The 141,597-nt window shown below is 37.4% G+C and overlaps 7 protein-coding genes across 8 annotated transcripts in view; 4 read left to right on the forward strand and 3 right to left on the reverse strand.

Moving 5' to 3' along the window:
* The first annotated feature begins 222 nt into the window (after positions 1-222).
* Positions 223-7,213, forward strand: LOC121371231 (vesicle transport through interaction with t-SNAREs homolog 1B-like). Its single transcript, XM_041496967.1, has 7 exons — positions 223-335; positions 1,924-1,982; positions 2,924-3,034; positions 3,300-3,359; positions 3,698-3,871; positions 4,736-4,797; positions 5,346-7,213. The coding sequence occupies exons 1-7, from the start codon at positions 236-238 to the stop codon at positions 5,434-5,436; spliced, it is 657 nt and encodes a 218-aa protein (XP_041352901.1). The 5' UTR covers positions 223-235; the 3' UTR covers positions 5,437-7,213.
* Positions 7,214-8,151: 938 nt separating this feature from the next.
* Positions 8,152-27,937, reverse strand: LOC121371232 (zinc finger FYVE domain-containing protein 1-like). Of its 2 annotated transcripts, none has more exons than XM_041496969.1 (11): positions 27,092-27,937; positions 25,971-26,493; positions 24,751-24,956; positions 24,284-24,381; positions 23,524-23,638; positions 22,042-22,139; positions 20,951-21,065; positions 14,571-14,741; positions 13,089-13,251; positions 12,439-12,540; positions 8,152-11,593 (listed from the first exon to the last, which is right to left on the reverse strand). In XM_041496969.1, the coding sequence occupies exons 1-11, from the start codon at positions 27,830-27,832 to the stop codon at positions 11,361-11,363; spliced, it is 2,565 nt and encodes an 854-aa protein (XP_041352903.1). In that variant the 5' UTR covers positions 27,833-27,937; the 3' UTR covers positions 8,152-11,360. The 2 variants fall into 2 exon arrangements, with proteins under 2 accessions (XP_041352903.1, XP_041352902.1); XM_041496968.1 differs by having other exon boundaries at positions 13,080-13,251.
* Positions 27,938-30,226: 2,289 nt separating this feature from the next.
* Positions 30,227-57,299, forward strand: LOC121371233 (RNA polymerase-associated protein RTF1 homolog). The gene is made up of 17 exons (XM_041496970.1): positions 30,227-30,369; positions 34,017-34,139; positions 34,639-34,774; positions 39,366-39,561; positions 39,957-40,174; positions 40,802-41,003; positions 41,413-41,499; positions 42,524-42,617; positions 43,257-43,339; positions 43,689-43,884; positions 49,119-49,196; positions 49,844-49,965; positions 51,514-51,649; positions 52,195-52,254; positions 53,383-53,457; positions 55,486-55,582; positions 56,668-57,299. The coding sequence occupies exons 1-17, from the start codon at positions 30,292-30,294 to the stop codon at positions 56,772-56,774; spliced, it is 2,088 nt and encodes a 695-aa protein (XP_041352904.1). The 5' UTR covers positions 30,227-30,291; the 3' UTR covers positions 56,775-57,299.
* Positions 57,300-63,951: 6,652 nt separating this feature from the next.
* Positions 63,952-65,058, forward strand: LOC121370033. Its single transcript, XM_041495130.1, has one exon. The coding sequence runs from the start codon at positions 63,952-63,954 to the stop codon at positions 65,056-65,058; it is 1,107 nt and encodes a 368-aa protein (XP_041351064.1).
* A 10,645-nt stretch (positions 65,059-75,703) lies between these two features.
* On the forward strand, positions 75,704-78,550 carry LOC121371234. The gene is made up of 3 exons (XM_041496971.1): positions 75,704-76,360; positions 76,572-76,790; positions 77,315-78,550. Exons 1-3 carry the CDS (start codon positions 76,342-76,344, stop codon positions 78,394-78,396), a joined length of 1,320 nt encoding a protein of 439 aa, XP_041352905.1. The 5' UTR covers positions 75,704-76,341; the 3' UTR covers positions 78,397-78,550.
* Positions 78,551-113,347: 34,797 nt separating this feature from the next.
* Positions 113,348-128,062, reverse strand: LOC121371235. The gene is made up of 3 exons (XM_041496972.1): positions 127,564-128,062; positions 117,911-118,054; positions 113,348-114,787 (listed from the first exon to the last, which is right to left on the reverse strand). The coding sequence occupies exons 1-3, from the start codon at positions 127,796-127,798 to the stop codon at positions 114,609-114,611; spliced, it is 558 nt and encodes a 185-aa protein (XP_041352906.1). The 5' UTR covers positions 127,799-128,062; the 3' UTR covers positions 113,348-114,608.
* An 11,355-nt stretch (positions 128,063-139,417) lies between these two features.
* LOC121372316 overlaps positions 139,418-141,597 on the reverse strand; it is a 6,965-nt gene continuing 4,785 nt past the window's right edge. Inside the window, exons 2-3 of the mRNA XM_041498610.1 lie at positions 141,295-141,444; positions 139,418-141,047 (exon numbers count right to left, since the gene is read on the reverse strand). Coding sequence (XP_041354544.1) covers positions 140,872-141,047; positions 141,295-141,444 — 326 coding nt within the window. The 3' untranslated portion in view covers positions 139,418-140,871. The remainder of the gene's footprint in view (positions 141,048-141,294; positions 141,445-141,597) is intronic.

The raw sequence follows: 141,597 nt of genomic DNA on the forward strand, positions 1-141,597 counted from the left end.
TTTGTGCTATCCTGCCTGTACGAAGCGCAAATAAAAGATCCCTTGCTGCCTGTCATAAAAGAGTAGCCTATGTGGAGACAGCGGGTTTCCTCTATAAAAAAACCTGTCAGAATGACCATATGTTACTTATGAATAAATTAATATTCGTCGTCAATCGGATATGTTCGCAAAATAGTCATAACCAGTTTGATTTATCAAGACTAACAGGAAAGTCATGTGACTTGGAATCAACAAAATGTCGTCGGAGAAGTTTGAGTCGCTGGAAGAAGATTTAATATCGATAATCGACGAACTGAAAGTTAAAATCGATCGTAAAATTCCACATTATGTTGGAGGTACACTATGTCTAAACATATCTGGAATTACTTTATGCCATTATCTTATTACAGAACGATTTAACAATTTAATTCAGTTTAGGTCCCATCGTTACGATGATCGTAAAGATGATCGTTCTATAAAATGGTTTTGTGTGTGTGTTTCCCCCCCCCCCCCCCCAATCATTTCAGTTTGATTTGACGTAATAAGAAAAGCAAAAGTTTTTTGGAAATAACAAAAATATACTATTTTTGTGTGCAAGGTACAGATCAATCAGCTCAGACATAAATAACGTGTAGTAAATTCCATAGTATATAAAAGGCGTTCTCTGAGACTGGGGGACGGACTATAGTTCATTAAGATCAATGTTGAGTTATTGCAAATGACCATTAGCTATTTCATCAAGATAAATGTCTAGCACAAGAGTACCACGAGATAAGCACTGGCGCACATAAATAGGCCTGATCGAGCATGTCACATTTTTGCATTATTATATTTTAACAATATCAAATAGATCATGAAATTATGTTGTCTTCCTGTGATGTGCCTGCCATTCGTCTGTTTTTTTTAAAGATCTTATTTACCATACAGGTCCGAAACTGCATTTGACTAACAACAAAAACATTAATACGATACTTACGGAAAGAATATTCTTTATTTTTCAGTTATGGTACATAAAATAAAATATATTCTAATCAGTTAACAGAAAAAACAACGTGGATGCCATTCTAATAAACAAAAGTATAACAGCATCCATTAAAGAGGAAAGTGTGTAAGTTTCTAACAGCGTTCAGGCTAGCAGCGTTCAGGCTACCTCGAGTACTTTGACGGTAAGAGAGCTAAACCGACATTTGGATAATGCTCTTTAAGATAAATGTCAAGCTGGGTGGTATTGAAATTTAAGGTTTGGTATCAATATCTGAATCAGTATTTTTTATGTGATTTACCTCAGTATCGGTACTGACATGATACTGATATCGAGCAGTATTTTCGGTATACTAGGCTTTAAATGCATGCCTGAATTAAACCTTGCCCACTAATTTCATCTAAATAAAATTAAATTCCACACACAAGGCTCTCATATGATTTATACCCAACCCATTTTGCATTTGTCAGTTAGTGTTTTACTAAATGGCAGGAAACTTTTCAATACCGAAATTTCAGTATTTTGAAATTTGCTCTGTATAGTAAATCAGTATTAACATGATACCGAACATTATATATGGTATACGGTCCAGCTCTACTTGGGCTCGACAGAGACCAGTCTATATAAATTCTGCACAATCTCTGTCTACCAAATGGCAGTAAAAGATTCCTGCTCTAATACAACAACAATCCTATGTTTGATGTCAGATACCTTTACATCAATCATTTTTGAGTTCCTTGATTTAAAAAGTTCACCTATTAATCACTAATACACATACTACAGAAAGAAACCCGACAGCACCCTGTTCAATAATGTTCCGGTTAAATACATATTTGCACACACACAGACACACACTCACTCACTCAGTCACACACACTTATTTTTAAAGATATAATTTCTTCTCAAGAAATATTTATTTGCTATGGCACAAATGACAAAACTTTCTTTTTCTTTCTTTGCAGAAGAAAAGAAAAGTGCAATACGGCAGTGTGAGCGAAATTTGGAAGAAGCTTCCATCATTGTAAGCTTACATTTATTTATGAAGTCATTAATTTTAAATCTTTCTTTGCTTTACTGGTAAGTTTTTCATAATAATAATACAAATAAAATAGACATAATTTTTGTGTTCAACTTAAATCATATATTCATTTACTCAAACATTTACCAAGAAATTTCAGAATTCCTGAAATTAGCCCATCAACTGACGAAAAACTTCAGTAGCTTACGACAGTTACTGTAACTTAATTTAACAGTATTTTTAACAGCCTCTACTTTGTCCCAAACCTATATCCATTTGTATGTTTGATACACACAATAAAAGTTACATTTTATTGGAGCAATGAAAACAACTGAAAATACACTTATTTGGCACCAAATTTGTCATGTGATCAGACCGGTCATTCTGTTTTTTGTTTCCACTAACTATTGTCTGATATTTTGCCTCAATTGCAGATTTAATTGGTTGTAACTAATGCATTTTACTTTCTGTCATTCTGTTTATTCAGCAGTTCTTTATAAAATATTATAAACTTTTGATTTTTTGGGGGATATCATCCGCTGATAAAAACAATGGAAGTGGTAGTGTTTATAATTAAAATCATTTATCTTGGATGTCAAATAATATATACACCACCTTTCCAAAAATGAAACTACTTTTTATCAGTTGTGTATTTCTTTTAAGGGTGTGGTGCCATGCAGCCGCCCTCCTTTAATTTTCACCTAGTGAGAACCTACTGACTGTAGTGTTATTGCCAGTACATGTAACAATTTGTAAACAAATGAAAATTAATTTAAAGATTAACTCAAAATGTTGACAACCTCTTATCTGATTCATTTTGTATATATTTAATGCAAATCACATTATAAATCATTTATTATAAACTGTATTATTAAAAATGCATAAAAAGTAATTGCTGGTTTTATTATCAGCTGTGTGTTTATATGACTTTTAATCCTTTACAGATCCAGGATATGGAAAGTGAAGCAAAGTTGGCACCAATAAACTACAGAACGCAGATGCTTGGCAAAATCCGCATCTTTCGAGGAGATTTAGAACAGATGACCAGAAGTTTGGTAGTGCTATATACTTATTTTAAATAAACCAAAACTGTATGCTATAAACTACAGGCAGTACAAGATATTGATTTGATATTAAATAGTCTTCTAGTTACCAAGAACACAAGACAGAGTAACAGTTTTATTAAAAATAATTATCATATTTTAAGGAAATATTTATTTCTTGTAATTAAATTTGAAAATGTTGTTATAAATGTACCATATTCTCAAAAAGCGTTACTATTTTTAGATTGATGATTACTAATTGTCATTCTTGTTGCAGAAAAAGGATTCATTGATAGGAACTCGTGGCTCAGACAATTATGGTTTTGATAGGGATGATGTAAGTTTTTATGATTATGATTATTATTTTTAAAATGGGCTTAATTTTGACAGAGAGTGTGTGTGTGTGTGTGTGTGTGTGTAAACACATGTACACTTATGCATAATATAGAAACACACAACACAGACACACATGCAGAAATACACATACTCCCATTTACACACATGCATGTATACACATTGATATACAAATACATATTATGGGTTGTTTTTTGGTTCTCATCTCTTATCTTAATCTACATATTTTAAAATAAATATGTATTTTAATGTGGCTATTATCCCACTTACTTTATATTGGCCAATACATCATAAACATGTATGCAAAATTTTCACTGGCAGAGAATGGAAGCATCACAGAGAGCAAAGTTACTACAAGGCCATCAGTCCTTACAGAGAGCATCAGAAAGCATTGCTCGGTCACAGCAAATATCAGCAGAAACTGATCAGATTGGAGTGGAAGTTATTGATAATCTTGGACAACAGCGAGAGTCTCTGGTTCGAACCAGGGAGAGGGTATGAAAAAACATAGTTTATTGGAATATTTCCAAGTTCCATCTACACCATGATGCAACTGAGTGGTTCTTGTGGCAAATTGTTGCATACTTGTCAGATTAGTACATTCCCAGTACGATGATTACATTTTAAAAATGTTTTACAGAGAAATTATAACAGATATTTGATATTAAACAACATTCTGATTAACTCTGATTTGGGGTGGAGTGTAACTCACTGGTAGAGCACTCGTGTGAGTTGTCGTTTTAGCCAGTGCATTATGACTGGTATATCAAAGGCTGTGGTATGTGCTATCCTGTCTGTGGGATGGTGCATATAAAAGATCCCTTGTTACTAATGGGAAAAATGTAGCGGGTTTCCTCTAAGACTGTATGTCAAAATTACCAAATGTTTAACATCCAATAACTGATGATTAATAAATCAATGTGCTCTAGTGGTGTGGTTAAACAAAACAACGTAATCGTCTGAGTTGTGATGTATTGTATATCAATTATCCTCAATACCCTCCCTTCTTTTTTGTACTGACCAGTGTTGTATGGAAAAGTGCATATAAAAAATCCCTTGCAGCTACTCAGTAGGAGTAGCATCCATGTGTCTAAGTAGGAGTAGCATCCATGTGTCTGCAGCAAGTTTCCTCACCCTATAGACCAAGAGTTAAAATAATAATGTGTTGGACATTAAATAACCATAGCTTAAAATGTGTCGAGGTATTGTTTTATAAATATTCTTTTCAATTCATGTCCTAAGATTGAATTTTGTTCTATCATATTTAATTTCTCCAGAAAGAGATCAATATAAAAGTATAGACCATGAGTAAATAGCTGCTATTTGAAGTTCTTAATCCATTTGTTTGTTTTTTTGCAGTTATCCGACACTGATGCTAATCTAGGGAGAAGTAGAAAAATATTAAAAGGAATGGCAAGGAGGTAGGAACTGTATACAATATTTATTACTGCTGATGCAAGTGTATTTTCCACTGGGAAGAAATAACGACAGTAGTCAGAATTTATTAATAAAATAAACTTATTTTTGTAGTGCAAGATTAATGTGTCATTTCATTGATCGTTTAGTGGTATTCATTCTGACTTAAAAATAAATATAAAGAGGAAGAGATTAATGTCAGTATAACAACAGAATAAAATATTCAGATGAAACAGACTGGTTTCTTTATTTGAAATGATGTTGAACTGAATGGCAGAGAATCTGTTAATTTGATTCCAGTCAGGGTGTGTAGAAAATTTTGCCAAATAATCTATTAAACTCCAAAAATTACAGAAACCCACCATTATTTTCACCAAAGTATCAAGCATTATATGAAATTCTTTTGCCAAATTAAAATAACATTTGCCAGTTATGTTTAATATTCACAATTGGTGAATTTAGTGATTGCCAGAGCTAGCCCTGTCAGACCTCTATGTGTGAATAAAGGTTTAAAGTGGCATCATGATTTTTGTTTGTTTTTATTGTTTTCCAGGGTGATGACCAATAAGATGGTTCTAGCTGTGATCATACTGTTTGAGTTGGCTACTCTAGGAGGACTCGTTTATTGGAAATTCTTCAGTTAGGAAAAATAAAAAGTGTTTCTTTGACGATAACCCAGGACACATAGATGGATGGTGTTGAAGCCAACTGACATTATCCATCATCACTGGACCAACCGTCTACTGGTTAATCATGTCGGTTATTACACCACTGACAAGCTTTGTTGCAGTCTTTATGAGTGCACATCATGTGTCGCATGACCAACAGATGACTCATGATACAATTGTTTTGGGCATTGTGTGCAAGATCTCTGTTTCATTCAAGCTGGTTGTTCGGTTATTCATATAATCCAGTGCTTTCGTTACTATTAGACAGAACTGGTCATTTGATTGATCACAAGCTAGAGATTTTCAAAGCTATCTTGGTGCTACAAAATTGTAAAATTGTGGTAAGCTATCTTAAACATGACTAATGGCATAGTGACGCCATTGCCTATGATGGGATATCGTAGTGTTAAGATAGCTTTGGTAATCTGGGTTCTGAATTTTAAGTAATATTTCACCATGCATCAGACCCAGAGATATGTTCATAAAAATTTATTTGTAGGGGCATAGCACAGAATTCAGTTTAATATAAAACATACACATTTCAATGATGTATAATGATATTTAACAAAACGTTTATATAAAGAATGTAGTGTTTTGTATGTGCTAATTTAGTGAGAGATGCAATATGGAATACCAGAACCTATGACCAAGTTCCCTTTAAGACTGAAGTTTTGGTAGAAAATTAATTTCTTTTTTTAAGGACATGGGTGCTAATTTTCATTTCTTGGTTATGCCTTTTGAAATCTTATGCCGAACTATGTATAATAATTTAGTTTTATGATCTTTTAAATCCGTTTTTATATGTAAACATTTTCGTATAAAGAGCAGTTCAGTTTTGTTTGCCATTTTACTTTTCCATTTGTGATACTTCATTGTGAATGCATTTGTATCTTTCAACTCCCAATTTTATCGAGAATTACATGTGGGTGGATCAAACTTTATCATAAAGATTGCTTTCTTTGAAGGTACTTGTGTAATATTCACTTACAACTTTTAACTTCTGTAATAGCAACATCAAAACATTCTGTTGATGATTACATTTTTTAGGGTACCGACATTTAATTTAAAATATTTCTGAAAGTTGCGAGTTAAGAATGTAGATATAATCGGCTGTAGTTAAGCTGCTTGAAATGATGTTGTTGGGGTGCTGATTATAGCAATTTGAAGTCCAGACTCAAGCCTTTACCATAGTGTCCACATGTAACCATATGATATTTTGTATGGGTAAGACTTGATTCATTTCATGAGCACCTGACCAGATAATATTTAACGGATCTTTTTATGAGTTTTCCAGTATGCAGTGATTTGTGCATTATTACGGGTATAAATGCATGCAAATTATGAAAAACTCAAAGAATTATGAAATTCCAGTTGCTCAAATACTTTGAGAATCATGTGAAATGTGAAAAACGTTTTACAATAAGTATAAAAATATTTCTGTTCAGGTCATTGTCATAATATATTAGCATTTGGCATCTAGGAAAAGTGCATATAAAATAGTCCTTGCTGCTAGTGCTAATCTGGAGTAACCTCTGTGGTATTAGCAGGCTTCTCTCATTACCTAGGCCATTTTAATTCACCCAGTGGTCCCTGATTAAGTATTGTCTTCATAATCTAATTATTTTACTGTTCATAAACTAAAGTGTTGGGCAGTTACTAATCATTTCATTGAACATCAAACTGTTAATGTTGTTTTTGTATATTTTGTACATTATATTTATCATGTATTAAACTATTTTTTATACAGTAAAAAGCTTTGTTTTGTTTTTGTAATGTTTGTTTTTTTCCATGGAAAACTAAAATATATTTATTTATAAATAACTTTTATTAGTGCTTATTTCTGTATAATTAAATTTTCATTATATTCATTACAATTTAAAGCCAGCCAATTGGACAAGCCAAGCAACACATCTTTATTTATTTATTGATGAACAGTGAAAGTCGTATCTGATGTTTTTGTTCAAAAACAAAAAACAAAAGATAAAAAAAATAAAGTGTTTCAAATTTAATTACAAGGATTGTCCATTTTAGGTTCATCTGGGTATGAACATAAAAAAGCATGGCAAACATTTGTGTATTTGGCTTTGCTGATAGTTTGCAGATACCTTCTTTTTGTTGGTTCACACCCCCAATGAATTTAAAAGAAATAACGGACAATCCTTTAGAAAATTCATGACATCAAATTTGAGTGATGGACATTATTCATTAATTCACTGCTTGTTGAAAAATATAATGCCTTCCATGTACATGTATTTTGAAGTCTTGTTGGTAAATAGAACCAAACTTGGCTCAATGGGTGGCATTTGCAGTCATCAATTTTAAAGGCTTTTACAGGTCATCCGTGTCACAATCAAATATTGTTTTTGCCATATCAGTGCTCTGAGAGAAATTCTGGTACATTCCTGACCATTTTGGTTGTACATTTCATTAAAAAATAACAACAAACTTGTATAGTGCATAAAGTTTCCATCGACAGTAAAGACACAAATTTTGTTAAATCTTTAACTGTCGGTTTAGCATTTAGTATAATAATATGTCAAATTGAGGGGAGGCAGTATTGGAGTTTCAAGTTAGTTTTGTGCAGTTATGCATTCATGTATGTATGATAATGTGTGTGGATCTATGAATATTAAGACAATATTAAAACTAAACAAGTTGTGATGTTGAGCAAACAAATAAACAAAGACCTTGTGCAAATTGTTAATTTATTTACTTAGGAAACAAATTATGAAAAACTGACTAGCATACTTGCAAGTAAAATTCTAGTATACTTATTAAAAGAGGTAAATATTAAATGTATATAGATAAAACATTGACCTCCATCCAGGCAGCGTATTCTTGGGCATTCCGGTAATTTTCATACATACTAAATATCATTCCTTCAATTCATTCATATATTCATTGTGTATATATATATATATATATATATATATATATATATATTATACACTCATACACTCATACACTCACACACTCACACTCTCGCACTCACTCTCACTCTCTCTCTCTCTCTCTCTCTCTCTCTCTCTCTCTCTCTCTCTCTCTCTCTCTCTCTCTCTCTCTCTCTCTCTCTCTCTCTCTCTCTCTCTCTCTCTCTCTCTCTGTCGTATGCACGCACACAAAAAGAGAACATAATTAGTAGGTCTTCTATTCATGTAGTTTAATAGTAGAGCTTTTGCCCAAGGTGTAAATTCAATGGATAAATTCATTCAATCCTTTGTTTCACAGCTAGTATATCTAACAATGTGGTCTACTTAAGCTAACACCCAATGGCCTGGCATTAAACTATATGATAGGATGTCATTAAATGAACATATATTTTGCTTCTTAAATATAACTGATCGCTATGTAATAGATAGCATTACTTTTACTCAAATATACCAGACTGCATTCCCTCCACTCAAATATACCATACTGCATTCCTTCCACTCTCAAATATACCAGACAGCATTCCTTCCACTCTCAAATATACCAGACAGCATTCCTTCCACTCTCAAATATACCAGACTGCATTCCTTCCACTCTCAAATATACCAGATAGCATTCCTTCCACTCAAATATACCAGACTGCATTCCTTCCACTCTCAAATATACCACAGTATTCCTTCCACTCTCAAATATACCAGACAGCATTCCTTCCACTCTCAAATATACCAGACAGCATTCCTTCCACTGTCAAATATACCAGACAGCATTCCTTCCACTCTTAAATATACCAGACACCATTCCTTCCACTCTCAAATATACCAGACACCATTTCTTCCACTGTCAAATATACCAGACACCGTTCCTTCCACTTTCAAGTATCAGATAAGATCCATTTACTTTTCATTAACAGGTCTTCTGTTAATTTGTTAAATCGTGGACAAACCAGATAACATTTCTCTTTCTCTATTCAATTTCAAACACGATGGCATTCTCTTAATTCCTAGTATCTGAAAAAACAACCATCTTTTGGACACCAGTTTAAACACTGCAATATTGAAAAAAAGAGAAAAAAAGAAAGAAACCCCATACAAAATATTGTATCACAAACTAATAACAACAACATTGAACAGACAACCAGTAAAACTCCATTCTGTTAAAATGTAACCATTTTCATTTTGAACATGCAACAAAACTGGGCCACAAAGATGATCTCTTCTTTCAAGATTAATTTATTCAGTGCCCACCACCTAACATAATTATCTTGTACAATTCTGGATCTTTGGGAGGCAATGAAGAACAAGCAAAACTCACAGACAGACAAATAACAATACTACCTGACTGATTGTATTTGCATTTTGTTTTCACAGCTAGTATACTGAACGACTAATTATATTCCTACATGCATTAGCACTTCAAATACGAAAGGTAATCATGTTAATTAGCCAGCATTGACCCAGGATTTCAATATATTAGTATGCATGTGTCAACTAATCTTTTACTATTTAAATATCCTGTATTATAACATTATTACAGTGTTAGCAATAACTTCTAGAAATATACTCAACAACGAAAGTTTAGCAAATATATTTTATGATGTCTAAATATGCCATGGTTGAATAAACTTAAAAGAAAACCAGATCCTCCTGTTGTGTTAAGGCAAAAGTTGATGAGTTTATGTTGTTTGTAAATGGTAAACATTTCAGATGTGAATACTAATTAATAGAAATAGGTTAATTTATAAATGTTATACCATTTCTTTTAACATTAGCTAAACTTTCGTTGTGCAATTTTTCTGTGTCACATATATGTTTTCAGTTATAAGAAATAAAAATACATGTACATATATCACAGTTAAAGTTAATTTTCATATTAAAATCCAAATAAATAGGACACTCTGATTCAGTAGATTTAAAAGCAAGGCTAAGCTCTACTCCCACCTCACAAAATTATAAACTTGAATACCATAATGATTATCTAAAGATTCATTCACATGGATTCATCAACCAAAAGCACTCACAGATAGCTACAATAACATTTATTTAAATACATACTTTTTTAAAAAGCATGCTTTTAATATGTAACTTAAGTATGCTAACCTAACATCAACTCAAAACATGTTAATCAATGTGAAACCAAAGCATAATCATCAAATAATATAATTCATTTGTAGGTTAAGATTAAATAACTATAATATCATGGTACAAGACAACAAAAACATTATAAAAATTAAGTTAATGGCCTTTGACAATTATCAACATTTTCGCGATTTTCAAATAACACTTAATAAGACAAAGAACCAATATTAACTAACGGAGTAAATTATTAATTAATTGTGTTGTACATATTGTTTTAAAAGCATATGCCGACATTAACTAACCCTATGCCCTAGTGTTCGGTTTGTAAGGTGAGAATGTTGATAATTGTGAAGTCCCTTAGCTCTAACTAAACATGTCATACACTTTATGTAAGGCAACAAAAACAAAATCAAAGGCAACATGACGAAGCAGCTTGGTCCATCCATCTTGAAAACAATGACTTGTAATTACAGTGTCTGACACTGGTCTGAATCTTGAAGGGAATCCTTCAAATACTTCCAGTTGCATTTTAGATCAAACATCTTAATTTTACCAATGACTCATTTTCTTCACTGTTCATTACATATCTTCCCCTAATACTTTTCAATTAGAACATTATGGGCTGAATACTACATGTATTTACATTGTTTAAACATCTGTGTTTAAGAAAAACGGGCTTCGTAAATTCGGCTCTATATATTATGTTACGTTCTGCCGTTTTTTTAATTGAACCTAACTGAAAAGGTATTAATCTTCGGTCAAAAAATTTGTTTTGACATCTCATCACCGACACATACTTGCCTTGGGCAATTCTGACTGTGAGGGACAAAATCAACAAAAGTCTGCCAAACAAACCACCTGGAAATGTTATTTATACGGTGGAATGATTTGTGTTTGCTAAAGATGATCTTTTCTTTTTTCGCACTTGGTGCACACTCGGACAGGGTAGTCCCAGCCACGCATGGGTACTGGTATTTTATTTGGAGAGCAGTCGTCGCACACACCCTGTCCACAGGCTCGACAGTGGTGCTTGGGGATCTTGTAGGAGAACTTCACCTTGCATATATTGCACTCTGTGATCTGGTCATCAGGAACCCAGTAGGCTGGTCGGGCAGAATCTTTTAGCATCCCTGCAGAAAGAAAAAGCTTTTATTACATACCTATTCAATCTTACTATAGTGATAAAGACATTTTGAAACTGTGATAAATTTATTTGGACCGGAACTTTTAAATGGGGAATTCCCTTTTTATATTTTTACTGCAGTTAGTGCCTTTTATTTACTGACGTAATATATGATTTACAAATGATGTCACATCATATTTGAAACATTACACATGGCTGTCGCAGATTATGATTCTTAATGTTAAGTAAATCCATGAAAGGAGTTTTGATCATAGATTTAATAAAGTGTTGTTATGACATTAAATTAAAAACAGTTTTGGTAAATCATATAAGAAGGTATGTAATAAATACATAACTTCACAGACGTTGTTTTTGCTTCCTATTTATTGCACTCGTTTATTTTGCGAAAGAACATACCACTTGACCGCTACGCGGTCTCATGGTATATATTCTTGTGCAAAATAAACTTGTTCAATAAATAGGAAGCAAAAACAACGTATGTGAAGTTCTGTATATCTACAGTCTGGTATACAAACTCAAACAAGACCCTGTGGACTTGGTTTACCATACCCTGGTGAACCAGCCTCACATTATTCATGTGATGCAGGGCTCGAAGATACATTTCAAAGGTCCTGATTTTGCACACAATTCCAACCCTTCCCCATAATCCATGCTGTCTTTCAGCAGGCCATATATTTTCTTAGCAAGACATATTTCTTTTGGCCTGCTATGCATAAAAAATAACAGCACACCATAGCACACTAAAATTATTTGCGGCCATATTATACAGTCAGGATGCATAATTCCTAATGAAATATTCACCGTGTCACCCAGTGAAAAAGGTTTACTCACCAAAAGGTAGATCAATGGCAGATGCAACTGCACCAAAGGTTGAGCTAACAACTTCACCAACTTTACGAGCTGTGATGGGCATATCCCCACCTTCACCTTGTCCTGGTAACAAACAAAACAAACATTAAACACTCTCCCATCTACTGATCTCTGTCTTACTTAGTGAATATTAAGTCAACAAAATTACAAATGCAAAACTATTATGTGAATAATAATTTTTTTATTAATATATTCCTTTAGGATCTTCAATCTCAGATTTTACTAAGACGAGAATTGAGGTGGTAGATAAAGCGTAAAATATTTAAAACAGGAAACTTCTTTTGCCTTCCTGAAATGTCTTATTAGTATGAACAAACAAACAGGCAGGACAAATAATGACCAAAAATGCAATAAAATATTTAATCACAAGTAACAGTACTGTTCCTGATAATGCTGAATAAACAGGGTAAAAAAAAAAGGCAAAAATATATTGCTTCATCATTTTATTTAACAGTGGTGTGACAAATGCTCATCCATGCTTCAAGCCAACATCTCTGCAAAAGAAGCACAGTGCACACAGGAAACAATCGGGTGTATATTTTACGGTATAGTGCAGAATGGTGGTAAGAGTGGCAATAGAACGTAATGGCACCGTCTCCCACCTGGTTTACCTTCGTAACATTTCTTGCACACTCTAACTGGAGACAAGCCCCAGCCTCGTTCTGGCACAGCTCGGCTTTTCAAAGAGCATTCGTCACAGAAACCTTGTCCACACGCTCGACAGTGATGTTTTTGGTCGTTATGAGTAAAATCCACCTTGCAGTCATGGCATTCCTGATTTTAAAAGAAGAAGAAGAATTCAAAGTCAGAGTGTTCCAGTAGACACCAACTAGTAAGAGTGGATTAAACAACTGAGTATGGGCTTATGACTCGGACAGTCAAGGGATAAGTTGTCAAATCAGTATAGGAATAATTTGTTTAAAGGGTTTATCAGAGGAGCCCAAAATAATAATCCGTCCCACTGTACAATACTAAAATAATAACACCAAAATTCTGTATTTCTGATCATTTGCTTCTCTTCTCCACAAAGAATTAATTACTTCCAAATATATATATATATATATCAGAGATGGGGTAATTGTAATCAGTAATCATAATCGATTACATGCTTTCATTTAATCGCAATTGTAATCGATTACATTGTTTGAGAATGTCATGTAATCGCAATTGTAATCGATTACATTGCTAATGTAATCATAATCAGCGATTACTTTCATGATTACTCATAATTATTTACTAAACTTAGATGTGTTTAGCATCAACTCCAGTAACAGTGCCTATAGTTAGAAGCAGTACTGGTCAGTCAGTAGAACTGATCTCCCATTGTCTACTACTCTCATAGTAGAACTATTATTTGCCTGGAGAAACAGGGGATCATAACGTCTGGATTATCAAATGAATGTTACCCAGGGGATGAAGACACACATTCACATAATGTTATCTATCGTGTTTACGTTTACTATAAAACCACTTGAATGAATAGTGTTCTAGCTAGCAATATATAAAAGGGCACTGCACCATGCCCCAGTTTTGTGTCCTAATTCATTGCCGTAAAAAAATGAATAATATATATATATTTGTTTTTATAATAAAACACTTGCGTTCCTGTGAATGCATATACAGCGTTATCACGGGTCTGAATTCAACTAAGAAACGCTTGACAATATCTCGTATTGTCAAAGGTGTGCAAGTCCACCAATGGTACCATGGCAAACTTTCTTTTCTTTTGTTAGTAGTTATGACTGCAGACGGGCAGCCAGCCAGTCGTATCAAGCTTGATTCCATGGGCAGTCATCCTCACCCTGTCGCAGACACAACCACAAATAACTTAACTACTTAAGCAAACACCCAGTTGAAAGTAGTCTATCACGATAAACCTTGGTTTATTTTCCTTTAAAATAGCTTCAAATATTATATATCAGAAACTGCAATTAAGAAAAACATGCCGTGAAAAACAAATCAAATATATAGTTCACAGCAAAAATGTGTTGTAGAGAATTAAAAACTCATCAACAATCTCTACAGCACTGCCAGTGTTTGAATTCCATTTTATATGAAATTTGTAATATTAGATTCCATTAAAATTTTGTTACCAGAATTTGAGAGTTTGGCACCCAGTATGCTGGAGCTATCTGATCAGCCGTCCATTCTGCCAACATCTTCGTAGGTTTGGCACCGACCGTTCCAATTGTACTGGCGACACTGTGAAGTCCATCCAAAAATTTGCGAGCTGCATTGTGTGTTCCATCAAGCACTTGATGACTCTGAAATAGAAAAGACAATGCACATTTATACATATAAAATATTTACACCACAAAGGCTTTGGTTAGAAAAGAATAAAAATGCTAAAATGAAGATGAAAATTTATTCACACAGTTCTAATTTTGTAGGATCGAAATGAATGAATTAATGAAAATTTACACCATACTTCAAAATATACATCAATTTTGTTAGACATTCTATAGACATTACCTGTCCTCAAACAAGTGCAGCATTCAACAGATGGTGGTGGGTGCCGATATCCGTAGATGCTTGTGATAACTCCCCAACCGGAAAGAGGCTGACTAGTGGAAGAATAAGGCCAACCTTGGTAAGCCCTCATCCTAGGGATGCCCGTCACAGACCAATGCAGGTGATGTTAGTAACAACAACCAGAATGGTGGCATCCGTCAGCAGTGGCAGGTACGGCTCCTAGAACACATGGACCAGGAGGCGGAAGCCACATCTCATGCTGGTTCTGACAGGGTGGGAAGACGTAGCCACCAGGGATGCAGGTGTTAGGTAACCCTCACGTATTGAAGTGTTATAGTTTTTCAATAACAAGCGACAACCTAATGAGGTGCATCCGTCAGAACATTGAACAGAACAAGCCCCCCCCCGAATGTTTTCTGTCTAGTACACCAAAGAACTGTTCGTTCAATAACGACAACAAATAACCACATGCAGTGCAGGGTAAAGGTTATCGAGACAAAAGTTCCGGCACCAGTGCGTGAACTGTGCAAAAGAACAAAAGTCTAAGCAATCCTCACCTGTCGATTCGGTGGACATCTCGGTATACAGCCCAGAATCAGACAGACATCAACGGCGACGAGGACGGCTTGTATTCAACAGAGTCTGTGCAGCAACAACCGGACCCAGATGATGGAACCCCTCAACGTCTTCTGTGGAAACATCCCTCAGATAATAGTTGGCGAAGATGGAGTCCGTAGCCCAGAAACAGCCAGTGATGATGTGCTGAATGGATGTGTTGCAGTGCAGGGACATCGTGGCAGCCAAGGCACGGAGTTCATGCGGATTGGAAGCAGACGGAGCAGGTAAACCCTCCTTCTGATAGGCGGTCAGGATAGAAGACCGGATCCAGGTGGCCACCATGTTCTTGGTAATATCCCTCAACTGACTCTGGTTACAGGAGAGGAAAAGTCTTTTGCGATGTTGTCGAAAAGATCTGGTCCTCTCGATGTACTGGTGCAGGGCTCTAACAGGGCACAACACCAAGTCCTCAACGTCCGCCGGACCAACGATAGAGGAGAGGGCCTGCACAACATACGAGCGAGGCGCTTGGTCTGGTAACTGATTCTTTGCAACAAAGTTCATGAGTAACCCCAAGTTGACTGCACGCCGATCTCGGTGAAAATGTACCAAGTCTACATCAAGAGCATGGAGTTCTGAGACACGGGCAGCCGTGGCGAAACCGAGTAAAAACACCGTCTTCCACGTCAAATCTTGCAGGGAAGAGGACTCGATCGGCTCATAAGGTGCGGTCGATAACGCTCATAACACCAGATTCAGGTCCCATCTTGGTGGCCGAAACCAGTGTACTTGATCTTCAAGGCGAAACCCTTTGATCATCTTATGGATCTCAGGAATACCCGATAACTTCGTTCCAGTAGTGACATCACGAACAGTAGCGATGACTGAAACGTACCCAGCGATGGTAGACCCCTTCAATCGTAAAGTGGTCCGCAGATACAGCAAAAAATCAGCAAGACGAGGTATCTGGATCGTCTGAGGTTTGAGTTTTTGCCGGACACACCATCGGTGAAAGCAAAGCCATCTGACGTTGTAAGCCGCAGTAGTAGATGATCTGTGCGCTTTCAAAATGGCCGCCGTAGACTGTGAAGAAAAACCTTTCTTCCTCAAACTCTTGGAGATAAAGTCCACGCGTGCAGTTGGAACAACTGCGGACGTGGATGGTATAGTCTTGACGTGGGATGCAGCAACAGATGATCCCAGTCTGGCAGCGGTAAAGGATGTGGATCGGCAAGACGTATTAGATCTGGATACCACATCCTGGATGGCCACATCGCAGCAATGAGTAACAGGCGACAATGGTACAGCTGAAACCTCTGCAGCACCCTTGGAAGGAGGATTGGTGGAGGAAAAGCGTACGCGTCCATCTGTTCCCAGCTGATGGCCAATGCGTCGAGATCCAGAGCTTCGGGATCCGACACCGGAGACACGTAAACCCTCAGCTGATGGTTGAATCGTGTGGCGAAAAGATCGATGTTTGGTGTCCAAATTCTGTCGCACACCCATCGAAACGCTTCCGGATGGAGCATCCACTCCGTCGGCTATGGAGACGACGGCTGGGACAATGTGTCGGCTAGTACATTGGAAACCCCTGGAATATGACGAGCCCGAAGTTGCAATGGAATTTCGTCGACCAGCTTGTAGAGACGATAAGTCAACTGCAGCAGACTGCTGGAGTGAGTTCCGCCCTGACGATTGATGTAAGCCGCCGCGGTAGTACTGTCTGTGGCCACCATGAGAGAGGCTTCCGTCAACATCTGTCGCCAATGAAGGATAGCGTAGTAGACTGCCAACAACTCTAACAGGTTGATGTGGAGTCCGAGTTCGCCGGGAGACCACAGCCCTGAAGTAGTCTGGTTGCTTAGATGGGCTCCCCAACCTTCCAGTGACGCGTCGACGAACAGGTGATGAGTGGCTATGAAGGCCCGCATAGAGACACCTTCTAAGACGTTCGATCGGAGCTGCCACCACTGCAGGCTGGAGCGTAGATCGTCCGGGAGTGAGATGATCAAGTCCGGATTGTTGAAACGAACAAACGGGTTGAGAAACATCTGCAAGCGCCGCAACTGGAGACGACCTCTGAGTGTCAAATCCTGGGCGGAAGTGAGGAGACCCAGGAGACTCTACCAACCGCGGAAGGTCATTGGAGCGGTGAGGGCTATGGCAATCATGGTCTGGATCTTCTCCCAACGGTCTAAAGGAACTTGAACGAGGCCCAGGTCGGCTCGAAGCCAAGCGCCTATGAACTGTAGAGACTGCGTGGGAGCCAGTCTAGATTTCTCGATGTTGATAATCCAACCCAGCTGCTTGAGAAAGTCCACGATGAAGGCAACATGTGCAGTCAGCCCTGTCTTGCTGTGACACCTCATCAGGCAATCGTCGAGGTACGGGTAAAAGGATATACCTCTGCGATGCAGGAAGCGTGACATCGGAGTCGTGATTCTGGTGAACAGCCATGGCGCTATGGATATCCCAAAGGGCAGGACTGTCCATTCATAATGCCGACCCTGTAGCACAAACCGCAGGTAGTGATGGAAATCGGCATGCATCGGAACGTGCAGGTAGGCGTCCTTGAGATCTAGCGAGGCAAGCCAATCCCCCGGTCTGATCACGGCTATGACATCTCGCAACGTTAACATCTTGAAGGTCGGAGGAGGAGACAGGTAGTGGTCGTTGAAGACCGCCAAGTTGTGAATCATTCGCAGCTCCGGAGAATCTTTCTTTGGTACGAGAAAGATGTCCGAGTAAAAGCCGGGTGTTAAGTGTGCTTCCGAAATGCTGCGAACGGCTCCCTTCTCCACCAGCTTGTTGACGGACTCCTGTAGAACCTTGACTTGCGCGACGGAATGCCGCGGTTCTCGAGGTGAAGTGGTCAATGGAGGGATGGCAGACAATTGCAGACGATACCCTGTCTTCAAGATCGACGTGACAAACGGATCTTGGCAAAGTGTCTGCCAGTTTCGCCAATAACGGCGAAGTCGACTTCTGACCATGGATCTTCCGACCGGTGTGGTACACACCGGAAGCGTCAAAACCGAATCGTTGTTCTGGTTCAAAATCAGGGGCGGGCGTAGGTTGAAGCAATCTGAGCAGTCCACGATCTGTTGGCTGGCGTCAACGTCGGCCAGGCTTCCCCTGGGTCCGAGCTGGCGGACCGGATGGTCGTCTGACCGGAAACCGTCGAGAAGGTTGACCTCGAAAGGAACCTTTCCAGCGCTTAGATGGTGGTTGTGGTGTGAATGTAGACTTTCGCTTCGTGGATTCCAACGTTGAAATAAGTTGCAACGCTTTGACAGTTGCTGTCGACTGTTGGTCCTTATCATTGGCCTTCACCACCTCAGAAACCTTGCCTGCAAACAGCTTCGTTGCGGACCACGGTTGAGCTAACAGCTCCTTCTTATGCTGGAAATCCAAAGTGGATTTTTTCAGATAAGCCTGGCGACGGTATTGCATCAACATCGAGGACATCGAAGTCACCGAAGACGTCAGGAAAGCTAGCATCTGCGCCGATTGCTGAAACAGCGCGTAGCACCGTGCATCTTTTGCCTGGGTGGCCATCGCAGCAAGGAAAACGTCCAAGTAAGATATCACAAACAAGCAACGTCTCTGGGCAGTATCCATGGCTTGTACTTGTTTGTCCGTCAAATCCACGGTTGACGACTTCCCAAGACAGTGAACATCTTCATCCAAAGACGGAGCTCCATCTGTAAAGGGCATGTCAAACACCGGATACATACGGTGACCCCAAGACGGGAAGGCGACGAAAGACGCTGTGTCTTTAAAAGTGCGGTCTAAATCTGTCGCCACCTCGGATACGAGTGTACCGGCTGCCAAGGAACGGATCACCACATCTTCCGGAGGGACATCAGTCGCTATCATCGGTGTCGGTCCCTTCTTGGACGGCGTTGGTGGATGTGGCAAGGACGGCAACATGTCATAGACGGCCGCCAAGCAATCCCTCATATTCATATGGTCAGGAGAGTCGGGCTCATCAATGATGGAAACCGCTGTAGGCGCTGCATCTCCAAAGTCTCGAAGCACTCGAGCACAAGCACAGGCTAATCGATCCGCCGAAACAGAAGTCACTGGTGAACCGGACCGTGGACGGTCCCGTCGAGAACCCTCTGAAGCCTCAATAGAAGGTCTGCGCTGCTGATCCACGGAACCCGTAGGAAGCCGTGCAGGTCGTGGGGAACGGCTACGGGCCCGGCTCCGGTCCCGGCTCCGCTGCGCCGAAGATGACTTCCCCGCTGAAGATCAGTGATCCTTGGAGGCCGTGGAACGTCTAACTGATTGAGTCGGCTTGTCAGAGGGCTGCGTAGGAATCGCAGGCCTGTCATCTGAAGTCTTGCGTCCTGGAGCCGCACCCCCCGAAGAGGGGACTTGAACCGGACCTGACCCCAAACCCGCCGGTTCTGGTAAGGCCACCATCGACGCCATGGTCTCTTTCAGCATAGTGGGTAGCATCGAACGTAATACATCTGCTACGGAGTCCGCAAATGACGGCGAAGATTCCACTTTCTTGGCTCTCGTCGACACCACCTTCAAGTAAGCCGCAAACTCGACAGTAGACAGGCCCGAACACAGGTCGCATCTCGAAGAGAGGCTACAAGGAACACGGCAACCCGGACATAAATCATGAGGGTCGCCGCCTGCAGTGAACTTTTTACAGCGTAAACACGCTCGTACCTGTCGCTGAACATTAACATCCGACATGATAATAAGTTTTCAATCTGTGAAAGAGAAAGAAAAAGAATCCATGACACAAACACAAAGCCGGTCAACAAAGACGCCATTTTGCAAATGGCGTCCGACACGACAACCGGCAATATAACAACATTTCATGTAATTAACACTTGGCAAGTCATGCGAAATACGCGAAAAACATACGAAAGCTAACGAAAGCTAACGAATTAAGGTGAAAAACATTCCACCCAACACAAAGCCAGTCAATACAGACGCCATTTTGCAAATGGCGTCCGACACGACAACCGGCAATATAACAACATTTCATGTAATTAAACGCTTGGAAAGTCAAGCGAAATACGCGAAAAGAAACATACGAAAGCTAACGAAAGCTCACGAAATTAAGGTGAAAAACATTTCACCCAAACACGAATACAAAAGCAAAGGTCTTATAAAAAAGTTGACTCCAAACAGAGCCAAGCAAAAGGACGTCCAGACGCTTTAGCGAAGAGAAAAAGAAGGAAGTTACAGTCATGTGACCGGAACTAGAGAGCAGTATGCAGTAGAAGAATTTAGGCCATCCCATTGGCTGTTGGGATGTTCGGACCAGACCACTTGCATGGGGGGGAGGTGCACTTGTTTGAGGACAGGTAATGTCTATAGAAAACAAGATACAGGTGGATACTCATGTTTTTTTTATCAGCTTGTTTTCTATAAGGAAAAAATGAACTAACTAAAATTAAATTGAGCTACTCACATCTGGCCAAATGTGCATCACTTCCATCTGGACAATGGTTTCGATGTCATGGTTTCCATACCAGTACTGGCGGCTGCGATAGATAATTCCACAATTGGGACATTCTAGAACATAGCTGTAAAAAAATAATAATAATTAATAATAACTTTCTGATCAAATTAATTCAGCTTATTACCATTTATTGTATATGCTTTAAAATTGTATAATCTCACCAATGTGGAATGTTTTTGGATAAATTTATAACATAGAGGAAGACGAACATTGACAAATTTTGTGGCCATACTTATAGACACTTTGTGAGTCTAATACAATAAAATTTTGTATGGGATACCAACAATATAATAATCTGAAGTTCAATTATATCTATCATTATATCTTCATTTAATATTACTATGATAAAAACCCATTTTTCCAGGTGTGCAGTTTTTGACACAGTGCGCAATGCGGAAAATAGATGCATACTATGCCACTCATATGGAAACACCACTGTTGGTAACCAATGCATTTTTTAATGCATCTGTTTTGGGCACTCTGCATCTGTGCCAGTAACCACAGACATGGAAAATGGCCGTAAGTTGTATCACTCAATCAGGTTTCAGACTTGTTGACTTGTCTGATGAACTAGCTGATTAATGTTTTGAAAAGAAACAATCCTCCTATCAAAAACATCTGAATGAATGAATGAATGAATAAATGAATGAATGATTTATTTAACAACACCAACAGCATGTAAACACATTGTCTATTGGGTGTCAAATTCAAACACATTTCAGACTATGCTGGGGAAAAAACTGAGGGGAGAGATTATGTACTAACATAACTTATATTGTGGGTAGCCATTTAAAATATTACCATATTGATAGTATCAGTTTGATACTATGTAAATTCACATGTTAAGGGGAGCTAAAAATTACTATCATTGATCTAGTCTCAGGGGAGTGATGAAGTGCAAAAGTGATAGCTCCCCTTCACAGTAGGATCTGACTTTTCAACCTCAAGCATGTGTAAAAATTTAATTTTTTATTTGATACATACTGTAGAAGACAGAAAAAAAGTTGTGTGTTATAATGAAAACTGAATATTTCACATACCCAGACCAGAGATATTTGCCAAGTCCAACCCAAGTATTGTCTGATGATGCTGATGTCTTTGGAACAACAAAATTCCGATTTCCCTTTATGATACATTTCTAAAAAAAAAAGAAAAGAAAAGAAATGGACTCACGTAAACATGCAAACCATTATAAATGCTGACATTATGAATGTAACAAAATACTTAATATAGTGGATGTTTGTCTAAATTAACATCATGACAGAAAGACAAATCTTATTATTGAAATCTAACATATATATATGTAACACAATTCTACATTAAACATGCCACATGATTTCAATGGATATTGATTTACATAATGCTAAATTGCAAAGAAGTGCATTGTGGAAGAAACAGTTTTGTCTTGTTATTGCAGGGTAATTACTGTAGGCATTTTTTTCTCCACAGCATACAAATTATTGTCATTAGTTGAAAGGCTAAGTTTTGGTTTTTGTAACAAAATTACTGGTTCAAAATAGCCATAGGTGAGCATTTTGCCTATGGCAAAAGAGTGCTGTTATTTTGAATATGCAAACTAAAAATGTGAAATTTTGAACTCTACAATTATGATAATGGTCTTCACTGAAGCATTTTAAAATAACAACCTTTATACCATTTTGTTTTGAAGGTTGTATATTTATAGTCAAACTCTGTATTTTGAAAAGTTAGCTTCCTACAAGGATGGCCAGTTAATAAAGGCCAGTTGGTGAGATGATTTGTGAGGATAATAGGATTACCATTAAAGACAATGAGATTAATGAAACTTTATTTTATCTGGCTACCATTAAATCAATGGCTAAACCATTAAATAAATTTTGCTATACATTTTTAACAAACATCTCCGAATTATTAAACCGTATTTATTATTATTATTTTTTAAACGTATGTCAATAACAAATGAAACATTTAAATATGATTTAACATTTTAATTAAACAAAATGATTGCCTATATGTTCTAACAAGGACACCATCTACTATGTATTCATAAAAAGTAATGATCAACACAATAAATGTCATCCTACAGTCAAACTCTAATGAATGTGCACCTGACAAGAACAGGGATGGAGCCATGTATGTTGCTACATCACCAGTAACAGTGTATTGTCTAATCTGTACCGACTGCAGATGTATAGATGGCTTAAGTTTGTTTTAAGGCTTGCTTTTGTTTAACGCCACCACTAGAGCACACTGATTTATTAATCATCGGCTATCGGATGTCAAACATTTGGTAATTTTGACATAGTCTTACAGAGAAAGCCTGTTACATTTTCCCATAAATAGCGCATACCACGGCCTTTGATATACCAGTCGGGGTGCACTTGATGAAACAAGAAATAGCCCAATGGGCCCACTGGCGGGGATCAATCTTAAATCGACTTTACATCAGACGAACACTTTACCACTGGGCTACGTCTCGCCCCATGTATAGGTGAAGAGAAAACGATATCACATGTGTGTTGGCTATTGCCGGATGCACTAACCTTACAGAGGTATCGCATGTTACCGTACTGATACTGGTAACGACACCGCACATCCTCGCCTGGCTTGTGATCCATGTCCTCCGAGGTGTGACTCATACTTCGCATGCATTTTGCCCTGGCAGATCAAGTAATAGTGAACTTTTACATTTAAAAAAAGTTATAATAATAAAAGAAACAAACATAACATATCAGTATCAGGGCTAGCTCTGGTACTCACCAATTGCAAATTTCAAAAACAATTGTCAATTGGCAAATTTTATTTGAATTTGGCGAAATAATTTAATGTAATAATTGATATTTAACTACAAAATAACTGGGTTTCAGCTAATTTTTTAAGTTTTAATAGATAATTTGTCAAAAAATATTGCTGACCCAGTTAGTCCTACAGTATGAGAATGAGAATGACCTAACCAATAATATCAGTTTGACTCATTTAATATAATTAATAATTCTAGTACTACTGCAATACCATCTATTGTCTATTTTACCAAATTTAAATCAGCCAATTTGACTCTCAGTATTTTTAAGAATTTTAAGATTTTCAAGATATATCAAATGGCTACCATAATTTTACAGGCTAAAAAGAAATCACTTACTCAACAAAAGAACTACTAAAAACTGGCATAAAATAATAATTATTTTATTATATAATAAATACTTAATCTTCAAATAAGTTCACGACAAGTATGTTATAAAAATCTGAACACAGAGATCCACACACAGATTTTATAGTGCTCAGCTTGATGGGAGTTTCACATACCCGCATGCTAAACACATTGTTGAACAGGTGAAATACTGGTCTGGGAATGTGTTACATCCTGGCTTGTCGATGTCTCCACTAAATGCATCATTCAGGGCCTAAAATATATGATCTCATTTTAAATAAAATGTTTACTGACCTGTATATTACAGAACTAAATGAATGATAATGTAATTTATTTCTGTGCAACAAAAACATCTCGCTAAAAGATTGTGGTATTTACACAAAAACAATATGGAATTTATCAACGGTTTCCACTCGTAAGAGCTTTAATGCACTGTGTTGTAATGTTTAATCAATATTTAGGGGTGCCATTCCTACATGCATGTCCAGTCTAACACATAATTTTGAGGACAATGATTTTTTTTTTTTTTGTCAACATTTTGAGTGCGATATTTCACTCTGCTGGGTTTTCAAAAATGAAAGTCTGCTATATTTAAAGTGAAACAGGGAAGTACAATATGTACCTTCAGAGCATGGAAGACAATTCCTGGTTGTCTACGTGCCCTGATAACATTATTTTCTAGCAGCTCTTTAGTGACTCGCTGCAGTCGACGAAAGTCTGTGGGTGGATTTTGTGTTTTTGTACCAACATAGTGGAGTCGACTAAAGGCATTAAAACTGCATTTTAAATCCTTAAATTTGGCTTCAACTTCATTTTCTGGTGCTTTTCCTGAAACATAAAAACTAATATTAAAACTCACAAACTACTTTTACAGATAAAATAAAGTCTTAATGTTATGGTATTGCTGAACTAAGACAAAACTTTATAATTTAATCTCAATGTGTGTTCTGTATAATCGTACCTCATATATGAAAGACAGTAATTCTACACAAGAATATGTTTATGTTTTTTTGCCATAAAATATCAAATTTAACTAACAGATACAATTATATACAATATTGTAGTATATTACTGTAAAATATTTAATATTACGGTAGTGCAATATCATTACATTTATTTCAAGCTTCATGTAATTTGCTAATAACATGACAACATTGAAGTCTGCTAAACACAGGGAACAATTTGGTTTAAAAAGTTTGATTGAAAATATTTGCTATCAATTTGAAAATTTAGTAGCATCTAGTATTTAATGTTACAAAATTGTGTAGCAATCTTTGAAACTTGTGTAGCAAATTGTGACACGATACTGAACAAAATGTACCCTGAAAAACATTGGTTTGTACCATAAATACAGTTTTACCTCAGTCTTCAATTTTACTGAATACCTACATAAATGACTTTGGAAAATTTATGTCATTTCATAAGAAAAAAAGATAAAAAAAAAAATTATCTCCCAAAAACATGAAATGAATATTTACTTTCCTTTATCCTAAAATAAAAAAAGAAGTTGGCAATTAAAATATTTAAAATGCAAACAGAGAAAAACCCTGCACTATAAACATTATAGTAATCCAATCATTAACAGGCCTTGAGGTTAACATTTTGACCTAAGCACACTGTGTGCCTATTTTAAATAAAAAAAATTAAGAGTTAATTTTAGTAGTGCTCACACTAAATCAGTTCTGGATTTTATAATTGATCATTACATCACAAAAGGCCAAATGATCAATTTTTAATAATACAAACTGTTGCCAATAATTTTCATACAACACTAGTGCATGTATGCAATTGCAACAGATGGAATTATTAAAAGAATCCAATGTATTTAAAAGTTCAAAATACCTTGACCACCAGCCAAGACATTGGTATGTATAGTCTCATGAAATATAATAATAGCTGGTCCAAGATGTGACACCGATATATCACGATTATGTTTCTCGGCAGCTTTTTTCAGTGCTTGTGTGAAGTGCTCCAGGTAGCTCTTGGAGGCATCACTGATAAATCTAAACATGTCACTGTGTAGACGTTCAGCCCGTGTGCGGTAGATCACGACATCTGATATCGCCAACACTTTCAGCAACAAGCGTGTTCTCTGGTTGGAGTTGTCAGCAACGCCAAGTAAACCCTCTGTATCTATGATAATTGCTTTGTTTTCTGGATCGTAAGCTGCCCATATTCCAACAGTACAGGATGCATGTCCTGATGATGTCTGAAAGACTTCCTTTCCTCCAAAGAATGTGTGATTCAGAGTGTGTGACTTTCCATCACCGGTATTACCAAATATAGAAACAACCTTCACTTTGACATCATTATGCTCTTCTGTATAGCAACCAAGTTTTTCACAAAAATCCTTTTCATCTTTTACCTTAAAATAAATAATAAAAATACAAAATTCCTGGCAATTTGTCATGTACTACTATTACTATTAGCATAAAAAGAGTCAAAAAAAGATTCTTCTAAAAGAATATATAAATACATGCTAAAAATAAAGAGCCTATGATAAACAAGAACTGTAACCAAACTATTTGTTTGTTTTATTTAACAACAACACTAGAGCATATTGATTCATTAATCATCGGCTATTGGATGCCAAACATTTAGTAATTTCAACATTACGTCTTAGAGAGGAAACTTGCTACATTTTTCCATTAGTAGCAAGGGATGTTTTATATGCATCACCTCAGACAGGATAGCACATACCACAGCCTTTGATATACGTCATGGTGCACTGGCTGGAATAAAAAATAGCCCAATGGGCCCACCGACATGGATCAATCTTACACCAACTGTGCATCAAAAAAGTACTGTAACGTCCCTAACACAAATATATTTACAAATATAAACATTCAGTATTTTATTATGTACATTTATGATTTAAATTACAGGTATATCATGTATGTATATTAAATTATGCTTTCCTAAAATATACATGTATGTTTTATATTATTACACAGTTTTAATACCTGCAGTTCTTCTTTGTCGGTAGCTAAAACAAAGCCACAGCAATTTTGGTATTTTTTCACATGGTCATTCATATCATCAAGTTCCTTGGCAATGTCACTACAATCAAAAGGCTCAGTTATACCCTGGCAAACATCCGGAATGCTACTCTGGCTGTGATCAGAATGAAAGCTTGTAAATGACATATTTTCATCTTCTGGAGTGCTGATCTCTGGACATGATAAAGATGACACAGGGACTTGTTCAAGTTGTTGTGGACATGACAAATAGGTTAGAGAATCATCATTGAAAGACACGGGTGATAATGGCTTCAAATTGTGTTGCACAGATTGTTGCTCTTGTTGGCTTTTTCTAGTTACATACTCTTTAAATGACATGTGACGATGAGTCTTTTTTTTGCTTTGAATATGTTCTTTATCATAACAATTATAACAATACCTTTGTTTGCAATTTTCACACCAGATATCAGCAAAATTTACATTTTCACATTTCACATTATTTTTGGTGCCTTCACACAATGTATCAATAGGAATTTTCTCTAATTTTACTCTACCATGAAGATCGTCTTTAGAACTGCCAATGGAGTGTATATTTTTCTCGCAATCTACACACTGCTGGGATTTACATTGTTTACAATAATATTGTGCTTCTGCCTCAAACACTTGACAACACAATCTTTCTTGACAATGACGTTTAGAACTTCTTGCTTTCACTGCTCGTTTAGTAGGTTGTGGCCTATTCATCTGGACAACAATAAAAACTAATTTGGCACTTCATAACACTTCTTTTTAAAAATTAAAACCAAGAAATTCAACATTTAACTTCCTTTAGTTGAACAAATTTGGGAATCCCCATCCACTTCCTATGCAATAAATATAAATTCGTATAATACTAATGAAACGAAAGCAGTTATGGTGTACATAAAATACTGTGACAAGAGAGCACAGCGGAATAATACAACATAAGCCACAGAAATTAATAATATGCCTGTATGAAACGATTTATCAGAATTCCACACATTCAGTAACCACTAGCACTTAAAGGGACATTCCTGAGTTTGCTGCAATTTTTAAGATGTTATCTACTAACAGAGACTTTTTAACGACTGTAATTACATATCAAATATATTTTTCTGCATAAAATATTAGTGGCTGTATATTAAACATGTTTCTGATCGTTCTAATATTTGTACTACGTTAAATTTCATTTTATTTCCTAAAATATACTTTTATCGTAGGCCGACGTACGAAATTATTTGAAAACAAAATCCAGTTTGGGCTTCTAACAAATATTAAGACGACCAGAAACACATTGGAAATACAGACACTGATATTCTAAACAAGAAAATATATTTAATATGTAAGTTTAATCGTAGAAATACTTTATTAGTCGGAAACATCTTACAATGCAGGAAAGTCAGGAATGTCCCTTTAATAGTCTAGTCTATTGTTACAGATGGTGATTCAACATATTATACCCAGAGTAATCAGCCACCCCACTACTCTCTCGGCTTTTATATAATTTGAACCTTATTTTCTATTGTATGGGTGAGTGGCTAATTCTCATTCATAACATGTTTACTAAAATGTAAATGGAATCAATATTTCGAATTCACGATCATTCAAACTTTATTTGTCTAGCCCACTGAATGCACGTGGAACATTTTAAAACTAAAATCCCCCCCCCCCCCCCCGCTATTATTTTGTTTGGAGTAGGGTATAGAGCAATCCACGAATGGTTTCCCAGGATAATTTAAAAAAAAATCTCCTTTATTGAACGACTGAATTACCGTCGCCCACGATTAAAACCGTATATCTGCACAATACAGAGTCGAATGGGTATTTGCCTAAATAGTGGTTGAATCCATGAATTTCTGTCTAGTGTCTCGTCTAGGGAAGACAGCTCCTCAACAGGTGATCATTTACGTATAGGGGAATATCCTCGTAAGTTTCCATTCCTTAAAAATAATGGAGACGAGGCCCACTCCTCCACTGATAGGACTGCCACTCCTAGAAAAACTAGCAGACGACAGAGATCATTGCAATAAATAGGCCTTCGCCTATGACATATATATGCATTCACGAATCACTGTTAAAACAATAATTAATAATATCGGGTGTTCGCGAAAGTTTAGCATATCCTGCTCCTCCGGTGGCACCCTCGTGAGTACTGCCACCAAAGCTGTCAAGTCCGTTTCTACATCTAAAACCATGAAAAAATAATTGTGTTTGCAAGAGTTTCACCAAATTGATGAAAAGGTACACACAAGTTCAGCCATCAGTTTGGTCAGTGATGCGTCGTATTTAGCCTAGAGATGTCTGTCATTACACTTTTTGAACGCGCTTAAAAGTCCCTGGACATCCAAATCGATCGATTAAATAACCTCTAGCTGTTATTGAATAATATAAGATCATCATTATAGCGAAAAGTAAAGTTAAATGTTTTAGCCAGATTCCTTTGTTTAGATTAGTAAGCAATTCTGATTGAAGAAACAAATCGGCGAGCAGTGGACCACGGTTTAACTTTTAGAAATAACAGTTGGATGATGTCGGTAACTGGGTGGGGTGTGGGAAGTGTGTTGGGCAAACTGAGAGGTTCAGTTATTAAAGAGATCATATATAATTAATGAACTCTCGTCGTATTGTTGTGGTGATTTTATCACTGTAAAAAAATTTGAAAGACCTCTCATGAGCTATAAAATACTTATGTATGCTTACTTAACTATTGTCTAGGTCTTTTCCCGTCCTAACCAGTGCACCACGACTGATATATCAAAGATCGTGGTATATACTGTCCTGTCTCTGGGAAAGTATTTATAAAGTATTCCTTGCTGCTAAAGGAAAAATGTAACAAATTACAATTTACCAAATAGCCGATAACAAAATCAGTGCGCTCTAGTGGTGTCGTTAAACAAACTTTAACTTTCTATTTTACACTTTTGACATTAAATCTTTTGTACGCAGTATGTAAAAGCTAATATAAGAAATTATGTTTTCTACATGAATATATTATTTCTGGTATGAATGGCACTTGTCACCACACATATTTTGGTTTGGGATCCTCATTCCATATTGAAATGCAAAATTTAGTGATCACAATACAATTTGTACTTGATTATCTCCCTTGTTCGTTAGGAATTATGGGAAGGCTGTTTATGCATAACTATTTTAGCTGATTTTTTTTCTGTCAAAAATCGGTAAAAATGTCCAAAAGGAAGAAGAGTGTTATGCTTATCGACTCTGATAGTGATGGAAGTGATAGTGGAGATGATCTGGACGAAGTATTAATTTAATATGATCAAATGTTATGAAAAACAACATTTATGTTCCTAGAATCCTACATCATTGAATCACAAAAAGCCTTGACCATGTCAACACTTTCAACTCCATTTTGTCCATTTAAAGATTATGAACAAGCATATAGCATAAACATGTCCCAAACTAAAAATTATACACTGTAATGCATGATCTTTTTAAGTTTTCAAATTTATTTTTATTTATACAAACATTCAATATACACATATGTCGCATGTAATTTGATACACTGGGAGAATTTGCTAACATTTTATCATCCATTAAAGGTTTTTGTAGGAGATATTGCTGGCACTATAATTTGCGATATCTCCTGTGATATTCTTCGCAGGTGATAACACTTCTTATAATCTTGATTGGTTAAATTTTAATCACATGACAATATTTTGTTACGTCACTGTGTTTGTTTCAGCACTAAACCTATTATTAGTGACATCATGCCACTGCCGTTCTGCTAGTTAACGAGTCTACCGCTGCCAAATATAGTGACATTCAACCCACATTACTGACATTGTTTACAACTGTCGCAAATGAAAAGAATGATAATGGATAATAAAAAGAATACCCCACTCGTGTCTTGTGGCATCATAATTTATCAGCACTCATTGGATTTCATACTTTTATCAACTTGTGCTAATAAATTATGATATCACAAGACACTCGGGGAGTATCCTCTATATATTTCAGTCTGTTGGCATAAAAATTCAATAATTGTACTTACACAAAACAATGCTTTTAAATCTGTTCTATATATTGGAAAACCTGCTGACCCCTCTAGCATATATTCGTTTACAGAATTTGCATTACATAATACATGTATATACATTATTAAGCCAATTTTGTATTGTATTCAGCCCTCTACATTAACGTTTTCATCTAGGAGCTAGATGGCACCTAATTGTATTTTATATAAATGGTATGAAATGTTTTAGTCTCCAAATAAAACAAATGGTTGCACATGCAACCAAATCGGTTGCAATGTAGAGGGCTGATATTATGTGAGGGTTAACAGTAAAACTTGAGAACTGTGCATGAAAAAGGAATTGCTTACATTTTGCCATTACAGAGCTCAAGTGTCCTCTAGCATTATTCTATTGTGTGTGACAATAATGCTAGAGATGACTGTGTAATACTTCATGGTAAATGGTAGCCAACTACTGTGTCTGAAATACACATTTTTCCTAAATCTAATGCCAAGAACCTTTAGTTCGATTATTCCCGAGTCGAGCGTGTATGCTACAACCACTAAACATTAGCATGACAGTGGAGTCACGTCTCCACACACTTTGTCCTACATCAGCACAACAATAATGGAGTTTCACATAGGGGAGTCTGGTTTCTTTGTCTAGTGTCAATACCGTTTACTAGCATTTATCCTGCAACCACCGTTTCTATTGACAAAATATGATGACGGATAAAGCAAAGTCATATCCTGCTACTAGCAGGGTGTAACTTTTGATGTCATTCATGTGATGTCACATGCATAGCCTACATTACAAAATTGTTCATTTGACCTCTAGGTCATCGTACAATGTGGCTGAAATAACAGAAATAATAGCTTTTCCCCTTAATTTTTATGGTCTGCAGGATAAAGATAATATCTAGTTAATGATGTCGGATATCTGCTTTATCCTATTCAGGCTGAATGAGAAATTCGGCAGAGCTACAGAATAAAGGAGATATCCGACGTCATTAACTAATTATTCTCTATGTAAATTTAATGTCATGATTTGACTCTGGAATAATCAAATTAAAGGTCTGTGACATCAGATTGGGGAGAGGATGCATATTTCAGACACAGTAGCTGGCTACCATTTGGATATAGACGATTGCCGAAGTATTACATACGGTCATCTCTAGCGTTATTCTCACATAAAATAGAATAATGCTAGAAGACACTCGAGCTAGCCAGTACACTACATGAATTTAAATATAGTCCTATCAATTTATGTAAAAAATAAACAACCTGAACATAAAACTAATTCATTTAAAAGTGATCTGACTTGTTGATAAGTTCAGATTAAAAAATGTTGTTTTTATCATTGTATCAAATTGTTCTTCACAAACATATACTTGAAATATGTATACATATAAGTTGAAATGACCTAGGAGGTGAAATGTAGAATTACAAATGTGTAAAAAAGGATGCGACGGTCGCGCTATAACAACCCCTGCAATTAAGAAAATGTCCACAGCAAATATAATGTGGAAAAATAGTGTCCTCAGCAATTTTTTCGTTGACATGTTTGCAACTCTGGATTGTAACTAAATTTGAATGATTAGTTTGTTATTTGTGTTGTTTGCCAATATGCTGTAAGATTTATTCATACCAGTGGCAGTATTTGTTGATTAAAAGTGACATAACAGTTCACAAGCGAATGATGCGTGCACATTCAAGAACAATAAGGCTGCAAGGGGATGACAATTTATCATATACAGCGTAGTCCATTTGCAGTGACGTGCCAGTTCAATATTTATATTTTAATTATATTACATCAAATTGTCAGAATATATTTAATGCGATATAGAATTAAATAATTTCTTTAATAATGGCATAATTTGTGTCAGGAAATCTTTTTTTCTTTTTTTTTTGATTAGGCCACTCTGCACCAGAAAAGGCTAGCATATTTTGCCAATATAAATGACAGAGAAATGTTGTGCTATGAACAGTCAACCGAGTTCAGTGACCTATTGATACTTGCTTAATGCTAGTAATTTACATGTATATACAGTCATGCCTGATGACACTGAAATTCAGATACTTGGTAATCTTGAAGAAAAAAAAATCCAACAGAGAACAAAAAACTCTCCACAGCATTGCCGATTGCTGCTGGCAATTGCAGGGGTTGCTATAATGTATTGAAGATGGCCAAGACATTTTTATGTGTGTGGTAAATGTGTATAGGGGATTGGGGGGGGGGGGGGGGCAATCGACCCTTTTGACCCCACATCTCATACACTTATGGCCATTATATATTAATGAAAATTCAAGCATCTTAGCACATTTTAAACTCTGGCTATTTGGTGTTAAACATGGTTATTTTGTCACTTGGTTAAGAGTGGACATCCACAGTAACTATATAGGATACACCTAGACAAGGCAGTACATATCATGACTTTTGTTGTATCAGTCATGGGGTTGTGGATGAGATGGGGGAAAAACCAGAGTTCATTGAGGATAGTTGATCTTGTTACACATTGTGCTCAACCACTGCGTTACATCCTACCCCTCTAGTTGTGGCTACATCCTACCCCTCTAGTTGTGCAAGAGTTCTACTATAGGTTGCTAAATTAATAATCGGCTATTTTTTTACCATTTGTAATAAATTTTGCATTTAGCATGTTTTTATTTTCAGATGTGAATGAATGGTTATAAAATTTGTCTTGATATCTAGTATTTTGATTTAGATCCCTATATATATATATACTGAAATGGCTTCAACGAAGGAATTTGCAAACCATAACTGAAGAAAGTATATTTGTGTTTTAATCTGACTCATCATCATGACAGATATTTGAAATAAAATCACAGTCTTGTTTTCTGTTCATGTCAGTGTTGACTAAATGAAGGTACATTATAAGACTTCATTTAGATATATATTTGTGTTTATTTTAGGGTCTAAGGGCACTTGCTAAGCGAAAAAGAACAAGTTCAGTATCGGGTTCTCAAACAGATGGTCACAACACAGCAACACAAGGCTCTGATTCGGACTCCGAAAGTTCAAACAGCGATGAAGATGTAAGTGATTAAAATTTGTAATATTCAGTGATGTCATTAAAAATCAAATTACAGGTGGCCATTAATCAACAAAAAGTCGACAAGCATTGTTTATTGGAAGTTCGATACCCGGCGACAATTGATTCGATAGCCGGCGAAAAATCGCCAGTTGCCGGCTATTAATGACATCCCTGATGTTATTGTTGGTTTTGGTCATCATTACTTTAAAAATCTGCTGATGCTCTGTAGTTTGAGGGCCTCAGAGAAGATTAGCTTTTGCTAATTGTAAATAAAGAATTTATTATTATAATTATTTTAAATTGTTTATTTTATTATTATTATTATTTTTTAATTATATGTTAAACTGACTTAGTGATATTCTGTAAACATATAAAATTGTTGTAAATATCTGGTTGTGAACATAGCTTCTTGAATGAGAGCGAGAGAGAGATATATGTAGGGATATTTCTTACTGCTTTGTTTTAATTTACTCTATCAATTATTTGTATTACTTTTCCAGTGGACTGCAAATGGTAAAAGTTCCAAAAAGAAGAAGTTGAAGCCAACTCCCAAAAAGACAAGTAAAAGATCATCAACAATAAGTTCATCAGGCAGTGACAATGAAAGCGAAAAAGTTGTGTCCGAGCCAGAGGAAGGTAAGTAGTATTCACAGGAATAGTCAAACCAGTTTGTCATAAATGATTAATTAAAAATGCCTTAACTTCTCTGTCAAGTCATAATTTTTATTTTTAAAATTATTTTTTCCTCCTTATTTTTACAATATAATATTTAAAAAAACTAAAATTAAGAAAAAAAAAAATTGTGTTAATTTTGTTAGTATTTAATAACATAACTTCTTTAACACTTTATGTTGCCTTTTTACTCTGTTGTTATTAATTTGTGGATTTGTCTCTCAATACTAGTAACATAAAACAAAATTCTATCATTCATTATATTAATGAGTCCAAGTAAGTCATCAGGGATGTGAATTTTTCAGCTTTTTATCGGATTTCAGCTCCCTTTTTTTTCTTTTTTTTTGGGGGGGGGGGGGGACATAAAATATTTTTCATGAAGTAGACTTATTTTACTATGATTCAGTTTTAATTTGTTTAAAGATCATTTCAGCTTTTATTTCTAAAGATGTATCACATCCCTGCTTATATGTGGCAGTCTGTCAAGTTTGAGTGCAATTTAAGTAGTTTGTGAGGGTATGTATGTTTAATCAGGGGTGGGGAAAAACCCTTTTCTCCTGGTCTGGAACCGATTCTTGATCTCTGAGACTGAATTTTTTTTTTTAAAACGTGTTTGCCGGTCCCACTTTTGTCATTCTTGTCGGTCCGAAGCACCTGTCCATTTCTATTATTGGAACAAATTTTTATCCGTCAAGTGGACCGGCCTGCCCAGACATCAGTATCTCATGCATAATTTAAAATAATAAATAAATAGTGGCCAGTATGACTGGTGTTTCAGATGTCTGTGATTTTAAAGTCTCTCTAAGTATATATCGTCAGTCATTGAAGTCGGACCTACAGTAGTGTCAATCCACAGCCACTAGGCTAGACATTAATTTTGTCAAAGTTGCTGAGCCGGTCAAGAGATTAAACAGACATTAACAATAACACCATTCTTGGTGAGAGAGCCATCAAGGTATTACACTCCAATTAAAACAAAGGACCCAGAGTTTGCAACTGGTTACAAGCAACACCTATGTATTTGTCGGGTCGAGTGTCCTAGTCCAAAGCAAGAGACTTTTGTGCAATACTAACTGCTTGAAATAGCATAAAATATACTGAAATAATCTATAAATGTATTTATTGTTGACTGTTCAATGTAGTGTATCCAATAATTCTAAAGTATTTTAAAATTAACAAAAGGTTTCCACTTTTTTGTTAACAAGTGGGAGTAAGCAGAACAGCTACATGTACTGGTTATCCCTAGAGCCAGTAGAGGTCAAATTTCGTCCAATCAGTGATGACGTTATTAATCTCTTTGTCTTAACATGTGCTAGCTCAGGCTGTAAAACGCTTCAACGGTGTGATCTTTTATTAATTTTCAGGACACAGTACTGAATACTCATATACTTTTTATACATATATGGGATTTAAATTCATAACTTTTATTCATTTTTATATTATTTATTCCATTATGTAAAATATATACAATTTGAGGGTGTTTTTTTCTCCACTGATGTGATAAAAAAAAAAATCTTTTTTTATTCCTTTCTTCCCCCCCCCCCCCCCCCCCCCCCGTTAATGATAACATCAAGTGGGACCGATTGACAGTTTTATTTTTCCCCAACCCTAATGTTAATACTGATGAATTGTTATGCTCTGCTATAAGAATATAACAGTAATACAAGGTTTGATTTAGATGACAAAACAGCAATAGAGGTATTTCGCATTCCTATTGCGCATGCGCGCGAAGAGTAACGTCCCTTGATAAAATAGACTGAAACTAGTCTATTTACAAATTGGGGGGCGTGACAGACGGGTTGTTATGGGCGACTTGAGTAGCTTCGTAGGAGACTTTTAAACTTTGGCAACTAACATGTACATATTTCGAATTAGATGGTATAATGGCCATAGAAAACGGTCCGCTGAAATTTACAGCGGAATGGTTCAAATTAAAAAGCAGTGCAACAACTTGGACAAAGTCTCTGCGACTCGTACCCGAGGGTTTTGATAACGCCAGATTAAAAGACTATCTCGTAAAAAGTATAAACAAAACATTTGACAGATTCCATAGGTTATGGCATCGACAGGTTATGGCATTAGAGAGAGAGAGAGAGAGAGAGAGAGAGAGAGAGAGAGAGAGAGAGAGAGAGAGAGAGAGAGAGAGAGAGAGAGAGAGAGAGAGAGAGAGAGGTTATGGCATCGACAGGTTATGGCATTAGAGAGAGAGAGAGAGAGAGAGAGAGAGAGAGAGAGAGAGAGAGAGCGAGAGAGAGAGAGCGAGAATACACACACACACACACACACACACACACACACACACATATATATATACAGTCAAACCTGTCTTAAGCGGCCACACAAGGGAGTAGATAAACGTGGCCGATTAAGACAAGTGGCCACTGAGTACAGGTTGCCACATATATAGTCTTTAAAACATTTGTTGTTGTTTCTTGTTTTACCGTCTGTACTGCTAATTAACGGATTTGTGCTTCATAGTTGACTATAAATCAACTTTTGACATGTTGTCTCCTTCAGAAATAATGCAAATAGAATATATTAAATTAACCGTTCTCCACATGTTTGTTTTCTTTTTCCATTTAATTATTTAATTCCGACTTCATGCGATGTATTGTTATAGTAAGTGAATCTACAAATGTCAAGCGTAGCCTGCCCAGAGGCAATTATATGCATGTCAGATTCATACTTCCTTAATTGATACACAGTGGAGATGTCAGGACTGAATGGGTACTAGTATTCCTGAAGGTGTGAAGATCGGTTATTTGCTGCACCGTATCACTGTTGTTAAAATATCCCTTTTATATAAGAGTAAAACTTTACTGTGGCCGCTTAATGCAGGTATTTTAGCGATTTGGGATCCGATTTAGGTGGCCGCTGGCCGCGTTAGACAGGTGACCGCTTATTACAGGTGCATTTACATTATAAATCGTTGGGAGGAAAAAAATGGCCGCTTAAGGCAGGTGATCGCTGAGTACAGGTGGTGTTTTATTGCATTTTTCTTAGTGTCTATCTAACTGGGAAAAGTTAAAAAAAAGAAGAGATTTTATGCTGTTACATGTATATCCATAAAGTGGGAATTTAAAAAAAGGAGGATTTGAGGGGGGGGGGGGTTGAAGGTAGGTGCCGTTTTGTTTACCCATACACACGTTTTTATACAGTGTCAACATGAACGCATTGAGTATTATACAAAATATATTTATTTTCTTTACTGTTAATGTGTTTTCCACCATATCTAAGTATATAAAATACTAGACGGACCTGTGTAGGAACGTCCTGTACACAGCCGTCATCACTCTATATATATTTATATATCATTATTATTATTATTATTATTATTATTATTTAAGGAGTGTCTGTTATTTCTTTTACGTTCATCGGGGTATGAACAAAATAAATCATCCGTAAATTATGTGAATCGGCGAAGCCGTTCTCACATAAGTTTGCGGATGATTTTTTTGTTCATACCTAGATGAACGTAAAAGTAATAACAGACAATACTTATAATTAAATTTGAAACACACTGAGTAATAATAACATTAAAAGTTCATATATATATATATATTCTGTTGAGTATTGTCCGAAATATACATATATTTTCTGTATATACAAAATATATATTTATTTTATTTTATTTACTGTTTACTACTATATCTAAGTAGAGAATACAAACCGCCCAGTATAGGAACGTTCTGTACAGAGCTGTCCTGACTACATATATTTTTTATATATTTACACACGCACACGTTATATATTTTATTGAGTATAATCCAAAATATACATATATTTTCTTTATATACAAAATATATATTTATTTTCTTTACTGTTAATGTGTTTTCCACCATATCTAAGTATACTAGACCGCCCTGTGTAGGAACGTCCTGTACAGAACCGGTAAGGTTTTGGTCCCTTATGCGTTCACTGGCTTCCCTCCTACAAAATGTCCCGAACAAACCCTCGTACTTAGAGTAACATTAAAATCGTTTACTACGTGAAACGATTACCCACAAACATTTCCGATATTCATTGGCTGGATATCGATGGAAGGATAACGAATTTCCCGGACATATGTGATTGGAACAGTTAATAATTGAACAATAGTCGTGGCCTCCCATTGCTTTTGCCCCCCAATTTGCAGATATGTCTATTTTGGCGAGATCTCGCGAAATCTCGCGGTTTGCGTCCTCGAGTAACTCCGCAATGGGCACATGCGCAGTGGAATGAGAAAGAGGTCTATTGCTGTCTTGCCCCCTACGTTTGCCGTAAAGCCCTCCCAATTTCACCCCTACCAATGGCAATGTATTGCCATGCCTTTCATACCGTCTTGCCTTCGGTGCTTAATAAATTAGATTGTAGTTGGTCTTGAGTTTTTTTTAAAAACGTTTTATTTATTTTGTTCCTGCTTTCATGCCTGAACTTCTTAATTTGCCATTTTGCAACTAGTGGGTCCTAAAAATTGCCAAAGTGCCATCCTAATTCCATGTTCCTCTGACAGCATAATTCAAAGCCTGGTAATATCAAGATATTAACTGTGCGATTGAATGCTGTACTTGACTAGGTGAGGTTTCCGACTCGGGAAGTGGCTCGGCTGGTGGATCTGGCTCCGAATCGGAAGAAGAGAAGTTCTATGATGGCTTTGATGAAAATCTCATCGGTGATGAAGAGGACAAGGCAAAACTAGAACAGATGACGGAAAAAGAAAGAGAACAGGAACTCTTCAACAGAATGGAAAGAAGACAGGTCTTAAAAACAAGGTTATAGAAATTAATCTAAATACAAAGAGATTTATAAAACATTTCAAAGCAGTTTTGTAATGAGGTAGATGGTATTTTAACAAAAAAGAATCATCAATTTTTTAATATCTTTAGTCATTTTTGTATTGCATAAAAGAATCAAGATTAACTCTGTCAGGGTATTTATTATCCTTGAAAATAGGAGGCTCTTTGAGAAAAATAGGTGGCTATATCTATTGAATCTAGGGATCTGTATCATGGTAGGCATGAAAAGCAGTCAGTGGCAGCAGCGTTGGCTACCGAAAATCACCTACTTCATACTGTTGGACAGACTGTTCTGCCACTTTTAAATATAACACAGATACATGTTTTTTCTTGTACATGTTTGCCAATTACATTTTTGTTTTTTAATATAGGTTTGAAATTGAACAAAAGTTGAAGAAAGCCAAAAAGGCCCACAAACATAAATCAAAAACTGTTACTGAACCCACCACACCCTCAACACGGTCATTAGTAAGTGTAAGTGAAAGAAGCAAAGAAAGAAGGAAAAATATGGAAGACACCAAAAAGGACAATAAAAAGTTTTCAGCATTACAGGATTTGAGAGCAAGAAGGGAAGAGAAGAAAAATAAAGGTATTGTATAATAACATTTCACACATTAGTATCATTATCTTTGTTACTAGTTAGGGTGATAACAGTATGACAGTTGGTCCATTCCATGTTACATGTGTTACAGAGAGGATTCGTCACAAGTGTTTTTTAATATGGAAAATAACTTAGTCTATGTTAATCAGTATTTGTATACCAATTAACTAGACAAGGTTGATATTTTACATATTTAAAAACACAAGTAGCGAATTCTATTTATCCTATAACACTTCTAAAATAAAATTTTAATTTTATATTTAGTAAATCAAACTTCTGAAGTTGCCTCACTGGTAGTATGACATCATCACGATTAGCACAGATGTAGTTTGACATCACACACTTTAACTAAATCTCATTAAAACATTACACTCGGGTATACAAGTGTTGGCTGTAAACAAATTACCCATTGACAGCAAAACATTATTAACCAAGTAATAATCCTACCGTAATACTTTCCAAAATAAGACCAGAAACACTGAGTAAATTTGAGATTTTTGTAGTGACTCACAATGAAAGGACCATGTTTGACATCCAATAGCTGATGATTAATAAATCAATGTGCTCTAGTGGCGTCGTTAAACAAAACAAACTTCTATTGTAACATGATTTCAGAGGACATGATCAAACAGCAGGAGCAGAAGAAGAAGACGTTGAAGGCTAGTGATATTTACAGTGATGATGACGACGACGACGATGATGCCGACACTGATGACAAAAGGACGGATGAGAAGGAGAATAAATCATCAAGAGTTGACGACTCAGACTCTGATATCAGTCGACAGTCTTCATCCGAATCAGACTCGGACGATGAACAGTAATAATCTAGTTATTCTTTTTACAGTGGAGAAGGGGGATGGAAATGCACTTGGGTGAGAGGTCAGGTTAAGGATTATTGAAAAGAGAAAGGAAGGTTTTTTTAAATACTTTTTTTTGTGTCTTGTCAGTTAATTAATAGTTTGTCATACACATTACAATAATAATATAAAGTTCCTATAGTAAAAAGTGTGAATGAGATCCAACAGCCACAGGCATATTTCGTACAGTCAATTGGGGCCATGTTAAAACTGAGTTGTAAACCAGGTGAGTTTGTATATAATAAATTAATATGTATTGTAGTATTTTCTTTTGGGAAATAGTGATCCAAATGTTTTGCAGTTTTTAATGACTGACTTTTATTTTCTTTAACCAATTTATATTGTTTATTTTGAGCTTTATAATTGCAGGACTTATTCAAGATCTAAAAAATCTACTGGTATCACCACCAAAGAAGACATCAACAAATGTCGGATATCAAGACACAAGATTGAAAAGTATGTTCTGTTGTTTTCTTGTTTGAATATTTAGAGCATACAAATAACTAAAAGAGCTGAAATAATCCATCTTTCTCAGACTCGTAGAGAAAAAGAAAAATTATGCTCAGCACTAAAGGTGAAAATTATAAAGAAATATTAATATAGCTGTAAATAGTGTACTTGAAAAATTTAATTTTGGGGGGTTAATTTTGAATACTTTGCAAATTAAAAAAATTAAAACTACAATAGTTGGGTTGAATACACTACAATGCTCGAACCAAAAATGAAGTTTCAAATTACACTTATACAATGTTAACCAAATGGTTAGGTTGAACTGCCCAATGGTCGCCACTTTCTCAAGCACCGACGGGGTTTGAGCCAGTGGGATTCAACTGTATTTGTATATTAGTAGGGTACATAAAATAATGTTTAGTTTGATAAAGAATATTTCAGAAAATGTTTGACAAATAAACAGCACAGCAATTATGGACAAGGTACATATTTTGTGGATTTGGGTATTTTATGGAAAATGGCCAAGTTGTAGATTTTTAAATATACTCAGTCTATTTTTAGAACATGGTGAATCAGGATTCTTTTCTGTTGTATTTGTGTAGTGATCATTGGATAATAAGGGCGTTGGATTTAGCTCAGTTGGTTGAGTGCTAGCTTGAGGTGTTTTTACGTCGCAGGATCGAATCACCTCAGTGGATCCATTCAGCTGATTGTTGTTTTTTCTCATTCCAACCAGTTCATCACAATTGGACCACGGCTTTGGGATGTGTTTTCCTGTCTGTGGGAAAGTGCATCTGAAAGATCTCTTGCTACATTAAAAAAAATGTAGCAGGTTTCTTCTGATGACTACAAATCAGAATTACGTAATGTTTGACATCCAATAGCCGATGATTAATTAATCAATGTGCTCCAGTGGTGTCGTTAAACAAAACAAACTTCTTTTTTTTCATATTAACATAATAAAGTGTTCATTATGAAAATAATTTGTTTCATGATGGTAAACTTAAGTGACATGTCACATTTGTTACAGATGGTGTCACATGCCTTTTTTCAAGAGAACAATTGTTGGGTGTTATGTAAGGATTGGTATTGGGAACAACAGCGAAGGACGTGCAGTATACAGGGTGAGTTTCAACAAAATATCTACAGGGAAGACAGCTGTTTGCATACTTAAGTAGTACTAAACTAAATAACCTCTGGCTGGGTTAAAGTTTGAGGTGCACCCATCTTTTGATAGAGCAGTTAACACCACAAGTCCTGTGATTGGTGATAAATGTGAGTGTGTTGTTCATCTGAGCAAAACATGTACGCAATTTACACTAAAAGTTCATACTTTATTTTGATTTATTTTTGATCCGTAAAGAATAATGCTCAATAAGACAACTTGCCCATATAAAATGACATCATTAGATATGACATTCCCTGCCTACGTAATTTTTACGTTCATCAAGTAATAAACAAACTCCCGTTGCTACATCTGTACCAATGGGATGACGTTATATTGTAATAAATGTAACGGAAATGTAATTATGGTTAAATGTGTCTGAAACATGTTCGGATGTCAGTGTTAAATTGTAATTTGATGGTCCCTACCCTGTTAGCAAGCAACTCAAAGATAAGCCTTAAAGTGTAATTCAGAACCTGTCATTGCCATGATGCGTTTATTTTATACATCACAGCACCAGTATTTCAAATAACATCTGATTCAGTTACTTCTTCGCAAAGTCATGACATTTGGGTTATTAGTGGTTTTCTTTTTTCAGATTGCGGAGGTTCTGGATGTTGTTGAAACAGCCAAGATTTATCAGCTTGGCAGCACACGAACAAACAAAGGATTAAAACTCAGGTGGATTGTTGTTTGTATGATTCGTAAAGATTAGTTCATTTTAAAATATTTATCAGATTGGTTTTCTGTTCATAACCAATAAACATAAAATAAGTGCTCCACAATTTATGGATGTTATTAATGGGATGTTTGTTTCAGTATTGGATTTCATAGATTAGTAAGCAGTGTTAATAATAACATAAGTACGTCATTACAATTGGCACTCTAAAACATGATGATCTTCCTTGAACCACCGTGTGCATGATACACCAGATATAAAATTCAGGTGTGGAAGTGCCCAAAATAATTGAACAAATGAATAGGTTTAATTTATTTGTATGTAATGGGGAACATGTTTTTAATGTTGTAGGCATGGAGCTGCAGAACGTGTGTATAGGTTAGAATTTGTGTCAAACCAGGATTTCTCAGATGCTGAGTTTTACAAGTGGAAAGAGGCCATGGCACTTGGGGGCATTCCAATCCCTACATTGGAAGACGTACAGAAAAAAGTACAGGAAATACAGCAGGCTGCAAACTACAGCTTTAAGGATAATGATATTGAACGGGTGCGTATAGCACTTCACTTCATTTATTGCAGAGTTTCTAGATTATGGTAGCCCCACTCCCATGGCTAATGATATTCAATGTTGGGCTAGTAAATAACTATTATTGCCATGCCTGACGTCTATTGAAAAACAAACTTGTCAAACGTTGCAGTTACGTATATTTTGTAAATATGAATATCCTGACCCCACCCCAACCTCCAGTGTTAGTGTTTTTAAGCTCTATCTCCATCTTTAGTAGACCAGCGGCATAAAGCTAAAAAAATTTAGCATACCGCTACCGGAGGTATAACAAGTTGAAACTGGTATCAAAATGAAGCTTATGCTCTCTCGTTTCAGGCAATGATGTTGTACTTGGCAAAATTGGTGCACAACATGCTCGTTTAACTCCTTTAGTCCCAAAACGCACTTAAAAATTGTACATCCATGAATCTTCAAATTGTTTGATCCTAGTGATAGGAAATCACAATTAAGCCCCATATGCTGCAGTTTTCTTGTTGAGAATAACATGTAGAAATAATATATAACTGTTTTAGGGGTTGCATGCATTATCTGGGGGGTCTACCACCCCAAAAATGACATTTTGGACCCCTTTTTCAGATTTTTCTCAAAGTTCCCATCCTGATTATCTGTAAATGGGGTATAACAACATGGATATAGAATTAAAATAACACTGATTGGGGGGGGGGGGGGGGGGGGGGGGGCCTTCATACACTCAGAAATAGTGCCAGTTGCTTTAAACTGAAAATTTCAGGTTCAATTATCAGTGATAAAACCAATAACAATAAGAACAAGAACAATACAATACAATAAATTTTAAGTGTCTTATTCATTTCAAATTAAAGACATGGGTATCCAAAAGTATGAGGTCAAATGTTATTATGCTGAATGTATTTATGCTGAATCATCACCTTGTAGATGCTCACCCCTAACACAGGTCATTTTTCAAGCTAATGCACACAAGTCACATCTCACTTTGTTGTGATTTAAGTCTAGTGAGAATCATTTTAGAGATCTGATTATCTCTTCCATGTTTTGGGGTCATGATGCAGTTTCGTGCCTGTTCAACTCAAAGAATTATGTGCAGAAGAAGGGTCATTATAAGTTACTTCACAACAGTTAAAATATATTTGGAGTATACAGCATGAAATAGGCCTACTTGGCATTCATGATTCATTTGTTCTTAAGCCACTGAACATGTTAAAGCTTAGTATATAGTTAGGCATTTCCCCCTATAGTTTCAAGTTGACATACAACATGTACAATGTTACTTTCATGATCTTTGGACAAATTATTACCAAAACATCATTTTAGTCTTCGTCATCATTCCCATCCTCATCATCTTGCAGTACAGCGACAGTGTTTGGGCAGTTATTGCAGCTGCATATTTCTATGCATTTCAGGCAAGCAAAGACACAAGGACATTTTCTACCATCAGTGCAGTCTGTATCTTTACAGTATAGGTGGGTCAAATCCCATATTTCCCGAGGGGCTGATTCCTTCAGACTTGTCACACACTGCAAGCTTTCATCACACTTAACCCAACCGTACTCAGTGGGATCCCTCATTATGGGCTTTGCAATATGGCTACTGCACCAGATCATAGTCTGGAACTTCGCTCTAAGAGCATGTTGCCTAAACGCATCATCAGTGGGTGAAAGAGATGAGACTGGTTTGTCGGTCGTGGATGATAACATGAAGCGCAATTCATCAAGGGTATTATGTGATGTTCCCTTGCGACCCTTCCCACCCATCAAAAGGAGGAGCTCCCTGGCAGCATCAAGCCCCTCATCATCTGGATAGTGGAATTCTGTCAGTCCCTTCAGAGCGTCCTGGTGTTTTTGGAGGATGGTGTAGGCAGTTTTCTTCCCAAGCTTGAAGAAGCCACTGGTGGAATCGCAGCCTGTAAGGGCATGTACAGCAGGTAGGATGGAACACTGTTCCACCTCAATAGCCTCGGCAATTTTGATACTGGAATGAACCGCTCCCTGGTGGCAAACTTTCATGAGTGGCCGGAGTGCATGTATACACCATTGCTTAATTCTCCCCTACTTCGGTAGTACAGCAAAAGGACGAGGACATCTGTATCATCACATCTGACAATGGTGCGTGGAAAGCAAGATAAATGTGTGGCATGCAATATCATCCTGGTATCTGCCTTATCATGGGTTGAGAATAGCTCCTCTAGATCTCTGGTTTCGCGATCAGTTATCTCTCTCACAACTTCTCGGTTGAGATGACCTCCAGCAATCACAAATGTTCGTTCCTGAGGAATTCTGTCCGGTACTTTTTCCTCTATGTACTGGCTCAGGAAGTGAATGAGAGCTGCTTTGTTCTGTCCTGACTTGAGAAACTGCCTGTAGTTGGGGACATGTCTGTTTCCAATGATCTTGTGAGAGGGTCCATCAGCACCTATATCGCCACGTCGCTGACGTTCTCATTGCCTTTTATACTTGAACTCACGTCATACCGGTCAAACACCAGGGCCAGCATCTCAATACCGAGGTCAGGGTTCCTGTACAATCTGGTCAACTTCTTGACTACTATTTCCCCGAGGTCATCAAAGGTTTTGAATTGCGATTCATTCACACCTTGGACAAAGCTCATGCCATCAATGATGTATGCTGTTGGGATATGGACCTTGGATTTCAATTCAGTTTCTTGGGGACAGTTTCTCTCCATCTTATCCGCTAGATCTGACTTGGTGGTTTTTCTCATGGTTCCATCATCATGGAACAATATAGGTGGAACTGGGGTCAACTCGAATGACAAAACCATCCTCATATCAATGTCACGATGCTTTGCAACAAATAGCAGTCGACGGAACAGTACCTCTGGGTCAAGGACCATTTTCCTCTCTTTGTCAAACGTCAGGGCCTTCTTCATGCTCGCAGAGGTCACCGCTGTGGATTTGGAAATGGCGTCCCAAAAGCTCTTGGTCTCTCCATCGATTAGCTGCGCAGTGAGGAAATTGTCGAGGATGGTCTTTCCTCTTTCTGGAATGGATGTCAGTAATTCCTCAACGGCTTTGGTCGCAATCTGCCCAGTCGTAATGTTGACAAGCTCTTTTGGGATGCTTTCCAAATCAAAGGGGTTCTGGCAATGGTCCTTGACATAATCTTTTATGTTGTCGACATCTGCCTTGTCCCTTGAGATCCTTGCTGGGCCAAGCTCCTCATGTAGATTCCCTTCCGACTTGTTCCCAAAGAGTTGTTTGAAGGCCTCCGAGTACTCTCCGGACACATGTCGTGTCAGTAGTCAACGCAGCAGAGCAGCCTTTCTCAGGGTGAAACCGATTATACCTCCAGTACCCTTTGCCTCCCTATTGATGGTCTGTTCTAGGGCTTGGTCGGTTGGGACACTATTGAACTTGGTTTTGTTTGATCGACGGACAACGAAACCTCTTCTGGCTAGAAATTGGTGCATCTCGGGTTGTTTGGTCTCAAGCTGTCGCATCTCTGAAACATACATTGGTGTGTATCTGGCATAGTTGGTTCGCCCAGCCAAGTGGAAGTAAGGAACAGTTTCCATCACTGAATCGAGGTGAAGTTGGAAGTCTGCTTCTTTATCTGCCCTGACAAGTCTCAGTAGCAAATCCCCTGCATCCAGAAAACTGTTCCAATACTTGAAAGTTCCAGAATGTCCCTTCCCAAATGCCTGAAACTGACTGATGGTATGTGTCATGTTTGAGATCGTCCTCTCCAGTAGCAGGCAAATTGCAGAAGAGCTAGATTGGTTCTTCGTCTGGAATTAGCAAATATGTTGAAAAGACTGGCAGATCTCTCCTTCCTCCTTTGTTGTAGCTAACATTCATCAAAATCTTCCTTAAGTGTATTGAGGCAATGGATTGGCATTATTTATCGGGGTATGGCCCCCTCTCCTCTCCTCCCCTCCCCACGCTACCCCCCCCCCCCCCCCCCCCAGGTACCCCAGCTCAACTACACCATAGGAAAAATGCATCATCAAAGAAACTCAGCAATGCAAATCAAATTGGTGTTACGAGAGACAATCCATCTATAAAAGTCACAAAATGACGAAATATGCGCAATCACTCGATTTTGGTGTTTCGGTAATAAGGGGTTAAAACCATGTTAATTGTGGCACCTTTATTCAAAATCTTATTTTTCTAGAAAGTGGACACCAATAGTGTTATTTTAATTCTACATCCATGTTGTTAATACCCCATTTACAGATAATCAGGATGGGAACTTTAAGAACAAATCTGAAAAAGGGTCCAAAAAGTAATTTTTGGGGTGGTAGGGGGTGGCAGACCCCCCGGATAATGCATGCAACCCCTCAAACAGTTATATATTATTTCTACATGTTATTCTCAACAAGAACATTTTAGAATATGGGGCTTAATTGTGATTTCCTGTCACTAGGATCAAACAATTTGAAGATTCATGGATGTACAATTTCTAAGTGCGTTTTGGGACTAAAGGGGTTAAACGAGCATGTTGTGCACCAATTTTGCCAAGTACAACATCACTTCCTGAAACGAGAGAGCATAAGCTTCATTTTGATACCATTTTCAACTTGTTATACCTCCGGTAGGGGTATGTCCATTTTCTGGAGCATTTTTCTGCTCCTTGCCGCCCCTCTATAGGTGACATATCTGATTATTACTATTATTTAGTAAAATTGTGTTAACTTTAAGTAAAGTAAGGCTCGTGAATATTTAATTGTAGCTAGTAAATGTTTTAAATCACTGATTTAAAAAAAAAATTGGAAGCCCTGTATTGTGTACCATATACTTTTTAAAAGAGAAATCTTTTTAAATACCACGTAAGAATTTTGAAGTATAATATTTTTTTATTTTGTTTAGTAATTTTGAAATCCTGAATAAATACTTGTATTCTTATTACAGTGGTAGATTAATTAAATTTTTCCTGGTTTTACTTTCATTCATTCATTTTGACTTGACTTTTGCCTTTTTATTTGTTCTCATAAATATGGCTTCAGATAAACCAACTTGAAACAGCCAAAACAATAAAACATAAAATCCCTCCCCAACAACAACAACATCAAATTTTTTTAAAACAAACAAATACCAGCTCACCCAACAATCTGCACTTCCCAACAATGTTAAACTGTTCCAAACCATTCTTTGTTATGTAAGTATTTTATTCACCTAGTACACTGTAATACTGTTGAGAAATTGATGTTGCATGTGATTAAATTGTGTTCTGTATTATTTCTGTTCCATACTGAGATTTGTGTTTTTAATGTGTCTGTAGATTGTAAAGGAAATAAAAAGGTTTAAAAAGAATCCACACAACTATGCCATGAAGAAAACAGAATTATTGAAGCAGAAGGTATGTTGATTAAAGATGGTTCCTACCCCCTTGCCCCCTCCTGTTTAAAATACTGTGAGATGTGTATTCTCTACTTGTATGCAAAAAATGAGATGTTCATTTCATCATGTCTAATATCGATTTAGAAACCAAAATGATAACCATGATTCAGCATTGTGGATTTAGCTTGCTATTGTATTCACATAACACAACATTGCAATAAATTCTAATAGAGATTAAATCATCACTCTATATCTTGAACCTGGGTTGCATTGCAACACATCATTATTCATCTCTTTGTTTTAAAATGGTCCATTTTTTGTCTCATCTTGATAACATCACAAGGTGAGATGGAAATGTTCACAGCATCGGCTTTTGCATTTCGCATCTAATTCCATTTTTCTATCAACACTTTGCTCTTAATTGTTAATATCAAAATTAAATTTAATTTGTGGGTTTTTAAAAATTATTCTTTTAATATAACAATTCTAAATTCCTCTAATAATTTGTTTAATTTGAAATTCAACAAACACATATCTTGATTTCAGATTTCCCACTTTTGTTATGTTAAACAACTTAACTAGGATACAGTGTACATTTTGATTGCTTTTTGTTTTTGTTTTTTTCTAGTGTACATTTTGATAGCTTTTTGTTTTTGTGTTTTATAGGAGACTGCAGAAATCCAGAATGAACGTGAGAAAGCAATTGAACTACAGCAGGAACTGGATGAATTGGAGGAAAGAGCTATCATCCTGGACAAGCGGAGAACTAACACAATTAATTCTATCAGGTTCAGTTTTGCCAATAATTAATTATGTAAACTTAAAGGCTAAGTCATCATAAAATGGGTCACTTTTACATACACATTCGAATTAGCTGTTTTGGTTCGAACTATAAATCAAATGGATTTTTTTGGAGGGAGAGGTCAGCTTATAAGAGTAAATCATGTTTAGAGACAAAAATATTAAACATTAATTCCTAGGTTCTAGCCAAATAATAAGCACTTGACATAAAGATCAAGTTTTAATAATACCGTATATCTTCGCCTGTAAGTCGATCTCGGCTATAAGTCGAGTCCCTAATTTCAAGCCCTGAAAACATATTTTTTTATTGACCCGTTTATAAGTCGACCCATGAAAAACAACTTATAAATATTGAAATATTTCTTATTTTCAGCACATGAGAACAATAATGTACAATATTTGAACAAAAGAAAATTATTTTACAAACTTCGGTTTTCACGTTTTGTACATCGCAATATAATCAGACTATTCCAATCAAACTATCATTATTACATAGCATCAAAACGAAATATTCCCTTAGTAGAGAGTGAAAGCTGTTTGACTGTTACTGTATTGTACTGTACAGATGGTTTTGTGCACAGACAACAACTTTATTTATAAACACTGCCAACAGATCACTACGATAAAACTGAAAGTATCACGTTTTGCCGCCATATTAATAGGATAACTCTGGAAAGTACACTGGTTTTTGTACCAAATGATGTGTGTCCCTATTGCTCTAGATAGTGAACTGCAGAGATCAGTCTATTTTAAGGGAAAGCTCAGTAATATTCATGAAGTTAATCACTGCCAAAACATTGTTTGAACAACCATTAATGCCAGTGACCAGATTTCAAAATAAACTCGGGCAACAGGTAGTTAGTATTGTTTACATTTTTACTATTAGTGATGACTGTTAATTTAACTAAGTGGACTGTTGTCTTGGCATGTGAGTGAGATCGTACGCCTTTTCGCATAACCAAAACCGTTCTAATGCCAAAAAAAAAAGGTTATAAAAAATAAATGTGTCAAATTAACATATTTGAGTATAAATACATGGCATACTTCAACAATAAAACTTGTAAAATAATCCCCAAAACTAATATTTTTTGGTGAATTTTTTTTTACCCTCTTATAAGTCGACCCCCCAAGTTATAAAATAATTTTTGGGTGAAAAAAATTCGACTTATATGCGAAGATATACGGTAAACCAAATGTGTTATATTACTTTGTCTGATATTATCACTGACAAGCCTGTAATAAAGTGTGATTCTTTTTCACAAAAATTTAAAAAGATCCCTTGCTGCATTAAGAAAAATGTAACGGGTTGAAAAAGAATCACATATTATATATTACATATTATATATAATCCTACAATATAATTAACTTTTGTCAATTAAACCGAAAACCATTCTACACAGCCAGAATAAAACAAATTATTCATCATTAGACAGGTAAACATTTTGTCAACACAGCTTGACAATAGCATTGTTTGTAAACTACAACAAATGTTGCATGTTACTGCATCAATAAAGCATTGTTTTGTTTTGTTACAGTTACATTAATCAGAGAAACCGAGAGCGTAACATAGTGGATGCGGAGAGTGCAGCCAAGGTTGAAGTGGCCGAGATGAAACTTGCTGAAGCAGATCCATTTACAAGGCGACATTGTCGGCCAACACTTGTTACCAAGGTCAGTTTTGAATTTCCATTGCCATCTAAATGTTGAAAGTTTGTTTTGTTTAACGACACCACTAGAATACATTGATTAATTAATCATCGGCTAATGGATGTCAAACATTTGGTAATTTTGACTCATAGTTAACAGAGGAAACCTGTTACATTTTCCTAATGCAGCAAGGGATCTTTTATATGCACTTTCCCACAGACAGGAAAGCACGTACACCACAGCCTTTGATTAGTTGTGGTGGCCTGGTTGGAATAAGAAAAACAGTTGAATGGATCCAGTACAGTGGTTTGATCCTACGATGCAAGCACCTCATGCGAGTGCTCAACCAACTGAGCTAAATCCCGCACCTCCCATTGCTATCTAGAGCTGTATAATATTGATTAAAACACAAAAATGTAAACCTGTTTTGTTAATGTTCTAAATCTGGGTCTTTTTTTCTAATCAGATGTGTTATAGCGATGTAAAATTTTGTTCCATTTGTGTAATTTTATATGAATATCATGATCTTTTAAATTGTTTTAAACTGTGTATTTGTGTTTTAATTTCAGACTCGTGACGTAAATGAGATTTCTGCGGAAGCCAAAAAAGAGGACCAGAAGAAACCTGAGGTAGGCAGTAAGAGAAAGTAAATGTTAAAACTAACAGATGAGACCTGGCATCGAATCCTCATTGTCAAGTAGCACTTCTCAATTACATTCAGCTCTTATGCTGCATTTGGGTGTAAACTCGTTATTATAACTTGTTTGCGTTTCGGTGTACTTGTAAGAAAATAAGTTCCAGTTCCTTCAAAATAGTCAACAGCAATGCATTCCAGTTACAAATCTAGCTATTTTTACTAATAATGAAACAAAGTATTAAATTATTATTATTTTTAATTATTACTTCTTTAAAAAAAATACCGACGCCATATAACTGTAAATAAAATGTGTTGAGTGCGTCATTAAATAAAACATTTCCTTCCTTTCCTTCTCTTTAATTAAAGCATTTCATGTTCAAAATGTAATTACGAGCACACTCGAATGCGGCATTAATTCGCTTTATACCTGGGTTTAACTCACAGAGGCTGATTTAGGTCATTAGTGTGCTGGTGCATGAGTGATCGTATTCTAGTCTGTCCATGAAGAATACACAGACTGTGTACTATTTTGTTCTCTTCCTGTTTTCAGCATACAGTGAAACCCCTCAAAACCGGGCCCTCAATAAACTGGAATTACGTTTTTTTAAATGTCAGAACAGAACAGAACCTCTCAAAACCCAATACACCTTAAAAGTAGACTTTTCACTGAGCTTGTGAGTATCCAGTTTACAGGGACTTAACTGTAGTAATATATTGTTGTTGTTTTGAATGACTATACATAGAGTCTTTCAACTTTTGGATGTCTAGTATTTACTGTCATTATTCCCTGTGCCTTACTGACCTCATTTATTATGAAAATGGCTGTCACAATCAGCTGTTACTTCCTCGAAATGACCGAGACATTCCACAGTTGTTGTTAAGCTAAAAACTTCCCTTAAAAATCATCTTTTCAGATCAAACTCCTCATTGATTTTTCATGAAGAATTAAAGGTGTAAAATTACCATTTGCAGTCACAATAACATTGTCTGATGTTCTGTTATTATTTCCAACCTTGCGATTCTCAAATGTCAGTGATATAAAATGAGTGAAGCCAATCCATATTGACTTTTGTCATATGCAGTGTTCTGAAGGTTAATTTATGTGTTTAAATATTTTCAGGAGGCCATGGACACCACTGATTCAGGTCCCACACCCGCCAATGGTTTGCCAAAGGCCATAGGTGGTGCAGATACGGTAAGAATTTGGCAAGAAGTTTTTATTTGATCCAATTCGAGCTTGTAAACGTCAGTTGATAATGGTTCCCTTCTTGTCATATTTTTTTTTATTGTACAATATATCAAATTATTAAACTAAAGATTAAGTCTAAATATACATTAAATAGTGAAACCTTTTTTCATTTTTAAATAGAAATAAACAATGATCAATATTTAATTAGATTTAAAGGATATCATGGAATATTATTAATAACCAGTATAAAAAAAAAATCCATAAATATTGTATTATTAAAAATGAAAAATTATAGTACTGCCCCCTATTATTAATAAAATGACTTTTTATAAACTACTTCGGCAAAAAACACTGCTCAGGTCTATTTTTAGCGTAGGTGATCCATGACATGAAATGAGGTTTTTCTAATTGTTCCAGAAAGTATGGGCAAATTTTTGCTTAGTTGGACGTTGACTCACCTGTTTATAGGTCAATATGACAACTGTAGGCAATTCATCAGCCATTTGCTAACGGATGCTAGTTTGGAACTTGTGAAATAATTGCATTTGTCAATTTACTTAAATTGGACATCAGTTGATCAGGAAAAGAAAGACAATCTACCAATATATATCTGTGGCAATCCAAGTAACTGTTACTGTTTACATTTATATAATAATAGGCTACCATGATTGCCCATAAAGTGAAAATATTACCAAAATGATAAATATTTCATTAATTTGTTACAACAATAAATAAACACACTGACATACACTGTTATTATAAATGATAAATATATTAACTGTATTTACATGAACACCAGTTTATTCCATGTGGTTCCTTGGCAGCTGTCATTTTTTATTTTCTGGAGTCAAGTTTGACCTTCGGGTCAAAAGATGGTGTTTGATAACTTTTGGGCAATTTTGCAGGCATCTCCATGATAATACAAATTATTTCATTGACTCACAAATTAAATATCTTTCTAACTGCTTGAAAGTATGTGCAAAATTTGCAATATCTTGTATTAAAGACTTTTCACAGATCTTTTAAATTTATTTTAATGGACAGATTTGGGTTGAGGTTTGGTCATGCAAAAAATAAAATAAAAATAATGGCATTCTTGCTATCACCTTAGAGTGAGTGAATGCATGCCACGTTACAGGGTCACATGATTTAGCTTGTTGTAATTGAGAAACATTGGCAAGTGAAGGGGAAAATGCGACTGGTTATTGTGAATATATATTAACAAACTGGTCCAATTTTAAAACTTTTTTTATGGATACTTCATTTATATTGTAAAAGTAATACATAGATACCAAACAATGATCAGTTACGTTTTGGATGATTCGTGCTCTTTAAATTACATATGGGAGACAACTATGCTCATCTTTAGCAGCTGGTCTGTCTTATATTTTTATCGTTAATCAAGCATGATCAACTTCTGAAGTTTAAAATGTGCCGACAAAATTAGTCCCTTTTACCATTATGGTCATTATCATACAAAACCATTTAGTTGTAGCTAATGATAAACATCCTGTAAGTTTTTTTCATTATTATATTTTGAGATTAGGATAAGTATTCTATTGTAGTGTTTTCCCTAGCTTGTTTTAGCATGGTGCAGCACCATGCCTCAATAGTCTGGCACCATCTTGCCTTAATCAGCACCACGCAGCCCTGAGATTAAACAAGCCTTTTTCACTAATTAATTCTAAAATTACCTTTATAAAACACCCAAAAAGGTATTATTAATTAATAAAATATGCCTTGTATATCTTTTGCCATTCATTTATTAAAGCAAGCACATAAATTACATTAATGTTTATTTCAATTAAATTTTGTGTATTTTTAATGAAAAACAAGTGCCCTGAAAATGGTGAAAATGCCCCAAAAGTGTTTGGCCTTGCCAAATTTCTAGGGAAATCACTATATTTTACATGTTTGTACCAATGCATTTTTGGTACTTATAGTTTTAATTACATTATTCGCTAAGATGTTTTATGTTACACATTTTATTTTAACACGGTCCTTATAGCTTATAACCTAATAATTATATTCTAGGACGATGGGAAAGGTGGATCTGGGAGAAAATCATCTGATGATCTTTTTGCTGTTCATGACTTTGATATCAAACTTGATCTGGAAATGCCATCTAGTAGTGAGTATTGTGATTTAGATAATGTGGATAATAATGCATCATCAGGGCTAGCTCTGGCACAAGTTGTCAAATTCGCCAATTACAAATTTTAAAAACAATTGGTGAATAGTTTCATGTTATGATAGATACTTTGTTGGAAAATAACTGTAGGTTTCTGCAGTTTAATAGATAATTTGGCGGACATTTTCTGCTCACCCAGAGCTAGCCCTAATCATGACCTTTTTACTAATGTGATACATGTAATTTTTAAAGATATTTTTGTGTTATAAATATCCATACTTTTGTTTAGGAATGTTACTGATGATGTCTGTAGTGTTTATATAGTAATTGATCAAGTTTTAAATTTATTTATTTATAATATTTGACACTTTTAAAAGAACTGTTCAGAGTTTGCTGCTATTGTAACATGTTTCCAACAAATAGATTCTTTTTCATGACTAAAATTATATTTTGAAAAAAGTTGGTGGAACATCGATGTCCACTTATTCAGTGTTTCTGATGATCCATTAGTGTACTTCTTAATATATATATATATATATATATATATACATATATATATATATATATTATATGGGATGTTAAATAACCTACAACCATTAGGATTGACATCCAATAGCTGATAATTGTGCTCCAGTGGTGTTGTTGAACAAAACTTTTACATCCAATAGGATGACAAGAAACACTTGTATATACAGTCACTGATGTTCCAAACAAGTAAATGTATTTCATACATAATTGTAGTTATTACAAATGCTCTGTTAATCGCTAGTATGTTGCATTGGCAGCAAACTCGCTATCATTTCTTTAATGCAATAAACCACAAAACTATAAATGATAGATCTGTTTTAAATGACAAAATTATTTATTTCTATTAAAAATGTTTCATATGCATTATTTGGCTAAAAATTACAATGTTTTCAATCAACATTTTAAATATATTAATCTTATGTAATAATATGATATAAGAAATTGTATTTTGCTATAATTTTGTAATTAGTTGACATGACTATTTATTACAGATAGTATCTTTTGAGTAATATTTCTATTTTAGACATATAGAATCATATAAAAACACTGTTTTTCAGCACCATCAGTCACTGTATTCAGAAGTCCAGTCGTGTCAGGCAGGGATGGGGCACCGCGGCGGTCACTTAACTTAGAGGACTATAAGAAAAGACGGGGACTTATCTAGAACATCATTATCATCAGCATTTTTTTTTTTAAAGTTTAGTTAGTAGCTTGCCCATTCAAAGAATAGAAGAACATGTATGTCGTTAGCCTGGTAATGGCTTGTTGGTGCAAGAATTATATTTACATGTTTGTTTTCAGCTTATAAAATCAAGTTACAGTGCTTGGTATTATGATTGTGGACTGTACTGTAAATTTAACTTTCTAACAAAATTATGATATATGTTACCTTCTGTTTAGAAGTTTTCTCAATTAGCGTGAAAATGCTTCTATTAGGTATGAAAATAAATTGAACGGAACAGAATTTTTCTTACACATTTATCAGATTTGACATGTGGATTTGTTTTGATATGTCATATACCACCATTACATTCTTGAGTAACTTATGGCAGTGTTTACCTCAGTTTATTTATTGAATAGGCGAGCTATCCTGTACTCCGACAGATCTTGTTTTTGAATGTTGTAACATCACATTATTTATGTAAATATCTATGAAATACTGTGATGAAATAAATGAATGTACATTTTATAAAACCTTTTTGTTTTTGTCGCTTTTGTCTCGGCTTAATGTTGGAACGTGAGACTTGGTGTTCCTTCAAGACCAATCCACATTATGGAATGAAGGAATGAATATTTAACCACACCCTTGCACAAAAAAAAAAATCGGCTATTGGGTGTCAAACAAAGATCACTATATAAATTAATTGAGATTGAAAACTTAAAAGACTAAAGAGCTGTGCAAAAATACAAATATCACAGATAAGTACATTAAAATTTGAGATCAAATTTATCATCGTAAAAAAATTCAATAATATTCAGGGTGCATGTTGTTTACTGAATATATTTTCTTGTTGGTCCAAGATTATTACACTCCACCACCGAGGTGGAGGGTTCTTTAGAATATATTAATGTAACAAGTATGTATAATCCATGCAACAATTCTTGCACCGCCTATAGTATAAAAAATTTCATATCAAGATCTCAAATAAGAGATATTCCACATTGATATTATGTAAAGTTTGGGAGTCGTGAGATTGAATGTGTAAAAAGAATAAACATGTATGTATTTGGTTGATTTCTTTCAGGCCTTTTAATGATTGCCACACAAAATAGATGCTGAATCAGCCAATCTCATGGAAGTTATTGTATCTGATGGGGGTGGGGGGGGAGAAGCCATAGATTTCCCATCCGTGATCCATTCATATAAACATGAATGTAGTCATGATTATAAATAACAGTTACAAATGGATCTGTGCCATTTTTCTTCAGATCTACAAGATCAAATACAATTTTGGCTGATTTAATTCACCAATGTGACCAAACAAAATATGACGGACTTCACCCTCAGAACAAATGTATTTTTTCCAAGATAATATATATGTAGCCTATATGTATTTTGTATATATTTATCTACTCGCCAGTACCGTAATACACATAATATAAAATTTAAAAAGTGTGTAAAATAAGTAATGACAGTAGAGCTGCTTTCCACCACGATATATGGGTCTCACTATCTGTAGGAGGACTGCCACTTGATAGCACCTCGGTAGACTCCCAATTTTCTTTTATAGCTTCCCTAAATAGTAACACATCTGAAAGCGAACATGGATGTGCATAGAATAATATTTCAAGCAAGCAACTAAGAATTTGACAAATATAATACAAAGTATATAATGAAAGAAGCTGTAATTTTGCAGAATTGTTAATGTATGCAAATTATTGTTGGCTAGAATCGGCATGTAATGTGAAGGAAATGTTTTATTTAATGACGCACTCAACACATTTTATTTACTGTCATATGGCATAAGTGGGAAAGAAGTTCGTAACACGATTTGATTAATACCTTAATAACATTATCATTCAGTACTTCAAATACATTGAAGTTACTTATAGCTTCTGTACACTTGTTTAAAAAACTTGTTCATGACTGTTATTTTCAATATATACCTCAATTGGCTTGTGAAGACTGCCCCTCGGAAGCAGTGTATCAAGTTTCAGAATTATCCAATTATAACTAGAAGATAGACTTTCAAATGTTCAATGTTAAATTTAATTTAAATTTGTAAAATTTAATAAAACTTTTAAATATCTGAAATATATCTGTATTAGTTCGTAGAGAATTCCCCATAGGATCATTGTACCAAGTTTCAGAACAATCTAATAAAAATTCTAGAAGATAAAAGTTTCAAAATTTCAATGTTAAATTTCTATTTTTTATTTTTTTAAAGTAATAAAAATTTAAAATTATGGAATATCTCTTTATTGGTTTGTGGACTGTTCCAGAAGATCATTGTACCAAAAAACAACAACAACACCCCCCCCAAAAAAAAAAAAAAAAAAAAAATAAATAAAACAACAACAAAAACCCCACAAAAACCCCTAAAACAAAACAAAACAAAAAACAATCCAAACACATCTAACAAAACAAAACGAACAACGACAAAGAAACAGCAGATATTGCAGCAGCAGGTTTCTTCTTTAAAGACCAAGTGTCGCAGTTGCAATATGTTGATTATTTGATAAATTGAAGCTGGTTTTTTTTTTCTTCAGGGAAATAGTAGGTGTACACTATTTTGATTCGCTTCCTTGATGATTTCCGATTATTTCCAAAATTGATCTCTATTAGTTTGTGGAGAATGCCACAAGTTTCAGAACAATCTACCAATCAAAATTACAGAAAACAGACTTTCAAATTTTCAATGTTAAATTTCTAAAAGGTAATAAAAATTTAAAATTTTGCAAATATCTCTTTATTAGTTTGTGGAGACTGTTCAGAGGATCACTGTACCAGGTTCCACAACAATCCAGTGAAAACTCCAATCAATCAATCAATAAAATATTTACATGCTCCTATACCACGAAGGTTTCGAGCATGTCTATCCCAGGTTCGGCCACCGGATGCCAGTAGTCCAACCTGGGACAGAACAATTACTGGGGCAATTTTGATATTTAAACAAACAGGGAAAAAGGACTTTACAATAAATAATTTTGTGCGTTATTTTCCCAAACAATATTTAATATACAGCAAACAACTAACAATTTGTAACGCAAATTTAGATCGGGCAGTCCTAAATATAAATATATTTTAAAATGATTTTTTAAATATATTAATTAGCCCTCAAAATAGGGGTGGCAGGTGACTAAGAGGTTAGGCTTCAGCCACAAAAAGGTTTTTTTAATAGGGAAATATGTTTTACTTAGGGGCACCCATCGTATTGGGGACTTCGGTGTGGCCGAAACCGGGGAAGGCTCCGGGGGGGGGGGGGGGGGGCAGTCCCCCGGACAAACCTAACACCCCTTACGGCCAAAACCGCCTACGCCTACCGCCCTAACCATCTTCCGGTGGAGTATCCCCCACCCACCCAGCACCCCCCCGGCCAACCCAACCGTCGTGCCCTCCAGTCTCGGTGCCCCCATCCTTAGGGGCACCCATCGTATTGGGGACTTCGGTGTGGCCGAAACCGGGGAAGGTTCCGGGGGGGGGGGGGCAGTCCCCCGGACAAACCTAACAACTCTTACGACCCCCACCCACCCAACCGTCGTGCCCTCCAGTCTCGGTGCCCCCATCAAAAATTAGGCCCAAGGGCCAACGATTCTACCAGAGAAGGAAAAAAAAAAAAAAAAAAAAAAAATAATAATAATAATAAATAAAAAAAAAAAAAAAGTATTTAAACAGGGAAAGTTAAGCGTCTGGTGAATCTGGCAATATAAAAACGTATCCTGGCGATTCCAAGTCCAGGGGCGCCTCTCCATAATCCTGGAGAAACAGAACGTTATGCCATTCATCAGACGCTGGCACCACTTTAATTTAGAAACCTAGCGCATACAAGTATGGTATAGAACCATGTTGCATACCCTAGGATAGGAGCAGCGCACCGCCCTATTAAATTCCTATGAAAACTCCAAGACAAGATATACCTCAATGGGCAAGTTGACAGACATTCCGGTAGTAGAAAGGCACCGCGGGCGAACGTCATAGTGAGGTTTAAAAAGGTGGTGGTGTTTTTTTTGGGGGGAGGGTGGTGTATTTTGATTCGCTTCTTGATTATTTCTAAAACGCAAGTTCAGTTTTTGGTAATATAACTTTTTTTTATCCGTATACCAAATGTAGTAACATTTGACACATAGCTGTGCATGTGTGTGTGTGTGTTGAGGGGGAGGGGGGGGGGAGGGATTTCTTATGGCTTGAAAACACCCCTCATTGTCATCCAGGGCAATCTTAAAGCCGTAAGATATCGGGATCCGAGCCCCGTTTTACGAAGCTATCTTAGCGCTACGATTACCTTAAGTGTATAAGGAAGCAATGCACTTAAGGTGATCTTAGCACTAAGATCGCTTTGTAAAACGGGGCTCGGATCATCAGACCTCACGTCCTTCCACTTATCCATGCGCGTAACCTTACGTTACAGCAGGATAATTGAGGCCGCACGTTGCGAGTGCGAGTGCGAATAATTTTAACATGCCACTAGATATACCACTAGAGTTTCGAGCATGTCCGTCCCGGGGCCTGTCTCTGGATAGCCAGTGACTTGCTCCGGGACAGAACAAAATTAAGGGGATAATTTTGAAATTTACCTCTAAAAATTAAATAGTGGGAATTGACTGCTCGGCCGAATATTTATATAAATTGGAGCATTTTAGAAGGACAGTCCAAAAATAAATAAGAGAAAGAAGAGAGGATCGGACTATTTAATAATATTTTTGACATAAAATTTTGAACGAAGGTCTAAAAATTTAAAGTCCGAACTATATGGTCCGGGCCGGGGGGGGGGGGGGGGGGGGGGGGTTGGGGGGGTAATTTTGAGGTGGGCGGAATTTGGAATACGAATTTAGTAGTTAGGTCAAAGACCGAAGACCAAAATGTGCTAAAAAAAATTAAGTCCAAACAATAAAATTAGAGTGCTCGACCGAAAAGGTTTTAAGGTGATTTGAGCAATTTAGACGGCTGCCAAAATAAACTGTGTCGGACTGTTTACAAAGAAAAAAACAAAACAAAAAAACCATAAAATTTTGAACTGCGGCCAAAAATGTTTTTAAAGTCCAACTGAGCCCTAAAAAAGGAGGTACATGTCCTAGGAGAGGGTACGCAGCGGAACTCATGGCGAGTTGATGGGATGATCGGCTCGGAACTTCGGGAAGAAGTGAGGCAGGTCGATGTAGCACTCTCCCCGAAGTATTGCTGAGTAGTCTTCCGGAAGTATCAGCTTGATAATCCGATGGACGATTGGATTATCCATGTCTGATTTCAGTAAGCCTTGCCGGTACATCCCGTTCCGCTCCGACGTCAGGTAGTAGGTACGACTTCCCTCGACGTACTGGAACTGGTACCGCCCTTGACCAGTTGGTGTTGGTCTCCAGCTGTTGGTCTCCAGCTCTTGGTGACGAAGGGGCCTGGCAGCTGAGAGGTCGCAGTGAACTCCCCCTTCACACAGTTGCGGTACCGTCCAGGAAGCTTGTTGCGTGCGATCTGCCAAGTCGTGGGCTGTGTGTCGGACAAGTCCTGGACCGACACCTTCCTCTTCTTGGCTTCACGCTCTGCAACCGCTGTCGCAACAACTCGTGGAGACGCCGGTGGATTGGTTGGTGCGGACGACACTTTTCCTGTTTCCATCGGCGTTGGTGCTGCAGGGGGAGGGGCCGCCACTGCCGGTTTAGATGACAGCTTTGGCTCCCCCTTTGCCGCTCCTGGCGTCTGCTGCTTCCGAGTAGTGGGGTACGGCGACGCAGAAGGGGCCGCCGCCGGCAGTTGAGCTGCCGGTTTTGGCTCCCCCTGAATCGCCCCTGCCGGTCTCGTCTTCTTCTGTGAAGCAGGAGGGACCGCCCCTGGCGGTTGAGCCGCCCGGTTTGGCCCCCCCCCCCCCCCCGAGCTGCCGTGGGACGACGTCTCCTCCTACTTCCCGATCTCTTCTGTTTATTGTCACCATAATACAAGGTGACAATAGCCGTGCTCCCATTGTGTTTGGCCAAGCGGCCAAGCTCGTGCAGCACAGCCCCAAGGGGGGGAGAGAGAAACCTCGACGTTTGCTAAACACAATCGCATTCTGCGCTGTCTCGAGTAGGAATCCGCACGTTGCGAGGGTTTGTTTTAACTTTCTCAACCAAAATAAATAAAGAAAGACATGTTTTATTTAACGACGCACTCAACACATTTTATTTACGGTTATATAGCGTCAGACATATGGTTAAGGACCACACAGATATTGAGAGAGGAAACCCGCTGTCGCCACTTCATGGGCTACTCTTTCCGATTAGCAGCAAGGGATCTTTTATATGCACCATCCCACAGACAGGATAGTACATACCACGGCCTTTGATATACCAGTCGTGGTGCACTGGCTGGAACGAGAAATAGCCCAATGGGCCACCGACGGGGATCGATCCAACACCGACCGCGCATCGAGCGAACGCTGTACCACTGGGCTACGTCCCGCCCCAACCAAAATAATGTCCCAGTGCTCGATTGATCACCCTACAGTCCAGATTTGAACCCGATCGAGCATTTGTGGGACGAGCTGGACAGGAGAGTCAGGAAGTGCGTCAACGTCCTAAACAACGTCGCTCACCTCACGCAGGCACATAAGCGTACGAGACGTGGGGGGGGGGGGCAGGGGGGGGATGGCAACTGCAAATTTGGGTAAAAACGATACAGAATTCGGGCAAAATGAACACTTTTGACCATGTATTTTCATTATTCTACCTACAATAGTAATAGTAGTATCAGGGCCTATATGGCGCCATGACCTACTTTCCGTGATCTTGACCTTGATGACGTCACGGCCTTGTGCCGTGACCTCGTCTTACTGACCCTGACCTACTTAGACTAGCCTTGACCTTGATGACTTCAGGACTACTGTACCGTGTGCAACGTCCTACTGACCCGGCCGTGACCTACTTAGACCGGCCCTGACCTACTTAGACTGACCTTGACCTACTTAGACTGGCCTACTGTACCGTGTGCAACGTCCTACTGACCCGACCCTGATCTACTTAGAACAATAACGTGTTGAGACATTAACTGTTTCAAACACGTGTGAGACACTTTAATGTTTTTGACATAACTGTATGTTTTGTCATATATTTTATGTACTACATTTTTGTTGTTTAGTAATAAAATTTAGTGTTGTATTCTTCCGTTATTTATAAATAGCATGACTTTGTGACCTGTAGGCAAGTTGAGAACCATGTCTCGGTGGGAAAGGTACCTAGAGTCTATTTACTACGATGTAAAACATCCTGGGAGTTATGCAGGTCCTAGTAAACTGTATCAAGCTGTTAAAGCAGAGGGTAAATTTAAAATTCCTCTGACACGTATTAAATCATGGTTGAAAGGTCAAGAGACCTATACCATGACACATCAAGTGAGGCGAAAGTTTCCACGTAATACCTATGTTGTGGAAGGGTTAGACAGTCACTGGCAATCCGATCTAATGGATATGGTCAGTTTGGCTAAATACAATGACGGGGTGAGATACCTCATGGTGATCATTGATCTGTTCTCCAGGTACTTGTGGGTGCTACCACTCAAGTCGAAAACGGGGAACGACATGGTAGAGACGTTGACAGAATTCTGGAAATTAGAGTCCAGAAAACCCAAACTGTTTCAGTCCGATTCAGGGTCAGAATACAAGAACCATAAGGTCAAAGCATTGCTGAAATCGCATGGCATAACGCAGCTGTTTGCTCTCAATGAAACCAAAGCAAGTTATGCCGAACGGGTCATTAAAACCATCAAAATGCGTCTCTATCGCTACATGTTAAACAACTTTACTTACAAGTACACGGATGTTCTAGAGAAAGTCGTCTTTAGCTATAACCACACCAAGCATCGAATGTTAGGTCAAACACCAGCCAGTGTCAACCAAACGAACGAAGAAGAGGTCCGTCTGTCTCAGTACCTGATCAAACCTAAAAAGGCAACCCACAAAAAGAAGTTTACATTTAACATAGGTGATAAAGTACGAGTCCGTCATATTAGGGGCACCTTTGATCGGGAATACCAAGAGAAATGGTCTGGCGAAATATTTACCATTGAGAAAAGGTACTGGTCTCAAGGTAAAGACTTGTATAAATTAAAGGACTGGGGTGGTGATGCCATCGAAGGGACATTCTATGCAGCTGAACTTCAAAAGGTGACTGAGAATCCTGATCAACTGTACCGTATCCAAGACATTGTGAAAAGGAGAACTCGTAACAAACAGAAAGAAGTGTTGGTCAAATGGCTTCACTGGCCTAAGAAGTACAATTCGTGGATTCAAGAAGCAGACGTTGTAAGATATCAGACAGTATAAAAGACCTCAGCACATGTTTGACTTTTCATTATCATGGAAGAAATTGTAGAGACACAACCTCTGTCAAGAAGTCATTCGGGTGATACCTGGAAATTTTTTGGTAAACGTGTGGCCAAATCGGAAACGGTATTTTTCTCTCAAATCATCATCATATACGTGGTGGTGATTACGTGTATCATCAACTTATCTCTTCATCAAGGTAATTCTAACTTGTGGACAGCACTACTCAGCAGTAGCTTGGGTTATTTGCTGCCAAATCCCAAGATCAAAACCAATAAGCACCATGGATAAGTACATTACCATTCGAAGTACAGACAGCACGTCTTACTTTCCCGACAACACACACTGGTCTTTTAGAGTCAATCTATATGACAGACTACATCTCGGAAAAAAGTGGGTAGTAGCAGCCACCGAAATCACCGTTCAGGACTGGGAAGTTTCGAGAAAATCAGACAGCCATGACATTTACGTGTGTTCCAACATCTGCTACAGCTCACACGTTGGAGAAAGAAAGGAGCCCTTGCTGAGACGCATCTGTTTGATAGGGAATAAAAAGGAAAAATCTTTTGTGTTTCCAAACTATCATTACGTACCCCTGAGACTGGAAGATGTGCAGATCTATATACAGGACGCAGATGGCAATCCAGCCTCATTTATCACAGGACCAGTGACTGTGACACTACACGTAAAGCCGCAGCCCTTTTGGTTTTGAAACATGGCTGAATACGTTCTAAAACATTACAATTATTTAAAACTGATGACGAATATTCACGATTACCATATGACTTTGAGTTTACTGAATGATATGAATGAAGAACAAATGTTGGCCTTGGTGGAGATCGTTCAAGGGTTGCTGGACGGACGTATTCACGTCGGAGCAGGACAGAAACGTCGATTTTTACAGTCTAACAATGAATATCTGAACATGATGAAAATGCTCGTATCACCTGCCATGATGAATAGAACTAGAAAACGTATATTGAAACAAAACACCCCTTTGTTAGCCTTCATTTTGAATGACAGTCACCTGGATCAGATGAAAGTAAAAACCGTATGGTCAGTGGTCACGGATAGCTGGAGATATGCAAGATATCTATAAATAGGATGTCTGTCAAAAACCATCATCATTTGAGATAGAACCTTCAGAGGAGCAACATGTCAGACCAGTACAAGCTGTACGTTCCCGACGTGGATAAGTGGACCCGTTTCTACAAACTACAGGCACAAGGCAAACTTCAACCTCACTTCGAAATTCAACGTGGTGGGCAAAGTCAGATCATGTACAGTGTGGATCGATGTCTAGAACTCTACGATCCCACGTGGAAAAAAGAAAAAGAGGAACAGAACAAACCCCCGGCACCCAATGTTGTCATGGTCGAACAAGCCAAGGCCGATCTGAAACGGAAACGAGAACAGTGGCGTGGAACAGAAACGACGAGAGCAGACTGGGCAAAAACGGCACAAGCATTTCTGAGAAGGCTATAAAAGGGGGCATGGCAGTTTCAACATCGTCAATTCACGTCGAACACTTCAGCAATCAACAACATGAATCAGTGTCGCATTCGAAAAAAAATATGTTTGGACCCACGACCTAACTCGGCACGTACGAAATAAACATGGACTCTTGGAATCTGAAAATAAGCCTTCCCAGCAGCAGCAGCAGCAGCAGCAGCAGCAGCAGCAGCATCATCATCAACAACAACAGCAGCAGCAGCAGCAGCAACAGCAGCAGCAGCAGCAACAGCAGCAGCAGCAGCAGCAGCAGCAGCAGCAACAGCAGCAGCAGCAGAAGCCCCTAAGATTGTTACATCCGTTCACCATGATCGTGTCGGGACCCATGTCGTGTGGAAAGACATTTTTGTTGTACAAACCAGCCGCCTCCCCAGCGCATCATTTGGCTCTATAAACGATGGCAACCCCTCTATGATATGATCAAAAAGGTTGCTCGAGTGAAATTTGTTCAAGGTATACCCGAGAATTTGCAAAAGGATCGTTATTTGGATTCGAGAGTCAGAAATCTCATCGTATTGGACGACCTGATGTCTACAGCTGGAAAAGACCCTCGCATCACCGACCTGTTCACGGAAGGAAGTCACCACAGACACCTCTCTGTGATTGCCATCAACCAGAACCTGTATCACAGCAAGGACCCGACACAGAGAAGAAACTGTCATTACCTGGCACTGTTCAACAACCCTATTGACAAGCAGCAAGTCCTAACCTTGGTACAGCAGATGTATCCTGGAAATACTCGTCATTTCATGCAGCGGTTTGAGGAAGCTACCCACAGGCCCTACGGATATCTCTTGGTGGACTTGAAACCGACCACGCCCGAACATTGACGTCTTCGGCCTAATGGTTTAGAGACGGGGCTGTCCGAATGGTATAAAAGCACGAACGTAACGGCAATGTCTCAGAACGGTTGCAGCCACCGTCGAAGACAGAGCTCTACGTGCAAATCATGCAAAGGGACGCATTCAAAAGAAAACTACCAGGCATACCCGCCTACGAAAGTGACGACGAAGAAGAAGATAGGTGGAACCCTATCTGAAAAAAGTCAAAAGGATGCAGTCTTGCTATACGTGTGGTCTGGTCTTTAAAGACGGAAGCGACTTGCAGCGACATCTGCAATTTAAAACGTGCGAGGAGGGAAATGAAAAAGAAGAAGAGCTGTCGCCCGACCTGGAAAACGAAGGCATTCGTCTCATGGTGGAACGTGAATTCGACATCAATCATGACTATATCGAAAGCAAGAGAAAACGCTACGAAGAAAAAAACATGTCCCAAGATGCCATCGAAAGAAACATGAAGACTTTACAATGGAAGTTATTTAAAGACACGTACTCTCGCTTCCTGACCTATATGCATTACTTTGACAAAGGTGCCAACACCAGAAACATTTTACAGTTTGTGAATCCAGACAAAGATGTGAGACCACAGATTCGTTCTAAATTAAATCAGTATCGTTCATGGATCGGCAAATATTTTGATGAACAAGACGACGACGATACCGACGATGATGATACTGATGATGAGGACGATGATGAAGAGAAAAGAACACTCATATTATTCATATGTCGCCCTTAAGGCCTCTCGATGTAACCCAGTGTGTGCCCATTTTATATATGTGTCGGTGATTTGTAATTTAGAAATAAATGAAAAACCAAACCATTGCGTTTGTTTTTTGTGTTTTTTACTCTATGACTAGATTTGTGATTGGATATTTCTACCGCTACTTTATAGTAGCAAGAGCTGTGTGTACAAAACAGAACATACCACGATCTTTGATATACCAGACATAATACACTGGTTGTCTGTACTCTAGGAAAATACTTGTGTTTAAAATGCAGCTAAAAGATCATAGTTTAGGTCGAAGCGTTGAGTTGCAGGTATGCGTTCTTTCTTCAAAGCAATGGGCTGGGGGTGTTTCACACACACACACACACACACACACACACACACACACACACACACACACACACACACACATTCCTTTCTTCTCTTAACAAACATCCCTTTCTTCTCCTTAACACATACGCCTTTCTTCTCCTTAACGCATATGCCTTTCTTCTTAACAAACATTCCTTTCTTCAAGACAAATATGTCTTTCTTTCCCTATGACTAAAACAAAACAAAATATTTGTATTCAATTAATCTTTATTTTACGAGGAAGGAAATATTTTATTTACTCAACATATTTTATTTATGGTTATACGGACATACGGACCACACAGATATTGGCTACTCATTGGCTACTTTTTTTTATTAGCAGCAAGGGATCCTACACCATCCCACAGACAGGATAGTACATACCACGGCCGTTGTCCAGTTGTGGAGCATTGGCTGGATATAGCCCAATGAGCCCACCGACGGGGATCGATCCCAGACCGACCGCACATCAAGGGAACACTGAGTTACGTCCCGTCCCCACAGGGTTATTAGAGGCTGCTTGAAAAAAAATCGTAACATAATAAATAAATAAACAAATAAATAAATAAAAACAAATAAATAAACTTTCAATAACTAACTCATAATAATAAAACTATTAGGAAAAGGAACTCAATACCCTCAAAAATGTATTTTAAAAAAGAAAGAAAAAAAAGACAGGAGTGTTTGAATGAATGTGTGTGATAGGTATGACCAGTGTCTCTCCGCTCAAAACGATGGACGGATGGATGTAGGAACTGTGTTTTGTTTTCACTACAATATATATTGTCAATGATTTCAAAATTTCAAATTTCACTGTAAATCCACTGTATATCAGTCATGCCTAATTGTGGGGACCATGCAAATTACATTGATCACCTGTTCCAAATTTTTTAGATGTGTACATGATGGGTAGCATTGAACTATTGAACAACACAATCTCTGTATATTTAATAGGTTACATCCACATATACTGACTAAAAACAAAATCACAATACACCTCTAAATGCATACTAGTTTTAAATCTTCTCTGTATACATGGTACAGTTTTAAAGCGTAAATGTCCTTATATATGAGTGTGAATATATATGTACCCTAAAATCTAATATAAATTAATTAAACTGCTGTTTAAACATGAAATGTTAAATTTCAAAACAACCTACCTATACAGACCCCCGCCCTACAGGTGATATATAGGCTGATTGTACAAAGGTGAAAGGAGGCTGCTTAAAAAAATTCGTAACATAAAAAATATATAAATAAGCAAACAAATCAATAAAAACAAATAAATAAACTATAATTTAAAAACAAAAATTAATAATAGAATTTTTTTAATTTCCCCACTTCAGATACGAACGGCGTACCTTCCGCACTGGACGCGAACTCGTTCGCAGTTGACTACTTCACACACGTAAACAAAACCTGTCATTTAAACCACATATACATTTATACGAGCGGCGAAGCGCGTTCTTTGGGTATGTTAAAATGGTTTAATAATCTTGCTAGCGCGGGAGACATAGTGGGACGAGAATTCTATTTTACACCTATTTAAATCATTTCAATTTTCATGTCTTTAAAAATGTAACTTCTAGTTCCGAAGAATATTGTCACCGACAATAAAACAGAATACCACCGCTTCCCGGGTGTAAGCAGTTATAACCATTCAACATTCAGTGCGCTAAAATTAAACACACTACCTCGCGTCGGGCTGAGTCCTTAAAAGTGGTTTTGTTTAACGACACCACTAGAGCACCTTGATTTATGAATCATCAGCTATTGGATGTCAAACACACTTTTCACAGTTTTAGAGAGGAAACCCGCTACACTTTCCCATTAGTAGCAAGGGATCCTACACTTCCTACAGACAGGATATCACGGGCGTTGCTAAGTACGACGGATCGGAGCCGGGCTAAATAGGTCAGGACTAGACTAAGTAGGTTGGGGGGCGGTCTAAGTAGGCCAGGGTCGGGTCAGTAGGACGTTGCACATGGCACAGTAGGCCAGTCTAAGTAGGTCAGGGCCGGGTCAGTAGGACGAGATCACGTGACAAGGCCGTGACGTCATCAAGGTCAAGGTCACGGAAAGTAGGTCATGGCGCCATATAGGCCCTGATACTACTAGTAATCCATGTAAAAATGCGTGGCGATTCGTTACCCACATTTCAACGTTATTCATGCAAACGCCGTCTGTGATAACACAATAAAACTTGTCAAAATGTATTCGGTAATGAAGACATAATCTAAAAATCCAAACAATGAAATACTGTAATCATCAATTAAACATTTGAAATATTTACCACCGAAAAAAAAAAATCCGTTAGTATTACAGTTAAAATCATAGGCGTACGGGCTCCCATTTTTGTACGGGGGCAGGAAGGTTTTTGCCCGAATTAAACGAAAATGACCCAATCTGGATAACAACACATATTCATATTAGCATTACTCCCAAACAGCTATATAGAGTTGGAAATGAATCACTATGCATTTTTACACGAATCACCGGCCTCGGTGGCGTCGTGGTTAGGCCATCGGTCTACAAGCTGGTAGGTACTTGGTTCGGATCCCAGTCGATCCAGATACCAACTCCAAACCCTGAGTGAGTGCTCCGCAAGGCTCAATGGGTAGGTGTAAAACCACTTGCACCGACCAGTGATCCATAACTGGTTTAACAAAGGCCATAGTTTGTGACATCCTGCCTGTGGGAAGTGCAAATAAAAGATCCCTTGCTGCCTGTCGTAAAAGAGTAGCCTATGTGGCGACAGCGGGTTTCTTCTAAAAAACAGTGTCAGAATGACCATATGTTTGACGTCCAATAGCCGATGATAAGATAAAAAATCAATGTGCTCTAGTGGCGTCGTTAAATAAAACAAACTACTTAATTTTTTTGCATGAATTATGACTAATTTAACGGGTAGAATGTTGCAAATACATGTTTAAAACGTCTTAAGTTAGCGCATTTTATCCGAATATATCTATCGGTTTCCCCCCGAATTTGAGGATTTGTTCCAGCATTAGGGGGGGGGGGGGGGGGAAGTTGCTCCCTGCCCCCCTGCCCCGTCTCGTACGCTTATGGTTAAAATAATCGTTAGAGCTTGTTACCACGTAAGTAGTAATAATTAATTCCAAAATGCAGAAAATACGAATTTGGAGTTATAAAATCCTCTATCGTCAATTGTTTTTGACGCGTCTAAATATGTAACCCAAGCCTCACCACTATTGGCCAATCACAATTACACAAACACCTCACTATAGCATACGTACATACCGACCGACGCTATTAACAGTTAAATAAGAAATCAGTCTTATTTATCGTGGTCTTAGACGAGTGTGTTTTGTATATGCGACCAGCGGTTATTATTAACGACAAACTGCCCCAGTTAACAAGATTAGTTCCATTTAGCTTGGTTATAATATTGGTCTCTGGTGCGGAAATACTGAGACTACAAAACCGAACAGCGTGATTGTAAGCCTTTATCTTGATTGATCAAGTAGATAAGGTTCGTAAATGACTAGGCAGATATCAGCGATATGTCTCAGTGTTGCGGGAGGGCAAATATTGTACCACACAATTTAAGAATGTTTTCACAGACATCACTAGCGTTAAGACATGAAGATCCTAACCATAGCGGGTGGGGTGGGAGGGGGTCTTGGTTGTGGCAAGCGAAGTTTATAGGTGTATCATGACATGCTACCCAGGGAAATGTATTAAAAAAACAAAACCCAACATTTATTTTGCTTAAGTAGAGGTGTTTTGTCCCCCAAAACCCTTCCCTTATACACGCGCCTGCCATCGATTATTAAATGTATGGTGGAGGTAGATTTACAGTACATTCTTACTTGATAAATGTCCTCATATTCAATATTTATCTCTCAATGCCAAATTAATTCTACTAGGAGAAAATAATATTACAACAACTGATGAAATTTGTCATAAAGCAATACTAACCGAGAGTGTAAATAAGAAAATATTATGTGAATTATGTATTTATAAAATGACACGCTAGTGATAGCAATGGTCTGACGTAGAATCGATCAAGTAGAACAGTCTCATCACCAGTTCAGATAGATTAGTTAGGTGGCTTACAGACAGTTTTGAAGAGTATCTGTACCTGGCGGATAAAAGCATAGAGCAGCATCTCGAACGTATCTCTGCACAATGCAGAGTCGAATGGGTATTTAACAAAAAAAGTGGTTGATTCCATGAATATTTATCTAGTGCCTCTCCCGAGGAGAATCTTTTCTGGACAATACGCCCTTTTGATGGTCATAAAGAAGACTGCCATTCCAGACTAGCTTACTAAATCAAAACTGGAGCTCATTGGAATAAACACAGCTGTGATGACATGCACTCAGGAATGACTGTGAAAACAGTGATGATATCAGGTGTTCGCGAAAAGTGAGCTAATCCTGCCCCACCGGTGGCACCCGTCATGAGTACTGCAACCATAGCTGTCAAGTCCGTCACTTCATTTAAAATGATGAAACAATGTCCAAACGTTTCACCAAAGAGATGAAAGAGTATACACAAGTTATAAATATGGAATAGCAACATTTTCATAGGCGAACGCGCTCTTATTAATTTTTTTAATTTATTATTATTTGTTGTTTTGTTGTTGATGGTGGTGTTTGTTTTGTGTGTTTAGTGTTTGTTTGTTTGTTTGTTTGTTTGTTGTTGTTGTTGTTGGTTGTTGTTGTTTTGGGGGGATTGGGGTTGGGGGGGGGGGGGGGGGGACTGATTTTTGCCCGAATTAATAATTTAAAAAAAGCCCAAATCTGGATACAAACATTTATTGATATTTGCATTACTGCCAAACAGCTGTAATATGGTTGCAAAACAAATCACAACGCATTTGTATGTGCATTACAACTGATATTGTTAGTAGGTTTCGGGACAGCTGATTTTGCTCGAATTTGAGGATTTGCTCCAGCACTAGGACTACTCGTACGATTATGATCATTTTGGTCAGTGATTCCTCGTATTTAGTAGATATAGCCTCCAAAGAACACTTTCTGAATGGCATCTGATTGGCTGCACCGACCATGGTGATGACCTAGACGTCAAAGTAAAACACAAGTGCTGGAAATGGGCTTTTATTGAAAATATGTTTGATTTTTTTTTTAAACCTGGAGTGTATGTAATACAGCCGCGTGTGCAAGCAAATTTTCGTTTTCTTAATATAATATCCGGAGGAGCATGATTCGAACCCCCCACCCTCCCATATAAATTGCTCCTATTACATACAATTCGTTGTAGGAGGAATTGGCCCACGCCAGAACCAGCGCCCAAGACAGGCGTGCGCTGCAATAGTTTGCTCTGAACGTCAACCTTAAAGTATTTCCTCCTACTCGTTGTAGGTTGTACTATACCAAATAAAATCCCATAGGCGACCATGTTAACGTTTGTGCTTAAAAACACTGTATGCAATATATCAACCAAACTATGACCCATAAATATCAGTACTACAACCCCTACCTCAAAGTATTAACTGAAGAAAATGGTACCTTTCATGGCTCATTTTCGGTATTTTCACACAGTAGTACTAGATGAAATAAAATTGCATACATTTTTAGCCCATATGAAACTATGGGTTTTTTTTACAACCAACACACTCACATTTATAACCAACCACAGGACTTGTGGTGTTAACTTCTCTATCATAAGTTCGCTGCATCTCGAACTTTGACCCAGCCGGAAATTATTTGGTTTAGTGCTACATGTAAGATAAATTATATCTAACGGGGCGGGGGGAGACGGGGCGTAGCCCAGTGGTAAAGCGCTCGCTCGATACGCGGTCGGTTTCGGATCGATCCCCGTTGGTGGGCCCATTGGGCTATTTCTTGTTCCAGTCAGTGCACCACGACTGGTATATCAAAGGCCGTGGTATGTGCTATCCTGTCTGTGGGGTGCTGCATATAAACAAAATCCTTGCCACCAATGGAAAATAAATGTAGCGGGTTTCCTCTCTTAGACTGATTTATGTTAATATTACCAAATGTTTGACATCCAATAGCTGATGATTAATAAATAAATGTGCTCTAGTGGTGTCATTAAACAAAACAAACAAACTTATTATATCTAACGCCTACTCGTGTAATAGTCCTTATATAAGTGATGTAGTTAACTGAATCGCAATGTCCAAAAATTACTGTCAAAGCAATTATTATACATGTAGACTTGTATACACTTAGGTTCATGCTTATACAGCCTGTGTTTTGTTTTATGAGCACGACATTTGGGGGGGGGGGGGGGGGGGGTTGCGACAATGGAGATGGTAAACTCGCTTTAGGATGTCATGATCGCACTCAGATTTATTTTCCAGTATTCTAAAACATTTTTTACAAAACGTTTTGTCAAAATAATTCTTGATTATATATGTAATTGAATTGTATTGACTCAGTTCTGCATTTAACTGTTAAAAGATAATCCATCTCCAATAAAAGAAACTCTCCAGGTGTAGATTTGGTGGCTGCGAAAAGAGTATCAGATATTATTGTTAATCAAAAGGGCGCTAGAAAGGTTGGTAAACACTGTTCTGAGGTAATGACCTCTCTAAAGGTTTCCAAAGCACAGCTTTACTTGCTTTGTCACGGACATGCGCGATCTGGGAAATGTGTATAAAGCGAATACATACGACTATTTTAAATACACGTTTAAACACGCTGTCGATAGAGACGATAAACTTGACGAAACGGGTCATTTACCGTTGGACTTTGGTTCCGTTTCTGTCAAACAGTGACATAGCACGAGTGTAGCTTTAGATAACTCTTTTCAACACCGTAACAAACTTTGTCAGTATCATAAGATGACATTTTCTTCGAATCATTAAATGCTTTAATAGTGACAGCTTAATCTATTATCAGTGTTACACCACACTCCAACATCTAAAACTGCCATCTACGTTTTTCGGGAAATAGTGTTATTATCCTGCACATGTTAACATATGTAAAGCGTGTTTGATGCACCTTAATTAATATTTTATAAGTGATGAATGAACCGGAAATATGTTTGAGTACAAATAATTCAAAATTCATTGACGTTATATTTATTTATTTATTATTTTATTTTTATTTTTTTGTGTGGATATCACTTAGGAGATAACCATATGGAGTTTTTAGATTTGCGGGTGTTATTGTCTATTTGATCCCGCAAATGTCATTTTTGACCGAAGGCGTTAGCCTGAGGTCAAAAATGAAACATTTGCGGGATCAAATAGACAATAACACCCGCAAATCTAAAAACTCCATATGGTTATGTCCATTGTAAACTGAAACGTTTTTTACAGAGAACTATATAATTGTTCGGCATAATAACATTCACTGACGTCGTTAAACGGCTTTTTCAGTTGCTATGCAATGCATGCGATCCGTGAATTTCACTTTCTTTAGTCTGCTTAATTGACATCCATTTTTTAAATGCTTACTGAAATGGGAAGAAATTAACATTTACAATGTCAATGAAATATATCCTATTCCGTGAAAAAAATCCAACCGTTGACGTTTGAACAGTTAACTTGCAACAACTGTACTGCTTTCCAATGACGTCACTGGTTGCTGATGCGAAATGAATTCGTCCATAGGGGTGTTGGTTTAACTGTATTATCTAGTGCTTTAAAACAAACAACACACATTGTAAACTGATGGTAAGTATGTTCTGTAATATGATTGGCTAATAAACATTGTCGAATGGCATTCGATACCCTCAAATTAGTAAGTTAATCACTGCTCATGAATACATTGTTACTATTTCAAACAACAAAATGGCAGACAACCAAAGTGGATCACCTCTTCAAATGGATACGCCAAATTTAACCTATTTGACGACGATACAAATTGGCAGACAGATGAAGTTCTGATAGATATGTTGATGAAAGATGATGGTAAGTAATTTAAATGTAAGGTTTACTTAGATATAATTTTGTGTGAGTCATTTAAATTGCAAGTTTTGTTGATATATAATTTTGTGACATTTTAAAAATGAGTCGGTTGATTTCCAATTTCATTATTTTCTTCTTCAAAATTTAAATTTCTTTTGAGATGGAAAATGATGGGTTAACTATCTTCTGAATAGGCCTCCTCTCTCTATTTCAGTTCTTGATGATACAACTGAAGCAAGTGCAACGTCCTCGACAAGCGCCAATGGCAACAGCGGTCTGGATGACCTTGATCAACTTGCTCAACAAGTTGCAACAGACACCAAGAACCAGCGATTTGTCAAGGTGGATGAAGAACACCTAAAAAAGATAATTGGGGATTCTTTGTCAAAAGCCACAGGACGGAATACAATATGGGGTGTCAAGATATTGAAACGTAAGCCCCCCCCCCATCCGCCGCCCTAACAAGAAACAAAAACGTTTAAAGCGTTAAAACAAAACATGTCAGAGTTACGCCCCCTTGTCCGCAATTAAAGAAATATAGTAAACAAAAAGGCCTACATACACGTCGATCGATTCATTTCTGCGTCTGTAAATAACCCATTGTAAACGCTTTGTATAACAATGTATGACGTACTGCAACACAAACGTTATATAAAAACAACAACAAAACCAAACATTTGCAATCTACATGGTTATTTTAACCTTAGACATGCTTTGTTTATAGAAGTTTACAGTAGCAATGTTTTGCAATGTTTTACAACCACCCCCACCACCCACCCCCCTCAAAAAAAATAAAAATAAATATATATATATATATATAATACAAAATTACTGGTCACTATCGTATTCTTTTAAATTTCATTTTTATTTTAAAATTACTTACAGGTACCTCATCACTCACTCGTTGCCTGCACACCTTATGTTTTCTCTTTTTTTTTTCTCTCTCTTCCTGTGTAGAATGGCTTGAAGTTCGTGGATTTTCCACTGATTTTGAAACTCTTGATGCGACTACTCTGAACGAGAGGCTTCGCCTGTTTTATGCAGAAGTCCGGAACACCCAGGGCGAACTGTACTCTAAATCGACTTTTGTTGGTCTCCGAGCAGCAATCCATAGGCACATTAGGGCACCTCCTTTTGAACGAAACCTAAACATTCTCAAAGATAGCGAATTTCACACATCTAACAATATTTTCCTGTCGATGATCCGTAATCTAAAGAAAGAGGGACTTGATGAAACAAAACACCACCCCGCAATCTCGGCAATAGAGCTTGACAAGATTAGGAATAGCTTCAATTTAGATTCTCCCCTTGATCTTGTTAAAAAGGTGTGGTTTGACATTACACTAGGTTTTGCACGCCGTGGGTCAGAAAATCAGCGAGAACTTTCATCCAATTCATTTAAAATTTCATCTGATGAGGATGGTTACGAGTTCATCGAAATGACACATTGCGAAATCACAAAAAATCATCGTGGTGATTTAAAAGATGCCGTTGAACCTAAAAAACGCATTTATTCAACAAATTCCGTGTACTGCCCGGTTTCCTCGTTCAAAATTTACAAATCCAAAATGAATCAAAATAATCCATCATTTTACCAACAGCCAAAACAATCCGTCTCTGAAAGCGATTCAGTTTGGTACACGTCACGTCCAATTGGGAAAAACATCATAGCTTCATTCGTGAAAGAAATATGCAAAGCCGCAAACATTGAAAAAGTGTACACAAACCATTGTCTTCGCGCCACCGCAGTCACCTTGCTGTCGCACGCTGGTTTAGAGAACAGGGAGATTTGTAAAATCACGGGTCATCGCACTGACGAATCTTTAAAATCATATTCCCTGGAATCAAGCTCTGTCCAAAAACGTGCATATTCCCAAATCTTGCAAGGTGAAAGGGGTGTTCTTACTCCATATGGCAACAGACCAAATCCAAACAGAAATGTACATAATTTCCAATTTGATCGTGCTGCAGAAAATGTAACATGTGGTCTTTTCAACATGCAAAACTCGACTGTCACAATAAATAATTACTTTCAGTAGGTCAAGACTGTCCCATTACCATTACAGTAGGGTATTAATTTTTGTTCGTATAAAATTGTTAAAATTGGTTTCAACAAAACACCAAAAATAGGTTCACCAATTAAAAATGTATTGACACTCTGCTGATTTGATTAAATAACTTTGACATATGTAAGAAAACAATTCCAAAAGGATCTGTTTCTATTACTTGCTAAATTCTTTATCTATAAATGTAAAGTAACAGATATCTTACCAAATATGAAACATTTTAAATGTATTCTGAAATCTAGATATCTAACAGAAAGAAGTATTTATTATAGTAAAGGTTTACACAACCAATTTCAAACTAAATGAGCTATGTATCATAATCTAATATTTCTATTTAAGACAGTCAGGCAATTACTGCTGAACAAATTATGCAATTTGTAACTGTTGTTTACTTTGGTGCTATGTACATGTATATTAATATTTTACGACAGACAGCCATGCCGGTCATAGTCAAATAATTCATATGTTTTATATAAGAATAATACTTCATTTGTGTAATCATATGATATCTGCACCTGTAGCTTGTTTATTTCATTTATTTCGTGAAACACTTGTGTGCGTGTCTGTGTGCGTAGGCTAAGCGTAGTTATGTATGTATATTTGAGTTTGTTTGTTGGTGGGATTTGTGTGTGGGGGTGGGGATGAGTATATAAGTAGATACAATATAATAGAAAATATCTCGCAGAACCCATTTTGTATAGTTAATTTTTGTTTAATTAATATACCTGTCTAGTCCAAAATTATAAGCTATGAGAACTTGGGCTACATAATAGAAAATCTTCATTTTTTCTATCTGTATCATTAATATTCATACATACATGTATAACCTCGTGATAATAACAATTGTAAATACTGAATGAAAATTTCGATCTGTATACCAAAATGATAATGTATAAATTTGTACTGTAACTCATTACAATGTGGAAGTTAATGTTACGTTCTCGATTAGTATTACGTTATGTTGATTAAAATTTTAATTTATTAAGAATATACTGTAAACAGACATTAGTTCTGAATGTGAAAGTTCCTGTTAAGTTATCGACTGATTTTGCTGTATGCTCATAATATGTGGTTACTTTTGGAATAGGAAAATTAAATAAAACACCACAATAAGTTCAATAATCACTATCTATGTGCTTTTCTCGTACGAAGATGAATATTATCCAGTCTAGATAATCTCAGAAACGTTCACTGTTACTTTCCATCATATTAATCGTACAATGATTTCTACATCATATATTTAATCCACAGTAAGTTTTACACAGCCATACGTTCAATTTTCCAATAAACAAAGTTTTCTTCATTTTGTTATTGAACGTAGGTTTTTCTTCTTTAGTAATTTCTTAGACCATTCAAAAACAACCAACAAATGAAAGCTTTCTGATAATATTTTTCAAAATATAAAACATAATTAAGTATTATATTTGATATATTATCTCATTTTGACTGTTGTTTTCAATATTTTGGTGTTTAAAGACTACCAGGTTTAATAGTACATGTACACAGTGACACTATATAGTAGTAGGCCTAATGCTAATATCTTTTTTAGATATTGTTTTCAACACAATATTTTTAATTTATTATTTGATCTATATTCATACATGTTTCAGTTGATCTTGATTAGGCCTAAATGTATTTTATAAACCAAAGATGCTAAAATATATAAAGTAATAAAAGTACACCATTCAGCATAAATTATGAAAGTAAAACTTATGTACATTGTCCAGTAACAAACTTTTATTTGGTTTATACTCTTAAATTTAAACTCAAGCACACACACACGCACATACACAATATATATGTAATACAGACAGAAATGGAAAGATGTGTGTTGGTTTTGAACCTCTCAATGATGACAAACCATCACTGTTACATACTTTGTAATTGTTTCTGAGATCACAAATAACGTCACTAGCATAATTTAATGCTGGCCTGCTGAGAAAAATACTGAAAGATAGAATCAGACAGAGCTAGACAATTAGATGGCTAGATAAAAAGAGATGGGGGGTGGGGGGGGGGGGGGGGGGGCGGCGGGTAGGAAGCGAGTGAGAGGGAGAGAGACACACAGCTAGGCGGAGACATTATAGCTAGAGACATAGACAGACGACACATTGGCCATATTAGTGACAGAGAAGGTAAAGTAATAACCATTTTAAGTATTCGACCAACAAACATTAGTTTTAGACATAACAATATGGACGTATCATGGTAGCTATGTTTGCTCTATTTGAATGTGAAGGATTAGATCCAATATTTCTATCGTTGTTAGCAACGTTTTTGATGCAGGAACGTCAACTGGTCTTAGTCCTGTCTACGCCACTGGACTCGGCTATCGTTAATTGCGAGCCGACATTGCCGCTCTTACTGGCATATTTCTAAGATTTGCTCTTGGTGTTGTTGATGATTTGGAAGCCTGGTATATCACTTGTCGTTCATAATGCTTGGGTCGTTTGGCGCCATCGTCTTCCTGTATCCGGCTCACGATCTCCGTGCTCGTCTCCCGACGTTTACGAAAGAAATTTAGACGCAGGATGAATGTTTCCGGTAAGAATCGACAAGTCTTATGACAGTTCGATCTGACAAACTGCGGAACACTACCACAGACAGATTTAAACTCCACTCGCTGATAAATGAACTGAAAATCGGACCCCTTTCCACTTCTCAGTCCAAATCCACAACTGGAACTCGATCTGGAACTAGGCTGATCCTCCTCCGTGATAGGATACAGCGTATCACTTTCTTCGCTATCGGTCACAGCGTCAGACGACATTTTTTCCCTTTCAAATATTCCACTCTCAGGAACCAAACGAAAGGGTTAACAAAAGAATCCTTTAAGTTGAATGGATTTTAGATTTTCTCAACAATCTTTCAACATATATTTTTTTTTTTTTATATTTCAACACACTGATCTCAAACGAAGTCAATGGCCACAAATTCAGTTAAAACAAACCCGAGTAGCACGATTTTAATAATAAAAAGGTATTCCACTACCTTCAGAAATGCATAAACATCTTCTAATCTCTCTGATCTGTGTATATTCGTATCCGAAATCCGTGACAACTTCTTCACAAACATAGGCCTAGTCCTATCTAAAATCTTCCTTTGTCGTAATTATGACACGGTAACTTCTTTATCTGGTTTTCTATTCAGTATTGTTATCAAGTGTTAGAGGTGCATCTTTTTTAACTGTCACAAATGTTTACACAGACTCGTCTGTCGTGGAAAAAACAACAAGTATTTTGCACCCGTAAAAGTTTACTAAACGTAGTAGGTACACATTTACAGGTACGCACACGTTCGTTAATTTATAGCATCTGTTTAGCTAGTCCGCGTAGATAACAGCCCAAAGAACGTGGCTTTGGCAAACACTTAAGTACTCTATACTTCTCTCGTTTATTTGTACGTCTCTTGTTGGAGTTATTAATTGTCCCCGGGACTCACGACTGATTTGAAAAATTGCCCAAACAAACAAAGTGGAAAACTCTTCATAGACACAGCCGAGTTTTAGCTCGCTGAAACCGTACTTAATTATCTGTGAATTTCTCTGTTGAAAGTAGATAACGCTTCAACACATTCTATGATAATTTTGTATTCACATGCAGTCGATTGAAGCTGAATAAAAATATGTATATGTATATATATATATTTATTTATTTTAATATACGTCAGTACACGTTGTTGCTGGACAAAAAGCTTTATGAAACGGATCACGGATCTTTAGCGGGGCGTATCCACAATCGGTAGAGCTTAATGATGGTATTGTCACATTTCAATAACCCTACATTAACCTAGGCAGATGCGGTTTCTTATTAGTGAATAAAATGGTCGTATATTAACGCAATGAATGCAATACTAAACTCCGTGGGGTATTGTATTTTCACAAAAATGTTTTGCCTAACAAAACCTTATAATCTGTTGTTCGCTGGAGACGAGAACTATTGCATACTGTAATGTCATGAAGTTTAGAATCAATTCCGTGTTTGTTCAGAATGTTGGGGTTTGTTGTTTGTTCGATTGTTTGTTTGTTTTGTTTTGTTTTATCTTTTCTTGACTTGTCTTGTTTTTGTTGCATAAAATCATTATTTTTATCTCCAAATGCCCAGTGTCCCTCGACTGGTGTATTAAAGACCGTCGTATGTGCTGTCCTGTGTGAAAATACTTTAAAAAGATCCCTTGCTATTAATGAAAATATGCCCTGTCTGGGAAAATACATATAAATGATCCGTTACTATTAATGTAAACATGTAGCGAGTTTGCTCTGAAGACTACATGTCAAAATTACCAAATGTTTCACATCCAATAACCGATGATTAATAAATCAATGTGCTCTAGTGATGTCGTTAAACAAAACAAACTTTAAACAAATAATCTTGAAGAAGGGCGTCTTACTCGTTGGATAGAACGTTGTGTGAGATTTAGGTGTCACACAGCATTCTATCAAACATTTGGGGCATCGAGTTAAGCACAGTTGACCTAAACGAAGAAGCCATGCTATCCAATGAAATAAACACTTTTCAAATTGATTGTTCTAGGATATGTAAGTTAACAATGCAATGCCAAACCGTCATACGTATGTTGAAAATGGAAATGACGTTTAAATGTGTTTCAAACCTGTTTTCTGAGCATGTGTAAGAAATACAATACTACACTCGTGTCCCTTGGATACCATTTTCCTTACAACTCGTTGTTTAAAAGCGGGTTCAAATCGCTTTCGCTTGGTATGTAGGTTGCAGACCACCTTTCACTTTTGCAACCATTTGAATACAAATTCTATATTAGAATATATTCTGTGAAAAATATAACAATATTGAGAGGGCTACATGACTGCTATAACTACCTTGTAAACAATCAACATGTTGACTACGAAACAATTCAGTTATGCACCCTTATGCTATAACTGTTAAGTACCTGACAGAATACCACTTGCACGGTAGCTATCATTTAGTACTAAACTAACCGGTAAGTTCAAAGCAATGCCTGACCACAATACGAATTGTGTACAAATGGAAAGAAAAAAAGAAATGTTTTATTTAACGACGCACTCAACACACTCCACCCACGGTTACACGGCGTCAGACATATGGTCAAGGACCACACAGATTTTTGAGAGGAACCCCGCTGTTGCCACTACATGGGCTACTCTTTCCGATTAGCAGCAAGGGATCTTTTATTTGCGCTTCCCACATGCAGGATAGCACAAACCATGGCCTTTGTTGAACCAGTTATGGATCATTCGTCGGTGCAAGTGGTTTACACCTACCCATTGAGCCTTGCGGAGCACTCACTCAGGGTTTGGAGTCGGTATCGGGATTAAAAGCCCCATGCCTCGACTGGGATCCGAACCCAGTACCTACCAGCCTGTTGACCGATGGCCTAACCACTATGCCACCGAGGCCGGTCGTGTACAAATGGAGTTAATTTTTTTTTTTATGGTAGACATTTGGAGGTTATATCTACTAAATACTGACAAAAATGATGTCTGATGCTATTCCATATTTTGAATTTGTGCATACCTTTTAAAAATCTTTTTGGTGAAACTCTTGCACATTTTTGCATCGTTTTAGAAGAATTGAATGACTCATGACAGGTGCCACCTGTGAGACAAGATGTGCTCACATTTCTCGAATACCCGATATCATCATTGTTTTGACAGTGATTCAGGAGTGAATGTCATCACAGCTGTATAAATTCCCATTAGCTCTGTCCTGTGCTAGCTATAAGTTAGTAAACTAGTCTGGGAGTGGCAGTCTTCTTTGAGTGGTGCAGTAAACCAATTTTGTCTTATTCTGTTTAGGCAAACTGTGACAGACGGTCGTGCGTGTGAAAATAAGCCAGCGAGACTTTGAAGACCATTGCTTTTCTTTCTGTGGAAGGTGTTTTTTTTTTTTTTTAGTTTCGTTAAACAGACTACATTTTCTGTGCATTTTAATTTGGACAATCAGGAAGATTTATCTGCAGGAGAAGAAATGTTTTTGGAGAGACAGTTACAGTTATGATACTGATTCCCGCGAACACGTCTAACAACACCTAAGTAGTACCAGGGCCTGTTGGGTATCAAAATATTATGCGAATGAGCTAGGTCACGTCACCTGTCCTGCGCTCTGATTGGTTGACGGAGGGCGGGGTCTAATGACGTAACTGACCTCTAAGTGAACTAAGTTACTGGCCTTAGCAGTGGAAAAGTCCATGCCCATATAAGGTTGGGACGTCATCGATGGTGGTGAGAATTTTAATGGGTTTGACAGCTGTGCACATCCGAGGATGGATTGGTTTGAAACGTGCCCATATACAGCGATGGCCGTGAGTCATCCCAGAATGTGTTCAGACACGTCTTGACCTCGAGATAGCCTGGGGACGCTATGGATGGCGTGGGGTGTGACGTGACAAGAAATGCCCAAGACATTGCTGTATTTAAATAAACCCACATTATTTTGGCCTCATTGGTGTAGTGGTTAAGGCTGGTAGGTACTAGGTTCGTATCCGGGTATCAACTGGCCATTACCCAGACGTTTCATTAACCTCTACCTCCCACTATCCTGGACAGGTAGCCCCATAGATAGTTTAAGTGCATGCGTGCGTGCGTGTGTGTCTAGGATAGCGTGCTTAGACCTTAATGGATTATTGAATTAGTGTTAGATCGGAGAATCTCTCTCACGCCTTCACTATCCCCAATTGTCCTAAATAGCTCCAGATAGCTTAACTGCGTATGTCCAGGATAGCGTACTTAAACCTTAATGGATTATTGGATTAGTGTTAGACCGGAGAATCTCAACAACTAAGTACTATCCCCACTGTCCTAGATAGCCCTAGATAACTGATGTGTGTGTGTGTATGCCCAGAATAGGCGTGATTTAATAAATATAAACAATCAGTGTTCCATGGTTTGAAACTTTATTTCACAAAGAAAACATCAACCACTTACCACAGAGACACTCAGATATGAAAGAATATTATATTGTCTGCTAAAATACGTTAATGAAGAACACATGTGCCGAGTTAAAAAACAGTAAAGTTTGTTTTATTTAACGACGCCACAAGAGCACATTGATTTTTTTATCTTATCATCAGCTATTGAACGTCAAACATATGGTCATTCTGACACTGTTTTTTTTTTATAGAGGAAACCCGCTGTCGCCACATAGGCTACTCTTTTACGACAGGCAGCAAGGGATCTTTTATTTGCGCTTCCCACAGGCAGGATAGCATAAAGCATGGCCTTTGTTGAACCAGTTATGGATCACTGGTCGGTGCAAGTGGTTTACACCTACTCATTGCAATGAGCCTTGCGGAGCACTCCCTCGGGGTTAGGGGTCGGTATCTGGATTAAAAATCCCATGCCTCGACTGGGATCCGAACCCAGTACCTACCAGGCTGTAGACCGATGGCCTAACCACGACGCCACCGAGGCCGTGAAAGTGAAAGTGTTGCTCTCTTGTGAAATACGTCGCCTGGCGAAAATATGATACCCTGAGTCGAAACAGATGTCGAAGCAGACGATAGGTTTCAAAGAAAGAAAGAAAGAAAAAGAAAGACCGTGGGGAAAGTAGATACACTTAATCGGTGACCAGTATGGGAAGAAAGGAATGTGCGTAACACGCCAGCCCATTACTTTAAAAGCGGAAATGATTAAAATAAAAGAAAGAAATGCGTGTTAAGGGGAAGAAAGGAATGTGTGTGACACCCAAACCCATTGCTTTAAAAACAGACATAATTAATAAAAGAAAGGAATGTGTAGATGCACTTAATCGGTATGGAAGAAAGGAACGTGTGTGTGTAACACCCCAGCCCATTACTTTGAAAACAGACATTATTATAAAAGTAAAAGAAAGGAATGTGTCTGTCTCACCTCATCCCATCGCTTTGAAGAAAGAACGCGTGAATTGCAACTCAGCGCTCCAAACTAATCTATGATCAAGGGAAATATCTACTTTTTACAGGACCGTTTAATATAAATGTTACTAAATGGGTAAATACAGTGGTTGATCTAAGATCGATCCCCGTCTGTGGTCCAATAGGCTATATCCAACCAGTGCATTATGACTGGTATATTAAAATTTGTGGTATGTGCTGTCATGTGCACACATCCCTTGCTAGTATAAAGTAGCTGGTAGCGGTACAAATATCAACTGACATCCAATCACAAATCTAGTCATGGAGTAAAACACACAAAAAACAAACGCAATGGTTTTGTTTTTTTCAGTTTATTTCTAAATTACAAATCACTATAGACAGATACACATATATAAAATGGACACACATTGGGTTACATCGAGAGGCCTTAAGGGCGACATGTGAATACTATTAGTGTTCATTTCTCTTCATCATCATCTTCGTCCTCATCATCAGTATCATCATCATCGGAATCGTCGTCGTCTAGTTCGTCCAGATATTCGCTGATCCAGGAACGATGCTGATTTAATTTAGAACGAATCTGAAGTCTAAGATCTCTGTCGGGATTCACAGAATTTCCTCGTGTTGGGGCCTTTGTCAAAGTAATGCATATATGTCAGGAAGCGAGAGTACGTGTCTTTAAATAACTTCCATGTCTTCGTGTTTCTTTCGATGGCATCCTGGGACATGTTTTTTTCTTCATAGCGTTTCCTCTTGCTTTCGAGATAGTCACGATTGATGTCGAATTCACGCTCGATCATCACACGTACGCCTTCGTTTTCCAGATCGGACGACGGCTCTTCATTTCCCTCCTCGCACGTTTTAAATCGCAGATGTCGCTGCAAGTCACTCCCGTCTTTAAAGACCAGACCACACGTATCGCATGACTGCATCCTCTTGACTTTTTTCAGATAGGGCCCTACCTCATCTTCTTCTTCGTCGTCACTTTCGTAGGCGGGTATGCCTGGTAGTTTTCTCTTGAATGCGTTCCTTTGCATGATTTGCACGTAGAGCTCTTTCTCCGACGGTGGTTGATACTCTTCTGAGACATTCTCCGTAACGTTCGTGCTTTTATACCATTCGGACGGCCCCGTCTCTAAACCATTAGATCGAAAACGCCAATGTTCGGGCGTGGTCGGTTTCAAGTCCACCAAGAGATGTCCATAGGGTCAGTGGGTAGCTTCCTCAAACGTTTGCATCAAATGACGAGTATTTCCAGGATACATCTGTTGTGCCAATGTCAGAACTTGCTGCTAGATAATGGCAGTTTCTTTTCAGGTCGTCCAACACGATGAGATTTCTGACTCTGGGATCCAAATAACGACCCTTTTCCAACTTCTCGGGTTTGCCGTGAACAAATTTCACTCAAACGGTTGCCCCAATGATGTCGTAGAGGGGTTGCCATCGTTTGTAGAGCCAGATGCAGAGCCAGGTGATGCGTTGGGGAGGCGGGTGGATTTTACCGTCCCTCAACAACGTGTACACCAAATAAGTCTTTCCACACGACGTAGGTCTCGACACGATCATGGTGAAGGGATGAATTAGGAAAGCAGGAGACCTAGGAGCCGGAGCAGGAGCACTAGGAGTCAGAGCAGGAGCTATAGGAGCCCTAGGAGCCGAAGCAGGAGCTATATGAGTCCTAGGAGCCGGGACGGGAGCTATAGGAGCTGGAGCCATGGGCGCCTGGAGTTGAGTTGAATGGAAGGTCTTCCAATGACGTAGCATATTTGATGGTTTTGAAAAAGTCTTTGAACATACGGGACACGATCTTTTGTTCACGACATGTTCTGGAATAAACCAATTCTGATTCATGATGTTGACTGTTGAAGTGCTCGACGTGAACTGGCGATGTTGAAACTGTCATGCCCCCTTTTATAGTCTTCTCAGAAATGCTTGTGTCGTTTTTGACCCATGCCAGTCTGCTTTCGTCGTTTCTGTTCCACGCCACTCTGTTCTCGTTTCTGTTTCTGTTCGGCCTTGGCTTGCTCTACCACCTGTTGCGTTGGGGAGACCATGATGACTTTAGGTGTCTTTTTCTTTTTTTCCACGTGGGATCGTAGAGTTCTAGACATCGATCCACGCTGTACATCATCTGACTTTTCCCACCACGTTGCACTGGAAAATGAGGCTGAAGTTTGCCTTGCAACTTGTAAAAGCGGGTCCACTTGTCCGCGTCGGGAATGTACAACTTGTACTGGTCTGACATGTTGCACCTCTGAAGGTTCCGTCTTAAATGACGTTGTTATGGAATAGAATGGAAAATTGTTTAACGTGCACATTCAGAGCAAGCTGTTGTAGCGCACGCCTGTCCTGGGTACAAAAACCGGCCTCAACCGGTTCCTCCGTCCAGGACAGGAGACGATGTTAACCATCGCCCTTTTATTTATACTTTCCATAATTTCGCGCATGCGCACAAAGATGTAGTTCGAATTTTGTGTGATACGTATTACCCGTGCCCCCATCCCAAAGCATAGCTCATGCACGGCTCAGGGCCAGCCTTACATTAATAACAAACAAAACGTGTTATTCACATGTTTATTTTACAAAACGAAGAGTAGCACACACGCAAGTAATACGTGTTTAATATCTGAACACATTGCTAATGTAGGGACATCTCGGGGACAGCCTGTAATGTTCCATCACTGGATCGTCCATCTTCTTCCATTGGTAGGCACGTAGTCAACAACAGTAATAGACGACCGCATCGTGGTCTTCCGTGTAGAAGAAACCGGCCTTGACGAGTTCCCTCGGTCTCTGTAGAATCCTCTCATTTCCGGACGATGGCAGAACAAGTAATGTCTCGAGAGGCCATCCCATTCGTCATCGGCGTCGTAAGCAATTTCGTAGGCAGCGTCCGTTCTATATTCTCGAGCAGGATCCGTTTGATCCATGGGTTCTTCATCCACGATTTCAACGGGTTCACGGGTATCCGTGGGTTCTTTATCCACGATATCACCGGATTCACGAGCAGCGTCCGTTTGATCCGTGTCATTTTCTTCTGGTTTGGTAGCCACTCTTGTGCATTTGATCGTGTGTCTTTTGGAACATTTGCATACCAAGACATCGTCACCGCTGCCACAACTGCTACTGTTGCTGTCCATTCTCGAATATTTCAAAGCCATTTGGAGCGTACGTCTTCTCTCTACTACGGTCGACTGACAAATGACGCACAGTTGCCAATGCCAATGCCAAAGGAGTTAACGTGCACATTCAGAGCAAGCTGCTGAAGCGCACTCCTGTCTTGGGCACAAGAACCGGCCTCGGCCGGTTCCTCCGTCCATGACAGGATCTGCACAGTTCTAAAATCTAAGCTTTTATACACAATGTCTGGGGTTTTGCCCTGACGTCACAACTCCGAACATGTCTGGACACGAACGAGTCTAATTTCCAGGATTACATTCCAAACATGTCATGGCTCCCATGTCGCTAGTTCCGAGCACTGTTTCATCGTCAGATGGACGCCTTTCGTGGTGGAAAACTGACGAATGTGAATAGCAATGTCGTCATTAAGTAGTACATACGTGTCTGAAATGTTTATCGGGATTCTAAATTAGAATCTGTAATGTTAGCACAATGGATTGTCATTGTTAATCCACTGAGAGTACATGGCTTATTGTTTGCACAATGGTTGATTTGAATATTCTGGTCTGACGCAGTTGGCATACTAGAACTATGCTTCTTGGTGTGACGCTTAAGGCTATCTTTTCTAGTAAAAGACAATTCACAATGATCACAATCAAACTGTATAGTGCCATGGACAGTCTTCATGTGACGCTGTAGGCCATCTTTCCTGGAGAATGTTATTTAACACTTATCACAGCATATTAAATTCATTTTATAAGTAAATGGTTGTGCACACTCCACACGATCCTCGTCAAACTTACGAATGTGAATGGTAATGCCCCCCTTCCACAGTTTAGCCACGACGTAGACGTTACCGTCAATATCTAGTTTACATCTCGTTTCATTTTCTTCGTTTTTGACAAGGCCTATTGTAGTGCTTCTGTTATATCCCGATGCCATTTTATATATAATATTATATATCGTAAGTATCATCAACGGTATACGTCTTCTCTCTAGCAGTGTCGCTGTGCGAATGCCGAGAGTTCTGAATCTGGGGCTTTTATAGCGCCAAGGTAGCGTCCCCACGCTATCTCATGGTCAAGACGTGTCTGAACACGTTCTGACTCATGGTCATCGCCGTATATGGACACGTTTCAAACCTTTCCCTCCCCCGGATGTGCACAGCTGTCAAACCCATTAAAATTCTCACCACCATCGATGACGTCCCAACCTTATATGGTCATGGAATTTTCCACTCCTCGTTACCAAGACTCACATCTGGTTCTCATGATACACACACGTCAAAACGATTAACCCCAAGATTAGTGGTCAAGTTCCCACGCTAACACCAGCCTCTGGTAACCCGATTACTATTTTTTTGACCCTCTACAGCTGTCAAACCCATTCACCCAGGTCACCGAGGTCAGCTGAGAACTGTCAAAGTCATTAACCACCGTGAAAATAATGTCCCCACGAGGTCACCCAGCTGCTATAGCCATTAACTCAGGTCACCGAGGTCAGCTGACAGCTGCCAAAGCCATTAACGTAATTCACTTAGAGGTCAGCCACGTCATTAGGCCACGCTCCCGTCAACCAATCTGAGCGCAGGACAGGTCACGTGACCAGCTCATTTGCATATTTTGATACCCAATAGACCCTGGTACTACTCACGTGGTCCAGGTGTTGTATAATACAAAAGCAAAATGTTGTCTTCATTCCCCAATATGGATACCTACAGACTGTAGTAAAGTGTTCGTAACGGTCGCGCAGTCGTGCCCTTCTCTGAATGACCACATGATCATTAAATACAAGAGTACCAATGGACATACTTTCCGGATTTCAATGTAAGTTATGACAATAAAGTACTTTGTATTATTCATATTGCTTGTTTGTGTTTTGTTTTGTTTTAAATACACCTACAATTTTGGAGGAAAAGTATAGGCGTATTGGTGAATAAACCTACTCTTTTAACAAAAGAAACCATGACGAGACCGGAAGTGGGGTATATATAAAAAAAAATCTCTTGCTACTAATAAAAAATGTATTGGGTTTCCTCTCTAAGACTATGTCAAAATTACCAAATGTTTGACAACCAATAGCCGATGATAAATAAATTAATGTGCTCTAGTGATGTCACTAAACAAAACAAATATTAATCACTGACGCAGAAGCGAACTACCTCGGTGGATCCATTGAACTGGTTAGGTTGGGGTGGTTTTTTTGGTTCCAACCAGTGCACCACAACTGGTTAAAGGCCGTAGCATGTGCTTTCCTGTCTCTGCATATAAAAGATCCCTTGCTGCATTAGAAAAAATGTAACGGGTTTCCTCTGATGAATATGTATCAGAATTACCAAATGTTTGACATCCAATAGCTGGTGAGATTAATTAATCAATGTGCTCCAGTGGTGTCAATAAACAAACCTTGATCGCAACCAAAGTATAAGCCGCCTACAAAATAATAAAAAGGAAACAATCCTTGTTGAAGATGATTCCTCTAAGAGTTAGTTCCCTTTATGCCATTTATTCTTATGAATGCTTATGTCCAATACACATTGTTATGAACACACGCCTCAAATATATAGGAGGGACTTAGCGGCCAGACATCTCCCTAATTATTCAACATTTATACAACTTCCAAAAAGGGGGATAAGATATACTGGCTTTCGTTACAAGTCGTTTATCAAAAGTTGTGTAACGTTTTTTAAAACAATGTATCATTTTTATTCATAAAGTAAAATGTTGTCAGTCAGTCATAGTTATTTTGTTTCTTGAAGCATCCGACTTTTATTACTAGACGAAGGCGGGACGTAGTCCAGTAATAAAGCGCTCCCCTGATCGATCGATCCCCGTAGGTGGGCCCATTGGGCTATTTATCTTTCCAGACTGGTATATCAAATGCCGTCGTATGTGCTATCCTGCCTATGGGATAGTGCATATAAAAAATCCCTTGCTACTAATGGAAAACTGTAGCAGGTTTTTTCTTTAAGAAGGGGCGGGACGTAGGCCAGTGGTAAATCGGTAGCCTGATTTGCGGTCGGTCTAAGATCGATCCCCGTCGGTGGGCCCATTGGGTTATTTCTCGTCTCAGCCAGTATGCCACGACTGGTATAACAAAAGCCGTGGTATGTGCTATCCTGTCTGTGAGATGGTGCATATAAAATATCCCTTGCTACTAATACAAAAAAACCGTAGCGGGTTTCCTCTCTAAGACTGTCAGAATTTCCAAGTGTTTGACATCTAATAGCCGATGACAAATAAGTCAATGTGCTCTAGTGGTGTTGTTAAAAAACAAAAACAAAACATTACTAGGAAATGTAAACTATTCTCAACTTTTACAACTTTTATTTACTTTACAATGGCCGCGGAACGGAGGTTTGGGCCATTCTAGCCAGAGTACGCTGCCGTTCGAGAGCCAGACGGACATATGGGTTCCTCCCAAGACTTTCATTATTTACAGTTTATGAAAAAAAAATTTCAAACCCTGTCATCTTGATGCTGTTATATTATATATGTATATTTGTATTCCTCAAATGAAAAACTAAACAAATATGCAAACACAGAATCCTGGATTTGTTGGTAATTTTATTTCATAGTGACAGAGAAAATGCGGGGTTTTGTTCACGAGTGTTATATGTGATTTTAGAGAGGGTGAGATAAAGAGATACGAATACCAGATTTTCCGTTCCTTTATTACCGAATGGCCTTATATTAGTGAGCCATAAAATAGTGTTTAACGTTGAATCCGATACTGGGATGCGGACCAAGATTTCTTTCTTTCTCTCCCCCCCCCCCCCCCCATAGGGTTGCCCTTTTTACGAGGTGGTCCGTGTACCCTTTTTTCCTTTGTCGTTTCACCAATATTTCGTAGATCCGGCCCTACAATCAATAACTCACTCAAAGTCTCTCTCTCTCTCTCTCTCTCTCTCTCTCTCTCTCTCTCTCTCTCTCTCTCTCTCTCTCTCTCTCTCTCTCTCTCTGCGTTTCAGTGTTCTGTTTGTCTGTCTGTCTGTGTCTCTCTCTCTGGCTCTCTCTGTCTCACTTTCTGTCTGTCTGTCTGTCTGTCTGTCTGTCTGTCTGTCTCTCTCTCTCTCTCTCTCTCTCTCTCTCTCTCTCTCTCTCTCTCTCTCTCTCTCTCTCTCTCTCTCTCTCTCTCTCTCTCTCTCTGTTTTTGTGACCGTTCACTCAAGTGCACATTATATTCTTGAAGATAAAATAAACTTTAACAACTTGACATGCATAACAAATAAAAGAAAATAAAGCAAAAAATATAAACCAACATTTGTTGGTACAGTATATTAAATGATGGAGTTTTAGGGAAAAGAAGCTGTTATTGGAAAGCAAAATCACATTCAAATGATTTCTGACCATTCACACCAAATCTTGAATTTCTTGGCAGCAGCCAACAGTACCGCCTTAAAAATGTCTGTCAAAATTGATTTGTAAGGGCATTTTAATCTGTTATCATTTGCACTACAGCTCAGTCGCGAAATGGTTTCAATGCTTGCTAAACCATGATATACAAAAAACACATTTGGTTTTAAACAAACCTATTCAAGCATACCCCCCCACCCCCCCACCCCAATAATTCAATTCAATTCAATTTATTGCATATTACTAAACAAACTGGTATCAGGTAAACAGATAAAAACAAACAAACATACATCAATAACAACAACAACAATTAATAATAAAAAAAATATTAATGTACAGGCCAGACGGAGACACAACAGTTATTCAGCCAAGTCACTAGGCATAATATTAATATCTGTTTTTCTTCTTTAAAAACAAAAGAAGAAAAAAAAGTATATATAGCTCAGTGGACAAAATCGATGCATACACTAACATATGACAATGCTCTGAACTTATTTTCAAAACACGCATACACGCTTAATACATGTAATGGAACACCATCATAAGACAGCGTTACTGACTTAATATACCTTTTAAAATTAGGATTCAACAAACTAGGTGGACCAGATATTACGAAAATAGTACAAATAAATGAAGCCATAATAGCAAATCATGTGAGACTGAGAAAACAAAGTTTCCCGCTTCGTTGAGATAGAATGTATTGTGTTGTTAAGTTGATTGATAATTGATTGAATACTGTCATACGATCAGTTATTTAAGTCTATGAAATAATGAATTAAATATGAATTCAGCAAGTTAAAATATGCGATACAAAATACATATACATGTATTGATACGAGTTCTTGTCCAAGGTAAGTTATACAGCATGTCCTGTATGGCATTCCATATAATGGTTAACAATACGATCATATAGTTTTATAAGAACTAGATTGTAAGACATCAGCCACTGAGTTAAATCGAAGAAAAGCAACTAATGTAATAATAATATATTCTAAATGTTTGAAATATATATATATATATAAAAAGAATATCGATCTAGTTCGGTGTAAAAAATGAATGCACAGTAACAGCCTGCAGTACTATACTAAATACAAGAAGTTAAGGGACACGTGGACACTGCGTCTGGAGAGGGGTAGCTCATTCACTCTGCCAGTGCAGGGCTTCTAGATTTGTTTTTAAAATCCACTAGCCATGGAATGAATGATTTTTAAAATTTACTAGCCACGATTACAAATTCACTAGCCCTACCTTACTGTAAGTTAATACAGTTTTATTAAATAATAGTAATAATCAGATATGTCACCTAAAGAGGGAAATAGAGCTTAGAGCTTAAAACCACTAACGTTGGGGTTGGGTCAGGATATTCATATTTACAAAAACACTTAACTGCAACATTTGACAAAATTTGTTTTCACTAGCCGTCGAGCACGGCAATAGTAATTATTTACTAACCCAGCATTGAATATCACTAGCCATGGAAGTGGGGCTACCATAATCTCGAGGCCCTGCAGTGATACAGAAACACTCTTGTAGCTGTTGGAGGACGGAATGGATCACTTGCAGATTAGGTGTCTCGCCACTTGTCTCGTGAGTACGCCATCATTCAGACATGCCAGGGGTTAGCCACAGTCCAGAATGCTCAGCTCACGTCTTTGTGGCATGGTTATCCAAAACCAGATGGCACAGTTTTTAATACCCTCTCAACCCTAATCAGACATGAAAAGTGAAGACATAAAAAGGAGTTTTACGGGGTTTTTTCTGCTTGGCAATTTTTGTATTATGGCCCTTATGTTGTTGTGACAAGAATATTTCTACAATTAATGTATTATGTGCATTGATATTATGCATATAAAATATTTAAAATTGTATACGAATAGCCATTACATGTATATCTAAAACCACCATATCTAAATGTTCGGTTCAGTTTGGTTCGGTTCGGTTCGGTTCGGTTCGGTTCGGTTTTGGTTTTATTATCTTCTATCTTTCATTAATGTAGCACAAAACAACCCACCCCCCAAATTCCAACAAAACAAAACAAAAACAAACAAACAAAAAATGCCTTACTATAGTCCGTCCCTCAGGAAACGCCTTTTTTCATACTATGGAATTTACTAAAAGTTATTTATATCTGAGCCGATTGATTTTTAAATTGCACATAAAAATAGTATTTTTGTTTTGTTTTGTTATTTCCAAAACACTTTTAATTTTCTTCTTACGTCATACCAAACTGAAGTTATTTACAAAAAAAACAACATTTTTATAGAATGATGGGACGGACTATAGTTAATTCAACTTAACAGGAATTTGAAACTAATAATTCAAAAACCTTTGAATAATATGTTTTTCTTCTAAAGTTCACTTGATATAAAGTCATCAGCATGGTCTTAAAATAAGTTCGAGTTAAACAATAAACGTAATATTTACTTTTGAATACAAAGGGGCTTCAGTTCGTTTTTATATGCACTTTCCCACAGACAGGAAAGCACATACCACAGCCTTTATCCAGTGTGGTGCACTGGTTGGAACGAGATAAAAACCCAATCAGCTGAATGGATCCACCGAGGTGGTTCGATCCTGCGACGCAAGCTCCTCAAGCGAGCACTCGATCGACTGAGCTAAATCCCGCCTCTCTTTCGAAATGAGTATGCACTAATTAAAGGTGCTTTACCATTAGTTATAAGTGCCATATTTTCATTTTATTAAAAATCTTCATTTGTAATACATAACTACAAATTAATCGATCTCACGCATAATCTTTGTATAAATAACTCAGAAATATCGAAACTGTGACGTGTTTATACACCGTGTAAACAGAGTCGCGTTCAATACGATTTGATTCTTGTTTTATACTGTCGTAACAAATCTTACGATATAAGCGAATCCAGAAAAGTTGACTGGATAGCGCCGTCGGACACAAATGAGTTTCACGAAGACAGTACACTTGTTGGAAACATCTGCTTACTAGTGTTCGGTATTCGAATATTCGATGGCAATGTCGAGCGAATATATCGAATATTTGAATACCAACTAAACAACAACTACTTCTTGAAACTAATGGATTTAAAAAAAAAATAGTTTGAATTGTGTTATAGTCTTTTAATAACTCCCAAAATAGGAAGTTACGACAGAAAACAAAGGTATCTAACCTAGATAAATTATATATATTTGATTTCTCGTCTAGTATTACTGAATTATGAATATTAAAATATGAAACACACTAAAACAGTATGACCGAAAATAAATATGCGCCACCAGATCAGTTCACGTTTTTTGTTTTGTTTTGGGGGTTTTTGTAGGGGTTTTTGTTTGCTTATTTTTTTCTTGGGTATTTTATTTGTGTGTGTTATTTTGTTGTTGATTTTGTTTTTTGCCAGAAAATATAACATTCTGGCAGTGCTTTAAACTGCCAACCGAATGGATTCGGATGGATTTATTAAATTTTTTAACAACGCCCGAATAGATATAGAATACTATACGAGTTTTCGCTAGATATCATTTTTACAAAACGAGTGAACTTCCCAAGGTATCTGACCGAACGAAAGTGAGGTCAGATACCTTGGGAAGTTCACGAGTTTCGTAAAAATAATGTCTAGCGAAAACGAGTGTGGTATTTTATTTATTACCTACCGTCAAACAATTGAATATTTGTCATAAAAAATAGAAATTCCTGCATTTCGAATATGTAAACATTTTACACTGTGGCGGAATGATATCACAAGACTGCACTACGGTATGTCCCAAAGGTCGCCGCTTAACAAACTAATTTCTTCTACTTCCTTTTTTTTTTTTTTAATCCATATTTCGTCCCCAAACCAGTTCGCTACCTGTCTGGTCGTCCCAGTTTTACATATATACATGTCTATTTTTATTACAGAAAAAAATGTCACAAATGGTGTGCGTGATGTTTGTGGAATGTTGACAACGTAATTTTTCATGAATGAAAAAAAAAGTCCCGGTAGACTTACTGTCAACCAATGAAAAGACGTACATCCGGTACGACCCCCGTGGTTAACGTGACAAATGGTTTGTTGTAACAATATATTGTGGAGACCAAGCATTAACTGTTCCAAAGGGGCGGGGCGGATTCGGATCTGTTTTTGTTTTCAGAAGGCTGGATATGCTGTATTAGAACACCTGAAATCCAAAATGTTTCTGTCCATTAAATAAATTCTGTCCATCAATTTATTTTTTCAATTTTCATCCTCGGGCCACCGCAATGTCAATGCCGCCACCACCTGTCAAATACACTACGCAGGCCCTGACTTAGTGTATTGAGGTGCACTCTGTAACTTCGTTACTCGGGACACCCACTTTATTTGTTTGCATTACCATAGTTTGACACCCAATAGCCGATGTATTTTTCGTACTGGGGTGTCGTTAAACATTCATTCATTCATTCATTCATTCATTCCCAGGAACACACAAGGGTTTTACTATATCATCAACCTTGTCTAGACCAGAGTTGAATATCGCTGGCTGCGACACTTAACAACAGTTACTACGTAACAACCTGCTCAATGAAATGCTATACATCACCATATACATGTCATGTATCCAGTGCAAACCCCACCTAGCGATTCTATTAGAGTCATTTATACCTAATATAGCTACATTGTACGTACATCGATTATACCATAAAAACTTATGGAGATTTCCATTGCATAACGGGACTTTCTTTCATCTTTTCCGAACACATAAAAGTAAACTTTCTATTCGTAGAAGAAAAAGGTCAATCTGATATTATCACAAACATGACTACAAGCTCGTATATTATACGCATGTTGACAGCTCAATTCGTGAGTGCATTTATCAAATGCAAATTAGTTAAATATTTAAATATGTATGCTACACACCAGTGTAATGCGGCTGGGTTGCCGCTGGATATCTCCCGTGTTTAATCAATATCAACATACATCGATGTTTATGTTACCAAGAACCTAATTATGTTACACTTAGTTAGAGACACAACAACTACGGCTTACAGACAGCTTTAGAAATAATCACAATATATTTAATAATGAGTGAACTAACTTTTTTTCTCTCTTTTTTAAATTTCTTCTTTTAATTCAAGGATACCTGAATGTAACATGGCAAATACCTGGGAAAATGAAACCACATGCATGCAGGCGCGTGTGCAGGGGAGGTGGGGGTTATGGCGGGATCGACCTCCCCACCTTCTCAAGCAAATGATCTTTTATCTCAATATATTTTACGAGGAAGTATGACTAAACACTCCTATCAGAAGCGTATGATACTGGTGGTGGTGGTGGTGGGTGGGGGGCGATGGGGTTGTGACGGGGTGGTGGTGGAGATGGTTGTTTGGGGGGGATTTGCAGGAGCAAATCCGCAAATTCGACCAAAAACGATAGAGATATTCGGGCAAAATGTGCTTATCTGAGATCTTTTTACCATGTATTTCCATCATTCTACCCGCACATTTGTTTTAGTTGTAATTGATGTAACATGCATACTGATTCGGTTGCAACACTTTATGGCTGTTTGGCAATTTTGTTGAATTCGGGCAAAAACCAGCCTGTCCCCCTACAAAAATGGGAAACATTTATTCACATTAGTATTCCTACCAAGAATCTATATTATATAGGATATATAGGATTCAAAACAAGACATTACACATTTTTACATGGATTACAATTAATTTTGAGGGTAGAATGAGGGTAGAATGATGGAAGTACATGTTAAACAGGTCTCAGGTTAACACATTTTTCTCGAATATCTCTATAATGTTTGCTCGAATTTGAGGTTTTGCTCCTTGTGTGCCCCCCCCCCCCCACCCCCTCGCCCCCTGTCTCGTCCGCTTATGCGCATACATATAAAAGCCCCAACAAATATGGTACCGTAACATACTACCATGATTGTTTAATTCGATGTTTAAGCAGAAGAGGTCAGTTAATGCATGTAATTACGTTCTTTATATATGCTGATGAGTTGTAAAACTTAAAACTGATAAAGAATTGAATTGAATAGGGTGTATACCACCAACTCAGACCACTAGACGACAGTAGTAGTAGTATATGTGATTAAAACTGCTAAACGCAGCGTTTCAATCAACATTTATACATGAGTAAAAAACAATACCACACCTCATCCAGGAAAAAAATGGGGGTTAAGCTGCTGTTTAGTAGGACCCCGCACATGTTTCAAGCACAATAGTAGCTGGCACATATTGATACTAGTTCAAATTAAATTACAGCAATTTACTGGCCAGATGAAACAACATTTTATGACAACAAACCCTGTCACATTTTTCTTACACACCTGTGAAAGACATGATAAATATCGTCTCTAATTTATGTGAGAGATAATTTCTGAGGCCTGTGATTGGTTTCTCCATGCTGATGACCTTTGAGGCTTGTGATTGGTTTCTCCAAGGTGATGACCTTTAATGCTTGTAGCTGGTTCCTCCACGACGATGACCCGGTTACCAATAGCCATACAATCCAATAAAATAAACATGTCTGAATAGATTGTTCTGTGAAGTATGAATTAGCCTGAAACTGATTACAGTATGACGCGTAAGTTAACAGCCGCTCGAGTGCCGAAGTACCTTTATGGTCTCACGACACAGATGTCATTTGCCATTAGTGCACGGGGCACGTTATGTCAATACTTTTCTTAAAGGGACACACCCTAGTTGTTAACAATTACGCCGTTGTTTTTCGCTATTAAACCCATTTTCTCACAAATAAAATTGCACTTTGCTTACATTTTATTATTTAGAATATACATTTCCATTCACCTGAAGTGTTTTTTGGTAATCCTGGTAATCCTGGTGTTTGTAATACCACAAAAAATTTCGTATTTCTTAAAAACGCATGCGCGTCTGAGAAAAAAAACGTTGAGCAGACAAGGTCTAATCTATTTTTAGAGGGGATCTTCCCGTTTCAACGTCACAGACGTTGGTATACCACGTGACCGTTATCATTTTGGTTCGGTTTGTTTTCTCGTGCACGGTTCGCGCAATCAACATCCGATTTGTTGTCGTTTGCTTGTCGTTCATTTGTGAGGTTTTTCTTCACAGTTCGTGAACATTTTCATTAACAATAAAGTTCAGACAAGTATCTCAATACAAAACGTTACAAACCCTTAAAACCAATAATTTTACTAAGTCTTACGATATCTGGAGATGGGATACAACCTTGGGGGTGGGTGGGTGGGGGGGGGGGGGGGCACAAGCTATATTGTTACCTTTATTTAAATAGAGTAGGAAAAAAAACCCTTACAGTTTCGTCCTGGGGAGGGGAAGTGCCTCCCCATCTCTGGTTCCTACAGACTGTACTACTACTACTACTACTACCAACAATAATAAACGGTGCATCTAATTGCTAATAACAATAGGTTAGCCACTAGTACCCGGTGCCGAATAGCAAATGTAGTCTAATTGCGGTTTATATCAATCTAATTAAAATTAGCTCCACTATTACATGTGGATCTAACAGCAGCCAGTTGGAGCTCATGTCCACCAATCAAAACCTTACTTGCAGAATCATGCCAGTAATTTAAAAATAATTTGAAAACAGGGGAGGGGGGGGGGGGTATGGCGGGATCGACCTCCCCACCTTCTCAAGCAAATGATCTTTTTTCTCAATATATTTTACGAGGGAGTATGACTAAACACTCACTATCAGATGATTTATAACGGTTATTAGGACATTACACTGCATGAAAGAATGAATGAATGAATGTTTAACGACACCCCAGCACGAAAAATACATCGGCTATTGGGTGTCAAACTATAGTAATGCAAACAAATAAAGTGATGATCAACATCAATATAAAAATTCAAGATTTAAATAAAAACAGTGTAAAGAACTGTGCAAAAATACAAATATCACAGCTAGATACTGACTTTCACTCAAAATTTCAATTGTATCTCGAAGAAAACAAGGGGATTTGTGCTGTATTGGCCATTCTTAAAGAGAATGTTACACCCCTGCACCACGGTGAGGTTACAGCACGCGCAGGGGTGCACAACCACCCGCTTCCGACATCTATGGGTTGTCAGAGTACAACCATATTACTTCCAAAGTCAGTCATTCCACATTTGTTCTCATTTAGAAAAGGAGAGAGATATATGGAGAGATAGAGAGAGAGAGAGAGAGAGAGAGAGAGAGAGAGAGAGAGAGAGAGAGAGAGAGAGAGAGAGAGAGAGAGAGAGAGAGAGAGAGAGAGAGAGAAGGAAGGAAATGTTTTATTTAACGACGCACTCAACACATATTTTATTCACGGTTACATGGCGTCGGACACAGATATTGAGATAGGAAACCCGCTGTCGCCACATCACGGGCTACTCTTTTCGATTAGCAGCAAGGGATCTTTTTTATGCACCACCCCACAGATTAGCACATACCACGACCTTTGATATACCAGTCGTGGTGCACTAACTGGAACAAGAAATAGCCCAATGGGCCCACCAACGGGGATCGATCGGAAACCGACCGCGTATCAAGCGAGCGCTTTACCACTGGGCTACGCTGGGATTAGCACATACCACGACCTTTGATATACCAGTCGTGGTGTACTGGCTGGAACGAGAAATAGCCCAGTGCGTCCACTGACGGGGATCGATCCCAAACCGACCGCGCATCAAAAGAGGGAGGGAGGGAGGTGCACAACCACCCACTTCCGACATCTATGGGTGGCCAGAGTACAACCATATTACTTCCACAGTCAGTCATTCCACATTTGTTCTCATTTAGAAAAGGAGAGAGAGAGAGAGAGAGAGAGAGAGAGAGAGAGAGAGAGAGAGAGAGAGAGAGAGAGAGAGAGAGAGAGAGAGAGAGAGAGAGAGAGAGAGAGAGAGAGAGAGAGAGAGAGAATACAGGTGCTGCGTGTGCAGGGAATGGTTAAAATCCACCCTGCTCGAGCAAAGGTTTTTCTTTTTTTCAATACATTTTTTTCGGGGGAGCATGTCTCGACCCCCTATAAACTTCGCTTGCCGCTGTCTAGACCGCCCCCATCTGCCGCCACGTAGACTACCCCTATCGATAGAGCAGCAAATGATTTTTATATGCACTTTACCACAGGCAGGACAGTACATATCTCAGCCTTTGGTGTATCATTCGTTGTACACTAGTTGAGACGGGAAGGTAAAGCTTGTTAATCTTAAAATAAATATGCCGACTGACATTCTTAACAGACAAAGAAGAAGAAGAAAAAAAACATCCCCACCCCTATTTGCTTTTCTTAAAAAATCCACCCAAACAAAAGCAAACAAAATGAACCAGTGTTGTGGTTTTTCGTTTTTTCACTCGTTCTCTCAACATTCACCACATTTGTTGTTAAATTTTCAGATATTCTTCTTAATTAATACAAATAATTGAATAGAACACAGAGGTACATATATGCCGGTACGTGTGCGTGCGTGCGTCTGTGTGAAATATAGTTTTAAGAGCGTTGATGTCTTCCATTTCATTTCAAAATGGACAGTGTGGTGCTCACTCCTGCGGCACATTCCAGCATCAGAGCAGCCACGGCTAGTCCAAACGATAACCCGAGTCTATGACCTCCTGCGCCTGCGTACTTCGAGTCAAACATCGACCCGAAAAGCACGACCGCAATAAGATAACAGCCAGCTGAAACATAAAATAAACTGGTGATTAGTTAACATGGTCAGTTAATGTACAGAACAGAACAGAACTTTATTCACTCAGAACACTAAACGGTGTTACATTGAGGTGTTTACAAACATATATATATATATATACAATACAATGGCGGCTGCTGATTAAAATATACATGCATATAATTATATCTATCTATCTATCTATCTATCTATCTATCTATATATATCTACATGTATATATATCATACACAAAAGCTAAAATATATTAGTTGAATAAATCTATGACAAAGGCGTGTCTTTTAATACACTATAAATGACATTAAGAAACGTACATAGTTTCTTTATAATAGATGATTGTTTTGTGTTAAAGAGCTTGTGTAATTTGAAAGTGTTTGGTCTTTTGGAGTAATATTTATTTAGGTAGGTTGATCCTTCGTTAGTAAAGTGTGGACATTGAAATAGATAATGAAATTCATCATAATGTATTTTTTATTGTACAAAATGGATGGACCAAAACTAAAACTCAATGTCCATGGCCAAACTACATGCTTAATTGCTATAATATAGTTCTGGTAGATTAAAAATATCTCGAAAGATGGGAACATGCTGAATTTTATTTTAAAGTCAGTTTGTGAAATTGCTGGAGTTTATCGTTTAATTTTATTTAGTAGACGAAGGAGTCCTGGATAAAACACATGCACGTCCTCGTTCTACAAAAGCTGAATAATAAACTCTAAATTTAATTAGGACTACTATGGTATTCATTAAAACAAAACTGGTATGGTAAGACCTGTGCCAAAAGTGCCGGTTATCCGACTTTGTTCACATTTATTACAAAACTCACCGAATTTCGTACCTGTTCGAGGGGTCTCACTGAAAAGATTTTTTTTTTTTTTTAAATCCATCACTGTTCAGTTTACCTGTGAAGAAGCACAAAATCGCGTTCCACAGACTAAGATCGCTGACGCCCTTGCACTTGTCCGAGGAGATCTGTAGCACCACAAAGAGGAAGGCCACGTTGATGCCAACGAACCCGAAGATGGTAAACGCCTGTGTAGCACCGAGCCAATCTGAAGATAGGAATAAACACCGTAAAGCCTGGTTTCCAAAAAATATGTAAGTCGTCGCAAACAAATATAGCCTGGCATTTGACGATGCTAGTTGTAGATCATAAAACAAGGAGATGACTTGCATGTCAACGACACTACTAAACATAACTACTATTAATAATAGCATGCGTATCCAAACAGAAGCAGAATATAGCTGAAATATAGAGTTCCTGATCCAGTGTCGATACGAGGACCGAACCAGTGCTCGGTTATAATAAAACTGTGTGGTGTACTGTTCTACCTATGATACATGCATGCAAGAAATAATTGCTGTGAATCAAAACGAGTGTGCTATTGCAAACCTATACTCTCCCCTCCCTCCCCCCCCTCCCCCCCCCCCCCCCCCCGCCTCTTTCTCTCTCTATCTCTCTCTCTCTCGCTCTCTCTCTCTCTCTCTCTCTCTCTCTCTCTCTCTCTCTCTCTCTCTCTCTCTCTCTCTCTCTCTCTCTCTCTCTCTATATATATATATATATATATATATATATATATATATACCATGTATCGTATTTTGTACAAAATTTATTCAGTTGAATATACTATCTGTGACGGTACATGCTCTTAATTATCTTTTCGCCTGTGGCGGTGTTAATTGTTTTAGAGGGTCGTGTACACTTGGTTACGTAATACCTCCGCGCGACCGTACACACTTAGCCAGGTGCGGAGGCCATGTGGCGAGTAGTTACGTAATACCTCTGCAAGTGCGGTTTTTACAACCGTGATTTGGCGACGATGGTGACAGCCAGTCTGACGATCAGAGAAAAATATACCGACTCTGGGAGAGGTGGAATATCAGATGATAAGATTCGGTGCCGCGATGTACCCCCAGGCGATATTCGATTTATAATAAATAGCTAGTGTTTTAGAGTTATGAGAGAAGCAAAAAGGACGGCTACCAGGGAACGTTAGTCCGTTTGGACTTTGGTAAATATATTATTTCTGCTCTGTTGTATAACCTTGATGTGATTGATGTGACTTTAAATATTTTAATACTGTATTATACCAATATTATTTAGACAGTGTCTTCGGTCATCTGACGAAGTAAATCGTAGTCTTACTGTTCTATATTTATACGAGTATTTGGTAATATAAAGCTTAGCCAGTCATCCTAGAAGACCTAGGTAAACTGTAGGTTATTGTCTTTATTGTGATAGGTACCAGTATTAATTCTGCGTTACAAGGTTACTGAATGAGTAGTAAGGGTTAATTAAAAATTAACCAGTTAGGAATAGAGCTGTAATTCCTTTATTAATTAAGTTCCCCTGGCAGCGTTTCTCAATTATCACACGTGTGAGTGTTGTGTCACGGTGAAGTGATTAGCATTCTGTGTAAACTAGACACCTAGAGATTAACTAAATAAGTGATCAGTTCTGGGTTGTTATTATTGTTGTTATTAATTAACTACTGCGGCAGTACATTTGTCAGCGTAGGTTAATACAGATTCCAAAGTGTATTGTGTTTTTGTTGTGTTTTCTAGTGAACTAAACGTGCTATAATAATATATACTTTATATAAGATCTTATCTCTGATCATACCTAGAGACGAGCCACAGCGGGTATAACTGCCTGTTACAGAGAGATCTAATAGATATACAGTTAGGAGAGATATTTGGATAATCGTGTTTTATTCAGTTACGGGTATTATAGAATCCCCGTGACACTATCACTATAATTGGTATATTTAAATCTGTACCTGCATTTGTGTCATCGAGGATGCTACAAGCAGCTACAGTGTCCGTGCACGTTCTCCAGAGACCATAACCCGTGTCGCTTTGACCACTGGCACCAAGTTGTTCCCCCAAGAAGCTGTTGTGAAAGCTAACCAGTTGCACACCTCTGCCACAAGCAGGACCAAGAAGGCGAATTTCACGGGTTTTGAAGATGCCGTGTAACGAGATGAGATCTCCATTCCTCAGCTATTATGTTATATTATACCGTAATGCAAGCCACCAGGACACTGCAAGTAGTTTATGGTCAACACTGCACATTCCGGAGTATTCCCTTTTAAGGAGTCTCTGTTGCTACAACAAAACCCATACTTTTAATTACCCACATACACAGTCGAACCTGTTGTAACTGGGAATTTGGTTAACAAGCACTTGTTTTATAGACCACTTCAGATGTAGCCCTTCTGTACAAAGATGAATATATATATATATATATATATATATATATATATATATATATATATATATATATATATATATATATATATATATATTATATTAATCAGTATATAACATCCACCTGCTGATGAAGACCACACTTAGTAGATCTCTTGGTGGTCGTTAAAGACAGACTTGACTGTAGATAAATATGGTTTTACTTGATGGTGTATGTACTCCCTGTTCTTCACCAAAGGACATCTACTTATTATAATTTATTGTTTTATGGTAATCGGTAAGTGTCAGTGATTCATCTTATTGATTTTGGCACAAGCGAAAATAAATATTGATGTGACGTCAAAAAAAAGAAGAAAAAAAAGAAAGAAAGTTAAACAAATATATATTTCTATTATTATTGTGACATTAATATTTGTTGCGTATTAATAACATATATTATTTCGACTTAAAAGGAATACAAGGGCAAAGTTTCAAATTCTATTTGATACCAAAACAAGTATTTTGAAATAAGCTCTATGCTATGCTCCCTCTTCGCATGTCAAGGGTTCCGTTCCGTACAGATACTCAATACGTACATATGCAAATGAAAGGAATATTAATTTTGTTTAACGACAATTCAGCAAGTATGATTATTTTGACACTGGGTCGAGGATCAGAGAGGAAACTCGCTGTCAACGTATAAACACGAATAAACACTTTTCAATGGACATGACAGTACATACCACGACCTTTGATGTACAACTCGTAGGACACTGGTTGGGACGAGACAAAACTCGATTCATTTAATTGCTTTGAGTTTTGCAGCTCAGCAGCTGAATACATAACACAAATAAGCCTCTGTATGGAGTATCAGTCTACAACCCCAGGGCAATTGGCAATCGGCAATGCCGTGGAGATTGCTGTGGAGTTTTTAATTCTCCACGGCATTTTCCTGCTGAAGACTATATTTGATTTTTTGTTGTTGTCCACAGCATGTTTTTTGCTGTAGGCGTTTTCTTAATTGCAGGGGTTGTCGGTACGGAATAAAACCTTTGACTTGAGACGATGGCTATACACATGATATTCGTTACGTTACCCCCTTAACAAAAACAAACAAACAAACAAACAACTCAACAAACAAACCACAGAAAACCCCAATATCACTGTATTTTTTTTTCACCCGACAAGTGATGAATTACAGAATAACTAACGAGCTACGAGGAATTACGGATTATCTGTCCCGAGTGAATTAATGTTGTAAACCCGAGCCTCTGGCGAGGGTTTTACAGCATTAATTCACGAGGGACAGATAATCCATAATTCCTCGTAGTGAGTTGGTTATTCTCTTTATTACCCATTGTCAGTCTTTAACGATTTTAAAAGTATATTTACGTTGTCGCTGCTGTAACAACTAACAAGCTCTACCAGCCATAACAATATATTCATACGCGCCGTTACCGGTGCACACCCAACAGTATCCACCAAAGAATAGTTCCAAAAAAACCCAGTCAAAATAATAAAATAAAAACATTTTAAAACATTTGTACATATATTTTGATTTTTAATTCCGTAAATGTTCGTATCGTAAAAAAATATTTCAAGTTCGTAGTAATAGTTTGACCGATGAATGGAATCATGAATGAACAAAAAGTGGTCCCGGCAGTATGTAATTGCCAATCAAATCTTGTCTTTTTAAAGCCAGCCAATCAGTGACTGTAGAAGCAATCTGCACACTATGCAGAGATCGAAAAAATATTACCCCGTATATTTGAGCCCATATGGGTAATAATGTATGATATACAACTCGACACACTTAGACATGGATGCCACTCGATTTGGTTGAAGTAGTAGTCCAAGCGCTCTTTGTCAGCAATTTTTAACATATATCACTTACTGAAGTGGACATCGTACGTTGTATAAACATGTTATGTACTTGTACGACAGCATTTATGATCTACACGACATAGGAAATGAAGGCGTCCAAAAATATTTTCTAGGTTATTTAGCTGAGTAAATCTTTAATGGTAGAGATCAACTTGTGCACAGTGTAAGCTATCATACCAAAATAATGTGTGTGTGTGTGTATGTGTGTGTGTGTATATATATATATATATATATATATATATATATATATATATATATATATATATATATATATATATATTATGTAGCGTATCCAGTGTAATCAAAGTACATGATATTTTTCAGATCACATACTTTCAGAATGTGAGAACTTTGCAAAGTAGGTGTACAGTTACAGAAATACGTTGTATTAAGCTTGAGATTATATGATGAAGAGGTTATTTTAATTTTTATTCCTAATACAGGTGTATATGATATTGATGATACCGAAACACACGAGGGTAATAATCTCTTTATCATATAATCTCAAGCTTAATACGTGTTAATCTAATTTGCAAAGTTATCAAATTCTAAAAGTGTGTGATCTGATAAATATCACATACTTTGATTACACTGGATATGCTAGCTAATATATGATAAAAATGTATATTAAATGAAAGGGGGGAAATGTACCCTCTTTACCGTTCTTGCGGTTGTCCACGGTAGCAACCAGCGTTTAACGATGTAGGTGAGCTTGTGTGTTACAGACAGACATTAAAAGAGAAACGTCGAACCCGCATAAGTGATTTACATTTTCTTTGACACTTGGTAGTTAAAATGTCAATAGCGCGATTGTACGGAGCTCTACAAACAGCCGCCTAACAACCGCAACAGAAAGCAACATGCATACATCATCACTGTTACCAAGTGCGTGAAAGTTAGTTTGTTTTGTTTAGCGACACTAGTATTTGTAAGAAATAGTTTATTTTGTTTAACGACACTACTAGAACACATTGATTTATTAATCATATTTTGACATATAGCCTTAGAGAGGAAACCCGCTACATTTTCCATTAGTAGCAAGGAATCTTTTATTATATATGCACCATCCCACAGGCAGGATAGTACATACCACGATCTTTGATATACCAGTCGTGTTGCACTGACTGGAACGAGAAACAGCCCAATCAGAGAATGGGTTCATCGAGAGGGTCGATCCTACGTCGAAAGCAACCCAGGCATACGTTTTCTCGAGCGTGGATTGGCAAATATATGAATCGTGTGAATTGGCAATAGGTGCGGTAATATGCTATTTTACGTTGAACATGATGCTTTTTGCATAGAATGCATTCGTATAAACGTATTCCGTTTTACTGCAGTTTTATAGGCTTATGTGAACCAGCCGCATTTCACAAAACTATTACTGTATAAAAATAACAAAGATTAATATGCAATTTTTTAAATGATTTTACCATGGTTCACTGCAAAAACAGATACTTTCATTGGTACTTATAGTCCAATCCGTCCCACCCTCCTAGAAAAGTGGGATTAAAAAAAAAAAAAACCCCAACTTCAGTTCGATTTGGAAAGAAAAAAAACCTCTTTGTGTGTAATTTAGAAAACAATCGGCTCAGAAATAAATAACTTGTAGTAAATTCCATTGTATGAAAAGAAGAAATCCTTGTGGGAAGGACTATAGATTCTGTATCAGAACTCTTGTGTGTTTTAAGAATTAAAAAGTGTAAAACTGTCTTTAGAAGCTTTTGTTACCCGTTGACCCGCTGAATGGAAAGAAAGAAATTAAAACCCAAAGTCCAACTGCACCGTAGTTTTACAACCTAATCATTGATAGCTGCATACAAATAGCAAAGAAAGGTTGTCAAAATATACAGGAAAACATGCACATAAATATACCAAGATGTGCTAGGTACCAGTGATTGTGTGATTGAATATTTAATGTAGCATGTTGAATACCAATGTTAATACCTAAAGTAATTATCTTTAATACAGGCCGAGATAGCTGCCAAAGTTTGTATATAGTGGTGTACATGACACATTCTGCTACCTGCCCAGGTGTTGACTTTCATTCTAGTGGCAGTTTAGGGTCGAGATGTAGACTCATGATACAGTGCTCGCCTGATGCGCAGTCGGTCTGGGATCGATCCCCGTCGGTCTGCTCATTGGGATATTTCTCGTTCTAGCCAGGCACCACGACTGGTATATCAAAGGCCGTGGTATGTGCTATCCTGTCTGTGGGATGGTACATATAAAAGATCCCTTGCTACTATTGAAAATTGTGGAGGGTTTCTTCTATAAGACTGTATGTCAGAATTACAAAATGTTTGACATCCAACAGCCGATGAGTAATAAATCAATGTGCTCTAATGGTATCGTTAAACAAAACAAACTTTAACTCCATGTAGTTTAATGCAAAAGAAAATATCGCAAAGGAGTTTGCGATCTCTGTTGAAGTTTTTTTTTGTCACATAAGACTGGTAGGTACTGGATTCGCAGCCCGATACCGGCTTCCACTCAGTGCGAGTTTTAACGACTCAATGGGCAGGTGTAAAACCACTACACCCTCTTCTTTCTTACTAACCACTAACATCTAACCCACTGTCCTAGACAGACAAACCAGCTGAGGTGTGTGCCTAGGACAATGTGCTTGAACCTTAATTGGATATAAGCACGAAAATATGTTGAAATGAAATGAAATGAAATGTGTTTAACATTTTCAAATTATTATTAAAGTTGATATTATATTGTTTCATTGTTATGTTTTACTGTTAAGTGGGTCTGAGATTTGGGTGATCCACATTGCTCCAAACAAAGAGCGTGTTGAAAAAGGAAGAACATCCATTATTTCAGCATACAGTGAATTGAGCCAGGTTGTTCACCGAAAAATGTAAATAAATAAAAACAATATATGTAAAATAACTGATAATTAAAGATTTACATAGATCATACTATAGTCCGTCCCACGGGGAACGCATTTTTTCATACTATGAAATTTACTTCAAGTTATTTCTGAGCCGATTGATTTGTAAATTGCACACAAAAATAGTTTTGTTTTTTTTTTGTCATTTTCAAAACACTTTTACATTTTTTTCTTATGTTAAACCAAACTGAAATTATTTACAAAAAATATTTTTATAAAATGATAAGACGGACTATAGATAATAAACGAGTTACCAGTTATTATCAAATTTATGTCCCGAGTGAAATAATTTTCACGAGGGACATAAATTTGATAACTGGTACCGAGTTTGTTATTCTATTTATGACCCCAGTTATTTGTTGTTTTATAGCCTTTATTTTCGATATACGGCTACGCGTCCATGTATATAGAAATGGGTGTAAACCACGTTACACACTGTTCTGTGTATTCTTTATACTTTAATCACAGTTCACAGATAATTTTCAAACACTAAAGTTCTATATAGACATTTTTTAAATAATGAATTGCATTAAACTACAATTTTATTAGAGTCGAGTCGATTAATTCCGTACGGTCGGCTAACACCGTACACACAAATAAAACATGTTATACATTCTACGACTCTGTGTTTTTATTACTCAGAATATTGTTATGTCACCTTAAAATAATTTCCGGAACTTGGAACTTGGAAAACTGTTTAACGTGCACATTCAGAGCAAGCTGTTGTAGCGCACGCCTGTCCTGGACACAGGTACCGGCCTCAACCGGTTCTTCCGTCCAGGACAGGATAGGGTTGGGGTGGGTGGAGGAAGGACCGCCTACACTGGCAGGTGCAAGGGAGCACCAGTAGTCAGACCGTAGCCGGTAACAGGCGGAAGGTGGTATGGTGCTGTGTCATTTGAAATGCCCCGTAGGTTTAAGCCAATGGAAAATGGGTGCGCATTTTGATGAAGGAAATTTGGCGCCATTTTGATGGTCGTTCTAAAGAATAAAAGGTAGGGAGCTACATATAGGTTTGGATTTTAGTAGGCCGAGTAGTAGCTCGTTAATTAGGACGTGTGGATGATGATGTGTCTCCCTAGGTTGCCCGTAGGACCTGATCTCTAAGGGCAACCTAGGGAGACACCTCATCATTGTTATTATTTGACCAATGCGCTCTATGTAAGAGATGATGCAATTTACGTGCGTGCCGTGTTTGTTGTCCCTAGTTGGTGTTAAGGTTGTTCCTAATGTGCTAAGTCCCTATTCTATAAGTATCCAACGGCTTATAATAAAAGACAAGGAGAGGTGGGGGGGGGGGGGGGGGGGGGGGGGGGGGGGGGGGGGATTATACTAACCTAGCTAGATAATTTGAAGGGTAGTCCCTTATAGTGTTTGTTTTGATTAAAAAGCATAGTGCTATACATATAATATAAATTTAGTAGTAGGTACTGTATAATTTCCGGGGCATATCCAGCTATTTATATCCATACTGACGATTAGCTGGAGATGTTGCACACTGATTGGCTGAGAGTTCTTCCCGGGACATAGCTAAACAACCCACCCTTGACAAGACAGGCATCAACTGTTGATATTCAATCCACCGGTTATAATGTGTAATCTGAATAGCATATGGTGTATTTTTAGGACAATGAAAAGTAGATCACAGACACGCAGAAAAAGATTTCCTTTACTGTGAAACATAGGTCGCAGAGATCCAGTTATGGTAAACGGAACACCGCCATCCCTTGTACTTGCACGCAAGATTTGATGATTCTATACATGAAGTAATAAAGAAGATATGTCCCGGACAATGATTTTCATTAACGTGCTGTAATCCGTGAAAAGTAGGCCGTGGTGACCTAATTATGGTAGGCACACCACACCAAGCTGTACTTTCACGCAAGGTTTGATGATCCTGTATAAAATGATAATGAATATATGCCTTGAACGAGAAAAGTTAACAGACTAACAGGTACGTATTTAGGACGGATGGACAACGCCATACCACAATACAACTATAAAAAGCAACAACACTGACACCAATCATTGTAGTCAATGAACTAGCATTTTAATTCTAGGCCACAATATGAATTAACAGGACCATGGCTGTCTTAAATTAACAAGGGGGATACTTAGAATGTTTTTAAAGAGACATTAATATATGTTACAGTCACATATCCACCGGGCCCCGTACGGATTTCCCTACCTACGGCGGATTTCTATGATTTGGGGAAATCGAGGGTATCGCAGGGGTCTGCGACATCCGTGCGTAGCAGTCACATATTCAGCGAGGCCCGCGCAGTACCCTTTGAAGCTGCAAGGATACCGCAGGATAATCCTACGGACGCCGCACGGCAGTCGGACGGGTGCCGTGAGATACCTGTTCGATTTTTCACATCGTATGGGGCTCGTGAGGGACTCGCACGGACATCGTAAGATACTCGTACGATGATCTTGGAAATCGTACGGGTGCCGTACGATTTTAGTGGCCCGAAATTCAATCTCAAAATCGTACGGCATCCGTACGAATGTTGCGGGAGCCGTACTGGGTCCGTGCGATGCTGTATACAACGTGTCTACGGGTTTACGGCCAATACAAATTTCTACGACACATCGGGAACTTTTAACTCCGCGTTAAAAGCTTCCGATGCGCCCTACGGCGAGGAAAGAACGCCAAGGCGCCCGCAGGATAGCCACGGCACCCTTGCGGCCGCCGTGAGATTTTGCAAATTCCCTCCGAAATTTGGGCCCGTACAGGCGTCTTATCCCGAATCGGTGGACATGTGACTGTAGCATTAGGGTCTTCTTAAGCTAGACATAAAATGTCACTTGTACATTAAGTTTAGGCGCCGTTCAAATATTACGTAACGCTATTTCTGTCAAAAGTAGACACCCCTCCCTCTCCCTGTAACGTTAGAGCATACACGCCCAAAATATTACGTAACGCTTGGAGACCTCACCCCTCCCATTCACAAACAAGTCATGCTATCTGTGTAATATAATTTTAATGTGCTGTTTTGTGATTTGGGAAAGCGCAGATACGCATTTCAGCTCGATTTATAATCATTAATATAACTAGCTACATTAAACAGTCGCCGTAACAGAGCGTTTATGAAACAACAACAACAACAACAAAACCCCACAACTATATATATATATATAGTACACCCACCCACCCTCTGTAATGCTATATAATGTTTGGATATACACCCACCCCTCGAGCCTTACGTAATATTTGAATGCCCTTAACACTTTTTGTTTGCATTTTTCACTGCCTGCCTTCGACAGTTTTGCTTTCGACTCATTTTTAAGTTTGGGGTTTCTTTTTATCAAGTTTGATGTTGTCCTTGATGAATAGTATGCCTGCAATCATTGACAGGATGAATGCGACGATCGCAAAACTGAAGGAAAAGCCGAACCTTTTATTTATGAAGCTGGTGTCAAAATAAACACCAAATTGTATCACTGCTATCAAATAGCATCCCGCTGAAAAAAAGAAGAAGATATAGTTAATTTTTAAAATGATTTAACACCAGTTGTTAGTTTTAAAGAAGGCATTTTGTTAATGAAAACCTGTAAATATACAATTCAAACCGTTTATGATTCCACTAGTACTGAGTGCCGTGTAGTTGGTACACCAACAGTGATGTTGGTAGACATATTAAATAATTTTCTTACACACCCGTTGGTGAGAACAACATGTGTTATTTTTGGTGACAATTTCAAGACATACGACTGGCTGCACCTAGGTGATGACCAGATCACCAATGCCATACATCCAATCAAAAACTACACGATGGAAATCGATTAGATTGTGACGTATAGTTAACCTGACAGTCATGTGTCAGCTACAAGTGCAACGGCTGTAAATAACTTTTAGCCGAAAAAGATGTTAAAATTTGCTTAAAACCTGGTTTTTGAGGATATGTAAGAAATAAAATAATACATTCGTGTCCGTTAGATACCATTTATCTCACAACTCGTTGTTTAAAAACGTATAAAACTAGCTTTCGCACGTTAGTTACATTTTAAAACAACTCGTTGTGAGATAAATGGTATCTACCGGGCACTCATGTATTATTCTGTATTCATCATCACTGTTTCACCAATATCATGCTAGTAGTCTATATGCTGGATGTGATTACCAATTATGTTTTAAAATGGTTAACTATAACAAAATATTAAATAAACGAGCATTTTGAAAGTATTGCTAAATTTTAATTTATTTCATTTCAACTTATTTTCGTGCCTATATCCAATTAAGGTTCAATCGCGCTGTCATGGGCACACACCTCAGCTATCTGGGCTGTCTGTCCAGGACAGTGGGTTAATTGTTAGTTTGTTAGTGGTTTGTGAGAGAGAAGAGGGTGTAGTGGCATTGCACCTACTCACTGAGCCCTTAAGAACTCGTTCTGAGTTAGAGCCGGTACCTGACTGCGAACCCTATACCTACCGGCCTGTAGTCCAATAGCTTAAGCACTGCGCCACCGAGGCCAGTTAACTGATAAAGCAATACTAGTCGCCTACCCGGCCCCAGATTTTTTTTTTTTTTTTTTTTTTTTGAATTTTGAGAGCCATAACTCAGAGAATAATGGGTGAATGGCCATGAAAATCAAATATGATTTGTAACAATACATGATAAAGATAATCACAGAATGTCAGCTACATATCTAGAGCCAATCCGAAAACAAAGTCTGGAAAACAAATGTTCGTATTTCCTGATGTCAAGGGCCATAACTCTGTAAAAACAATTGATAAATCGTCATACAAGTTAAACTTGATCTGTAATAGTACATGATAAAGCGTTTCCCGTAATGTCAGCTCATTATCCTGAAGCATTCCGAAAAAAAATACATCCGGAAAACTATATGTGGGACAGACGGACGAACGGACGAACAGACAGACAGACAAACAGAAGGACGGTGGCGAGACCTATAGTCCCTTCCGGTTGCAAGCCATTTCCGCCAAATTGTTTATTTTAAGTGGACTGAGCTTCACTGCGTGTTATGTAGTTATACTATAATATATACTTAAACAAACAAGTTTAGCAATTTGGTAAATGTGCTTAAATAAAAGAAAACTCGTGAAATACAAAATGAGGCATCATTTGTCAGTAGCCGATGTGTATTTTTGTGCTGGGGTGTCATTAAACATTCATTCATTCATTCATTGTCATTATAAGTTACGTCGTTAAATGGTACTTGGGGTCCATGCACGAACATGTGAAAATTGTCAGTAACGTGTCTGAGCACAATGGGCAACTGAAATTATTCTATCCATCTTTATACATTAATGCAACTAGTGTAATAGTTTTGCACTTTACTTGTTATTTGACCATGATATATAAATAAATAAATATACATGTATGTGGAAATGAATGCCTTCAGACTACTGTTAAAATGGTACACCCCTTCAAAAACCAATACATGAAATACCATCTATAGTTTATTCATGCTGGATTTGCCAGTTCTTACTTTTGTTTAACACCCAGTAGCCGATATATATTTTCGCGCTCGGGTGTTGTCAAACATTCGTTTCATTCATTTCAATCACTCATTCATTTTATTCAGTCATTGCCACCCAGTTTGAGTTTCAACGGCTCAGTCAAGCCGCTACACCTACTTATCGCTCACTAACCACTACAACTAATCATTAACGCCTGCCATCTACAAACAACCCCGATACCCGATACGTATGCACAAGAGAGCGTTCTTGAACCTTAAGTGGATATAAACACAAACATCTATAATATAATACACAAGGCCGTTTTACAGTTTTCCATCATTCTGATCGCTTCCCTTCTTTTGATCTGTACTGCTGACAACCTTCTTTGTACTTACCCGACGCCGTACTTTGCAAGGATCTTTCTGCGCTCAAGTCCGGTCGACTATCGTATATACATCGTGCTAAACATTACGTAGAGATAAATTCCATAAATTCAACGTCAATGAAGGCCGCCGTTATCTTTGTCACTTAACATATCAGTGACTATAGGCTGGCTATTTATAGACGTATTTAGGAAGGAAAGCCCAGCGTAAGGCCACCACAGCGTAGGAAGGTGCAAAAAAGCGGGGGGGGGGGGGGGGGCACACTTTTTATATTTACACATAAAACAAATATAAAGCAAAATATCTGAAAAGTGGAGGGGGGGGGGCACATGTCCCCTTCCCCCCCCCCCCCCTACGCTAGTGCCATAGAAACATTTTCCGCACTAAGAAGGGGTCACATCAAGGACGTAGGCAAGGAAGATGATTTTATTACATTACTGTGAATATAAAAACACAAAATTTCAAATATCTTTTTTTTTTTTTTTTTTACTGTTATGAATAGTAATGCCGTGAAAAGGCCCAAAATACATCGAAGATGCGTCTGGATCTGTGTCTGGCGAGTATGGTACCAGTCAAAAATAAAACGCACTGAATCGTATGTGACAAAACGCACCGCGTCTGTACTGGCGCGAACTACAGGTCTAAGCTTAGTAACAGTTACAGACCCAGACTTCTAAATAAACCAGACATGATGACTGCCATACTCACCAAACCCAGACCCAGATTTGGTGTGTTTTGGGCCGAACTTCAAATACATGTGGTGAATCTAGATAATACTCACTCGCAAGGAAACAAATGACGCCGTTGACAGTGTCGCTAACAGATTTACACTTGTCAAAGAAAATTTGCAGTAAGAGGATAAAGAACGCCAAGTTGATGCCAACAAAACCGAATGTGGCAAAAGCCTGTATGGAAGCATACAAGTCTGAAAAAAAGAGAAGAAAATAGTTCGATGCGTTTAAAATCTCATAGTTGTATACTATACTGAAGGGAGTATACCACCAAATCAAACCCCATAGACGACAGTAGTAACATATGTGGCTAAAACTCCTACATGCAGTGTATCAATCGACATATACACCAAGGATATAAATTCTACCACCCCTCACCCTTAAATTAAATAATTTCAGACATAACGGGTAGTGTCTATGACTACCCTAGTTCCGCACACAAATTGTCATGCTATTTTAGTAGCAGCCTGCACATGTTTCAAGCACAATGGTAGTTGGTACATTGACACTAGTTCAAATTAAATTACAGGAATTTACTGACCAGATGAACCAAGGTAACACACGTTACTTAATGGGCAACACATGTGACATGGCCAAAGATGACAGTTATCGTCCCATTTGGTTGTGGAAAAATCCGGAAATTTGTCCGCGCAAGTTGTCTGCTGTTTAACTGTGATTATTTCATGGCAGACAGCTTTGAGGTGGCAACTATTTGACTGAAGTTGATAGGGGAGAGCATGTGGTTTGTAAACATGTGCAACTTGTTGACATTAAAGACTTGTTTGTGAAAATTCCGGTCCATGCAAAAGTAGTCCTTTTTGTGTAAAATGGGTGTACTCCGGCCAGGTTTAGTGGGTGTGTTTGTTTAAACCAATATCCTGGGAGAAAGAGCTGAACAACAGGGTTTGTCCTTTTCAGGGTATGTTTCCCCCAGGCAGGCAAAGGTACATAAAAGAAAATCCATGGGCCTGCTGATATTAATAAAAATGTTATAGCCACTAACGCTATATAGAAACATATAGCGTGATTAATTGTGGTCTGTGGCCACATCCTGGACAAAATGTATTGGTCTTGTCCAGATTGGTTGCAGGCGTGCGCTACAAGAGCTTGCTCTGAATTTGCAGGTTAAACCCTACGACCTTACCTGACCGGAGTTATCCTTCTACATGTATTAGTATCCGAGTCGTGTCTACCCGATCAGTTCAACGCTGCTGTTGTTTCTTTGTGTGTGTGTGTGTGTGTGTGTGTGTGTGTGTGTGTGTGCGTGCGTGCGTGTCTGTCTCTGTGTATGCCTACTGCCACTCTTCTTAAAATGTTCAATGTCATATGCAAACCAATATGTGCATATGCCTCTGAAATCTGGGGATCAGACATAATTAACACACGCGAAAGCTCTCTTTTTTATAAATGGAAAAACCAAAAATGTAATCATGTTGTGATCTATTTTAGAGGTGCCTAGAAGATTCAGCAATATAAGATCCCTTAGTGAACTGGGTTTATTTTCATTATCATATGATGTAATATTATTAATGTTAAAGTATTACAACAGACTCGGGTTAGCTACAAAGGACCGTCTTATTCACAAAGCCTTGATTGAGGATATTAAGCTAAAGTCTTCAAATGTGTGCAGTTCAATAACAAAGTGTATTAACCATATTTTCTCAAGTTTTGATATACCATTCGATGATGAGATTAACAAATGTGTATTCAGAATAGGTATAATTTCTGCAAAGTTGAAACGCTCGTTTAGTGATATGTTACACACAAATTATGTACTCATTAACCCAACAACAGGAAAAAGTAACGAATCAAGAACATAATATGGTATCTTCAAGTTGTAATAAACCAAATAACTTCCGGCTGTGTCAAAGTTCGAGGTGCACCGAACTTTTGATAGAGAAGTGAACACCGCAAGTCTTGTGATTGGTGTTAAATGTGTGTTGGTTGTAAAAAGTATAGAATCATTTGGGCAAAACATGTATGCAATTTTATTTCATCTAGTACTGCTGTGTCAAGTAGCCTTGTGCTTGAAATATGTATTGGGTACCTGTAAAAAAAAAGTACTCGAATTTTGTGCGGAACAAGGGTAGTCATAGACGCTACCCATTATCTCAGAAATGAGCAGCTTGACCCTCAATTGTTTCTGATTCACTTTAAGGGAATTGGAATTGGAAAATTGTTTAAAGTGCACAGTCAGGGCAAGCTGTTGTAGCGCACGCCTGTCCTAGGCACAAGTACCGGCCTCAACCGGTTCTTCCGTCCAGAACAGGACAGGGTTGGAAGAGGGACCGCCTGCACTGGCAGGTGCAAGAGAGCACCAGCAGTCCGACCGTAGCCAGTAATAGGCGGAGGGTGGTATGGTAATTTGGAATGTCCCGTAGGATTAAGGGAAATGGGTACGCATTTTGATGAAGAAAATTTGGCGCCATTTTGATGGTCGTTCTAAAGAATAAAAGGAAGGGAGCTACGTATAGGTTTGGATTTTAAAAGGCCGAGGGTAGCTCGTTAATTAGGACCTGCGGATGATGAGGTGTCTCCCTAAGTTGCCTGGTCTCCCTTTAAAGGTGAGGAGTTGTAGTATTTATATATCCGTGGCGTTTATGTCGATTAATACGCTGCAGGTAGGAGTTTTAGCCACATGTTACTATTGTCGTCTGTGGGATTTGATTTAGCAGTATGTTATCTCTTATAACGTAAGTAAATAAACTTGTTAAATTAAACAAGATTAACGACGCTGACAAGGATCATCCACTTTATTCGAACGCCGGTTACTAAGATCCAGGGCCCGTATTTTCGAAGCAATCTTAGCCTACGAAATCGTAAAATCGTCGTAAGATATGACGTCACTATGGCGTGTGCTGTAGTGACGTCATAACCTACGACGGTTTTACGATTTCGTAACGCTAAGATGGCTTCGAAAATATGGACCCAGAACGAGGTTCGTACGTCACACATGACACGTGACTCAGCACATATAATTAAAGGTGCATTATACCAATGTTATTTCATATAGTTTATTAACACAATAAAATCCCGGAATGTTTTTTTCAACTTCCGTCATTTGACTTTTAAGAAAACATTAAACATAATCTTGTATCAATCATTAACACTTGAAAACAATGAAAAGCTATAATAACATTAAAGATATTCAATTCATTGTTGCAAATTCAATAATAAAACTATTTACAAATCCAGCCTTACTGGTTGCCTAACAATTCTACCAGACCTGGTTACTTTTGTGTAGGGCACCTGGAAATTTTGATGATTGTAACATTTTGTAGGTTTGGAGCTACATATTCTAGCAATTCCCCCATTTCCCTGGAATTTAGAATTTGAGGCAGCTTCCCTTCTATAACTATTGTCTTCTGGCACAAATGCTGGATTTTCTTTTGGGTGGGGTTTTGGTGAGATTGGAATGGGAATGTACTCGAATGGATCATCTACAGCTAACTGTCTCATACTAGGGACATTTTCATTTGTTTTCATAATAAAACGTCTATTGCGGCGATATGTACCATCTGGCGTTTCAACAACGCAAGACCTTGGAGATTTATGATTTTCTCTAACTACTCCAGGGATCCATCTGTCCTTTGGAGTTAATTGTACTCTAACTAGATCATCTTTCTTGTGAGTGGAATATGACCTAGAACCACGGTCATAGTACACCTTTTGTTTGGACTGTTTTCTTTTCAATTTGTGTGTAACTTGTCTGGGATTCACAACTTCGGGTGCAAGTTGCCGACTGACAGTTGGCAAACCAGATCGTAATCGCCTGTTCATAAGCATTTGAGCAGGAGAAGCAACATCATCAACTGGGGTATCGCGATACTCCAAAAGGCTAATACATGGATCACTTCCACTCTCCTCTGCCTTTTGCAACATTTTCTTCACAGTTTGAACTGTTCTCTCAACTAAATCATTAGCTTGTGGGTACCATTTGTGAGTTTCTGTTGTGCAAACATGTTTAACACTTGGAAACCATCTTTTCAATCTGAAAGCTGATGCCAGGCCAGAAGAGTACATCTCTGGCTCTTCGTTTGCATTTTTCAATGCTCACATGGCCTGCATGCATTCTGGACAACATATCTGACCTCATAGATTTTTGGAATTATTAGGCCTATCTTATCCCCTTTTAAAATTATGCGATCTTCACAAGACAGCTTATCTCGATAGTTCCAATATTCACGTAGTTCAAGTGGAACCTTGGATTTCGTGTCTGGCCATCCACTTACAGTGTTTCTGCCAGAAAGAATTTTTGGGTACGGCGCTACGAAATTGAATGCAGCCACAGTCATCAGGGGGTAAGGGGGGGGGGGGGGGGGGGGGGGGGGTCCTCAACAAAGAAAATATGTTACATTTAGAGAGGGTTAAAAAAATCATACAATAATGATAAGAATCATTAATTTTGTCAAAATGTTAACTTAAAAAAATAATTTAAAAAAATAATAATTTGGGTATGGCGCCATACCCGTTTTACCCTCTGGCAGAAACCCTGACTTAGGATAACATTACTAGTATACAAGGACTGAAGAACTTCATCCTTCTCAGTTTCACTCTGCAACTGAGCATGATTTTGATCAGACATGGGTAACGAAGATATCAGTGTATGTACCTGAGCATCGAACTTTTCATCATCAAAGGTATCGTTAAGATATGTTCTTGAGAAAACATCAGCTTCCTTAAGTTCATTTCCTCTACTTTGATGTTGAAAAAGTGACGTCATTAATGCTGTATTTTTACAAGATATAATTAAGATAGAGCCCAAATACCAGAGATTAATTTTTTAAGGATATTACCTGTTATTTACCACAATAAAAGATTTTTTTTTTTTTTTTGTTGTTGCCAAGTTGTAGGTTTTCTATATCTACTGTCCGAACCAAATGTTAACAACTACCAAAAATTGCTCTCCTACCTTTATTTTTTGTTAGATTTTACTCACATTTTGTCCAGACAGAAATCTAGGACAAACCATTGCAATGACACAGATTCCACATACTAGATGATAACCATGTCACCAATATCGACTTCGCTGAGATCGCATAGGGCAAAAAGCATGTAATTTTGTGCCGGCTGCCATTTTGACTTTTTATGGAATATTCTCCAAGCAAGAGGGGTAAAAGGATATGACTTAATCTAGCAATGTCATAACATGTTATGATATAAAAGCAAACGTGATGACGTCATATTAATTTTTTAATTTTGTTTTTTGTTTGTTTAAATACACCACTAAAGATCATTGATTTTATATTATGTCACATACTTTGGAGGCTTTCACCCCTCTTGAAGAGTATTCCATAAAAAAGCAAAATGGCAGATGGCAGAAAACTGCATGTATTTTGCCCTATGCTATCTCAGCAAAGTCGATACTGGCGACATCGTTACAGTCTCATATGTGGGATCTGTGTCACTGTAATGGGTTTTTTCACAACTTGTGTGTGGACAAAATTTGGGGGAAATGTAACGGTATTTAAAGGTAGGAGAGTAATTTTTTGTAGTTGTTAACATTTTGGTTCGGACAGTATATCAGACATTGCTAAATCAGAGATAAACTGTTCTTCATTAAATGTTTTATAGCATCGGTAAGTGATAGTTTTATGATTTGTATAGCCTTGTAAATTATTTTCAGATACACTCATGTCACCTTAGTATGCGCGGTACAAAAGTCTGCGCACGTTAATGACGTTACATAACGTCTTGAAAAAGTGTCGGGGTACACTCTTGTCACCTTAGTCTGCGCGGCACAAAAGTCTGCGCACGTTCATGACATTACATTACGTCTTGAAATAAGTGTCGGGGTATGTTTGTAAACAAACAAACAACGTTAATTTAATTCACAAAACCGTTGTTAAAACAACACATCTTGATTGTGAATATATGTATAAAACTGGTCGATAACACTTTTATTGGAAAAAAACCCTGAATGAATGCACTAAAAGTATACTTTTGCCAGCCCCGATCAACGTGTTTTTCTGTCACCTGTCAACACGTGTCTGTCAACGTTGTAATGATCAACCTTGCATATCAACTTACATAAATTTACATAGAAGCTTCAATACATACCTTATTGTAATTTATGAATCCATAAATGAAATGAATGTCTTATTTTATCTGTTGACGTAAACAAGCATACTTTGAATTTCCCTCCGAGTGACACAATGCAAAATGGCTGCACACAGACTTTGAACACTGCACTTACAGCATGGCCTATTTTAGCTATAGTCTGTTTCAAAATTATCATTGATTGTCCTATATGTCTAACGAACACTATTTGTGCTCATTTACACAGTTAATAACGGACAATTGTTTTTGAATAATGATCAAATATTTTTACAAAGAATGGGCATTAAAAAAAGGTGAAAAATTTCATTTGGATAAAAACATGGTTTTATTTGGTATCATAACAAAAAAAGCATTGTTTTATTAATTGGATCATTATTAATATTAAGTATTATATATATAGAACGAAATTACAAAAGATCAGATTAAATAAAAACGCAATGTTAAGATTCATTATTGATAAAATACAGATTGAAAAATATATATTTGATAAAAATTGCCTGTATAAAGACTTTGATGATCAGTGGGAACCTTGGCAGCAGTTCCTCAAACAAATTGTATAAATTCATGTATAAACTTATTAATAACAAAATATACAAATAAGCTAATAAACATACTTTTATGCAAAATATTGCCAGTTCGGAAAACGTATCTCGACTTTCTATAATTTCTTTTCTTTTTAAGATCCCATTGATCTTATTTATCTTTCAAGAAAGTTTTTCTTCTTCTTCTTCTTCTTCTTCTTCTTCTTCTTCTCTCACTCTTTGTTTCTATTTCTAGTACTCTTCTTCCTAGTCTCCAGAATATTTCCTCTTCAGTTATGTAAGGCTTTTGCATTGCTAACATCCTGTTTTACAGTATCATGTTAAGCCTATCTGTTTCATTTTAATATTGAATACTATGTATGTGTGCATACGGCTCGCGCAGATTGTGTTCCCTTTCGTCTATCTTCGGCTTCATCCCTGTTACTCCAGACGTCCGTGTCTATCTGTCTGTCTGTCTCCACGCCCCCCCCCCCCCTTCTCTCTCTCTCTCTCTCTCTCTCTCTCTCTCTCTCTCTCACACACACACACACACACACACACACACGCACATGCATATGTATACACATATTGTTTAATAAGTGCTTTATATACGAGTGTATAGCTTTAATTATGTATCGTTTATGTATATACAATAATACCATGTACAGCAATGATTCAAGGCCCCAACCTTGACCTTGCTTATGTTTCTGAGGACAATAAAAAAATAAAATAAAATAAAAATGTTTTTTTTTTACATTGGCTTTTTTTTATATTGTCATTTTGTGTTGTTCAAACTAAGGAGCATGAAACACCATTTATATTTATCTCGTTTGCACAATCTAAATGTTTCTGAAAAAGACTATAAGAGGAAGTGTTTTGCTGCGCAGACTTATGTGCCGTCATGCAGGCCAGTAAATGCAGGGGGGTCCCACTAAAAATGCGCTCATTACTTGAGTTTTAAAAAAACATTAAAATTAAAATAACTTTAGTTGTAACACGTTTATTGTTCCATTGTACTGTGGCGGTGAAACAAATATTTTTAAAGAAATATAACACAAATGCTTAGGTGTGCAGACTTACTGTCCGAAACGAAATGTTAACAACTACGAAAAATTGCTCTCCTACGGCTACGGTTCTACCTTTATTTTTCGTTAGATTTTACTCACATTTTGTCCTATTGTCCGAACCAAATTGTTAACAACTACAAAAAATTACTCTCCTACCTTTAATTGCCGTTAGATTTCCCCCAAAGTTTGTCCAGACACAAATTGCAAAAAACCCACTACAAATATACAGATTCCACACACGGGACTTCAACGATGTCGCCGATATTGTCTTTGCTGAGATTGCATAGGGAAAAATACATGCAGTTTTCTGCCGTCTGCCATGTTGCTTGTTTATGGAATACTCTTCAAGAGGGGTGAAAGCCTCCAAAGTATGTGACACAATTAATATGAAATCGATGATCTCTAGTGGTATCATTAAAATAATAATAATAATAACAAAAAAAAATAAAAAAATATGACGTCATCACGTTTGCTTTTATATCATAACATGTTATGACGTTGTTAGATTAAGTCCTATCCTTTCACCCCTCTTGAAGAATATTCCATAAAAAGTCAAAATGGCAGCTGATACAAAATTACATGCTTTTTTCCCTATGCGCTCTCAGCGAAGTCGATATAGATGACATGGTTAGCATCTGGTATGTGGTATCTGTGTCATTGTAATCGTTTTTTCAAGATTTGTGTCTGGATAATCTTTGGAGGAAATCTAACGGCAGGAGAGTAATTTTTCGTAGTTGTTAACAATTTGGTTTGGACAATAGGAGGAATCTAGGAAAAACCATTGCAATGACACAGATTCCACATACTAGATGATAACCATGTCACCGATATCGACTTCGCTCAGATCGCATAGGGCAAAAAGCATGTAATTTTGTGCCGGCTGCCATTTTGACTTTTTATGGAATATTCTCCAAGCAAGAGGGGTAAAAGGATATGACTTAATCTAGCAACGTCATAACGTCGTGTTATGATATAAATGCAAACGTGATGACGTCATATTAATTTTTTAAATTATTTTTTGTTTGTTTAAATATACCACTAAATATCATTGATTTTATAGAGGATAATAAACGAGTTACCAGTTATTATCTTTATGTCCCGAGTGAAAAACGTTCAGTTGTCACGAGCTTTAGCGAGTGACAAATGAAAATTATTTCACGAGGGACATAAATTTGATAATAACTGGTATCGAGTTTGTTATTCTATTTATTACCTCAGCTATTTTTCTCTAAAAGCCTTTAATTTCGACGCACATGCACGAAGGCCAACCTGTATAGGAACGATGTAAACCACTTTACGCACTGTTCTGAGAATTACTATAACGTTGTAATTTAATCACGTTCATAGATAAATTTTAAAAACACAAGTTCTCTTTATTCTGCTTCCAAATTTATAATGAATTGCATTAAAATGATATTTTGTTATTAATTTAACACCAAAAACAGAGACCCGTAAAGGCAAACTCTTTAAACTACATGACGTCATTTTGTGTGTTTGTCAAATCGTGATGACGTCATATTTAGTACCGACAAAGTCATTGGTTTGTAAGCGTCAAATTGTCCAATAGTATTGTTCGTTAGACCAATGCATGATAATTTCTCAGTGAGAAATTATGATTTTTATTTTCCCTGTTATGAGTGACCGCTGGGGTAATAAATATTAATTATGTCACATACTTTGGAGGCTTTCACCCCTCTTGAAGAGTATTTCATAAAAAAGCAAAATGGCAGACGGCAGAAAACTGTATGTATTTTGCCCTATGCTATCTCAGCAAAGTCGATACTGGCGACATCGTTACAGTCTCATATGTGGAATCTGTGTCACTGTAATGGGTTTTTTCACAACTTGTGTGTGGACAAAATTGGGGGGGAATGTAACGGTAATTAAAGGTAGGAGAGTAATTTTTTGTAGTTGTTAACATTTTGGTTTGGACAGTAGGTGCCACCAGTGTACCCAAATTAAAGATAATAATAAAAAAATTCTTCCTTTTAATTTTACTCATAATATAAAATTATACTTTAATTAATTTATACAGTATGCATTATATAGGCCTACCGTTTCTTGTTCCATCCAGCATTTGGCATGGCACTACAGCAGTGTCTGCGCCGTTTGAGCATGATCTCCATAAACCGATTCCAGTGAATAGGTTGTTCCATTCAAAACTATTACTTTGTCTACCCCAATCGGCAGTGGTAAAGGCTATCCAGTTGGACATTTGAGCAAATAGCAAAATGACGAAGGCAATTTTCTTTACCGACGAAACGCCCACAAAGCTTTCTTTGAGACTCATCTTTGAAAATGGAATGTGGGCTCGTTATAAACTCGAATCTTTAATGACATTATGACGTCATATGAAAGCAGCAATATTTAATACTATCATATGCATATTTAGGGAAAATGTTGTTGCTCCAGCCAAAAAAGATGAATCTAGTAACATGGTGAGAACATATAAATTGCACACCAGTGTAAGATAGGCCTATTACTCATGTCATAACAATTTTAATGTCTAACTAGTGTAATATTGGCACGAGACTGGCGCGATAGGTTTTTTTGGTTTTAATTTGAATGACGTCGGTATTCGAAAGACGTCACGTTGTATCTCCCTGCAAAAAATAAAATAAACTGGGTGCATGACGTGTCCTTTTTACGAACGCAAGAAAACATTTAGTGCAAAATTGCTATCACAGTGTGGAAAATGTTTTGTTCAGAGATTATTAACATATCAAATCGTGTTTGTTCAAAACCGTGTAGTTTAAATACCATTAAGAAATATCCATGGGCCTATTGTGTACGAAGCCGAAACGATGTTGCGGCAAGTGTATGTCGTCACAAAAAGTCAGCGTCAAATATAGTCAATCCCAGCAACTCAGCTCAATCGTTGCTATAGTCTAGGGAGTTATGTTCATTTTTTAAAGGTTGCTTTTTTTTTTTTGCTCAAGTTAATGAAATTTTGGTCATATGTTCCCATGATCTACCTGAACTAGAAATCCATTGGTAGCATTTTTTTTTACCACTATCATGTCAGCCATCTTGAAATTCAAAATGGCCGTCACTTTCATATAATTTCTTTATATATCTCCACTCCCATTTAACATAGAAACATATTTTTGGGGTCTATTTAAACATATTATGATAGTGAATTAAAATATGTTTTTAATTATTTATTTCACATGGCAACCATCTTGAAATTCAAGATGGACGTCATTCCATTATATTTTTCTCTCTATCTTTACTCCCATTAAACACAGAAAAATAAGCTCAGAAGATTATTTTGTAAAAAGGAAAATTGATGTCTGATCTTGGCAGCTATCTTGAAATTCAAAATGGCTACCACATTAATATATTTTTTCAAATATCTCAACTCCCAGTTAACGTGGAAGCATAATTGTCTGTCCATGTACATTTCTGTATTCCATGCATTGGATGGTTTTCATTTATATAGTCATTGAATCATGAAAACAATCTTGAAATTCAATATGGCCGCCATTTTAATACATTTGTCTTATATCTCAACTCATTGTTAATGGAGAAGCACAATTTTGTTGCCTAGATGTATATTTCAGTGGTCAGTGAATCTAATTCTTTAGATTTATAGTTATCTAATTATGGCAAATATCTTAAACATCAAAATGGCAGCCATATGGAAATTCAAAATGGCCACCAATGTAATCATTTGGCAAATACCTTTTCTGCTATGCAACTTTTGTGTTCATTACTACATTTTTAGGTCAAATAATTTTAATATTGCAATACTGATGACAAACTAATGAAATAAAGGAACACACCAACTGTAAATTGTAATTCATAATGGCATATTAGGCATCTACTTCATCTGTAATAGTATGCATATTGCAGCAGTCCTCATCAGTTTTACGCTTGCAACGCTCTGTACATTGAAGGTTGTGTCGCTTACACTAAATTACAGTACATCTATCTGAACACTTACTGACACCACAGTTGCATCTGATCAGTTCTACCTCAGCTTCTGGTGCAGCTTGCACCTCCAACAGCAGTCACAAATATACCAACCCCAAGTTTGCATGGATCAAGAATGTCCAGATGTAGCATGGCATCTTGAGCTCAGAAATGTGCTTGGAGCTGTGCTCTTTGGGTATGCTGTTTTCATACCCCAAAGGTAGGTGGCAGTGTTTTCACATTTTGGTTTGGTGATGGTTTCTTGAACTTCTTTCATCTTAGAGTAGCTACATCAGTTGTAGAAATGACCCTTGTGCTTGGTTCTATGCAGTAAAATCTTCACATTTTTCACTGACCTCTTTGTATTCCAACCTGAATTTGGTGTTACTTATATATGGAGCTTTCGTGAATACATTAAAATCTCTTTATTGATGTCCACCATCACCAATTGTCCTGTTGTGTCATATTTAGTTACAGCATGAACATCTGGTAATCTGAGTCTATCTCTGGATGCAGTTAATTATTAAATGTTTGCAGGTTGATCTGGTTGTGATTTACATATAATTATTTGTGTAACCTAATGGTGATAAAAATCCCACAGTATGTGTCTTTGATGTAGAAATCCACCTCATTGCCTGGCCCAATTACTTCATGAGTATGAGGAACCATGAGCATGTCTGCTTCTTCCTGTGTACTGACGCGTGGTAGGATGGTATTTTAGTACATATTTTGTTGTGTTTCTGACTGAAACTAGCGTTTTACATCAGTAAATAACTTTATATGCCAGATGTATTATCAGATGATCATTTGTATATCTAATTGATGTCATTGATATGAGTAGGCTTTTGCATGTGTCATTGTCACATCATGGCCTGCAATAGTTTTCGATATCGTAGCGCTCAGATAGCTTCGAAAATCTGTAGCCTGGTTAGTGGAAATATCTGATGTCATCTTTCATAAATATTATTGTGTTAAAAAATAAATCTTACACCCATGTAACCATCTAATAGTGAATCAAAGTATGCAGGAAATACTTCTGTTCACTGACAACATATATGGCAGATTAGATGTGAATTTCTGCACCTGACACAGACTTAGTTCTTATCATGAGAAGATCACACACACTGATCCCAATAATTATCAGTACAGACGTAAGTCGCAACCAGATCAACATGCAACTGATTGATGATGAACTGGGTTCAGAAAGAAAATCAACATTGCCAGTGTTGCATGTAGTAATTGGATGTAACACAAGAAGACAACTTGATGGTATATGCAAACAAATGTTATTGAATGTATTCGGGAAAGCTCCACTGGCTATATCTGGAGCTCTTAGCCAGCTTGGAATTACTAAGCTCAAGGGTCATTTATACAACTGATACAGCTATTCTGAGAGTATAGAAGTTCAAGACACCATCACCAAACTAAAATGTAGAAACACTGCCAAATATCTAATAACAGCATACCCAAAGAGCATATCTCCAAGCAAATATCCTAGCTTTTTATTCCATGCTACATCCAGTGATCTAGAGTATATATTTGTAAATGTGGTTGAAGGTGCAAGCTGCACCACATGCTGTGATAGAACTGATCCAATGTCACTGTGGTATCAGTAAATGTTCAGGTAGATGAACCTGTAAGGAACCTGTAAGGAACCTGCAATGTACATAACTCTACAAGTGGTGATGGTTGCTGCAATGCACATGTCATTACAGACGAAGTTAATGACTGATCAGGGGTCACAATGGAAAATAATTAATTTTAGTCAATGTTCAGATACATGTATGTTGGATATTTCTTTAGGAATTATTAAAAAGTGGCTAATTTAAACAACATTCTAATAGCCAGATGCTAAATGGGTGAGCCCTGCTAATGTGTCATTGTGAAATACAGTTTCCAATTGGTCTGTTCCTCTATTTCATTAGTTTAAAATCTAAAACATGAAAGTCATTAGTAATGCAATATTTTAATTATTTCACATAAAATGTATGTGGACTAGGAGGAAAAGTATTTGCCAAATGATGAAATTTTTAAATCTCCATATGGCTGCCATTTTGAATTTTAACGTGGTTTCATGACTGGAGGATGGTTATAAAAATGTCACCCTTTAATTCATTGATCCTAAAAATGTACAGACAAAAATAATTGTGTTTCTGCCTTAACCGGAAGTTACGATTTATGAAAAATACATTAAGATGGTGACCATTTTGAATTTCAAGATGGCTGCCACGATTGGATGACTATAAAAATGTCATCAATACATTCATGGCGACATAAATGTACATATAGACAAAAAATATTGTGTTTCTATGTTAACCGAGAGTTGAGATATATGGGAAAATGTATTAAAATGGTGGCCATTTTGAATTTCAAGATGGATCCTTAGGTCAGACAACACTTTTTGTTTTCACAACTTCATTCACTGAGCTCATAAATGTAAACAGGTACCTAGATTGTTGTTGTGGGTCACCTGTGAGTAAATATATATATATAAGAATATTTAACTGGCGGCCATTTTGAATTTAAAGATGGCTGCCATGCCCAAATGACTAAATAAAATGTTATCAGCGAGTTCATTGACCTCAAAAATATAAATAGACACAAGAATTGTCTTTCTATGTTAACTGGGAGTTAAAATATATGTAAAATATCCCAAAATTATGGACATTTTGATTTTCAAGATGGCCGCCATGATCAAATGACTGAAAAAAATGCTACCAATGGGTTTCTAATTCTGAATAGTCTAAAGAATAAAAAGAAGTACATTTTACTGACTTGAGCAAAAAAAAAGAGCAAATTTACATAACTACCTGGACTACTAGTCCGATCAACAATTCAGTCATTACTGTGAATGCAAGCTTCGCGCCACTAAACTGTACATCACTGGCGTCTCGTTGCTCATTGTGACGTCGTTAAAGTTTACGTATGACATAGATCACTAGCTGACCCAATTCGTAGAAACATAACCTGTCTCGACATCTGCTTACTTCTACGTTGCGGATTGTTTGCAGTTGGTTTGTAATAAATAAAATACTAAACTAGCTTGCCTGTCAGACCATTTTTATGAAACTCGTAAACAGTGTTAGTATCTTTCGCTCGTCAGATACCAAAACTGTTCACTCGTTTCATAAAAATGGTATGATAGGTCAGCTCGTTTAGTAGCCTATTCTATATGATGTAGGTCTCGACATCTGCTTACTTATGCCTTGTGGCTTCTTTGCAGTTGGTTTGTAATAAATAACATACTAAACTAGCTTGCCTCTCGTGAACAGTGTTTGTATATGACTCGTTTCGCTCGTCAGATACCAAAACTGTTCTCTCGTTTCATAAAATTGGTATGACTGGCAAGCTCGTTTAAGCTTAGTTGGCTATTCTATATATAAACCATATTTTTAAGGTTGACAAATAGTGTGTTACAGGAAACATTAAATGAACGTTGAGGTGTTCCATTAAATGCATGTTAGGCCTATATCAAACTTAATGATGGCTTGTATTAGAACTAGAGGAAAGATTTCATAACAATAGAGCCAAGTGCAGAAAGCATATAATGTTTTTTAGAGCAACCACCTACACAACAATAAGTACATTTACAATGAAAATACAAATGCTAAGCAATGAAACGGACCAGACTGTCTAGTCTCAAACTCGTGTATTTGTTTATGTGATTATGTTGCTGGACCAATAAGACTACATACGAGAGAACTACATTTGGACTCGATAAATCAGTTTGTCTCTTACGACTACACTTATTAACACTACAGTCTACACTATTGGCAAACGTGGCACTTGACAATTTGGTGACAAGAAATGAATTACTTATTTGTTTAAAGAACACAATTATCAAGTAAAAAAAAAAAAAAAAACTACAATCAGTACAAAATACCGAATACTCTATTGTCTTTGGAGGAATATTCTAAAAAAAATACTTATCAACAGTTGTTTAATTGAAATATTATTCTGTGCTCTTTAATTTTGTGTACGTCCTTCTGTTTACGAACGCTATTATATAAAGGCTGTTTTATCCTAGTCTGGCGTATAAATAGTCCGACACACTTTATTTTGGCAGTCATATTGTGCAGAATTAATTTGATATGGTACTTAATCATTTTGCTTGATGTGCGGTCGGTTTGGGATCGATCACCGTCGGAGGGCCCATTGGGCTATTTCTCGTTCCAGCCAGTGAACCGTCCTGTCTGTGGGATGGTGCACATAAAAGATCCCTCGCTGCATTAGAAAAAAAATGTAGCAGGTTTCTTCTGATGTGTATGTCAGAATTACCAAATGTTTGACATCCAATAGCCGATGATTAATTAGTGGTGTCGTTAAACAAAACCAACTTTATTTTTTAAAATAATTTAATATTCGCAATTCCAACCACCTCCCCTCCACTCCGGATCCAGTAACTAGCGATGTCACAAAATGGACCCACGGCGGCCGTGCGTGAACCGTAAGTGGATGCAAAGTCCGTTTTGTTTAACGATACCACAAAAGCAGATTGGTGTATTCACAATCGCCCTTAAGTGGATGTGTGTATGGGATCAAAACTTACCCTGACCCTGACTGTCATTGCGCGCTATAAAGTGGCAATCCTCCTACAGATGAAGTTGGAACCATATATCGTGATCAACAACAGCACTGTTCTGCTGACAAAGCACCTGGTAGTGAGTTACGGCTGGACACCCTCGCGACTCTAATCTATGAAACATCTTTTGGATTCAGTCTGCTATATACAGATTCATAATCGACATATGTGGTGAGGCGTCTATTCCACAGGCCCATTGGGCTATTTCTCGTTCCAGCCAATGCACCACGACTGGTATATCAAAGGCCGTCGTATGTGCTATCCTGTCTGTGGGATGGTGCATATTAAAGATCCCTTGCTGCTAATCGAAAAGAGTAACCCATGAAGTGGCAATAGCGGATTTTCTTTGACAATATCTGTGTGGTCCTTAACCACATGTCCGACGCCATATAACTGTACATAAAATGTGTTTATTTTACGACGCACTCAACAAAATGTGTTGAGTGCGTCTTTAAATAAAACATTTCCTTCCTTCCTTCTATTTCCATACTTGTAAAATTATATTATTGGTGTATATTAACGTAATACGTCGTCAGTTTTCTTGGAAGAAAAAATACTTTTATTTTGAGAGCGAAATACGTTTAATGGAATGAATATTTATTGCAGTTGAAAGGACCTTGATGTCATTATCTTTAGAAAAGGTCGACAGCCAAGACAGCTATAAAATATTTTATTGTAAAAGCTGCAGGTATGTGTACACAGGGAGGGATTTGGGGGCGACCACCCTCCCCCACTCAAGGGTGTATACTACCAAAGTAAATCCCATAGACGACAATAGTAACATATGTGGCTAAAACTCCTACCCGCAGCGTATCAATCGACATAAACGCCACGGATATAAATGCAACCACCCCTCGCCCTTAAAGTGAATCAGAAAATATTGGGGGTCAAACTGCTCATTTCTGAGATAACGGGTAGCGTCTAAGACTACCCTAGTTCCGCACAAAATTAGAGTACTTTTTTTTTACAGGTACCCCATACATGTTTCAAGCACAAAACTACTTGACACAGTGGTACTAGATGAATAAAATTTTACAACCAACACATTACACATTTATCATCAGTCACAGGACTTGTGGTGTTCACTTCTCTATCAAAAGTTCGGTACACCTTGAACTTTGACCCAGCCGGAAGTTATTTGGTTTAGTACTACCACAAGCCACTTTTCTTCTTTTTTTTCAATATATTTTTCGAGGAACATGACTCGACTCCCCTATAAAGATCGCTCGCCACTGTCTAACCACACCTCCCCCCCCCCCCCCCCCACCCCCGCCAAAGTTCCTGAGCTGGGTGTTGATTTTGTGGCTTATTTCCGACAGACATATATGACAACCTTACAATAATCATAAACATTGCACGACTTTTAAACCATCGAGATTGCAGCTAAGGACATAATGATTCAAAATTATTTGATAGAAGTATGCTTCTGATCAGATGCAACAACGCGTTGCTGTCGTTGATGTCTAAAAAAAAAACGTCGTCGAGGTCAGATACGTAAATCGTGTCTATCCCTTGATTGGCCTGAATGTCGTCTAGCACTGCTTAACATCGCAATGTATAGCCGGAGTTACTTTAATGGAAAACATGTACAGATATGACGTTTTCAAATTAATGCGACTTGTTCCATTTACAGATCACATTTGATCTTGGTTTCCATCAAAATATGTAACACATCACAGATTGTCCCAAACCGCCGTAGATCATATCAGACCAATGACAATTTTTAGGGAACATAAATTATCTGTTGTGCAGTCTGCGGCTATCTGTGGCATGTTACATATTTTATATAAACCAGACTTTACTACGAGCATATCCCATAGGTGACAATGTTAAAGGCATATTGTCACAGACCACTGACCTATTACATGACCTAACAAAGTATTACAAAATATATATATTTGATTTGTCCCTAAATGTACTTGATTCAACCATCTACGTAACCACCATACTCCACTTATTAATGATATTTTGTAAAAAGAATTGAATTATGGCAATGGTCCATAATTAAAAAATTAACATTGCTGAGAGGGTTGACATGGATTTCACTCCATCATGGTGTAGTTAAAGTGATGCAATAGCTAGATTTGGTCTGTAAAAATTATGTAATTTTATATTTAGAATACACATGTCCATTCACCTGAAGTGCTTTTTGGTAATCCTGGTAATCATGATGTTTGTAAAACCACGGAATGCATTTTTTGTATTTCTTAAAAAGCCGCGCGCACTCGAGAAAAAACCCGTTAAGCAAGCGAGGTCCAATCTACTTTTAGAGGGAATCTTCATCTGTAAACGTCACAGACGTTGGTATACCACCTGATCGTTATCATTTTGGTTCGGTTTGTTTTCTCGTGCACGGTTCGCGCAATAAACATCCGATTTGTTGTCGTTTGCTTGTTGTTCATTTGTGAGATTTTTCTTCACAGTTCGTGAACATTTTCAGTAACAATAAAGTTCAGACAAGTACGTGTCTCCATACAAAACGTTACAAACCCTTAAAACCAATAATTTTGCTAAGTCTTACGATATCTGGAGAGGGGATACAACCAGGACAGAACAGTTGGAACATGTCCAGGAGAGGTGAAAGGAACGCACCCCAAGTCTGTGAAATTTGTCGTGACATAGGCATTGTTGTGCTTCGAGCGACATCTACCGGTGACATCAGAATACTAACTTTCAAAATTATTTCAAGCAATTGGGACATGGGGATTCCCATGGTATTTATCGATATAAAACCTGCTTTTTCACTCCATTTGATAAAAACGTGATCTAATTGTGTTACAGGTTTGTAGATTAACCAAATTATAATTTATTTTCGCTGGATGGAACTAGGGTGTGGGGCTTTAACTTACCTTACACCTCTTCTTATATTGGGCATATCTTTATATGTAAAAGCAGACCACACTTTTTCATGATGCAAAGTAGGCTACATAGCTGTACTTTTATTTATTTATTAATTATTGATTTAAAAAAAAAAAAAAAAAAAAATCGGTCGCCAGGCGGGCAACCTTACTGTGGGTTTTCAGGGCGACAGGGGGTTTCCTATATTTCTATCGACCTGTTTAGTCAGTATAGTGCACGCTTGAAGTGCTTGCGTCACAGGATCGAACCACCTCGGTGGATCCATTCAGCTGATTTTGAGGTTTTTTCTCGTTCCAACTAGTGCACCACAGGTAATCAAAGGCCGTGATATGTACTATCATGTCTGTGGGAAAGTGCTTATAAAAAATTCCTTTATGCATTAAGAATAATCTAGCGGGTTTCCTCTGATGACTACGTGTCAGAATTACCATATGTTTGACATCCAGTAGCCGATGATTAATTATTCAATGTGCCCTAGTGGTGTCGTTAAACAAAACAAACTTTAACTCTACTGACCTCAGGTGGGATTTAGCTCAGTCGATTAAACGCTAGATTGAGGTGCTTGCGTCGCAGAGTCAAATCACCTCGGTGGATCCATTCAACTGATTGGGGGTTTTCTCGTTGCAACCAGTGCACAACAACGGTCAAAGCCCGTGGTATGTGTTTTCCTGACTAAGTAATAATTACCAAGTGCATATAAAAGATTCCTTAATGCATTAGGAATATATACAGTGTAGCGCGTTTCCTCTGATGACTATGAGTAATAATTACCAAATGTTTGACATCCAATCAATGTTCTCTAGTGGTGTCGTTAAACAAAACAAACTTTTAACGCTATCCACCAAACGTCAAAATACCCTAGTAACCATAAACATCAAATGACCGCAGTTTAAAGTCACAGACCTTAGTTTTAAGCTATGGAAATTAACACTTAGTTTGATTAATCTACACATCTATTACTCATCTCGATAAAATTACAACACAGTGAAACAACAGTCTGTGACGTTGAAACGAGGAAACACCCATAAAAAAAAGTATAACCGTTACTTCTCAAAGAGATGCGCGTTTTTAAAATATGAAAAATGTATTTCGTGGTATTAGAAACACCAGGATGACCAGAAACACTTCGGATGTATCGACAACCATAATCTAAACAACAACAAAATCTAATTTCAGTACTTAAAAAACCCCGGCTATAATGATGAAACATACGTCGTAGTATTTAAAAACTAGGACCTGTCACTTTAAAATGCGCAGAGGTGTCGTTCAACAAACATTCCTTTCCTTTAAGCTTTGACCCACACTTTGATGTTATTTGGTATAGTGCTACCTGAAACTCAAAGAGGTATGTATTTATGTGAAAAAAAATAAAAATAACAACTACACAACTACTGGTTGGATGACACCTAAAGAGTAACATCTCCAAAACTAAATATATGCTACGAGGTCCAATATTCGTTCGGGTTCAATATTCGTGCGGGCACTAAAAATAACATCTCGCACATTAATGTGTTCAGGATGACGTTTGTTTTGTTTAACGACACCAATAATGCCCATTGATATATTAATCATTGGCAATTGGATGTAAAACATTTGGGTAATTTTGACATGTAGTCTTAGAGAGGAAAACCACTACATTGTTCCATTAGTAGCAAGATATGTTTATATGCACCATCCCACAGACAGGATAACACATACCACGGCCTTTGATATACCATTTTCAGGATGATTTCCAACTGTCAAAATATAAAGTACGTTAACTTAAGGAAACATTGAATCTTTCTTGCCAAATTTGCAATAAAGATACGTTTCAAACAATATTTATCACTTTTCACCCAATTCCAAATTTCCGCTTCTAAAAATAGCCATCAAATAAAACATTTTAAAATTTGACAAATTGTCAAATCGTTCACATCTGCATTATGAACGTCTTGCCTAAAGATATAACGTTACCGGAAACTGATTTAAAAGTGCAATACACAACAAAATATTTTATTTTCAGTGGTCAACAAAATTAACATAAAAAATGTCTCATCTGCTCCTTTATTTTAGCCATATATGGGTACTCGTATAGTCTTGTGTCATATTACAGTTACTTTTATTGGAATGGACTAAATCTGTATGCTTGTTTAATCCAATGTTTGCCATAAATATTTTTTAAAATTATTATTGCAATTCAATGTAGAAAATGTATGGAGAACTAATTTGCACTTGCAGGTTTCGTATCTTGGTTCATAATCTTTCTGTATTCTTGTTCGTCGACCTTATTGCTATATCAAAAACCGTTTTTACAAAATAAGAATTAAATACCCAAAACATGGAACAATATTTAATTTAATAATTCATTTATGCATTCGTTCACACTTTCTTCTTTAGTAAAGCTTTCTTTATTATTGTTATCTTATTATTGTTATCAGGCGAGTAGTAATAATGGAGTATTGGCCGAATAAATAGTCAACACTTTAGCATGTTTAACCCAGAAGGCAAAATCACTACACATAAATTGAAAAAAAACTATAACTAAGTCGACATTATATTCATAACAAAACAGTGTTTATCGAAAAAGTTTATTTTAATAGAGTGTTAAATACACATTTAGAAGACTACTATTATTTGTAAATTTTATAGACTACGAGACAACATGAGCTGATCTGCCAGAAACTGTTGAACTAGATCTTTGCGCGTGTAAGAGTGCGAGCCAACTTGAGACAAATAGGTTTGGATTGTAGCTATATCACATTTAACAAAATAAAAATACATGTTTAGCTTGAAGCACATTAGTTAGGTTTGGAAGACAAATCATAATAACATGACAACATTTTTTTTACCAAAAAAGAAGAAAGAAAGAGGTAAACCTAAAAACAATCGCGTATATGTGGTGCATTTTTATAATGTATTGCATGCTAGTATATATATAAATATTCGTTGGGTCGAACTCGGAAGGGTCGAATACACCGCAACGCTCGAACCAAAAACGAAGTCCCGAGTTACACTTATACGTTGTTGACTAAACGGTTGGGTCGAACTACCCGATGGGTCGAACACTTCTCGAGCACCGACGGGATTCGAGCCAATGTGATATACAAAGTATATATATATATATATACATATACATATACATATACATATACATATACATATACATATACATATACATATACATATACATATACATACATATACATATACATATACATATATATATATATATATATATATGTATATATATTCAAAACCTTGGATGAGACACTAGTGGATAACTAACTTAGACTGTCTTCAATTAATTACAAATAATATTTTATTGGCGACTACAATAACTCATTTAAATTAAATACTGAAACGTAAATAAACGTTATAAAATAACTCTTCAAATGAAAACTTAGAAAAAAACACTACAAGTAAAAGAAAAGAAAGGAAAGAAAAATAACTAAATAATAAATAATGATGTTTTATCTTTACCGAGCGCATTACTCCTAATTAATGAGAGTGAAAGTAATATTTATTTACTTTCGTTAAAACATTCTGAGTTGGATTTGTTTTCATGTTTTTGTCTTTTGATATCGTAAGAAGTTGGTATTATCAATTATAACAGCGGCAGGTGTCTTGTTTCTGTCATACAGATAATAACTTGAATACGTGGAATGACGAATTAATATGCCTTAGCTATGACGGTGAGTAATGAGTTATTGAAATACTGTTTAAATATAGTTTAGACACCACTGTGTAATGATCGCGATAAACCTTAAGGTGAATTGTCAACAGGCAAATATTGAATATGTATTTTTATATGCGGTTCCAAAATGTCATTTTGAAAGTGGTCTCTGTTGCCAAAAGGCAGAGTCCTGTTTAAAATCGCGCTTTAATATCACTTTAATACGTATGCTGTAATAGTCCTCGACTCCTATTAGACTGGAAAGTAAGTGGCAATATTATTTACAGAATGTATCTTTGGAGTCATTCATAAAGTTCCCTTCAGTTAGTGACACGAATTGTTCTCCATCGAGTATCTAGGCTGGAGATGTTCCGCCGCCGCCTTTCTTATCCAATATAATCACCACACCGGCAACAGCGGCAAGAATGACCGCCACAATAGCTAGACCAAAGGATGAACCGAAGTCAGGTTTCCAGTAATACTTGTCAATCGATACTGCAAAGATGATAACTGCCAGTAAGTAGCACACGGCTGAAAAAAGAAAAACAAAGAGGAAAACTATCAGCGACAGATTTTAATACATACATTTCTGGTGTGTGTGTGTGTGTGTGTGTGTGTGTGTGTGTGTGTGTGTGTGTGTGTGTGTGTGTGTGTGTGTGTGTATTTCAAGCTATTTGTTTCGGCACTTCAACACCGAGATAACATCCATAACATTGATATATCCGTAGTGTTTAGATATACCATCAAAGAGACAGACTTCTACCACAGACATACTGACCTGCCGTAAAACAGATGATGGCGTTTACAATAGTGAGGTCGCTGACCGACTTGCATTTGTCGGTGAACATCTGCAGGACGACAATGAGGAAGGCCACGTTGATGCCCACGAAGCCAAATATGGCGAATGCCTGGGTGGCACCGTACCATTCTGAGAGAAAAAACAAACACAGGGTAATCTTATGGAACAACATGTCATATAAACGAATGTATATACTGACACACAATGAAAACGCAAAACAGATATTTTTCAATATTTTGTTGTGATTAATGAAAAATATATTTATTGGACTTAAAAAACAAT

This window comes from Gigantopelta aegis, chromosome 4, assembly GCF_016097555.1.
Source record: "Gigantopelta aegis isolate Gae_Host chromosome 4, Gae_host_genome, whole genome shotgun sequence".
NCBI lineage: Eukaryota > Metazoa > Mollusca > Gastropoda > Neomphalida > Peltospiridae > Gigantopelta > Gigantopelta aegis.

Bases quoted from the DNA above. Each gene is read 5' to 3' on its own strand.
- LOC121371231 (XM_041496967.1), top strand. From the start codon at position 236: ATGTCGTCGGAGAAGTTTGAGTCGCTGGAAGAAGATTTAATATCGATA. The intron at 3,360-3,697 runs GTAAGTTTTTAT...TTTCACTGGCAG, and splicing joins ATGGTTTTGATAGGGATGAT to AGAATGGAAGCATCACAGAG. The intron at 4,798-5,345 runs GTAGGAACTGTA...ATTGTTTTCCAG, and splicing joins TTAAAAGGAATGGCAAGGAG to GGTGATGACCAATAAGATGG.
- LOC121371232 (XM_041496968.1), bottom strand. From the start codon at position 27,832: ATGAATAGGCCACAACCTACTAAACGAGCAGTGAAAGCAAGAAGTTCT. The intron at 22,140-23,523 runs GTTAGTGCATCC...TTTTTTTTTTAG, and splicing joins ACATGCGATACCTCTGTAAG to AAATGTATCATAAAGGGAAA. The intron at 14,742-20,950 runs GTGAGTAGCTCA...TTTCTATTTCAG, and splicing joins TGATGCACATTTGGCCAGAT to AGTCATCAAGTGCTTGATGG.
- LOC121371233 (XM_041496970.1), top strand. From the start codon at position 30,292: ATGTCCAAAAGGAAGAAGAGTGTTATGCTTATCGACTCTGATAGTGAT. The intron at 53,458-55,485 runs GTAAGAATTTGG...ATTATATTCTAG, and splicing joins CCATAGGTGGTGCAGATACG to GACGATGGGAAAGGTGGATC. The intron at 55,583-56,667 runs GTGAGTATTGTG...ACTGTTTTTCAG, and splicing joins TCTGGAAATGCCATCTAGTA to CACCATCAGTCACTGTATTC.
- LOC121370033 (XM_041495130.1), top strand. From the start codon at position 63,952: ATGTCTCGGTGGGAAAGGTACCTAGAGTCTATTTACTACGATGTAAAA.
- LOC121371234 (XM_041496971.1), top strand. The intron at 76,791-77,314 runs GTAAGCCCCCCC...CTTCCTGTGTAG, and splicing joins GGGTGTCAAGATATTGAAAC to AATGGCTTGAAGTTCGTGGA.
- LOC121371235 (XM_041496972.1), bottom strand. From the start codon at position 127,798: ATGAGTCTCAAAGAAAGCTTTGTGGGCGTTTCGTCGGTAAAGAAAATT. The intron at 118,055-127,563 runs GTAGGCCTATAT...TCTTTTTTTCAG, and splicing joins GCTGGATGGAACAAGAAACG to ACTTGTATGCTTCCATACAG. The intron at 114,788-117,910 runs GTGAGTATTATC...TCTTTTTTTCAG, and splicing joins CGTCATTTGTTTCCTTGCGA to CGGGATGCTATTTGATAGCA.